This window comes from Papilio machaon, chromosome 10 (assembly GCF_912999745.1).
Source record: "Papilio machaon chromosome 10, ilPapMach1.1, whole genome shotgun sequence".
Lineage (NCBI taxonomy): Eukaryota > Metazoa > Arthropoda > Insecta > Lepidoptera > Papilionidae > Papilio > Papilio machaon.
The window spans coordinates 1,713,168-1,817,126 of record NC_059995.1 but is presented as its reverse complement, the minus strand read 5'-3'; the positions used below and the strand labels follow the sequence as shown (position 1 = coordinate 1,817,126).

Genomic DNA, 103,959 nt, shown 5'->3' with positions numbered 1-103,959 from the left:
TAGACCTATAAAACTACTTAAGAAAACTACTCCAAACTTTGTCCTAATACTTTTTTCCTAATTAGAAAGAGAGATAAAAACCGTTGTTGGGTGGGTGGTCACTCAATATCATATCTGTACCTGTGTTCGGTATAATATAGTCACATTCACGTTACATAGCAAACTAAATAAACCAATTTTGTTTTAGTTTAGTAGAGTTGTAGAGTTGAGGCACATCACTGTTTCATGCTTATGTCAAAATACACATACAATGTATACGCTATCTACTTGCTGAATTATCTGCCAAATTATTCGGCTGCAGCAAGTGGTAGCAAGTAGTGGCTAAACAGCGAGAGATACGTGTATAAATTTGCGTAAAAGTGAAAAAGCTGATAAAAGGCCAAAATTTTGTGTGATCGATGTGGCCTTAATTTATTTAATAAGATTATTAAACTCAATTTTATTGATATAAGTAAGTCCAGCAACCATGGCTCACTGTATGAGAGTTTTGCATGGCCAGGTAAGATTCAACATTAAAATTTATCCACGTGCAGTGTAATAATTAGTAATAAATGCCCTTATTAGCATAATTGCGGCCTATAGTTATCAGAAGTTTGTTTACTTTGTTATCATTGTTATTAAATTTACTATTGGTTATTGAATGGACAGGTCATCTTGCGTAAAATAAACCGTCTGGGGTCAGTGGGGTCATCAGTCATGCCACGATTAGTTTATTCAGGTGTTCTCACTAAGTAAATGCCTAAAACGACATTTTCGTCTCCATAACCTGTGACTCTGATTGTAGGGTAGCAGGACCCGAACTGTACTCTTGGAGATTCAACAAAGATGCTTCAGCGTGTCACCACTCGCCGCAGCAGCCGCTCAGGTACATTTTAATACTTAAAATGCCTCTTTAACAGTGTTTTCAGTGATACCAAATATTGTTATGTAATCGATCCAAGTGACGAAAAAATTGCACTATGACTTAAAATAAGTGTTTCTAATGTTACTAAAATCTGTTCTAGGTCGCTATGTCGAAGTTCGACAAGGCCCCATTGCCTTACGAGAAATTGACGAAAAATTTGGAGGTAGTGAAGAAGAGGTTAGGTCGGGATATGACCTTGTCAGAAAAGGTGCTCTACTCTCATTTGGATGACCCTAAAGGACAGGTTAGTAATTATTTATTAATTTTTAAATGAGTATCCGGCTATTTATTAAATAAGTCTTGAAAAATTTGAAAATATAATTGATTTGTTTTTAGACAGTTTATTAAATAGATTAAAAAGTTAAACAGTTCAAAAATAAGTTTTTAAATAAAGCATTTGTGTGCCACTTAAGTTAATATATAAAAATACACCAAAATTAAATGACTATAAATTAAATAATGTAAATTAACATTACAGCAATGGTAAGTTGTAATAAATTCATACATAACTAATTCTTTGAAATTCAATTAAATACTAAGTGTTATGAATGACAAAATACTAAGAAAAAATTTGGAGAATAGAAATGGAGAGAAAAAAGTAGTAAAAATTAACAACATAATATACTGTGAGTGTGAAAAAAAACTAATTATGTTTTTAACACATTCAGCAAAACTATTATTTTTTATATGATAGTAAACTCACCAGACGATTGTTACTGAACATATTAACTAGACTTATTATACAAGTGTTTATCTCACTTAAATAATTCAATGTAAATTACATATGTAAATGACTATTTTTTTTCGAATTCTTTACATTTCCAGACAGTTTTTTTGCAATTATAGTGTCAATTGATTTTTAAAATGGAAACTTTTTTCATACAACCTCATCATTATTTCATAGCATTAATATAAATACATTGGTGATTGTTTTACAAACATTTTAATGTAATTGTTGCTTTGCTAATGATTAATTTACAGTTATTTAAGGCAGGGATTCCCGAAAGGGTCGTATCGACCCCCTGGAGTCGATATTGTTCTTAAAGCATTGCTAATTCTCACTCTTACTTTTTCTATTGACCTAAGTCAGAATGAATAATAATAATAATTGATTTTAATAGTAGGTAATTTGACCATTGGGGGGGGTCTGTGGAAACAGTTTCTTTTGGAAAAGGGGGTCACTTGTCCAAAATAGTTTGGGGATCCCTGATTTAATTTATACTAATTAAGATTCTCAGAACAAAATCATTGTCATCTATCATATTGGATACTATGAATTGATCATCTCAAACCAGGTCATATACATGTCCCTAGGTAGCCTAAGTTAAGGATAACTAGACAATGGTATACCACTTTGACTTACTTAGTGCGGGTTGGTTTATTTCACAAATTAATATCCAATACTTTAAAAATATTTTACATTATTAATTTTTTTTTTCATTATTTAAATATTCATAGGATATTGAGCGAGGCACCAGCTACCTTCGATTACGGCCTGACCGTGTCGCCATGCAGGATGCCACCGCACAGATGGCGATGTTACAGTTCATCTCGTCTGGTTTACCACGAGTTGCGGTACCCTCCACTATTCACTGTGATCACTTGATTGAAGCACAAGTTGGTGGTGTTAAGGACTTGGCTAGAGCAAAGGTGAGTGAAAATATTTTTAAATCCTATTATTAAAGAAGAGTTTTAATGTTTTTTTTAGAATTGGAATTGATTATATTAATAGAAAATGCGTGCATGCATTTTTGAAATTAAGTTTCAAGGCAAATTTTAAAACTGTTACCTCTATAATTCTATGAACTTTAAAATCTATTTTTCACAAACATAATTCAATTATTCTAGAACCCATCAATTATCTACTAATTTCTATTCTATGTAATTTATCTTAGGACCTGAACAAAGAAGTATACAAGTTCTTGGAAACAGCGGGAGCAAAGTACGGTGTGGGTTTCTGGAAACCTGGTTCCGGTATTATCCATCAGATCATCCTGGAGAACTACGCGTTCCCAGGACTGCTCATGATCGGCACAGACTCTCACACACCTAATGGCGGAGGACTTGGTGGTCTTTGCATTGGTAAAGTATTAGTAACTTATGCTTTTATTCCAGCCGTTAGTTTTTACTGTGGAAATAACTGTATAAAACATATTGTTTACATCTTTTCAAGTATCTTGGCGGCTCAACAACTGAGCAATGACCTTCCCCGCGTTCTTTGCGATATTCCAAGCCGCCAAGATATATTACAAGCTGTATACCTCACAATACGAAGTAAAAATATTCTTTTATATGTCGGCAGTGAAAATTCACGGTTAGACTGATTAAAAATTAATTGTTTTTAGTATTAATTTTTCACACAATATCTTGATATTTTTATAAAACTGAGGATCAAGCTTATAAAGAAATGTATTCCTTCAAAAACAAAGCTATATTAAATAAATAAATAATAGTTCAAAGCAGACAATTATTTAAATGGAACTTTTTGTATCTAATTCGTATATTTATTATTAAAAAAAATATAATTCAGGTGTGGGAGGTGCTGACGCTGTGGACGTAATGGCCGACATTCCCTGGGAACTGAAATGCCCTAAAGTTATTGGTGTCAAACTTACTGGTAAGTTGGTCTATTTAAAACTAGCAGTTATCCGCGACTTCGTTCGCGCGGAATTGAATATAAATCTTATTAATATTAGAAATACGAATGTTTGGATGGATGGATGTTAGTTTGAAGGTATCTCCTCCACAGATCTCGACGAAATTTGGCAAAGATGTAGATCATAGCCTGGAAGAACACATAGGCTACTTATTATGATTTTTTTAACTCGCCGTGGACGGAGTCGCGGGCGACAGCTAGTCTAGTCATAAATATGGTTTTGTCATCCAGAGATAGTGTAGCTTTCCAATGGTGAAAGAATTTTTCAAATCGGTTTATTAGTTTCGGAGCCTAATAGATACAAACAAACAAACAATAATTTTTTTTCTACCTATATCTATAGTCTATAGTATGCCTTCATGCATCAGCTCTGTTCCAAATTTCATCCAGTTCCATTGAGATATTCTCGATTAGCGAATAATCCAAACTACATTCTCTTCTTGATAACATTATTCGAATCCATTGAAACTTTTACCTGAATAATATTTTATAATAAACGCGTACGAACACAAAAAAAAAATGAATCATTAACATATTAACCAATGAAAGTCATCCATCATGTTTTTTTTTTTTATATTTTTTGAACCGCATACTACCATTAGATGACTAACATTATTTTGTTTTATTTATATTTTACAATTGTTTTAAAAATTTACAAAGGTGTTTATTCAGTCATTGCTATCAGAGAACTGCCGAATTAAACAAGATTCTTGATAACACTATTAACCTTTGCAAAAATATCTCCTATACAAGAGCAATATTAATTTATATATAATTAAAAATAAACTGTGTAACTAGACTGTTTGTGCATTGTGAAACCATTAAAGATTTTATATTAACTAAAAAAAAATCCAATTCGACATACCTGTCCAAAAACCTATTTTAATCTGTTTTAAAAAACCAGTAGCTGTCACCCTCGACTCTGCATGGAAATAAAAAAAAAAAACTTAATAAGTAGCCTATGTGTTCTTCCAGACTATGTTCTATATCGGTGCCAAATTTCATTAAGGTCCGTTGAGCCTTTGTGGAGATCAACATTATAAGGCTGGGTTCCGCCACTGCTGAATGTATACCTCCACCATAGATTGTCACAATGCCCATCCTGTACTGCCCGCATCCTCTGCAATCCCGCAACCTTGACCTTCTAACAAACCATCTATCCAATATAAAGGGATAACAATATTTTTATACAACTTGATCAGTGGTTTAAAGTGCTTATAAAAGACTAGCTTTTACCCGCGACTCCGTCCGCGCGGAATAAAATAAAAATAGAAAACGGGGTAAAAATTATGCTATGTCCGTTTCCTGGTTCTAAGCTACCTGCCCACCAATTTTCAGTCAAATCGATTCAGCCGTTCTTGAGTTATAAATGGTGTAACTAACACGACTTTCTTTTATATATATAGATATGTAGATAGATATAGATATCAACTAAAATATAAACAATTGTAAAATATGTCTCGTAATATTCACATACATATGTATGTATATGATGTATTTATTTGTCAACTCTATTTGCTTTTATTTTTAGTCAACATATTTAAGTAGTTTAAATTGACGCGTAATTTAAACCTATAAGAAACATGTAACGCAATCACAAACAACACATTTTTGTTACTACACCTCATGCGAATATGTACCTTCTGTCTTATGCTAGAAGGTAGAAAATGTAATAGCCATGATGTTATATGTATTGCCTAATACGAGGTTATAAATAGAAATAAAATTCTGCATGGCTCGCCGCCAGATCTCAATGTGCATTGCTTATCGTGTTAGCCAAGTATTTTGATTTTACATTTCACTTTTTCTTTCAAAGATCAGAGAGATGATGATGAGATTGAATGTGGCTACAAATGTAGAGGAAGACCAAAGAAGGTATAGATGGATTGTGTGAAAGAGGATATGCGTAAGAAGGGAATGAATTCAGATATGACGGCTGATAGAGATGTATGGAGGCGGAGTTCATACGTAAGTACAAGAGGTTGATGATTTGAGGACTTTTTCTTTCAATCACTTTATTATTTGAGTGTCAGTGGCGCAGTTGTTAAGCATTTGACCATACCGTAATCTACACGTTCAGGTTCAATCTCCGCCACGTACTTATTTTATTCGATTTTAGAATTTCATATGTACATTTATGCGACGGTTTTACTGTGAAGGAAAACATCGTGATGTTACAAAGATGTGTGCCGATAACAAACCGCAATCGGTTGATTAACGCCTAATCACCCCTCTTGGGTAGGCTCCGTGCCCTTCGGTGGGGACATAAATATCAGCTAACGATGATGACTTTATTTAACTACTAGCTGTCGCCCGCGACTCCGTCCGCGCGGAGTTAAAAAAAAAATGAGTAGCCTATGTGTTCTTCCAGACTATGATCTACATCTATGCCAAATTTCATCGAGATCCGTGGAGTCATTCTGGACCGATACAGTCCAAATCGATACCTTCAAACAAACATCCATCCATCCATCCAAACATTCACATTTATAAGATTAGTAAGACAGATTTTTTTTTCAAAAAAGCAATTAATTCTTTAAACAAGAAGCCTTTTGTGTTTCAGAATAAATTTTACTCAAAAGTAAATAATGGTTTACATGGTCACAAAAACACTTTGTTTAATAGCTTACAAATTTTAATGTAAACAATTCCAATACCATTGCGCAATAAGGTTACCTATGTTAATTTCAGTTATATGGCGATTGTATAACATCACTATTCAAATATCACTCTTGCGCAAGACGTGATAAGGATTATTTTCTTCTGACGTAAGGTTATACAAAATGCGCAGTAGACTAGACCAATTTATAAAGACGTTAAACTAGAAGCAGTTCTCACATGACCGGACTGATTATATAGGCGTATAAGATAACACTTTACTTATGCATTTTGTATTACAAGATGCAAACTTTATGGCTTAATACTGGTATAAGGCAAATCAAACAACGGCTCGGAACATCGCACGAGTCGCTGCGTAGAACACAATTTTAGGTGTTGCGCGGGAAAGGGGAGGTGCACAGTACAGTCCGCAGTTGAACTTAAAACGTCAAAAATTAAAGCGGGAAATTGCGAGCCGTCATAAAGTTTGGATAGCATGTTACCTATGTACTTTGGACATTATGAATAAATTGCTTTGATATCTAATTAAACGTTATTAAACCCTAGTAAGCAATAATTGATAACCTTTCATTAATAGTTGATATTATTTCTCGCGTCTTTGTTCGGAAGGTTTAATGGTTAGGTAAACGGATGATCTGATTTAAATGTAATTAAAAATTTAGAAAGGTATAACAGTAAGCTGTATATATATATATTTTCTTGCGTATAATCCATTTTTGAGACCATAATTCGTTTAACAAAATATCTAGTATTTCCCGTTGGACCGATCTAATCTTAAAAATCAATCGGCCAAATGGGAAACACACGACATATAGTTATCTCTGTTTTTTCTAAAAGGAATGAAAGATATGACAATAAATTTATATTGCTTATTTTTGTATTCGTGCTTCAGCTGTGAAAATTTTTTACAGAATGTAAATCATTCAAATATTTTGCTATTTTTTTATTATTTTGTAACTGATATAATTTATTTAGTCGTAATTTTATTTACACCAAAGATAAATAATACTAAAGTCATAAATTAGATGTTTTATTGTTGCATTATAATATCATCCGTACTTGCATTATCTTATCTTACTAATATTATAAAATAGCTTTTACCCGCGACTCCGTCCGCGCGGAATAACAAAAAATGCACACAAGATAAAAAAGTTCCTATGTCCGTCTCCTAGTTTTACGCTACCTTCCCAACAATTTTCAGCTAAATCAGTTCGACCGATCTTGAGTTATAACACTACTGTTTAGATGGATGGATGGATGTTTGTTTGAAGGTATCTCCGGAACGGCTCAATGGACATTGATGAAATTTGGCAAAGATGTAGGACATAATCTGAAAGATCACATAGGCTACTTATTAAGTTTTTTTTAACCCGCGCAGAAGGAGTCGGTGGCGACAGCTAGTTTCTAATAAATTGTAATTATTCGTAACATTACTTCTTAATCACTACACGTCATTTTTTACTAATGATTAATGCATTGTATGTGAAAATGTTTATCATAAACTTATCGTGTATTTACCAAACCAATCACCTCATATCAATAATAACAATACCATATAATCTTTGATTACGTCAGTGTACATATTTTAATAAGTTGCAACAATTTCAATTGCTTTCGTAACATTTTTCGTATTCCCCGATTCAACAGAATTTGTATTTTGATTAATAAAAACTTGAAAGTTACTTAGCTGTTTGGTTTCAGTATAAATCAAAACATATATAATTCACTATAATTAACACGTTCAGCGAATCATGACGCGTTTAATTTCATGGAAACTTGTCATAGTGGCATAGAACGTGTTAGTTGATAAAATAAAGCATATATATATCAACAGATTTTATTCTCGATTATATATCTCGATTGTAAAATCTTCTAAATTGAATTTGTTTCTATTATATTATCATGTTAAAACATATCACAATTACCTGCTTCTGTTTAAATAAATACTTGATAACACGTAAAAATAAAGTGGAAATCCACGATAATATTTTCTAATTTAGATTGTGGGAACAGAATAGTATTTATGTTGAAAGAAAGAAATTCATTTATCAAAAGAAAAGGTGTTCATTCGACATGTGCTGCGGCGGGTACTGCAGCGATTTTCAATGAACCCTAAATTCTCTCTTTCTCTCTCTATATTGCCAACCCCATTACCATACGTGTTCTAAACTACTCAAAAAATCGGGCGATATGAAAAGATACATATTTAATTTCAAATTATCTCTTTAGGTCAACTAAAAGGTTGGACAAGTCCTAAAGATGTGATCCTGAAGGTAGCCGGCATCCTGACAGTGAAGGGTGGCACGGGCGCTATCGTGGAGTACCACGGGCCTGGAGTAGACTCCATCTCTTGCACTGGTATGGCCACCATCTGCAACATGGGTGCGGAAATCGGTGCCACCACTAGTGTAAGTTTAACACTCTCAATGCTATTTCACACATTAAAGTGAAACCCGGACATGGACTGTCTCATTGATCTGTCATAATCACTGTCTACAAATGGTCACCATGGGAGTCTCTTGCTGCTGCAGTTGTTAATTTTTTACTAAGGAGAACCCTTAGCGTAAATTTCTCATACTTTCTATACTAAAATACTTAGTATATAGGTAGATTAAGTACGAGAAGTCAACACTGAAGGAATACCTTAGTAACGATTAAACGATTCTGAGTATGACTGTTATGTTATATGAAAATTTTACTTAGCCCCGTATATATCTACAGTATTTTAGTGCACCGGTAATTTGAAATCATTTTAAAGACTGTTGAAATTTGTAATAATTAAACATGTGAAATCTTTTTTGTAAATTAGGTAATTTTGTGGACAAAGTATCTTATTTTATTTTTATTTGTAGGTGTTCCCCTACAACTCTCGCATGGAAGCGTACCTTAAGTCGACTGGCCGTCACGACATTGCTACCAAAGCCAACTCCTTCAAACATTTGCTCACACCCGACTCTAAAGCACCTTACGACCAAGTAAGTATTACCTTTTTTGAATTAAACAACAAAAAATATTGTGTTTTTTTTTGGTATTTTATTTTACAAACTAACTTTCCTTTCAGTTAATCGAAATCGACCTATCAACACTGGAGCCGCACGTGAACGGACCATTCACCCCCGACTTGGCCAACCCTATCTCCAAACTGGGTGAGGCGGCCAAGAAGAACAACTGGCCGGTGGACATCCGCGTCGGTCTCATCGGCTCCTGCACCAACTCCTCCTACGAGGACATGGGACGATGCGCCAGCATTGTCAAAGAGGTGACATTGTCTTTTATACATCGCGGACAAATGTATTTTTTTACATAAAGCTTGTTATACATGTTTGTCAAGGCTTGCCAAATGAAGGCGAATACCAATAGACAGTACATATGTATTGTTTGTTATCACTTGGCGTTGCTTGCGCCAACATTCGCGATCTCAAGTGTACCACGGCTTATTTGGCATAGCTTGTCAAGACTCACAGGCGCTGGAAAGCTTTTATTTCACTTCGGAACTGTGTCTGTTTTTTTACACAAATTAAAGGCACACTTGTCTGAATTGGTCACTTTCATAGACTTGCCAAATGTATATAGCATGTTGGCCTTCACTTGGCAAACCTCGGTAAACGATTTGGAACCAACGAGATTATTGACACCCATTAACAGTGGAGGAACTACAAATTCTAGTCTTTATAAAGTGTTTTGTTAGTGATTTAATTTCGTTGTCCAGGCGCTAGGCCACGGTCTGAAGTCCAAGATTCCGTTCAACGTGACCCCCGGCTCGGAGCAAGTTCGCGCAACTATTGAGAGAGACGGCATCGCACAGACCCTCAGGGACTTTGGAGGCACTGTGAGTACAACTAAATTTTTGAATATACCATACCAATTCAGTCACAGTCAAATTGCATATCTTCACAATTTTTACAGAATAATAGAAATGTCTTCCTCTATTAATTTATCCCTCTTGAGGGTCTTGTTATTTTTGTTTTCTGGAGTTGAGTACTTTGCGTTTAAGTTGGCACTTCTGATAGTAGTGTAATCTTGTTTTCGACGTGCCAAATGAAATTTCGTAAAATATTTTATACTATAGGTATTAGCAAACGCATGTGGTCCCTGCATCGGGCAGTGGGACCGCCAGGACGTGAAGAAGGGCGAGAAGAACACTATTGTGACTTCATACAACCGCAACTTCACCGGTCGCAATGACGCCAACCCCGCCACACACTGCTTCGTCACCAGCCCAGAGCTCGTCACTGCGCTCTCCATTGCTGGTCAGATATTACAATATACATTTTAAACACTGACATATACTTCAATGTACACGAAACAACCAAAATTATATCTAAATAGGGACAATATTGAACACTGAAATATATCTGAACTAGCTGTTACCCGTGTCTTCGTCATAGCAGAATTAAAATAATTGGCCTTGTTTCGTAGTTTACCCGGAACAAACATATTTACGTATTTATTTACGGACAGACAGACAAACATAAAATAAATACAGCGTAATGTTCGCAAAATATGTTTTTTTTAAATATACAGACACTTCAATGTTGTTGTGTTGATTGGATTTGGAATTAAATAATGTATGTAACTACATAATTTAATACTTTGAAGATAAAAGCCGTAAAAGTATGTTTGTTTTAGCCTCTCTCTTTATTCCTTACTCTCTCTTTCTATTTCTCTCTTTTTCTCTCTCGTATATAATCTCTATATTTTTTTATTTTCCATAAATATCAATAATATTTCTGATAACCAGGTCGGTTGGACTTCAACCCGTTGTCGGATGAGCTGACGGGCAAAGATGGCAAGAAGTTCAAGCTTTCGGATCCGTTCGCCGACGAGTTGCCCGCCAAAGGATTCGACCCTGGACAGGACACCTACCAGCATCCGCCTGCTGATGGCTCCAGTATGTATATTATCTATTATTATATAACTAGCAGTTGTCCTCGACTTTCTCCGAGTGGAATTGAAAAAAAAAATAGTTTTATAGTTTTTTTAGGCTATAGCCTTTGTCACCTGAAGATAGTGACACTTCCCATTAGTGAATTAACAAATCGGTTCTGTAGTTTCGGAGCCTATTCAATGCCGGTGAAATACCACGACCTCACAGAAGACAGTCGTCAAGTGGAAGTAATTCCAAGTACAGTCTGATGATTGTGGTGCCGGAGGACTAATTTTAGTCCTCTTTCCATTCCTACCCTTTTCTTATAAGGAAAGGATGAGAAGGGGAAGTTGATTTGATGAAAGAGGAGATGTATAGGAAGGTTAAATATTATCTTTTTGTGCGTCTCCTCCTTCGTCGTTTGAGGGTATATACGCATCTGCAATTGCGAATGTCTATAGACAGCTGTCGCTTCGCCATTTCGGCGAATTCATGTAATATATAAAAAATCTTTTATGTTTATATTATAGTATTGAATGATATAAACGAGATAATAGTTTAACTAGAATTATTAAAATTCTAGATATATTTTTTAGTCTACTTCTTTCGATACATTTTCTTTATATTGAAAAAAAAAATTCACAGAGGTAGCAGTTGATGTATCCCCAACCTCGGACCGTCTTCAACTCCTGGAACCATTTGACAAGTGGGACGGCAAAGATCTCAATGAGATGACCATCCTGATTAAAGTGAAGGGCAAATGTACCACCGACCACATCTCAGCCGCTGGACCCTGGCTCAAGTACAGAGGACATCTTGATAACATCTCCAATAATATGTTTATTACGTGAGTATTTTTTAACTGAATAAAGTTAGTTAATAAGTTTCTTGCATAAAATCTTAGTTGGTATTCAAAATGGTTATTATGAGAAAACTATAAAAGATAAATATATGCTATCGCGAACTTTTATTTAGCACATTTAAAGAGCTACAATTCGTCCATACATTATTTTTATTTAGGTCCTATAGTATAGCCTGCGTAAGCGCTGAAAGCAAAAATGTCCCTAATTTTCAAGCTAAATTCAAAATCTACTAGTCTTCTAGTTATTTAAAAAAATCAAAAAAATAGGACCCATCTGCAAGCACTTCCTTTCGATTAATATAATTTTTATCAAAATCGGACCACCAGGCGCGGAGATTCGCGGTAACACAAATAAAAAAAAATACAGTCGAATTGATAACCTCCTTCTTTTTGAAGTCAGCTAAATAGGGGATTTCAATTCTTTCTTACTTTAATAGATAAAATGTAAATTTAAAAGCTTGCCTTTTAAATATTTTGCATGTTTAACTTATATTTGCAATAGTAAATTAATTATCAATTAATTTTGTAATCTTTGTATTTTAAAGTCGTGTCAAGTTACGTTACACTGTTTATAACAAAATAACGACTGAACCAATTTGATTGAAAATTGGCGGGGAACTTAGAACCAGGATACATTTATCACTTTTCCTTTTTATTTGAATTCCGTGCGGACGGAGTAGAGGGCAAAAGCTAGTATTAGTATAGATGAAAACTATTTCTAATGTATTGTGAACAGAGCAACAAATGCGGAGAACGGTGAACTGAACAAGGTCCGTAATCAGTTAACTGGTGAGTGGGGCGCTGTACCGGCTACAGCTCGCGCCTACAAGGCGGCAGGCGCACGCTGGTGTGTTGTAGGCGACGAGAACTACGGCGAGGGCTCCTCCCGAGAGCACGCCGCACTCGAGCCTAGACATCTGGGTGGACGCGCCATCATCGTCAAGTCATTTGCCAGGTAAGTGAGTTCTCGGCGCGTCTTCGATACTTTTTTATTTTGATATAACTTTTTAATTTTGGTATAAAACTTATAGATGATCTTTCCATTTTTCATAGAAAAAAAAATTTTCAAAAACTCAATTGTGCCTCAAAAAAAAACACCATATATTCCAAATTACTACGAGAAGAAGCAAATGTTCTCAGTTAATAATGTTTATTGTTGATGATTCAGAATCCACGAGACCAATCTGAAGAAGCAAGGCATGTTGCCGCTGACGTTTGCAAACCCCGCAGACTACGACAAGATCCAGCCCTCGGACAAGATCTCCCTGTTAGGACTCAAGGATCTCGCGCCCGGCAAGGTAATGTACCAGAATACTTTAGTATCTAAGCTGGATTTAAGGGGAAAATCACATCTGTCACATTTTCAGTCATAGATAAATTGTCGAATAAATAAGCAAATGGAAACAGTACAGTTTTTATATTAGTACATCTTAGACACCTTTTTCAAGAGCATTCTATTCGGAATACTATATACCATTTCCATTGAACGCGCTCGCGACTTAAGTTGCTAGTTGCTGAGTGGAATATTTGTCTAACCTAAAAAAAAAAGAAGTTGCTATAAACAGATGCACACAAAAATTCGTCTAGCGTTATTGTACTCTTTATTTTAAAGTTTTTTTTTTATATTGAAAAAGTAAGCGCTTGACCACAATCTCACCCGATGAGGTGAAGATGTGGTATAAAGATGGTACGCGCTAGCTTTGTAGATGCCTATTCACTCTACTCTTAAAGACCCCCACTAGTTCTAATCTAATCTATTAGATGTTTATTTTTAAAAGGAATTTATTTAATATTTAATTTAATATTTTATAATAACAGCAAGTCGACTGTGAAATCAAACACAAGGATGGCAGCGTTGAACGCATCAAGTTGAATCATTCACTGAACGAGCAGCAAATCTCATGGTTCAAAGCGGGTTCCGCACTTAACAGGATGAAGGAAATTGCTGCGGGCAAGTGAATTAGTTACCCCGATTGCAATCCTTGCACTGGATTTATCCCAAAAATGGGCAAATTTTTGTAAAGTAGCAACCCTGTAAGATATTTAAAATTTTATTCTAAAATGTTAGCTAGTTTATAGCGAATTTAAAAACAGTATTGTAACCAATTTAACATGAAATCAAAAAATCTTCAAATGGAAATGGATTGAGGCTTTTAATGAAAAATTTCAATAATTCAGAAGAAAAATACATTAATATTTATTAATACACATGGCAACATGACTTTATCTTGTTAACCAAATAATTATGTTCAATTGTGTTATTTAATAGTATTAGACAATATAAAAAAAACTTAAGCAACATTTTTTTGTACTTAAGTGTTAGTAAAAATACCTAATAGTCTAAACTCCAGTGCAAGTTATTATTTAAATGTTATATTAAAGAGCATTTTGTATAGTTGCCAAACACTCAGGCAATGAATCTTATATACTTAGTTGTAGTAAGTACAAAACTTAGATGAAATTAGTTTAATAAGTTTGATCCTTTTTTCATCAATTTACATGTTATTAATGAATTACGATTATATTAAAAATTATCAATTATTTATGTCATTGTTTTTTTTTTAACTCCTTATTTTTAGAACCTTCATATACTTTGAAAGTTGACTTAATTGTTAGTTATCTGAAACAAACTTAACTTGAAATAATCTACACTACATTACTTTAAAACAAGATTCATCCTTCCCTTATTGGAGTGGGACTTGTCGGAGACTAAGGCCTACTTTGAGTCACTGCGTCACCCTAGTTAGTTATTATAAGAGAGGGAATATGAAAACATTAAATTATACCTTAAAAGCTAGTCTCAAATCTACCATTACTACCTTAAAGCCTAACCTAGGACATAGAAGTGGCGGTCACTCTAGAAGCCCCAAAAGGAAGGAGCTCACTTGACCATAGTTTGTCAGTTGGTCCTGTAAACACCTGTCCACTGAGCTTAGAATGTGTGAAACATGGAGCAATTATAATTCTATATTTCATTGGCTCCTACGAATGAGGGCCAATGTGCAAATTGACAACTTTTCACAAGAGGCTCTCAAAATAAGCCACATTGGCCCTTTTACTTCAGCAAAAAATAAGATTTACACCTGTAAATGTTTATTGTATTTAGTGCATAATATTGCTAACTAAACAAACAGGTAGCTTTTGAAACAAAAAAGTAAAATTTGTCACTTTGGCCCTAATACATAGGACCCATTGATTTATCCTTTGGTTTGATTGCTAGCATTTAGACATATTCTCTATTACAAATTATGATCAATCCTTATCAGTTATAAAACAATAATCATACAAGAGCAATTTGTTGCTTATAAAATTGGAAAGCTTTTTGATCACTTTGAACATTTCTACAATTCTTTAAATGTTTCTTATAAAAAATTAATGGCCCGAGTTTTTTGAAAAGCAGTATAAATAAAACTGAATTTAGTGTAAAACTATTTTATTTAGCAACAGTTTAATCTTCATTGTCTTCATTATCGCTATCAGCGTTGATGTTGAAGTAACGGAGTTCGTATGCATCATGAGCAGATGCAACCACACGCAGCCAGTCCCTAAGGTTGTTCTTCTTGAGGTACCGCTTTGTCAAGTATTTCAGGTACCTCTTGGAGAAGGGAATGTCTAAAACAATGATATAATATGAATATGTAATAGAAATGAAAAACTATTGAAAACATTTCCAATATGACATTACTGGTTCTTGTAAACAAACTTGAAATATGCTTGAAAATACAATATTCACGAAATAAATAATTTTTTGGTATTTCTCTACAAAGAGGGGACAATCGAGATTTTTATAACCATTAACTTGTAAATCAGACAGATTTTGTGTCCCAAGATCGGCCGGTATTTATACTGCTTGTATTGCCGTACGGCCGAACGGAAGCCTCGTGAGAATGTACCAACAGTTTGATTATTTTGGTTTTATGATATTTTCATTTAATGTAAAATAAGACACCAACCTGCGTTGATAGCAACCTTCGTCTTGTCCCTAGCGATGACAACGTGATTTCCTAGGTTATTTGTTTTGTTCTCAACCTTTACATGCTCCTTGAGGTATTTCTCGAAGTTGCCGACATCCAAGATGCTGTCCTCAGCGGGGTGTGTGCAGTCAATTGTGAACTTCAAGTTGATTTTTCTTTTCATTCCTTTACCGCGGATTTGACCACCCTTGACTCCCTTCTTACCCTTTTGATGCAATTGGGCCTTTTTAGGCGCGGGTTTCTTAGTTACTGCCATTTTAATGCCCTGAAAAATAAATCCTATTCGTAATGTTGTTCTTCAGATAAATAACTAAGCGAACATTAATTATTTTTGAGCATTAACCTACAGAACACGTGTAGCAGTTTTCGTCAAACCTGCAAAATGGCCGACTTTTTGGCAGTTGCCATAAACTAGAACATGGAAGTTTTAGTCTTTGGAATTTTATTGCTTTGAATACAAGGTTTTAGGTCTTTGCGCATCTTTAAAGTATTACAAAAAGTTACAGAGTTTACAAAACTTAAAAACTTGTTATGATATTATATTGTCTATTTCATAAAATGAAAATTTAATTTGAAGAGAATTTATTTTTTTACTATTACATGTCTTTTGAGAATCAATAAAAAAAGTCAGCAAGTTTTTGTGTTCAATCAAGATCTGTTTGGCGGGCAATTTAAAATTAACCTAAGTATAAATGATAAAATATCTTATTTTATACTGTAAATTAAAAAAAAATAAGAGGGAAATAAATTTAAGTTAAACCCGAAGAAGGTTGATTTCTCATGTAAGCCTTGCCTCGTCTAGTTTATGTGCGATAAGTGCACCTGGATATAAGTACAAAGCTTCTATTGTTTCGTTGGCTACCTACTTATATTTCCCACGAATGAATTAAATTCGAGGTCATGACTCAGGACACGACGCATTTTTTTGCCTGTTATGATGTAATGTAATACGTTTTAAATTTTTTGACGTATTGCATTCATTGATTTTGATTGCTTGCCCTGAAAAAATAAACTGTCATCGCTGTGCATCATGTTATCAGCTGTTTAAAAGAAATTTAACAGTAAATAAATATGTTTCAGAAAGTGTGTATAATAAATGTACGCAATCGTAGTACGGCTGCGCAGTGTATTTGTGTTTGTTTACTACTAGACTTCAGTTGATTTCTTGTCTTCGGGAGTGTGTAAAGTGTGAACTATTTTTGTAAATAACCTCTATGAGAGGTGAATCACATCGCGTAAATTTTGAACTTTAGATAAACTTTAGACTTGATTGAGCTATAGTGAGTGATAGCAAATGCTTTTTGTAATTTTATATATGATAAAGGAAAACATACCTATTTTCTATATAGTGAAAGTCACAATTTAATCGATAACACTATGGAAACAGTCACGGTGGCTCGCAAATGATAACAAAATGGAAAAATGTTTTGTGGCCTGTGGTTGCGACGATCAAGAAGGTGTAACAAAAGGAGATTTAGATCGTTTTACTGATAAAATTGAAAACGTCTTGAATGATGAAAAGGGCAGGAGGTTGTTTAGAAATTTTATGTTCACAACAAAGATGAAAGACGGCCGAAGAACTTTAGATTTTTTAGAACACATCGAAAGACTACTCGGGTATTCTGAAGATGCCGAAAGCACATCGTACCGCAATTACCTCAGAGATTTTGATCGATTAATAGATGAAGCTGAACGGATAGAAGAACTGGATTTTGCGACAATGGAACGACTTGCTATTGCTCGCGACTCCGAGAACAAAGATGAAATGGAAACCGCATTGAAATTGTTAAAAGTTGAAGCGATAAAAGCACTTCGTAGAGAATATAGTGCTTTTCGAAGGCACTTTATTCCAAACAATTAAATTGAATATTCTTTGCATTGCTTCTTAAAGCTGTTTAAAATTCGCGCCAGACTGACAGTACTTACAATTTTGTATGAATTACACTGATCACATTGTTATTTTTATTGTTTGAACTAAGTTTAAACAGAATTTGTTATTTTGTAGTGCATACGTCATTATTTTCGTCCAAATAATGTGATAATTATTTATTTAAACCACAAAAGTACCTTGCTCTTTTAATATATGGAAAAAATAAATAAAAATTATAAACCTAACTGTATTTTTTATTTCTCTTAATTCCCAAAGTTTCTTTCCTCATTATCACAGAACACAATTGTTAAAGGAATAACTACCAAAAGAGATGAGTGAAGCAGTATACAAAAACCAGTGTTTCAGTTTGCAGCACTTGGACAAGGTAGTTATTTTATTGTGAAATCTCAGAAAAATATTTTGTTTTCAATAGTTAATACATTTTACCAAGATAAAAATTGAACAGCTTGTTTAAGGATTTAAATGGTACGACATATTGTCCATACAGGGGCATATATTAAACTACCAGCACATATAAAAGGTCAAATGTATATCTCGCTGCATTCATTGAAAACTATATTATACTTATACTATGTATGTAAAATTGTAATGTTAAAGCAATATTGGTTAAAATTTTCTTTACATTTCTCAGCTTTCATTGTAAAATTCGTAACTAGTGTTAAAAGAAAATAACCGTATAAAAAAAATTAAGGGCATGTTAAGTGATTGAAATAACTATATATAACACTTGATGCTTGTAATCCAGATAGGTAGACTAGAAATAACAAACTTCTATTATCCATGGACCTGACCAGGTTTTATTAATATTAGCTTATTAAAAAAATAACTTTCCCTCTTGGTAATCTTTTAGGTGTTTCAACTGGTTCGGAAACACTAATTCAGAAACATTTTAAACAGGACACTACAAAATGGATGTAAAATAAATTCATTATGTGGATGGATATAATTTTTATTATTAAAAAAAAGTTTTTTCATAAAATTTATACTTAATACAAAGAGTAAATTATGTTCGGAATCAGCAAGATTGATATTTATTGCACAAATTTTTATAATAAAAAGGCAAAGGTCAACTTTGGATTCACAAAATAAAATTTTCAGTTATCCAACTGATACATTGTATTTTTATTTAAATACCATATGAAAGGTAAATTAAATGAGATTTCTTTTACTATTTGTAAGCATGACTTTCTTTGCAGTATACAAATTCCACATCTATATATATAAAAGAAAGTCGTGTTAGTTACACTATTTATAACTCAAGAACGGCTGAATCGATTTGACTTAAAATTGGTGGGCAGGTAGCTTAGAACCAGGAAACGGACATAGGATATTTTTTACCCCATTTTCTATTTTTTTTATTCCGCGCGGACGGAGTCGCGGGTAAAAGCTAGTATTTATATATTTTAAATTACTATCTGTCATATTGACTATGATTCCTGATTAAATTGTACAACGGATTTTCTCTCTCTTTAGTTTTAGAGAATGAGTCACTATAGTAGAACCAGGATAAGCGAGAATCATTGTTTCCTGACGGACAACCTACACAAGCGAGTAACTCTGGTTTGAGAGAAACCTCTATCTAATATATAAAATTCTCGTGTCACAGTTTTCGTCAAAGTACTCCTCCGAAACGGCTTGACCGATTCTCATGAAATTTTGTGAGCATATTCAGTAGGTCTGAGAATCGGCCAACATCTATTTTTCATACCCCCCCCCCCATTTTTTAACTGCGCGCGGACGGAGTCGCGGGCGACAGCTAGTAAGAGAGAAAAGTAACTCAGTTCCTTGAATTTCACTTATCCTGATTTGATTGTTGTTTTGTAAACATGTTTCTGCAATGGAAACTTACAGAAAAATTATCATTTTATTACAAAATTCTTATTTTAAATTACTTTATATGTTATTAAAAATTGCAAATTCTATTGATAATTATAATAGTTGTTTATTTAATTACGGCATTGTTTTATTGATATTTAATTGAATTACAATATGTAGTACATATGGTATTTATATAGTGAAGTTGACAGCTTTGAAATATTTCATTTCAACAAAAATCCAATACAATCCGATTTAATTTAAAAATGATGAATTTAATATGAAGTGCATATTTCTGGTATAAATTTAATTATAAATTGTATTTATATTAAACAAATTAAAAATAATATAAAATATAACATATATTTTTTAATCATACAAACAAAATATACATTTGGAATATTCCGGAGCTGTCAACAGACTATATAAAATTGAACTATAGATTCATATATATTAAATATTTCTATTTATCATGTTCGAATAACGAGTCCATATATCTTACATTAAAAATACTTATACATATAGTAATTACACTAAACTATGTTCTAGATATCATTTTAGTTATGTTATAGCATAACTAAAATGAGTTTCATTCCCTAAGTCTTTTTCCAAGAATAATACATTTCCAGTGGCTTGTTCACCTGAAAACAGATATTTGTTTTAAAAAAGATTGTGTCAAAGATTAGCAAAGAAGTTTTATACAAAAGAGTATATTCAAAACAAAAAACGAACAATATACTTTGTCTATTGTTTACTTTTTGATATATGTGAAAGTCTGAATTGGATCAAGGATGAAAAAAGTGTTTTATTTTAGTTATAGCTTACAGAAGCAATCTGTTGGAGCTTAAATAAATAATAATCTATACACTTAATAAAATTGGAGTGTTTGTGCGTAATATTAAAGAATACTCTGAAATGACAAAGCAACCGCTGCCCATAGACATTCGCAATTGCAGGTGCGGTGCCTACCCTTAATTGATGGAGGAGGAGACCTCTCCTCTTCCATTGCGTCTTTCCAAAAGGGTGTGAAAGGAAATAGAACTAAAATAAGGCCTCCGGAATGCACATTCATGAGACAAGACACGGAACTTATTTCCACTAGAAGCATGTATTCTGTGGCTTCGTGATATTGCACCGGGAGAGCCAAAGGATTCTTGCAACAAATTCGTACTACTGGCGTATACCACTGAGTAAAAGAAAAAATTAAAGGAGTGTAATAATTCTTTACTCTCCCTTCTCTCTGTTTACATAACTATCTGGGTAGTAGGAGTGTTACATACGACGACAGTTACATAGTTACCTTCCAGAATTTATCATTGATCTGCCTCAGTGTCTGCGAGCCAGCGAGGGGTACAAACTGTCCGGGCGAGGGCGCTACGTAGATACAGAAGTTGAGCAGCCGGTACGCCTCTGGCAACTCCGCATCCAGATCCAGTGTGAGACGCATCGCTAAGTATTTACTTAGGTGATCCACTGGAATTTAATACAGTTATGGATGAAGCATAAAATTTCATTAATTGAGTATTATCCTTTGATGGATATGTTATTAAACACTGATTTGTCAAAGAAGGAATAGAACATAGGTAGAGGAAATATACTCTTTCAAGGAGTCAACTCCTCTGTCAATTAAAGGCAATGCAATTGATGTTTAAGGGCAGTGGTCGCTTTATTTTGGTGTATTCAGATGGCCGCTTACTTACTTGCAACCTTATAATGTAAAGAATAAATAAAAAAATGTTTTCACTTATTAATACTATGATAAGTCTAGAACATTTATCAATCAAATTAAAAATAATTTCTGTGGTAAGTTAGACACCAGAAAAAAAGTTATTGAGTCTGCAAAGTTACACCAAAAAATCAAATCTAAATAATTTATTTCCTGCTAATAAATCTAGAATGAAATGCTTATGGTCAAGATTTTTCTTGTATTATAAACAATATAGGAATAAGAATACCTGAAGCATTAGCCGTAGTCTTAAGATACCTCACAGAACTATCTCTCAGGGCTCTCATTAGTTGATTATCTCCAGTCATTTCCGTAGGATGAGGCTTAAACACTAACTCTATTTCATTTGGGTTTAGGGGCTCCCCCTCCCCCTCTGTATCCATTGAGTTTTCACCTTCAGTTCTGAAACAATAATTAATTAATACAAAAAAAATCCAACAAAAAGACATGAACATGCTCAAGTAAATGAAACATCTATTGGTTTTAAAATAAGTATTTTATAGCTTTACTAACAGGTTATAATAGATTAGTTTAAGAGTTTTAGTTTAAAAGATGGGATAGAAATACTATAAGAAGAAGCATATAAGTTGAATAAGTGAATATTAACAAGAAATATGGCTAGAAATACTAGAAAGCAGGTAGAGTGCATAAAAAAGGCATAAATGTAAAAAAAAAATACACTGAATTTGTTAAGAATATTATGTATGTATTAAATTGTGTAATTTAATTAAAATTTTACTTTAAATTTAATAACATCCAAATTACAATTACTAAATTTTGAATTGAGGATGACTTGTAATTATGATTGCATTTTTTCAACTTTTATTTGTTTTTTTTTTTCTTTTAGAAGTAACTTTTCATCCATAGTATTCAGATTCAATGATATATTTATGTGTATTTTCTATGTAAATTAAATAAATTCTACTACAACATTTTGAAGCTAATACTTTAAAAAACATTTAAGAAAATAAAATATTTTATTGCAACTCAAAAACTAAAGCAAGAATGAAAATTTACCTGTTGACTTTTTCTTGTAAAAAATAGTTTATTTTGGCACAACAAAAACAGGCAAATATATCTTTCTTAAATATAAATAATGTAGGATAATATACTTCATGTTAAATAAATTTTGAATATAAGGAATAATAATAATATAATATATAATCCAATTAAACTGTACTCTGTAATTTAGGTTCGCAATTCCTCTTACAGGCAAAGAAAGCATTTCTAGAAATGGTTGGATAATTTCGAAGTGTGCTACTTCATTCCAAATTGGTTATTTACATGTTTTAAAATGTTTATAATGAAAACAGACCTGCCATCACTAGATTCACTTTCCTCACTGCGTTCCGATGTAAGAACAGATTTTGCCCTTTTAGTTGTGCTTGTGTTTTTTGACACAGAGCTTACATTTGAAGGTACAGGAGATGGGGTACTTCGCACCGACGCTGGGTTGGAAGTAGACTGACCAGGGGGTGTCGGATTACCAGCTGATGTCCCATCTTTGGGCACTGAGGAACTGTTCCCGTTTTGAGCAGGTTCCGAAGTACCGTTTGAATTCGACGGATTGCTGCTTTCTTCTTGGTTTTTTCTTGATCGTTGTGGTCTGTTCTGTGACTGAAGTTTTATACCCTCAGTAATAGAATTCACTAAAGACGCTTGGGAATGAGACATATTCAGCTTAGCCAGTACGCGCTCCTGATGAGCTTCGTATTCATCCCTGCTAGGATAGATTTTAGATATTAACAAATCGAAGTTCGGATCGGGTCTCAAAGAACGCTTCGACACCAATTTCTTGCGGCACGTCGGACATTCTTTGTTGCCTGATCGAAGTGCAGTTATTATACAATCTGAGCAGAACCTATGGAGACATTCTTTAGTAGTCATCGTTTTTTTCAGCATATCTAAACAAATCGGACACATCAGTTCGCTGTGCAAGCTTCGTGGGGATACCGCAATTTCCGTGGCATCTGTTATCACTTCTTGTGGCGTCCGATGGAGTTCGTAAAGTGAAAGTTCCCATGTTTTATTTTGTGAAGGCTCTGTTGATGACATTTTTGTAAAATTATAATATTTATTTACAAAATAATAAACATTTTGAGATAATTGACATGACAGCTCGAGCTTGCCGCTTCCACCATATTGTTTTGCACTTTGTGTTGCCATTTGCCACTTGCTACTGTGGTAAAATATGGCGTTTATGGAGATAAAAGTGCATAAAAATGATGACATTATTCAGGTTCTAAATTACAAATTTCAATTATTTGCATTGAAAAAAACCTATTTTGTTGCTTTCTGTCACTAGTGTAACAGAATATTTTTTTTAAATAAATAGTTTTTAACATAAGATTTCCTCACAGCTCACAGTGCTGTCATCTGCACAACACTATGAAGAACATTGTTATTTTTTTGCGTCCTAATCTAATTACTAGAGTATACTTAATATATTCTTTAGTTAATGTCTTAAACTTATTAATGAGCCTAATCTCTCTTTTTTTTTATAAGAGAAGGGGGCAAACGAGCAGCGGGAACACCAATTTTTAGACTTGCATCTAAGCCAACTGGGATTATGATTTGGTCTGGTCAGGATTTAGCTTAGCAGGTTACCAAGACTTCTTTGTCAGATTTCAAGTATGACCGAAACTTATATTTTTGTATTAAGTATGTATGTATATATTTTATGCTTATATTCATCCCCATAGCAAACGAGCCTCCGTTATATTTTTTTAACTCAGATTCGCTAAACTGAATAACAGGCACTGTTTTAGCGCTGTTTAGAATATTCATAGGTTCCAGTTGTTGTTAATGATTCATATGCATTTATAGATAATAAAAAACACATCTCAGGCTTATTATATTTATTTGTCGTTTACGAAAGCAGTTATCGTTGGCTTCACATTTTTTACGTAATATCTTATACATAAAAGTAAAATATTGCGAACAACGTACACTACTTCTTATTTTATATTTACTTTTTAAATTAAAGTTTATAAGTATACAGTTAAGTAAATGTAAATTTAAATGCAATTGGCAGTATTATAAATATTTTCAAAGAAGATTTTTTTTTAATTTGTTAGAACTTTTGTGTTAAATTTTCTTCTATTTTGAAAATATTTAATACAAATACGTACTGGTTACATTTAACTAAAATGTAGCAACATTTGCTTACTTATATCTAATCGTAATAATTTAAATTCGTTTTGCAGTCTTAATAACATATCTAAGCACCTATTGAACACCTACTTCTAAAAACAAAAAAAAAAAGCCGTTATATACACTAGAAGATCAAGTACTTACTTATATTACATTTTAATAAGATCTATATTATAAAATAAAAGATTGTTTTAGAACACAAACTTGCAATAGGTCTAATTTAAGTCAGTATTTACCAGACGACATAATTTTATACAGATTTATATTGATATGATAATTATTTTATAAAATAAAAAAAACGTATTTTGTTGACTTTAAAAGAAAGTTTTAAGTACACCATTAGAGTCTTATTAGATTACATATAGATGTAAAGACTTGGTCCTAATTATAAGACCGTACATTAATGAAAATGAAACATCTGTTCTGAAAGAATAGTTATAGCACAACAGATAACACAATCTATACTGATATTATAGTAAAGTAAATTACTACAATGTAATGTGTACTTTTATGTGGTAGCAACACTAATGCCCTAAATAGTCTTAAGCCTCTAAGGTATTTTAATAAGAGTAATTGTTTAAAATATAGTCGGTTATTTAGTTTTATTGAATTAATTTATCGACAGCTAACATTTTTACTTCCAGCATTAAATTTTCAACATATTTCCAACTTAATGCCGTCTTTATGGATGGGATTGTTTTGTATATAAGCCAAATTTTCATACGTTTCTCTAGTTTAAATAGAGGAACTATGCGTCTATGGATTACGATTAATTACAAATGCTCCCTAAACATTATATACCTCGATTATGACGAGACAATATTAAATTACATTTACGGCAAAAGCTTATGATATTCCGCAGTATGCTTGTTCTTTTCGAGCACGTAGAACGACTTTGGCTTTCCATTTCCTGAGTAATACTTTCTGAAAGATGTCTTCTTCGCTGGAACGTAGTAAGCCAATGCTTCTAAGGAATTAGGATGGTGATTGGATCCTTTAGGCCACGTCGGTGTGCTTTCTACGTCGATAACATCGTCGTCAAACCTCGCTTGGGGTCTGGTTTTAGCAATTTTATGGAGTACTGGTAAATTCCAGTGGTATACTCGAGCTGGTTTCCCGTTACTGGTCATTTGTAGAGGTAATGTCCTAGCGGCGGCTGGTGCAGGGTCCACGTGACTGTAGTAACTGGTGTTTGGTGGTAGTTTGATGACGTACATTCTAGAATCTCCCGTGCCGTGTCTCCTGCCCTGTTCCGCGAGACGTTTCCTATGGTGCGCCGCTGGTATCCTCAGTTTCTTGAGGCCGAGGGAGCTGAGCAGCTCGTGTGTGGTCGGCTCCTTCTTGTCGTTGGTCAGGTTGTTGTCGTTGGACTCTTGTGCAGGAGCGGTGCTCACGGCCGCTACCGCAATCAAGATCAGCATTGATGTTCTGAAAATATAGACAAAAATGTTGTTATTCGAAAATAGTAAAGAAAATATAAGGAAATATAATCTTAAATTACTTAAAATTACTAAAACAGTAGATATATTATCAATACAGCTAGTATGAATTCAGCTTCTTTTGAAGCGAAACTAGCTCAGAGTTTCTGTTGGATTCAAACAGAGGTTATGTTAAGGTAAGTTGTAATTTAAGGTCTATCTCGAATGGAATGTTTATCGATAATTTTAGACAATGAGCTACATGTGTGTTCATTGTAATCATCCATCGCACACTAGCACCATAATTATTTCTTATGACTTTACGGCCAATAAAATTATTACTGGCTGTAAAACCAGCAAAAGCGGTTTTATACAACAAAATGGAGGTACATGCGACCATACGACCTTAACAGAACGAGACATAAAAGTTGATAGATTTCTTTGGGGACGTCCATACATTGGCATACGTCTTAGAAAGCTGCAGTACGTTGACTTGCGACTAAGTAGTTTGCCGATGGCACTTGAAAAGTCAAACAAAATGGCCGCGAGCCGCAGTTGTTCGCCTCGAGACGTTGTCGTGTTTTAAAAGCAATTAGCATAGACTATGAGGTTGCTGTTTGCATGCGTGGGACACAACGAGTGATTCATTAATACCATTTAATTGTTGTGAAGGTAGAAAGTTGTGATTTTAAAAACGAGTATTACTTATTTGCTTTTTTATATTCGCTGCAAATTTAAATGGTCTATTATAATAGGCCAGTATTTTACTAAGACTGATCACTATCATTTTTAACTGCGATTTAATTGTCTCTATCCGATGCAAGTTCAGTTGTAAGAAGTGATAGAAACTTTTTAAAATAACTATATACTAAGGCTCCATTGATACAAATTACCTACGTATGTTTTGACCACTGGCAACACAATAATTGTAATTATTGGTTGTAAAAATATGGTGTCCCAAATTTGTCAGAATACGGATCCTGATGCACTGTTGTCCTAATATTACGACCAGTGTTTGCAAAGCAAGTTTGTCATAACACCAGTCGCACATAACTTGCACATTTGCATTATTCATCACTAGTAAAGCCAGACAATATGCCGATGTGTCTTTAAAACCAATACCCTTAATGCAATGTGCATTTTGGTATGGCGGCATAAGTGAAATGAATATGTACCAATACCAAGTGATTGATGTTGAATATTGCACACGAGTGAGCGAATATGGTTCTCTAGCTATTATGGTTTACTATGACATATTAATTATTATTAATCTACGTTTTAGAATTTATTTTGTATAACTTATGACTATACTTTTATAACTTGTTGTTGTCTTTATACTGCATGATGCATTTGTTTGTGAATTTATATAATGCGCAAATATAAAAAAAGACAATCGAATCCAGGACCCGTTTCGTAAAGGCACACATTCTAATACCAAACGTATAGGTGTTCATTAGAATGTTAGTAAATACCATAAAAAGCCAGTTTTCTTCGCGGCGGCCCATTCATGAATGGTCAGTGTTTGTTCAACAACTTACTGTTTATTAAGTCCTTCTTAGAAACGCTTTCTTCCTACTCATGTGAAAATTAAACGTATGTGATGGCCCCGTGAACATGCATTTGTTATCCAAGATCCGGGTTCGATGTTTATGTAGCCAAAAAAATTAAGACTGATGTTTCTAAATTAAACCTTTAAAATTAATTGCCACACTCACACACAACAATAAGTCTAAGTCCATAATGTGTGTTACTGTTGTTAAAAAAATCTCTATTAAAACGTAAATGAGGACGTTAACACAGTAATTGTACAATTCTAGGTCAGGTTCAATTAACTTAGTTTGCACTATAAATCATTGTCGTGGGTCGTGGGATCTTAAAGTAGCGTGGTTTAAATGTGTACTCTCATGCATTTAAAGCACTGACCTCTATAGATATGGACTGACCGCTGCTGGGAATACGACAGCTTTGGCTTCGTTCGGACTTAAAAGCGCCTGTTAATGTTACTGTCAGTTAATTCTATCTCCATTATTAGTTCGAATTCTCACCACCGCACCGCTACCAATTGCTAGTGTCCGTGTCTAAAAGAAAATCAAATAGGCACAAAATACCTCGGATTATAGCCTGTCCATATATATAGAGATCAGATTTTACACCATGATATAAACTTTTCGTTAGTACGAGTAAATCAACTATTTACAGCGTATTTTTTTTTTGAGTACATAGATAAAATTATTGGTTTGTGAACGAAAATTATTTAATATTACAGTGTAAAGGCTTTTCTAGTTTTGTTTCTATTCACCCCGATTTACCGGTATTGATAATTTCAAATACACAATCCGCATTGTGTTGTACTTCGGCGTATTCTTTCCTGTTGTGTTACAAGATTCTTTACGACATTTTTATTTTTTAATAGTTTTAAATTACTGTATTAAGTAGTTAAACGGTTGATCAAACATGTCTTGGAACAAGGTATCTCGTGGACAAACTCGTTTCTCCGGGATGTTCTTCTTTCACGTTAACTCTGCCGTACCACATTTGAAGAGTCCGTGTTACGTGCGTGCTCTACTTTCAACTGATGTCTGCAGAATGTGTGTACTCCCCTGATATCATTTACAAATTACATTTCTGTCTTCTACTGTCAGTCATCTGTAACTCAAAGTCCAGTTGTTCTCGTAATATGTTTTATCTGTCTCTTATGATGCGCCCGTTATTGCACTTGCTTATTTAATACCTAGAATGAAGGCACATTTAGTTTAAAAAAAAATATGGATTAACAGTAAAAACCATATCGGTTAGGGCGACTAGAAACGTAGATCCTAGTTGAACGCCATATAATATAACTAAGGCTTAACTAAAATTAATTCGTCGTTGTCAAATCATATCATATAAGACTAGGTGTTCGAAGAATACCCAAAACTAAGGTGACTAGATCATAGTCAATGTCTGGCCCAGTGAGTATCATAAGAACGTAGGATCAATGTACATATGAAATTTGAAAATCCAAAATCTCCTTAGTATATGGCGGTGATTGTACCTAGACATATATTTCTGTCCGGTCCTGTCAGCGTTTAACAACTGCACTCAAACGATTTCATAACAATAAAACATCGGTTATTACAAATTAAAAACTACTCTCTCTATAATGACGTTATATACGGCTTTGCCAAAAATGACATATATTGATTTTCGTCAACGCAGAAAATATATATCCTACTAGCAGTCGCCCGCGACACCGTCCGCCCGCAGTTAAAAAAAAACTTAATAGCGATATGAAAAATAGATGTTGTCCGATTCTCAGACCTACTGAATATGAACACAAAATTTCATGAGAAACGGTCAAACCGTTTCGGAGGAGTTTAACTACAAACACCGCGACACGAGAATTTTATAAGATTACGCCCGCATGCACTCAAAGTCCGTTCAAGGCTTAGCCGTTTCGAAGACTATCCAGAAAGACAAACAAAAGCACGAACACTCTGCGCACAACTACTTCAGAGGACGACACTTTTAATTAAATTTTCATAAAAATATATCCAGCTATTAATTACGAAGTGCCTGATACAATCTAGGTCTATAAACTGGTCGTTACGTATCCGGCGCCTGTAAAAATGTAAAAGAATCCTGTCACGCAGGATTTATAGATTGACCACGAGATATCTGCTAGTATTTAAATCCCTGCTATCTAGTATTTCAATCACTAATTAATTTATAGATTTAATTATTGTTACAAATTGATCAGATTAGTTGCATGTTTTTGTAGTGGCTATTTCATCTCTTATAAATATCTTTTAATAGTCTCCAGGTCCACTTCTTACACCTTTATGATTATTACGTTATTATTATAGTGTTAACGTTTTGTTTTTAGAAAAAGTTTGTTTTTTAAAACATAACAAAAAAGTCATATTTCATACTCACGATGTATTTAGGTTATTTTTTACTTCTAATGAAAAATCATTTTTTTCTGTTTGTCTGTCCGCAAGGCCACGTTTGTTTCTGGATAATCTCTGAAACGAATGGCCCGATTTTGACGGGACTTTGACGTGAAGGTTGAGTTGATGCATGCGGGCATGCAAGTCGCGGTCGACCACTAGTCTATAAATAAAATTACTAAATAATAATAATAGTTACGTTACTTAAAAGCGTAATAATATTTCATTAAAAGTGAGATGGTCTAGCAATTAAGGCGGAGTACCGTTTTAAGAATAGAGTCAATTTCTCAAACGCCTTAATGGAGAACGATTACAACCATATATCATAGCGATAAAATCTTAATATAATTTGACTCTATTTATTTGTAATGAATATGTATTTTAAGGCAAAAAAATGCTTGGACCAGATGTTATTTTTTTTTAATGTAGAAAATGATAATAGTAATTTTTAACACATTTAGTGCCGTCGACTCGTGTGGAGTTGAATTTCATACGACAAAAACGTTATGGCATGGCACGTATCACTTTGTAAAATGTTAAAAGTAAGTTATTTTTCTATCCCATTTACGAAGTCGCTAAAATGATGAACGTTCTCAATTATTTTAGTGTAATACGCACCTATGTGTTAAATATAAATCCATGATCTCTGTCTATCCCTCTGGGTTACTGACACGTGTGCTACGTTATGTAGTCGTTGCTAATTTACTCAGTTCAATGTAATGTGGCACAAGGTGTGTCATGAATTTGTAGGTAATTTAAGCTGTGTTTACACTAACACTGGCGACAGTGTAGGCGGACCCTCACCGGTGACCGCTTGCCCTCGACTCGGGTCGCACGGTCAACGCACTGTATCGCTGTGTCGCATGCATTCTACAATACTTGACGTTTTTGCGGACTCTTAACTTGGTTAAGAGTACAATCGTCGTAGGTTTCCAGTGCCGAAACACACAATAATGTATTTGTTACCTCTCTTCCTTTAAAAAAAAACAATACACAGGTCTTCCGTCAGTAGTAACTCTTGATACATCTACTGTTAAACTTATTTGATGACCGTAAATTGTATTAATATAATTTTCATACGTTTTTCTTTCAAATCTAGATAATTTTAAGGGAAAGTATTCGTCGATCTGAATAAAAAAATCTAAAAAGTTGAAATTTCCTTAACAGATAAACAAAATTTCTCTATTAAACGACAAAATCTAAACTTTTATCGATTACGTCATCGTGTAAAGTGTAAATACGCGACACATACACTACGCTACAGTCCAGGTACTATTCTGTAGATAGTATAAACACTGTTTTATTGTTACAGAGTGGCAATTAATTCCCGTCTCCTCCTTCCTGTCAACGCTATCTATGGGCTATTTATTTTACTCTACATTTTGAATTTTGTCTATAATACGTAGTAGTAACAACAATTAAATGTTCAAATCTAACTGTGAATATGTGTGCAATATTTAAATGTGCGAATCTGACTAATGTATGACTCTGAGGTCATTTAATAGCCACTTAGAAAGTATCTTAGTTGATTTCTCATATCAATTCTACATTTAGGGACTTCTTAAATATCATCCAATAACTCTTAGTAGGGTTTTTATATCATAAGGTGGGTAATAACTGTACTGAAATAACTTTTCTTTAAAATAGCTTTAAAAACAAACAACAATTTATGTTTTATTGTAATCCTATTGGAGGATAATGTGTGGCTATTTATAGCAAAGCGTGGCTATTTTTATCTTGATAATGTCACTCTTCGTAAATGGATAAGTAGAAGGTCTATTTTTATTCCAGACCATTCGAATTCCTGTGCATTACACGGTCATTACGGTTGTTACGCACTATACTATACTTTTCTATCGCGCATTTCGTAAGAGTCACAACTTTGCTTATTTTTTTTGTGTCTACGATATTTCTGTAACATTTAATAGGATATAACTAGTGATGGAATGCAGTGTTAAATTATCTATTTTTGAAGAAATTTTTATCGTAAGTAATGTGTTTAATCTAGTGAAAGCGATTTGCAGGTTATATTTTTTAAAATTAGTTATTATTTAATAAAAAAAAACGTATAAATCTAATGAGTTTTTTTCGCAATCTAAAGTTGAATCGATTTTTAATTAAAAGATGAAACATGAAATAGACAAAGTCCGAATAATTCTTGTGATAAAATTAATTACTTTGGAACAATTTTTAAACCTTGCACCTTTTTTGGCAAGAATTCAAAATGGCGACATTCGTCATCTTAATGACTGCATTAAAAGGGAAGAGACGTCAAGCTGGCATTAGTGTATATGTCATTAAAGTGAACATATCATTTAGTTATTTTTTATTCTGGCAACCACACGCCGGGTCAATGTTCTCTGGCAACCGCAAACTCTTTATTTGTCCCATTCCCTGAACCATTGCATAATTTACTTAGCCATACTTTTCGTACAATAAATGTAAGGTTAGATCACATTTTAAAATATAATGAATCAATAGCAGTCTGTCGAAACTAGTTTAAAAGCCAAGTTTTATTTAATGAAATGTTTTTTAACGTAGGAATATTATGGGAGTTGTTTTTTTTTGTACAGTAGAGTAGTTTTTGTTCGATTATCGTGTCTACACTCAATAATTAATTTCAATTAACACCTAATGAGATTATCGGTGATTAATCAAGCGCACATCAAGAAAGTTATAGAAAAAATGTGTCGAATTCCAACGCCTATGGTTGATTGATTCAGTTATTTATCGAATGTGGAAACTGTGCATCGAATTTAGTAATTAACAAAATAAATTAAACTAAGCTTTAGGCTTTGTTTTTATTTTTATATATTTATTTGATTTATCAACAAAGTACATGTGTTTTTACAAAAGAAGTTTGTGCTAAGAAATGGTTCAGAACAATAGACGAATAGCGGGATTTGATCCCATGGACCTGTGATCGGGTGTTAATACCATTCGGCTATTATCGCTTTATAAAACTAAAAAAAAAATTGTGCGAAAATTTTAACAGAGGAAATCTACTCCAACATTCAGTCCCGTCAAGCACATTTCTCAGATTATGTATAATTTTGCTGACATTGTAGATGAGCATTAAATGATTGCCATCTGTTTATCACATTTTATATCAAAAGTATAATTGACGTCATAGTTGTTTTATTTTAATTATCTGTTAATTATACAGGATGTTCTGACAAACGTCTGCTTTCGAGACGTTACGCGATCGGCAGCTAGCAGATATCGGATTACTTATCCCTAATGCGCTTAATAGGTAATGACTAGTGATGTGAATAAATTGTTATAAACATTTTATGACCATTTTAAGTTAATTGATTTATAACCGATATTTTAATTTTGAGATGCTACATCACCGAATGTTAATAAATTAAAAATATAAATTTAATCTATGGCTACTAAAACTTTATACAATGTTAATTTTCGTTAGCGATATACCTAAATTGATTTTGGAAGAAAAATCTTGTTTCGTTTATAAAATCGATTTACTTATTTACTTTGACTGTAATAAGAATTGATGCTTCGATGATTTATCGGTCGAGCGTGTCGTTTTAAGAAAAAATACATTGAAGATTTTCTCGGAAATATGAATACGCTATTTACAACTTGACTATCTTAGTTTTTATATGATATTACTTTAAAAACGTTTAGACTAGTACTTAAACTATTTTAATTCAAAATGACTGTAGTTATTAGGGTTTCCGAAAGTAGTCAAATAACTAGAAATAACGACAAGAAAAACAAACAAATCTCTGCATTTATTTATATACCAAATTATAAATTAAGCATTCTGATTTCTTATTCTATGTCCATATAATGCAAAAATCAACATTTAAATCTTAAAGGTCTAAATAAAGCTATGCTTAGATATTTGTCGACATCACTTGATTATCGTAGACATCACTAGTGCAATATGTCGTTTCTCCAGCAGCATTTCTTTTGCGTTCCGAATCATTATTACTGGGGGTTTATTCTGGCGGTCTCCGATAGTTTTTAGTTAGTTTTTGTGAATTTCACGCGACACCGACGCACGCAAAATTGTCATAGCCCCGCTATGCTTATTATCTTTGTATTCAGAGCAAAATAATCGGTGAACGGGCTTAGGACGATTCAAGACACTTAGATATTATTAGCGAATAGCTAGCAAATAAAAATATAAATACTTTAAACGACTCTATTCGTTTCTTTATGCATTTCTTTTGAAATTGTTGATGATGAGAAGATAAATTACTTTTAAATAAAATAACAAAGTAAAAAACATGGCTAGAAAAACGACAAGACATTTTAATAAAAAAAACAAATGCCATAGTATCATTATGTGTTTAAACTGTAGACAATTGTTATCCTCTTAACCTGAATTGAGGCCTAGTGTTTCTTTAGAAAACTATTTTAAGCAGACAGTGCGGCGTGGTATGCTAAGGAGGTGCGATGTATTATTTTAAAGTATAAATTATATATAGTCTGTGACTCTTTGGCGCCAACAGTTTCAACAATTGTTTATGGTGCGAGAAATCCTTATAGAGTTTTGTTAGCATACATTTTTTAATTGGTGTTATAGCTCGATAAGAAAATGCGCTATTTTAGAAACAATAACAACAATTTTGCTGTTTTATGTTAAGGCGAATTAACAAATACAAAACAACGAACATACAACGAACATATATTTCACTTATTCCAAAGATAATGAAATGTTTGACAATATGTTTTTGTAAAAGTATTAAGACAGTGGAAACAGACAGTTTGTTTGTTGTTTTGTCTCGTTTTAAAGTTATTGCCAATTCAATATTACAGAGTAATCTTACAAATGGAAATATTAAGACGAATTCACTCGTCTGCGGTGTAACTTGATAGAAACGATCCCCTATTGTTTAAGCTAATTGAAACCCACCACCGAAGCATCTTTGTTATCACAGACTTTGTCTTTGTTAGGCTTCTTAGACGGAGTGATTTCATTTTATTTTAAAGGCTTTTAAATTAATTGAAACGAGATATTGCTGCTACATTAAAGATTTATTTGGAGGCTCAAATATTGGGTAGTATTTCAAGATTTTTTTTATCCTATGTCCATTTTACGACGTATAAAATTGTGCATATTACATTTTAACTGGCTGGTAATAACAAAAAAAAAAACAAATCAAGTATACATAGATACAGTTGAAAAGCAATAGATGAAAGTAATATATTTATTTATTTATTTATTTATTTATTTATTTATTCTTTAGCACTTTTATAAGTACAAGGAGGACTTAATGCCTAAAGGCATTCTCTACCAGTCATCCGGTATATGAGAGGAAAGTATAATTATGAAGGAAAGTATATAGAGGGCCTAGCACGGATATGTGTGACAATCGCCTTCATATCGTCAATGTCAGATATATCGAAATTAGTATGAGATTTTAAGTGTACAATTACGACCGATAGCACAAATTTGTCGACTGTCGATACAATAGCTATTGAAACAAATATTTTGTCTAAAAATGTTGCAGTAGAAGACAAACATTGACAGACGCGGCGTAGATAATCCTTCTACAAGATCGGGCCAGTAATCAGTACTATGGAGGTCCCAACTATCTCTGTGGTTGACTTTGAATTTGCTATCTTTACATTCACATAGATGTAGCAATCTATAGTTTATTTTATAAGGAATCAATAAATCTGTCAGATTGATGACTAACTGATGAAAAGATTATTTGACGAGTGCTGACGAGATTTATAAATGTTATAACATATATATAAATATGTATGCAGTGTCCTGTAGAAGACCTGCAATTTATGAGTCCAGAATAACAAGTATTATCTGGTAATCTGCTTAACTATATTCTTTTAGTTAATAATAATAATAATAATATTTATTATCATTATTTAGTGCGTTAAGATTTGAGATAACTGAAGATTGACATCGTTAGTACTTAATTCTATAATTTTGTATTATCTGTGGTAATTAACCTTATAAATTTTTACATTGCAAGTTAAAAGAAAACGCATACTATGACTGTTATACTTATAATGATAAACATTAAAAGAAAATGTCCGGTATAATGTGTTGTCTGCAAGCTCGGAATACTGAGAATATCTGTCTGAATGTTTAATTGCTCAAACTGACATATAATGTAGTTAGAAAATTCATCCGAGCTGTACAATGTTTACGTTACCATTCTAGTTTTTATAATAATTGTGATGTTTGCAATTTCTTAAATTAAATTATGTACATTATTATGAGCAGCTGCAATCTCTATATTGTTTCAGTGAGTCATTTTAACATGAAGTTAAGTTTACGCAAGTTCTTGGGTACCTAGAAACTCATACTTTGTTTTTGTTCGACAATTCTATGTAACTTGTGTGGTTGACAAATGAGTAATTACTCATTTGTCATGTGTTCATGATGAACGTAAAAAAGTTAAAAATAAAACATAATTCTTCTTTGAAATTGTTAGTACCTACTTGAAGTAATGGTACTTCAAAAATGAAATAAAAAATAAACTAAAAAGACTGAATTTATCGCAATGTTGACTGTAAATAATGTTCATTCATAAATCTTTATTACCCGTAATGAAATTATTTTATCAGTCTGAATATTTTTTTTTTCTATTATACCGTTAAAGATCGATAGTCTTACATCTATATTTGGCATAAGTATCGGTAAGAGCTCTTACCGATCGGCTTGATACTCTGGCCTTGCGGAGGGACGTCAGTTCCCTCTGCATTTTTTATCGTTTATACCACGGGGAGTGTTCCGAAGAACTGTTTGGAACGATTCCTGCCGCCGAGTTTCGTCATCGGACGACCCGACAGACCGCCAGGTACCATCCATACCATCTGGACGGCTGGCATTCCACAATAGTGCGGTTCTCGCGAAATTTCTTGCCGCGCACGGCCGCGTTGTGGAATGGTCTGTCCTCGGCGGTATTTCCAAACCAGTACGACTTAGGGTCCTTCAAGAAGCGAGCGTATCACCATCTCAAAGGCCGGCAACGCATTTGCGATTCCTCTGGTATTGCAGATGTCCATGGGCGTCGATGAACACCTTGGTGTTCCCACTGCTCGTTTGCCCCATTCTCTTATAAAAAAAAAAAAGTATGTAAATATTAAATAACTAGTCGAGTTACTGTATTAGTTTCAAATTAATCAAAGGACTAACAAATCAACTCGAAAAAATCAGCTGAGGCGTCCACGAGTGGCCAATTCCCGGTAACTGATGAGTGGCGAACTTTCAAATGATAGACAAACCATAGACATGAAAATAATTTGAAATATTTATGCACATTCCATATTTAAAGTGTACTCAACGGTTTTTATACAACATCCATGATATACCGCGCTACGATTTGACGTAACAAGAGGTCTGTGCTTTACAAATGCCATTGGCAAGCAAAAGTGAAATGCTTGTCGTAAAAAAAAAATATTGCCGGCTTAACAATGTATTGTAAAGGACTTGTTGAAGTTAATATATGTATTTTATTTACGTGTTAAATACAATTAACCTATACATTTACATTTTATCAAATAGGAAACAGCTAGATTTTCTTAGTTTCCTAGTTTCCATGCATGTAACATGCAACAAAAAAAAATTATTTGCATGCTGCATGCATTCTTATTATCTCCAACAGATCATGCACATTTGAATCGCATAAATAAACACATTTAACAGCACGTCATATGACTATACACGAAATTTTATAACGCGACATTTCGCACAGCAAATTAACACTACTCTGATTGATTCACGAAATATTATACATACTGAAAACACGTTATAGTACTTGTATGGTCGCCAACTTATTACTAGCGGATCTAAAGAACGAATAAATGGTAACAGTTAGGTTCAAAAGCATATAAGTGTAACTCTACCTTAATGACATTAAGGTGTATAAATTAGATTACAGAAAGTCACAATGAAATACGAGACGATTATCAATTTTCAATTTAGAACTCCAATGTAAGAATCGCGATCTCATACCTTATTTCGTTTAAAACAGAAATTACAATATGTATTATTACAAGTATCACTACAGTCGAAACCCAATCTGAGACAAAACAATTGCAACACATTTGTTTCTGTCTTTGTTTTATAAAAACGTTCTCACGGTCAAAAACACAATAGTAGGGCTACTCAGCTTTGGTTTGAAAAATAACGATTTTATACAACTCATATGACTCATAATTTGTAAGATGATTCAGGCGCAATATAATCAACAAATATAACCAGAGTATATTTTAAAAAAACGTACATTCTTTGTCAAATGCTGCAAATCTTTCTGAAAGAAATTTAGTAAGAGAAAAAAAAGAAAATATTATTAATATAGTAATTCTAAAGAATATGTTCACTGCATTTTAAGCCAATATTGATTTCTTATCTTTCATTTCTTCGAAAGTCTTACTTCTACGCGACTTGCTTGTGAATTATTTATTATCCATAGTTATAATTAATATCTCCACTAGTTTATTTGGGTCAGTCCTTACGGGGTATGCACGAGAGGCACCGCTAAAGGGAGGACCATTAATTTGGTGACAGGGGACAAGGCACGCAATCGACGACCTGGAGGTCAGCGACCGCTTAGCTAGTGGTACCTACCTATCTTATCACTTAGCGCGTGCCCACAAATGTATGGGGCATCTACCACTGCGCCTTGTTTGAACTTTAAACCTAAGCAAGACTACTGTCACGACTTTTGCTGCTCGTGACAACAGTTTTTAAATAAACATCAATAATACAGTATTGAGATTAAATCAAAAACAATAAACAATAGGGTAAAAGCTATATTTATTAGTCCTATAAAAGTAAGGGCTTAAATCAAAGCAAAGTTTTGCTTCTTGGCATTGTGCCAATATCGTCAAGTCTTAGATGAATTACTAAGAAAATCCATTTAATATTTAATGAACAAATGCAATTCTGAATACCTTGTTGCAGTTACGAAATGGCCAAAAGATCAAATAGTCGTCTAATCAACATTAATCCATGTTCATACGTAAATAATGAGCTAAAGTATTCCACAATTAATGTCTTATTAGAAGCATATGAATACTGTTAAATTACACACTTTGCTAAGGTGTCGGAGAAAAACTGATAATGCCACTTAATGGGTGAATCAACGGCTTTCAATGTATATGGCCAGTCAAAGCGGATTAGATTCTCCGCTATTACGGTATATTGTATTATTATTATTTCTTTACCTTATTATTTGTATATTTTTTAACATAAACACATCTTTATTTATTGGAACGAAGTTCCTTATCGCGCGTTGTGAAAGGGGGCTAGACGGAAAAAATTCTTACGAAAAGTTGTCACGACACTTTTTGCTATAGACGAATGAGCGCTACTTCACCATGGCAACGACGTGACAATATATAACGAAAATTCATAGAAATAAAATGTACTTCTTGTTAAGACTTAAATTTTTTATTCATAGAATAAACATTGGTTCCTTCACTAATTAATTGAAAGGAACTTCGTTCCATCCGGGTGTCCCAACACACCTCTCAATTTTTTTTTTTTTGGTTTTTAGAGACGTTTAAATAAATTTGTATATTTTTAAACAAATCTAACCTAAAACTGGTTTTGATACCCTATTCTTTAGTGAATAATAAATTTATTATAATTAATTATTTTTTAACGCGACCTTGTTACTTGTCTAATTATAAAAATTAATTATCAAACTAATTTGTTGCAGCGAGTAATTAGTAGGTAAATATATATTTAAATGTAACTATTTCTCTCTCTAAACGTTGTTCCTAGTAAGTAAAAGGCTTGATTTTCTCCCAACTAGTTTCTATCAACCATTAGAGTGATCGGAAAAGCTTTTCTACGATTCTAGTTATATTTTTTATAGCTGGGCATTGATTTTGAAACTTGTTTTACAATGTGAACACATGTCGCAATGATTTAAGTGCTGTCAATTAAATCGATACAAACTGGAGTGATATATAAAGTTAAATATTTTCCGTTTTCACTTTTCAATTTATGTTTCAGTAATGTTTGTATTATTCATAAGAATATTCAAAAGAAGCTTATAACTGTTAGTTCTTATTTTTCAGAATATTTAACGACTCAAAAAACATCTCTTTGTTGCGGCCTCGGGATTGCATCCAGCCTTTTTCCTGCAGCCTTTTTGGATATTTTTATAAAATATTCTTCTTTTTGACATATTTCAGTTTTTTTGACGTTATTTTTTACTTCTTGTTATTCACATTTTCTTCTTCTGCCTTTTTATATTCAATTTATTGCCAAATTTATAATGAATATTTAATCAGTCCATCCTACCACGTTCACTCTTGAAGTTACGTGACTTAATGCTAGTATAGTGTAACCTTTTCAAACGTCAAAAAGTGTTGATATTTTGACAACCTTAATATAAGATAGACGAGAGAAAAGCTATATAAATGCGATAAAAATATTTATGGTAATATTAAGATCAGTCAAGCCTAGACCCTGCGTGCAACCTGCAGGTCAAAGGTCCTGCGCTGGATCCTGATCTATGCATCTGATACGCCTGCTCATGCGCACAATATTGGTAGGGTTGACAGATGTATTAACTAATTTATACCTAATATTAATTTGATGATATCATTTGTAAAAGTTATCGCCGCACTCAGAATTGTCTAAGCGTTCCTAAGGGAGTGAAATTTTTACTAAGGTAAACAGTTCAATAAATATGGAAATCAATCACTACCTACAACAGAAGAATGTGTAAGTAAAATTTTATATTTGCATTTGTCTTTTAAGGCAATAATTTGATTAAAATTAAACAATTATATTTTATACTTAATAGAAATATTTGGATTAAAACCATCGTATAAATCAGTCGTTAGAGTTTTGACAGCCCTTTAACAAACCAAATAGCTCATGAGCTCATGACATACCTGACCATAGACATGAATCTTTGTTTTCCATGAGCTAACTGTTTTTGTGGGTTGATGGCATTTCGCACAAGGAATTTACCGGCTTCACAGGCATATGACGATAGTTTTTGTTAAGAATACAAGAAAATAATCATCATATATGTGTGACATTTCAGTATATTTATTAAATGGAAATTCTTTAACACTATGCTAAATTCTCTACATATAACAAAAAACATAGATAAAAGTTAAAGCGAAATTTAAGTATTGTTTATATAGTAAGTATTATCTTGTAATATTTCGGGTAAGACAATATTTTTTTTTGATATACTAAGAACTAAAATAACTACTAATAAGGTTGGTAACACACTAAAGAAGGTGGCAATAAAATAAGCCATAGTTGATAGTATGCGTAAATATGTGAATGTAGAAAAAGGGCGACCGATATGACAGGCGTTACGATCCGCTATATCTGCTTACCCCTTTGGGTATGGACATGTGCGTATTTATCATGTTACATGTACATATGAGATTCACTTAAATCCTTAACCGCTAGTCATAAGCTATGTTTTACTATTAGTCGAATAGCGGGACTTAAATTGCGAAGTTTTATAGCCCTTTGCCTTTTACCCTGTACCGTTTACATTCATGTGGGATTTAAAATATTGATAATGCGTGTAGAGGAAACATTAAAATAATTTAACATCGTCCCAATATTAACTAGTTAAATATTTTTTACTTTATTATAAGACAGTAGTTCTAATGTAGACAAAAAATCCTAATTAAAATTAAACTTCCTTAATTAAGAAGATTTTAAAATTTTAGTTATGCCATATGAATATTAAAAACAAAATTAGAATAATAAAAAAAACAATAAAATATAATTATGCCGTTCTTTGTCTAGTTTCAAGAAAGTTTATTCAAACCGCGTAAACATCAACCAGTTTTAAATTCGCTAAAATCGTAACATTCGTGGGAAAGGAATTAGAGTAAACACTTATTTTAAATCAGGTCTAAGTGTGTGATGTTGTATGCAAATATATTACCGTTTCGTGTAGCGGTCGTCGACTATTCACACATCTGAGGGAATTAATATTCTGGCAACACTCTCCTGCGGCCAATTTATATTTATTATGGAAATCATAGTAACAAATGGCAACACAGCTAAAGGCAATAACATGTATTATAACTGCATTCACAAAAACGTTAGTAACCAGTAATTATGCATGGGTTTATTTAACCTTTTAAAGACTAAACACTTTTAGATATTTCCTGAAACTTCAAAAGATTTGAAAAGATGGAGTTTTCACTGTCGTAACGTCTATATCACTTCTAGGTATATAGCTATCCCATTCTTTATGGAAAAAAACCAGAGACATCAATGATGTTCTTATACTTTTTTACTAAAGTTGATATTCATGGTTCACAACAAATTGTATTTTTAACATGTAAAGTAACTTTAATTAACTGTTGCAAAGTTTAAAATAAATGCTTAGTTATGTTGTATAACACCCTCTGGAATACTTAAAAATATAAAACAAAACTATTTCTTTCTTTTACCACATTTTCACAACTTTATTTTTCAACTGTTTTATTTCTTCTTCCATTATGCACGGCTTCGCGTTACCGGCCAGTACGACCTCCTAGGCAGCGTACAACCTCTGCCGTGCTACCAAGGAGGTTCTATGAACTTCAATACGCGTTATACATATGTATTTATTTTTAACTAAAATATCTTTATCGAAATCATAGCCATATCGATAATGGGATTCCTTCAGATCTACATTTATCAGACAACATTCATTGATATTTAATTAAAATGCCATGAACAGAACTAGTCTGGAATGCGTTTATGCTACATTGGTTATATCGAGATGTTTTATTGGAATGTTTAGTGTTGCCATTATTCTGTCGCCTGGATACAAGTTCGTTGTCAACCATAAGATTCAATGTGCGGTATTGTAACACCATGAGAAAGTAACTGGTGACTCAGAAGTTATTTTAAAAAATGTCCTTTACTTTTATATACTTGTTGACGATAGAACTTAAAAGCCGTCATAATGTTTTTATTTGTGATTTAACCTTACTGATATTGTAACATATAATTTTGTTTAATTTCTTTGTTGTATTCTACTACATTAATTCCATAAATACTATTTGTTATCTGTAACCTACCAAGGTAGATGTAAAAATATTTAGTAGTTTTTAAATATAAAAAATAAAATGATTTTGGAGGGTGGACGGCACTTTTGCAGTCGAATGTCGTCCGTCGAACGTACTGTGCGCACCCATGTTTGAAAACCTGTGTATCATTTCTGCTGCATCGCCGCCATCCTTTACAATTTTGGTCACTTCGAGCCGCATCTTGAACTGGTTGATTCCCGTGGAGCTTATTGTTTATTAATTTCGCGTGGATAAAACGGTAAATGATGCCAACTACGCGGCGGCAGCACCAAGCGTCTGCTTCAGACCCTGCCCCGGAGGCAGCACGTCAGCCTTCTCGTGGAGCCGATGATATAATTTCGCGAGGAACCCAGGCTGCCAAGGAGGAGACACCGAAGAGGCCACCCAGCGCAAACACGTTCAGGTCGGCAACAGCGAGGAGATCGTGTTCATCTTCGTCTAGCGCTAGACGGAAGCAATTGGAACTAAAAGCTGAACAGGCGAAGGCCGAGATAAGAATGCAGCTCATAGACAAACAGCTGGAGGCAGATCTAGCACAGTTGGAAGAGGAGGAGGTGGCTGATGACGTCACCGAAAGTCGGTTTGTTGCAGACGAACGTACGAGAGAAAGTGTAAGGGAATGGTTGGACCATAGCCAAGGGGAACCTTGTGCAGCCCTCGAGCCACGTGCTCGGACCTATCCGACGTTCCTGACCACCGATCAGCCTTCACGGGAGGCTACATCTGACGTCCAACAACTGGCACATGTTCTGAAGGAGATGATGACCCAAACGAGTTCACAGCGAGAGGACAGGCTCCTAAGCCGCCTCGCCACCCCACGAGATCTTCCCGAATTTCACGGTGACTATGTTGAGTGGCTTCACTTCAAAAATACTTACGAGGAGTCCACGAAAATATGTAAATTTAGTGACAGTGAAAACTTGTGGCGGCTAAGAAGATCGCTTCGCGGCGCAGCCAAGGAAGCGGTGGCAGACCTGCTCATCGGCAACACGGTGCCCTCGCAGGTGATGGACACGCTGGAACTGAGGTTTGGACGCTCTGATTTTATTGTACACACAATCACAACACAGCTAAAGAAGCTACCACCATTACCCTTATTTTATCAAAGCAACTTAGTAGAATTTTCCACTAAAATAATTAATTCAGTTGCCACATTAGGAGCATTAAATAAGGAAGAATATCTTAGAAGTCCAGAGTTAATAAATGCAGTTATATTTAAATTGCCCAGCACTTTGCTTAGTAAATGGACAGACTATGCTTACAGTAAGCGCTTAGATAATTTGCCTAAGCTAACATTATTAGCCGAATTTTTAAAACAAGAATCACAGATATTACTAAGCGTGGGAACTATTCCATTGGATAATTATAATAGTCAACAGATAGAAAACAAGACACGAAAAAGACACAATGTATTTAATTTGAGTACTACAGACTACAACGCCAATGAGTTATGCAAATATTGTAATAAATCTGTACATAAATTAACGGATTGTCGAATATTTCGGCGTGCATTACGGCGGGACAGATGGAAATTTGTAAAATCGCAAGGTCTTTGCTTCGTTTGTTTACATCGACGACACACCGCCGCCATGCAATGCAATGCACCGCCATGCGACGTCGATAAATGCGGACTTCAACATCATCGCTTATTACATTTTAATAAAGCAGCTGTCTACGCGCCGGCCGACGCGCGAGCCGCTGATCGCTCGCGTTCGCCCGCGCCTGCGCCGCCTAGTGGGCGCGAACAGCCCGCGCCGCCGGCGCCGGAGTCCCTGTCAGCGCAGTCGCCGTCGCCCGCCGCGGTGGGCACGGTGGCCCATCTAGCCGCTGGTTCCAGTGCTCCGCGCGACGAAGTGTTGTTAAAAGTGGTGAGAGTGAAATTACGCGGTCCGTCCGGAATAGAACTTATATCGCATGCCTTACTGGACGATGGTGCCTCGGTCTCAGTGATAGACGCGAACTTAGCCGACCAGTTAGGCCTAGTGGCTAGTGAATCTAGTGCGGTAAGATTCGTCGACGCGTTCGGCATAGAAGTGTATCAGGCGGACACGCCTAAGGTTACGGTGGACATTAGCAGTACCGATAGTAATAATATTTATAATTGTAAAATTCAATTTCGCAAAGTGTCAAAGCTCAATTTACCTATGCAAAATTTGTCTGTTATAAATAACATTAATTGTAAACATTTAACATGTATAAAGGGTTATGTCTGTAAAGAAAATGTAATTCCGAAATTGTTAATAGGCGAAGATAATTATCATATTATTGCACCTTTACAAATAATTTGTGGGAGCAAAAATGAACCTTATGCTACTCGATGCAGGTTAGGTTGGTCTATTCACGGCTACAGCGGTCGCACTCACACTCCCTCCGCGCGTAGTATCTTCTATCTCGCTCACTCTGACGGCGAGAAGCTTAATGAGTTAATAACAAATTCTTTCGCTATAGATTCGATTGGAATATCGCCGTTACGTCGTGAGAATAAAGCTCACATTCGTGCGGTTGACATTTTAGATAAATCTTTTCGTAAAGTAAATGAACAATATGAAGTTTGTTTACCATTTAAGAGTGACGAATTTACTATGCCTGATTCCTACGATAATGCTTTGTCTCGAATGATTTCATTAAACAAAAAATTTAACAACAATAGGGATTATGCTAACAGGTACAGCAGAGAAATAAAAAAATTGTTCGACGAAGGTTATGCGAGGGAAATTAAGAGCAGCGAGCAGTCATCGAGTCATGTATGGTATTTACCACACTTTGGCGTACAGAACCCTAACAAGCCTGGGAAGTTGCGACTAGTGTTCGACGCAGCAGCTAAGGTCAGTGGTTTATGTCTTAATGATTTTTTATTAACAGGTCCTGACTTATATAATTCTTTGTTTGGAATAATGTTACGGTTCCGCACTCATCCAGTGGTTATCATGGGTGACATAAAGGATATGTTTTTACGTATAAAGATAAGCCCTGATAATCAAGATGTCTTTCGTTTTTTATGGAAGGACCCCGCTGCTGGCGACGACGCTCCGATCAAGGTATGCGTTATGCAATGTCTAATATTTGGCGCGACGTGCTCACCTTTTATAGCTCAATATGTTAAAAATAAAAATGCATCCATGTATGAAGATTTACATCCAGAGGCCGTTAGAGTTATCTTAAATAATCATTACATGGACGATTGTTTACATTCAACGACTTCTGTAGAAGAAGCAATTAAATTAATAAAAAATATTACTGAAATTCACGGGCACGCCGGCTTTAACATGCGAAGTTGGACGAGCAACAGTAAACAGGTAATAGATTGTTTACCCAATGAGTCATTAGCTCGCAGCGCTATACAACTTAAAGACGGAGCCACAAATGTAGTCGAGCGCACATTAGGTTTGATGTGGCATCCCTCAGATGACACATTTTTATTTCACATTTCGTTTAACCGCTTATCGGATAATGTACTTAATGGAAGTGAACCACCAACCAAAGCTAAGATGTTAAGTTTAATTATGTCTGTATATGATATGCAAGGTTTTATAACGCCTATAACTATAAAGGGTAAAATAATTTTACAAAATGTACATAGGAGTGGAGTGAGCTGGAATAGCCCTATACACTTAAAAGATTATGAATGTTTTTTAAAATGGCTTAACGATTTAAGATTATTAGCACAACTTCGTATCCCGCGTTGGTACAACAACACAGGTTTGTGGACTGATTGTTATCCCCAAACAAATTCAGATGATCCTGAACGAATAATCAACACCGAGATGCATATATTTTGCGATGCCTCCTTGAAGGCATACGCAGCTGTTGTTTATTGGCGATTTATTCGCACGGATGGTAAGGTGTTCATTTGTTTCGTCACTAGCAAAAGTCGGGTGAGCCCGTTACGACCCGTGTCCGTACCCCGGTTGGAACTTCAAGCAGCACTGCTAGCTGCACGTTTGGCGAGCACGGTCCGGACGGAGCACACCGACATCACACCGACTAGACGGTATTTTTGGACAGATTCTAAAACTGTCTTGCAATGGATTCGAAGCGATCCACGTACGTTCAAACCGTACGTCGCCCATAGGTTGGGCGAGATAGACGAGTTGACTCGCGTCATGGAATGGAGGTACGTACCAACAGGCTTGAACGTAGCAGATGTTGCTACGCGTGAGGACGCCCCGCCGCTCACCATTGACAACCAGTGGTTCCAGGGACCAGCATACCTCCGACTTCCAGAAGTGAGTTGGCCCGCAGACCTAAGCAGCTCAGAAAAAATATCTGAAGAGGTAGCTTGCGAGCAACGTAGTATTAATATTATCGGCGCTAGCTCTCCCACTAACCTCGCTTTATGTTTACCAGACGAAGAAAGATTCTCGTCCTGGTCACGGTTGCTCCGCTCGACAGCTCGAGTACTTATGTTTATAGATAGATGCCGTAGAAGAAAGGTAACATTTAATGTAGATCTTATGTCGAGGGCAGAAGAACTATTATTAAAGAAAATTCAATTAGATAGTTTTTCTTTGGAAATTGATTCTTTCAAGCAAAAGAAAAGTGTATCTAAGAATAGTCGCTTGCTTAAGTTAACTCCGTATTTGGACGACCGGAACATTTTACGTGTAGGAGGTCGAGTTGACAAGGCAGACGGGGTAAGTTACAGCGCATGTAGACCAGTCATAGTCGATGGCCGTCATAAGATTACCCAACTGATCGTCGAGGACTATCATCGGCGAGCCCTGCATGGAGCGAACGAGATGGTGGTTAATGAAATCCGCCAAAAGTATTGGGTAATAAGGTTACGCCCTACCGTCCGCGGAGTGGCGGCACGATGCTTGTTCTGCCGGCACAGACGAGCAGCGCCACGCGCGCAGCGCATGGCGGACCTGCCACAGGTACGTCTCCAGCACCACAGGCGTCCATTTTCCTCTGCGGGCGTTGATTTTTTCGGACCGATGGAGATCACCTCAGGTAGAAAACGACTTAAACAGTATGGTGTCTTATTTACTTGTCTAACCATCAGAGCCGTTCACATAGAATTATCCGAGAGTTTGTCAACCGATGCGACCATAATGGCCCTGCGGCGGATGATTGCGCGTAGAGGAACCCCAGAGATCTTATACTCTGATAATGGAACCAACTTTAGAGGTGCAGATGCCGAGCTTAAGCGCAGTCTCCAGGAGCTGAATTTTGAACGCCTTCAGGATGACGCTTTGGTAAGAGGCATAGAATGGCGTTTTATTCCTCCAGGTGCTCCGGAAATGGGTGGCGCCTGGGAGCGATTGGTGCGCTCTGTCAAAACGGCATTAAAGGTCGTACTTAAGGAACGAGCACCACATTTCGATACTTTGTCTACTCTGATGTGCGAAGTGGAAGCTTTAATCAATAGCCGACCCATCACTCATGTTTCTACTGATCCTAATTACCCAGAAGCTTTAACACCTAACCATTTTTTAATAGGTACCTCCTCGAGTGGAACTCCTTACGGTAAGTACGATAACGGTGACCTTTGTAATTTAGGCAAGCGTTGGCGAGTAGCACAGAGGCTTACGGATTTGTTTTGGAGTCGTTGGTTAAAAGAATATCTCCCAACATTGTTACCTAGGCAAAAATGGAATGACGAGGCAAAAGCATTATCAGTAGGTGATTACGTATTGATTGTCGACCCACAGTTAGAACGCGGTTCGTGGAAGCATGGCGTAGTGAGTGCGGCCCATGCCGGAGAGGACGGCAGAGTGCGTTGCGTTGATGTGCAAACGCGCACGGGCGTTTTAAAGCGTCCAGTAACTAGAGTAGCATTGCTTGAGGTATAGGTTTGTAGTGCTGAGGAGTCAGCACTAGGGGGCGGTGTTGACGATAGAACTTAAAAGCCGTCATAATGTTTTTATTTGTGATTTAACCTTACTGATATTGTAACATATAATTTTGTTTAATTTCTTTGTTGTATTCTACTACATTAATTCCATAAATACTATTTGTTATCTGTAACCTACCAAGGTAGATGTAAAAATATTTAGTAGTTTTTAAATATAAAAAATAAAATGATTTTGGAGGGTGGACGGCACTTTTGCAGTCGAATGTCGTCCGTCGAACGTACTGTGCGCACCCATGTTTGAAAACCTGTGTATCATTTCTGCTGCATCGCCGCCATCCTTTACAATACTCGTATTAAGTTCTTGCTAATATTATAAATTCGAAATTTTCGATGGATGGATGGATGTATGGATGTATGGATGTATGGATGTTTATAGAAGGTATCTCCAGAACAGCTGCAAAGATCTAGATGTAATTTGGTATAGATGTAGAACACTGTCTGGAAGAAAACATCAGACAATCTCTCTGGAGACAGATAGTATTTATTAACGCGACTTTTTGATAATGAAAAAGTGTTTAAGTCCTTTTTTTATTTCTATTTCAAATAAATTATTGAGATTGATAAACAAACAAATAAATGTGGCAACATTGTCTTATCATATCGAAAGATTAACAAATTAAACTCTTTATAGCAGTATCAATTAGAATGCAGTTTTTCTCTTAGCCTACAGGAATAGAGGAAACTGGTCGCATAGCAGCGAGTGGTTAAACATGAACGTGATAATTAATGACCTAGTAGCTCTATTTGTATTACTAGAATGCTAAATGACCAGTCAAGATAAAAACTTTTACTATATTAACATAGAATTTTTATTAACAGCTGTGTGAATAAAACAACTAGTAGCCTATGTGTTCTTCCAGACTGTGTTCTATATCTATACCAAATTTTATCGAGATCCATCCAGCCGTCCTAGAGATACCTCGTAACAAACATCCATCTATCCATCATATATACTACATGTACGAATATCATAGTCATAAAATGGCGACTTATTAACGAAAACTATTAAGAAGTATTAAAAGTAAAAACAAGCGAAAATGGAGTGCTAAATATTAAAAATATAAATATCCAAAGACATGTAAATAAATAAAAGCGTAGTAAATGTATTAACCTCTTAACCTTCTAACCGCCGCAACCGTCACAATCCAACTCAACTGTCACCAATTGGACTTGTCACAAAAAGCCAAGCGTGATGTGATGCCGTGAAATCGATCTCGTATCTGCGTTTGACAGACGTTTTTTATTTGAATTATTATTCAACGAGCCGTCTAGTATTGCCTTAATAAGTAGACAATTAACAGACTTGATCGAATTCTTTAGCTCAGTACCGTTGTGTATTTATGTTTGGAATTATCTTGAAATTGTGTTCTTCATTTTTATTGTTATGTCAATTTTAATTAAAATCACTTAAATCACTCTTAGGGCATTGGGCAGCTAAAAAATGAATACTTATTTGCTTAAATTTAAAATATGCTTATCATGATTTTTTTTTTTAGCTCACTTGGTCCTATTTGCAACTTTTGTATATCTTACTAATATTATAAATGCGAATGTTTAGATGGATGAATGTTTGTTTAAAGGTATCTCCGGAAATTTGGCGTAGAGGTAGGCATAGTCTGGAAGAACATATAGTCTAGTGATAATTTTTTTTTTCATTCCGCGCGGACGGAATCGCGGGCAACATCTAATCAATTTATACAATGTACTTCAACTAATGGCCTGTCTTGTCAATAATGTCAATAAAATAGGTTAGTTCTGAAATGCGAAGCATCTACGATATGTAGATCCATTAAATGGAAACGTATGAAAAAGCGTGGAATGGTTACAACTAGGGTGGGATCGCACACACAACCGCCATCTTGTGTGGTCACTCAACTTTGTTTTTCTAGTTAGATAAACCGCTCGAACAAAGCTCACACTATTGTGCCTCAATAGCTTTCTCAAGGGTTCCATTTTACTTTGTTTTTTTCTCTATTTTTTTAATCTTGTAATGTTCGGTTCATTGAAGATTGTTCCAAATTTATTTTTTTAATATTATTAGGTGGTAAACGAACCTGCATACGACGAAATAGCTAAGCGACCGCTGCCCATAGACATCCGCAATTGCAGATGCATTACTTACCTTGACTTGACGGAGGAGAGGACGCACAGAAAGAGAATATTTCTCCTCCACCATCAAATTCACTTCCCTTTCCCTTCTTTATAAGAAATAGTGGGAAGGTAAAGAAGACTAAAATTAGGAATTTCACGCAATGTAACAAGCATTTTACGGTCGGAGAAAAAAGCGATATCGTTTATTCGCAGACATCATACCAACATCTTAACCGTAATTCATGAAAAATAGGCTTTATAAATGTTGATTACAAGTTACCATCAGTTTTAATAGTTCAATAGACACGGTGATAAATTGCAGCACTTAATGTAAGTCACAATTAACTTAACGTACCATTTAAATAGCACAGTTTAACATTAAGAACTCTCCACATTGCCGTGCAAAAGGCCGATTGAAGTTGTATGAATAAATTAAATATTAAAAGCCATTTATCAATGTATATTTCTACGTAACATGCGATAAACGCATCTCAATGCACATGTGAACATCTAATATCATCAAAACTCTTACTTACTCTAGAATATCTAAATTCTCGTGTCACAGTTTTCGTTGCCATACTCCTCCGAAACGGCTTGACCGATTTTGATGATTTTTTTTGTGCTTATCCGGTATCTATGAGAATCGGCCAACATCTATTTTTCATAACCCCCCCCCCCCCCAATTTAGTTTTTTTTTTCAACTGCGCGCGGACGGAGTCGCGGGCGACAGCTAGTAACTTTTATATTATAATATTTAGCGTAAATATAATTACTACAGTAATCGATTTAGATTTAATTAGTAAAACCTCGCGATAAAAAAAGTCTTATTAATATTCCCTATTCACAGTTCAATTAATTCAGTTTTTATGAATAGGCCAATAATTGTTACGGCAACTAATACAGGATATGTAATGAATCAAACTTTATGCAAATTTTATCTATAATTTATGTATGAAATGTCAATTAACCTACTAGTGAATATAAATTTAATACTCCTCTGCAATTAAATTAAATTTGAAATCAATTAGGCATATGAAATGCATGTATATGTCAATCATTAAAATTGTTTTTAACTGTTAATAAACGAAAACTTGTTTATGGTTAGAGTTATGTAGGGCATAGGCTAACGACCAGATTAGGTAGATGCAAGTGCGCATTTTTATTATAATCTGTGATACAAATGAACGCAGAGCGCGCGTCGTTGGCGGGAAAAAAACGTAAATCTGAATTATTCTGTGATCAATCATTATTAATACGACATAATTGATTGCTTTCTTCTTGCAATAATGTATGAATAATCATTTTATTTGATACGGATTGTTCTGTGAAATATTTGAAATAATTATAAGCTAATTTCTTATGATTTAATTCTAAAGTCGCGGGAAAAATCTAGTAACTCATAACTAAGACGGTATTGCGCTATCAAAAATATATCATCATGTCATTATCGTTCTGAGAAGAAATGCCGCTACTTTATTGTGAAAATGTTTAAAATGCTATTTAAATTCGATGGAGGTATATTTTGGTCGCCGTGTACTGGGTGCTACATTTGTATGGGTAGCCGTCAACATTGCGTTGCTTTGAATATTAACACCTCTTTCTCACGTACTCGTCTACATTATTTACAATGAACTCTTATAAAAAATCTGAGCAAAATCCTTTTACTTAAAGTTATTCGTATTTCAATTGCATATAATAACTGTACTTTTTATGCGTGTATAATTTAATCTACTTGTTTTTTATTCTATACGTATATGGAATACAGTTTATTTATTCTAATTTATTTTTGGGAAAGATGAAATTCTAGATATAAATTGGTTTCATAAATTAATTAACAGATTTATTTTGGCAAAAAATAAAGCTAAAGCATAAAGGTTTATCTTAATGGCCATTGTTTTAAATTTTTGTTGAATTAAATCCATGTCGAAAACATTGCTGCCTTATCGCATAGGATTACTCATTGACAAAATAGCCAGTTAGTTTAGGAGAACTCGCATAATAATAAATATACAGTTTTTCCGAGGTCAATACCTTTCTTATTACACAATTTCGCTCCGCTATACAATATTTATACAATAAAAAAAAAAGATTATGATTTTACTCAGCTGTCATTAATATCTTAATTAACACTGGCAACATTATTTTAGATAGACTCGAAGAATATTAATTAATTTTAGGGTTCCGTATCTGGAAAGGCAAAAGCGGAACCCTTATAGGATCACTTTGTTCTCCGTCCGACTGTATATGAAGACCTTTTTCTTAATTTTATTACTTAGGTACACTTTCTTTTGGTGTTATTTAAGGCACTATCAAGGTTTATTGTGTTTCTTGTCTGGCTAGCACAGAAACCGGACTGATCAGGCACAAATTGCCTCGACAAGATATTGCACGGGAACTGGCTAAGTAAAAATGTCGAGTTCATTTCCCGCTCGGCGCGCCTGCACGATTCCTATTCAAAACAAATCACGATCTAGTCGATGTCTTGAAGTTTCTACGTCATATATGCTACAGATATTTTCAATACGGACTTTAGTTGATTTTATAACTTCAATATATCAAATGAAATTCATTAATTATATATAGAACAGTAATAGATTCTTCAGACGTGAGAAAATTGTTATCTAGGGGAGGGGCAATGACCCCAGAGGTGCTGGATAAAGATCTATTTAAAAAATATTATAATTGTGTGATTAGAGGTAGTTTGTTTTAATGATTTACTTAGTATGTTGAATTGAAATTTTATTACAATCTAGTGATCACTGGTCTCCCTTTCATAAGCTCTCAGTTACCCGCTGCGATCTGACAAAGCGTGTAATTGAGCGCCGACTGAACTGATGTGACGTGATGATCTGTGTGTGACGTAATACGCTATTCAGGTGATGTATTTCTCAGTGCACTTTACGTTTCAAGTGACTAGTTGCCTTCCGCAACTTCCTATGCATGGAATAAAAGCAGCTTAGCCTATATGGTTTTGCAGCCGGTAATCTATATCAATTCCAAACATTTAGATCCAGTCGTTGTGGATTTACGTGGTCACAAACATACATCCAAACGTTCACATTTATAATTTTAGTAATATTAATAATTTTTTTTGGTTCAATTTCAAATGTAAAATTTCAGTCATAATGCTCGCTCTAATTTAAATCATAGCAAAAAAATAGAACAACATATACGATAAAAAAACATTGCTATTAATGCTAATATACCAGTTAATTCTGCGCAGTTTTCTTCACTAAATTTTAGAAGAAAAAAATACATTTATAGAAAACGCTTCCAAACATAAAATGTGAAACATAAAATAATAACGGACTAAAACACAGTTAGGCACAAATTGATACCAACAAAAAGATTGCTAAAGCTTTTAAAATGTAAATAAATCGTTGCGAAATTAAGATACAAAGAAAAAAAATCGTCTAGTTTATAGATTTAAATAATCAGCTCGCGATTCAATACACTCTACAAATGGTTGACTTTAAAATATTTATTAGCAAGCGATTATAGTCATAAGCGAATGTAAATAAAGGTGAATATCGCGTACAATGAAATAAAATGTATAACTAATTGCAATACAAACCGTAGTATTAAAAACGGGTGGTCTCACAGATAACAATTACAATTGTTCATGCGTTTTTATAAAACACAATGTTCTTAACAAGACGCAGAGAAGGAGCAAAGCAATCTGATGCATCTTACTAATATTAAAAATTCGAGAAATTGTATGCATGGATGAATGAATGGATGTTTGTTAAAAGGTATCTCTGGAACGGCTCAACGGATCTTGATGAAATTTGGCATATATGTAGAACATAGTCCGGAAGAACATACATAGGCTACTTATTATTTTCTTTTTAGTTCCGCGTGGATGGAGTCGCGGGCAATAACTATACTTTTATAATCCAAATCTTAAGGAACTCTATAGTGATAAGATCGTAAGGTCAAATGTACGATGACAACAGACAAATATCTGTCTCCTTAATTTAGACAATTTCGTGTCTATAGGTGAACTTATATTGAACATACATATTTATAATAGAATAGTATTACAAAGAGACACAAATAACAAGCACGTAGAAACGTAGAAAGAGAGAGAGAAGAGATACCAAACGGAAATCAGTATTCTTCGCCCTCACCTCTATATTTATGTTTAGAAAATACTAGCTTTTACCCGCGACTCCGTCCGCGCGGAAAAAAAAAATAGAAAACGGGGTAAAAATTATCCTATGTCCGTTTCCTGGTTCTAAGCTACCTCCCCATCAATTTTCAGCTAAATCAGTTCGACCAATCTTGAGTTATGAATAGTGTAACTAACACAACTTTCTTTTATATTTATAGACTAGCTTTTACCCGCGACTCCGTCCGCACTGAATAAAAAATAGAAAACGGGGTAAAAATTATCCTATGTCCTTTTCCTGGTTCTTAGCTACCTGCCCACCAATTTTCAGTCAAATCGATTCAGCCGTTCTTGAGTTATAAATAGTGTAACTAACACGACTTTCTTTTATATATATAAGATATAAATTACCGCGAGACATATGAAAGACAAACCAATTGTACTGAGGCATTCATTTTTGTTATAGAAATAATTTACCTCTTCGTACACAACCCGTTAAAAGTTTACTGCAAATGAACGGATGCCTGTAATCGGAGCCTCATTCCGCGTTCATTGTTGTACGGACAGCAAAATAGTCGCATTAATCAATCACATGCCATCTCTAGCAAGTTGACTGCAAAAAATAGTTGTGTAAAAAATAATGGAAATGCGAATTTTCTACTACTTTACAATGAATGAACTAGTAATTGTAACCGAACATCGTACATGTGAATTTTAATATAGTGAGGTAATGTAGTAATAGACTGAAGACGAGATGGATAATATACAAGATGATTAATAAGTGATGTTGTCTGTATTACTGAGACCACAAACAATGGGTACAGAAAAAGCTACGGCGACCCAAAATGAATTCGTAAATTTATTATGTTAATAGCATTTTATCTGCAAACCGTACTCACATTTAGATGGGTATTAAAGAACATAAGTATTATGTAATAACTTGTTTTAAACCTTCATCATATTGTTATCTCTTTTGATATAATAAAATATAAATTAATATAAATTAAATCTAGACTGCTTATATTCAACATAAACTTCGTAAGGTTTAATGCTGGGGCATCTGTCCGAACCGGACAGTGATTCTCGCTCATAGAGGTTTCTCGTTTATCCAAGTTTGATTGTATACCGTTTTTCAAATTTTTATAAAAAATATAAAATAGAAACATTGTAAAGGAAACTATATCAATACCTGATGACCGATAAACAAACCAGTTGCATTGACACCGTCAGGTTTTTTTTCAACAACTATGGAGTACGATTCATAATTCTCACAATCTCTATCAACCGTTACAATTGTCATATGTTTGCTCTGCCTGTTAGATCTAGTTCAGATAGTGTTATTTTCTGACCTTAACGAAATACTAAATCGAAATAATACGACTTTTGTATTTCTAACTAAATTGTAAGTTTCTTGTCTATAAATGAGAGAATATGCTTAACTTCGTAAGTACCTTTTTATACCTTAAGATGGCAAAGGAGGTCATTTGGTTACGCTAAAATAGCAAAGTGACTGCTGTCCGACAAGCAACAACAAATTGCCCAAAGACAAGCAGTAATATTCAGACATTTTAATTACATTTAAATCACAACTTATTTAGCTCCTTTTTACAAGGAACTTTGTATTGTAAAAAAATTATTTGCTGTTGCTAAAAAATTCAGACATGAAAAATGAAAACATAATAGATGTAATTTTTATGCTTCGTGATTCCAAACAATATTTTATGAGACTGGTCCAAAGACCAACAAATTTCATATGCATCATAACGTCATGTACGGCTAATCTTGATGCATCAGAACATGATTCGAACGGGCACCCAATTAACAGCTCTCAGTGCTGCCAACATGGAATCAGTAATAACAGCTTTATCAGTGAGAGCACTTACATTGGCATTTTATCACACTATCTCATGTCCGAAACGATATTTTATAACAGATTGCGATGGAAGATGCATTCACTTGATGATTTTTCTGTCGAGGCAAATCCATTTTTGTATATCCGCAGGCTCCAAATATGGCGACATTATTTGACGTTATCTGTGCATTTCTTTCTTTCATTTATTTTTGATGTTGGTAACAACAGCGTTAGCGTTGAAGGTTATAATTTATTTTTTTCTAATTCAGTCAAAGGTACGAGAGATAAACTTAATGCATCGTCTTGGTATTAGTAGTTACTTTTTTTATTATTGAAACTATTTTTAAGATATACATATAAACCTTTCAAATGCACCAAGAAGTTTGAGGTTGTAAGATTAAACCAACTTGTAACTTGCAACGTTAAACTTTATAATTCAGTTGAAGTTTCGTAGCAAAACTTACGGCTCGAGTGACGATCGACAATTACAGAGGAGACGACAGGATAACGACTACGTTCTCTTCAATTATTCAAACTCTAGACTACACACTCACTATAAGTTTACGTTAAAGTTGTAATATGTATTGAGATTTTAGAAGAATAGGTATAAAAGAAAATTGTAATTCATTGTTTCATGAAGGATAATTCAGGATAAATCCAGAAACCAAGTACATATCTACGTAGTGTAAAAATCCTTTTAGTTCAGATAATATTAGTGTGCTTTATTTTCACTTTATTTCCACTGTATACAAAATAATTCTACTCAACTACTATAAGTTTGAAAACACAGAGATAATTATGCTCTTATTGCCTTAATCCCTCTGGACGAAAAAACGCTTACGTTCAGGGTTGATGACAGGTATGACCAAACTACTAAGCTTTAGCATAGCCTACTGTGTTCTTCCTCTTCTAAGCCTGTATCCCATATGGCGGATCAGCTTCCAGTTAGCTCTATCTTCATATATCTTGATCTAATATACTCGTAATTAACATATGCTTTATGATTGCAAATACATATAAAAACATATTTAAAGCTTAAAATTAGCAAACATACTTTCAATAAACGATAGAACTTTCGCTACTTGTGCAAAAAGTGTATACTCATGTTAAATTTGGAAATAATCAAAACAGTTTTTTTATATACCTCAATCGCTGCTTGCAATCGCATAAAAGTTTCGAATATCATTACAACGGTTGTGTTTATTTTAAGTGCTATTTTATATTTGAGCTTTTCGATTTCGCTTTATATGACTACCTACATATCGTGTTAAAATCTACAATTGTTAAATAAATAGTAAAAAAATAACACTTGTAAGGTGACATTGATAATATTTGGAGTAACAGATTTTCCAAGTTCTTCTTAGTTTGTAGCCATCGTTATTTTACCCGTCATAAACATTTATCGAAGCTTTTACCGACGCTCAAGTAACGCAACTTGAGATGTTCTTAAACACATTTTGAGTAATGGTCACACTTACGTAAGCCCTAAGAAGGGAACTACCTTTAAAGTAAGGTTATTTATTAAAGGTTTACTCGTACAAGGTTTTATAAACCTTAATGTTTTGGCTTAATTTAACTGTCATAAGCCATTTACTAAAATAAATATATTACATTGTATCAGATTGTTCTACTTTTCTTTTAAGCCGGATAAACAATTATTAAATTTATCTATATAATCTAAGTAATTAAGATCTTAAGATGCACGAGATGCATTACTCAGGAACGATGCAAGAATGCAGAGTGAAAATATTTATTAAACGAATCAATACATCGTAGGTTTAACTTTAGTCACCAAAGAATCGATATTCAGGTGAAACGACTTCTGTCACGAGTTAACAAGTAATCATTCGGTTAAAGGTGTTAGGAGAACGAAATATAAGATTTTTTTAAATTTAATCTAAAGGGGGAAGTCTAAGCTAAACAAAATTGTAAATAAATTGTATTATTAGGTGTAAAATGTAGCTTCAATTTTATTCCAAATACGATAAGATAATATGTGTAAGTTCATGGTTGTAAGTTGCTATTAAATTATATAAATTCTACGTTTCTAAATACTTCTATCATACATTGTAACCGGAGTTCGTGCATGTTCTTAAATAGGTAAAGTAAACTCAGGGCCCATAGAATCTCATCTAACGGTCACACACTCGGCAAAACGGCCATTTGTCGCACCGAACCTAATGCTTTATTGTGCTCGTACGCTTTACTACGACTTTACGGCGACCTCGACGATAACTCAACGACTTTACACCACAGACTGAAGTGTAATCATAGTTATATTGTAAAGTACTGCCTTTTTACACATTCAATTACTATACGCTGGATTCATTCTATGTAAAGGAAAAATAAAAAAATTCGCAACCCACAAATTCGAACGCGTAAATAACCCTACTTTACAAAAGTATTATTTGATTCCTTTGGTAGTCTGTACAAGAGCCGTTGTTTCGTCTATCGAATCTAAAGTACCTCTGAATATATATATATTTTTAATTCAGAGCATAAATTTTTACATGCTACAAACTTCGTAACGTCTCAATTAAAAAAAAATTACACACATAGATACGATGTGATCGTGCAATTAATGCTGTCTGTCGGCACGTCTTCATCCGGAGACACGCATCCCGTCTTCCCGGAATCGGGGACCACACGCGTTATCTTTGATCATTCCGAATTCAAATTGACCATAGACAAGGTTTCGTTTTTTTTTTCAAATTCAAATATAAGCATAGGCATGTGCGGTTTGCGGACATAAAAATTTACTTCTAACGGGGTTTCTGTTTGATGATAATGATAGAAAGAAATGCATTAAATATAATTCAAATATACGAAGAGGTCAATGAATAATAACATGGTCTCCGAAGCCTTTATGTTATAAAATCATAAAGAAAATGCGTTAAAAAGCATTGTGGCATACACGCCCGCATTTGTGGTCGTTTCAACCAGAATTTGCTGACATACTGATGAACCCCAAAGTGTAGTTCTTACATTAAACATTTAAATATATGTGTTTTATAAAAAAAAAAAAATTTCCTTACAGATTTGACAAAAAAACTTTTAAATAACAATAATATTACTAATATTATAAATGCGAAAGTTTAAAAAGTTTAGATGAATGGATGGATGGATGGATTTTTGTTTGAAGATACATATTTGCGAAACGGCTCTACGGATCTTGATTAAATTCGGCACAGATGTAGACCATAGTCTGGAAGAATACATAGGCTACTAATACATATAATACATAGGCTACTAATACTAATACATAGGCTATTAAGTTTTTTTTAAATCCCGCGCGGACATAGTCGCGGGCGACAGCTAGTGTAGTTATAAATATTATATATAATATGAAAAATTGACACAGACACATTTAACATTAAAAATGAATATAATAATTAACGAACATGCGCCAAACCCTAAACTTCAGTACAAATTCAATCTTGTAAAAGGGTTCACGCGACTGATAAAATCTTACCAACGGGTGCGAGGGCTCCCTCTATTGAAATCAATATGAACTCAAAGCGCAAGTAACAAAAAACCGCACTCACATTCTTAAGCAGACTTTAACGTAGATTTGGTTTTAAATGTACACTAAGGAAAACCTTAAGCTCACTTAAATGATACTCAGAGTGGAAAATAATAACTCATAAGTTATAAAGTATTTGAAAAGAAATACTATTAAATAAAACTAAAAGTTTTATTTTTATGTAACTGATAAAGTTACGGTCAGTTTCCACTGCCGAAATTTCTGCACAAAGGTAACAATATCTTTTTGTATATTTGATAGTGTAAACCCACCCAGAAGACGTATTATGATAAACAGTTCTCATATAGTCTAGGACTAGACTGAAATACATTAATAGCGTCAAAGTGTTTTAACGTGGATTCAAAATACATTTAAAACGCACAATAACTTTAATAAATAAAATGTGCATCCAAATGTGTATTACTGGTCTAGAGTCACATACTGAAGCACTTAAGCCGGTATTGTTTGCCGAATACCAAGTCGTTAGTCAACCGAAACGATTGGGCCCAACGCAGCAATGGTGTAGTCAAATAATAAACCTAATTTTGTATTAAAGCTTACAGCAATAATTCCAACTCGAAAATAATAAATATGTTGTGTAAGTTTGCTCATTTAAAATAATTATTCTCACAACTCAAGAACGTGCAAAAATTATCCTAACAATATCTGAGTTTTAAAACACTAGTTTAAAGTTGCGTGAAATGTTGCACGCAAATTAACATAAACTGCATTCAATGTAACTTCTTGGTAACATATTATGGAATTCTTGAATGAATACTCTTTGCTTAATTTTTAAAAAGCTTTCAAAGTGTATGGTTTGGTGTTATATATCTTTTTTTAATGTTTTATTACTAGCACTTTATCCTTTCCTTTGGTTATCCATCATGCCAGAAAAACATTAGAATAAAACCAAATTCATAATATAACAATAAAAAATAAATTTAGTTTAATTTTACAGTTAAGTTTCATTCTTAGTTACTTTTAATTTAAGTTAATCTAAGAAACGAGTTGTAAAATCATTTTAGTGGTGTTTTAAAACTTAAGACGTAAACATAATTCAATAAGCTCACCGTATGAGGTTCTGCATCGTTGGTTGGCCGACGACCTGGCAGCAAAAACCTTATAGATTAAAAAAAAGCACTACGACTTCTGAATTCGAATCGCTCGTAAAACACTGCGCTTTTCTGTAACCGTGCCGTACGTGCGCGTCGCGTAAAGGTCGAGACGTTTCTGTCGTTGGCGGGGCCGCGTGCCTGCTCTTGAACTTGTGACAGGTTGCACTGGCCTGCACAGACCGTTGCATTTTTGTTTGTGAAACTCCTTGCGGTGGGAAAACACCCCTGTTACGCCCGAGATACTAATAAAGGCAGGGGGAGGTGTAGGTCAAGATAAATTGGGAGAGATGTGTGGCGAAAGCGTACATACGAAGTTTACAATAGCTAGGAGTAATTGTCGGTAGCTTTTATTTGCGGACCAATTAAACGAGTGATTAGCGCGTTATATCCGACGAGACGAAAGTAACGTCTACATTTTTTTTATGATTTTTTTAACTACATGTGGTAAAACAAGGGTAATTTAATGAATCACACAAAGATATTTAAATGTAGCCCTTCTGAGTGTGATCGTCCAAGTTGTGACTCACACTTTTAGAGGAAACCCGACACTTTCTTAGAAAGTTGACATAACACCTACTAAAAGATAAAAAAAACTAAATAACTGGTGAACGCCGTTGAACAGCAATTTTTAATAATTGACGTATACGTACGTTAGGGTTTCCCAATGTTTTGATTTACATTAGTAATTGCGTAGTAAGTTTAATTATTTACGCAGGAAAAAGAAGCTAGCAGTAACAGCTGTTGCAGGAATTAAATGACATGACGAGGGAAGTACTGCTACGTCACAGACTATATAGTAAGTAAGGCGTAGGTATTATATTCCAGGTACGTACACTACTTAAAGCTAGTACGTTTTTGAAGGAGTAAAATCTTGAGTATAATATTAGCTATAGACTCCACCTTCTTATAAGAGAGTTATAATTCTAATTAAGTTTTATAATATCTCTCATCGCTCAGAAAGAATTAAATTTTATATCTTATCTTTTATAATTATCAGAATTCTGTCGCTAGAGCAAGACATGTTACGTACAATGCGTAATTACTGCGCTTTTTACTAAAACTCTCCATTATTATCTTAGTACATATAAAAAGTATTTCTCCGTGTTTAATTATACATATGAAAGTATTTTAATACTATCATCTAGTAATTATAATAAATCTTAAGAAATTGTTTCAAAAAAAATTCATTCACTCATGTGAAAGTTCAGCATTCGTAGATCTTTCACCTCACCTAGATTAATTTAATAGTAATACAGTCGTTTAGCTTTGATTTTTAATATTGAATCTGCACTAAGTGTCTCCTCCAATTATTACTCTGACGTTGATTCTGAGTGCTGTATTCTGAAGCATTATAATGTTTTTTTTTAATACATATAATAAGGTGGCAAACTAGCAAGCGGCTACGAGAATACGCCTAAATAGTAAAGCGTTGCCCATAGACATCCGTAATTGCAGATGCTTTGATTGCTTCATTTAATCGATGAAGAGAGACGCACAGAACGAGAATATTCCCCTTTTTATGAGTCACCTCCTCCGTCAAGTGCCCATCCCCTTTCCTTCCTTTCCTCATAAGAAAAGGGAGAGAAGGGACAGAGGACTAAAATTAGACGAAACGCGGAATTGCTTTCACTTGACACTTGTCTTCTGTGTGGTCATTTTATTTCACCGGGCGAGCCAATTCGTGCAACAGATGTTTTTGTTGCTGACGTCTATCACTATTAGAATATAGGAAAAGATTCATAAAATCTTTCTATATAATAAAAATGAATTGCTGTTCGTTAGACTCACTAAAACTCGAGAACGGCTGAACGGATTTATCTTATCTTAGTCTTGAAATGTTCGTGGAGGTCTAGGGAAGGTTTAAAAGGCGAGAAAAAATTCATACCGCTATTAAGTTTTTTTTAAATGCGCGCGGTCGGATTCGCGGGCGACAGCTAGTCTTTCTATATAACCATGGGTATCATAGATAATAGCGGAATGTCTATTGTTTCATATTCTTGTATGCATACATGTGGGAAATTGATCATCCATAATCAAGTAACTTTTTTAAATAATACGTATTTAGTCTCCTTCTTAGAGTCTGTAAATGGCTACAGCATTGTTTTACAATCTCACAGGTATACTGTAATCGATTTTTTAGCATAACCTATCGATTTGTTAAATAGTTTTCCATGCAGTCCAAGTACAGTCGCAAGCATGTTATATTGTACGCGATTGTACATCTTGTATGTGAACATTGGTAGAAAGGGAGCTTAGACCAGGAGATGGATATAGGATAATCTTTATCCCGTTTTCTTTTTTTAATTCCGCGCGGACGGAGTCTAGAGCTGAAATTAGTTATACATAAATCTAACCAGTGTTTGAAACTGCAACAAACAAGTATAAACAAGTAGCTACGATTGGGGCAATGGAATTTCATGGTAACATTCTCAAAAAACATTGCCATATAGTAGCGCGCGTAAGTTGTACGCGACTGTACATTGTAGACTTTTCAGACAGTGCCGTAGAATTAAGTTGTTTAACTGCGACATAGGAAGGAGGATACGTGACGGATGTTCCGTCGTGTCTGACCGTTGTATATTAATATTTATGATGAATACATAGTAACCAGATTTAATTATTTCGCAGGACTGTAGTTATTTTTCCTTAAAAATCTTAGATCCAATTTTCGCTTTGCTGAGAGACTGTCGACGGGCGTGATTGAGTCTTGAAAATAAGAAAAAACATACAGAGGACTCTGTAACCTAGTCCTTTTTTGAAAGCAGACTATTCTGTGTATTGCTTACGAAAAAAAAAATGCTTAATATAAAGTAATACTACAAAATGTCCCATAAAAGGTTGTAAATGTTGGTCACTTCATATTGGAGTGTCAAGAAGTGCAGGCGTTTGCGAATTAGAATGGAATTGTCCTTATTCGTGCTGACAACGTAATGAGATGTTATTTCTGATGACAAGTTGACTTCTAGACTTACAATATCCTATCCTAGTTCAGTTCGTTTGATGTCACCAAATTATTCTCTCATTCCAAAGGATTGTGTTAAAATCTGTGTTGATGCCACATTTATTGGTACGTCTTAATAAAATCGAATAAACAACATTCATAATGAAACAAAAGATTTTTTCACACATTTCACATTTTTTTCTAACTCTCTTAAATTTTGTGTCCGTGTTTCTAGGCGATCTATTATTTTTATTGAAATAAAAGATCGCCTTTAAAATAGTATACATTAAGACTGTATCTTGGTTGTATTTCAATACATTCTTGGAGGCGATGTTTAAGGGATTTCCATTTGAATTATACAGATGTCTAGGGAAAAAGGCTAAAAGGACAAAACGAGCCTTTGTAAATGTATGAGCCGCCTGCATCGACATAGGATGCGTGCAAAGCATATTGATAGCTCAATGTCAGTCAGAGTTCTCTATAAAAAGCTTTTACTCCTTAAAAGTTCATATAATTATCATAGAGTAGGATAAAGTCTATGAAGTAGGAATACAAAAAGATTTTTTTAGATATGTAACTCTAGAAAATTCGATACTGTTGATGGCCAGTATTTATTTTAAAAAATACGCTTGTTTAGACTGTAACATTCGAAATTCAAAACTTTTTTTTAAAAGATTCGAAAGCGCATGTTTCAAGAATCGTTCCATATTTAAAAAGCTCTTAAATATATAATTTTCTAATATAATGGAGGCAATAACTGACATGCGTTTAGTCACGGTAATATTATAACTTTAATATAATTTATTACACACTTCTTAAATTGTATACTGTCGTAAATATTCATTACTGCATTTATCTAAACACTTGATATATTATTATTTATGCATTAGCATAGTTTTGAAAGTAGTCATTTTAAGAGGGAAAGCAGACGTGACTTTGACATGCAACGATGCGTTCAAAATAATAGTTTTAAACTTTGTTATAGGTTAAATATTCACTTAAAACATTAATCAGTAAAAGTGAATCTAAAAATGAATGAAGTGAAATGGTAAAAACAGGTTGTTGATTAACTTTGATTTGCTTGCAATAAAATCTTAGACGTACTTTTTTTATTTTAAAATCTTTTTATCTTAACAAGACCTTTGTTATTCGTGCTACTTTATGCAACTAAAATGTATGGGTGATTGATTTAAAAAACTATTTGTCGTAAGCTCGTAAGCAATCATTCATAATACCGTATTTTTTAAACGTGGGCGTAGGTCCCGCTATATTCTAAGATTTATAACACAAATAACTCGGAAACCGGCTGTTAACCAATTTACATAGTTCTTATATTCACCGCTCTATGCATACATATTACGTATTAGGCCTTCGTTTAAATCATGTTACCGTAAAAATGGAGAAATTCATTGATTTGTTAGTTCACTAAAAATATTAAATCTCGTAAAATTGTACGCAACGATTAATGTATTAGAGTTTGTTATCTATAAACCTCAATTCGTCGTATTGTGAACATTACAATTTGAATCCTTAAGGTATATTGCAACAGAAACGTTAAACCAGTCACTTTTTTTAAAAGTTATATTTGAAATCTAAGTTACATTTCATTCTTTTTTTAGTTAAAATTAGTAAGTTAGTGAGATTGTAAATAAACTTAGTGTACAACTTAACCGTGACATCCATATTTCTCTAAGCTAACGATAACCAATCAGAGTGTTATACAAGGTCGATAAAAAGTGTATTGACACGCGAACGCATGCAAAAATTGACCGACACGAATGTTCAATTAAAAACTGCTAACTTGAACGAACTCGAAGGAGTTTTATTGATTTGCCGTATGAGAGATTACTTCCTTTTACGTTTATCAATATAATGGTTTTAAAGGGGTCATTTGTCCAAAATAGTTTGAGGATCCCTGCACTAGAATAATCTTGATGAACATTGGAAGGATGTACTGAGGATGGTAGAGATGGCTTATGCACTAGAAATATTTTAAAAATGTATTAAATCGTTGTGAATCATATTTCACATGTTAACTTTACTATCGCAACGCTTGCTGGGTTTAGCTAGTTTTGGAATATTTCAACAACTAATAAATAATTTAGCTTCAAAATATACAGTTGAACCTGGATAAGCGAGAGTCTAAAGGACCGAGATATTTTTCTCACTTATAGAGTTTTCTATCGAACCTGAGTTCACGCTTATCCAGGTTTGATTGTACTTAATAAATTATTAAAGTATGTTCGTGTAAAGTAAAAAACTACAAATGTACTTAGCATACAATGTATATAGTATGTATAATACATATATGTATAATATGGAAAATAAACATAGAGGGCGCTGTAATTAAAACATAACTTACTTGAGAGCATACCCAACGCATTCCTCATTAAGTTAGAATTATAGCGCAACTGCATGCAGACCCTAGTTTATTACCAGCGCTTACTTTGTACATCACATTAATTACTATGTTAAAATACAAGAAGGAAGCAAATATTAAATTATTAAGTTTACGAGATCGTTGAATGGTTTTTGATACAAATAAAAGTTTCAGGTTTCTTTATTATTTCTTTAACAATACAGAATTAGGTATTTGTCTTTTGTTTTATTGTTTGTCTATTGTTTTTCTTCTGAAATTTTAGACGAATGAACCTTAATTATAAAGACGGATAATGTCCGTCCAGTATTTAGATAATTATGTATTACTGGCTGTAGCCCGCGAACCCGTCCGTGCAGAATTAAAAAAAAAAAAAAGTAGCCTATGTGTTCTTCCAGACTATGTTCTACAACTGTGCCAAATTTCATCAAGATCTGATGAGCCGTTCCGAAGATAACTATAAACGTCCATTCACCCATCCAAACATTCGCATTTATGATATTAGATAAGTATCAGTTAATATTCAAATATTATTAGAATTTTTATTTCGTTTTTCCCAATAAATGGTATCGCATCTGCAGTTCCTCTGACGTAGTGAATGTCAATTGGCATCGATGATCACTTCGGTGTTCCCGGCAGTCGTTAGCCCCCTTCTCTTATAAAAAAGCTATTGTAAATATTCCGAAATATGTTACAAATTTTTATAATAAGCTAGCTTTCACCCGCGACTCCGTCCGCGCGGAATAAAAAATAGAAAACGGGGTAAAAATTATCCTATGTCCGTTTCCTGGTTCTAAGCTGCCTGCCCACCAATTTTCAGTCAAATCGATTCAGTCGTGCTTGAGTTATAAATAGTGTAACTAACACGACTTTATTTTATACTAGCTTTTACCCGCGACTCCGTCCGCGCGGAATAAAAAATATCCTATGTCCGTTTCCTGGTTCTAAGCTACCTGCCCACCAATTTTCAGTCAAATCGATTCAGCCGTTCTTGAGTTATAAATGGTGTAACTAACACAACTTTCTTTTATATATATAGATATATTATGATAAATAATTTATTTTATTTTATAATCTATTTAATTAGAAAATACACATCATCGATTAATCAATCTATTTAATAATCAACAACTTAATGTTGGTATCCACTGCCAAAACACCCGTATGAAAATAATCTTTGCCATTCGTTATCTCTGTTTTTTACAATTAGAATGAAAGGGATGATGATATGTTTTTGTACATGTTTCTCATCAGTGTAAACCCACAGTCATGAAGTATCTGCTGTGAATATAACACGCCTTGTTTCTCCCACAGTAATTTTCTCCCTGACCTAACACTTGCGTTGCATCCTTACGTAATCAGTTACCGATAGATGGCGTGATATAACCTGACATGTTTAAATTGATTCGCGGATACTAACCCACACCTCGTAAATCAACTCTATAAGTCCCTTTTTCCACTTAGCGGATAGTCGCGAGCGGGTCCTCAGCCGCCATTTCCATTGGAATAACCGTGTCAGAAATAATATATATGTAAAATTGATGTAAGCCACGAGAAGCCAGAGTCGCGCGTCTAGCCACTAAATGGAAATGAGAACTAAGTACTAGGTCTATCCCCCTATCGTATATACGGCTCTATACATTACATGAAGGTTGTAAGTTATAAATGACATGGTTGACTTACCATTTTTATTTTTTTATTGACTAGACTATTTTACATTTTTTACCTACATCAATGTAATTTAAAAAATATTGTGAAGTTTTTTTTATAAAGCGGTTGCCTGCGCTTTCGTCAGTTTTAACATTTTAATTCACTTAAAAACTGCCACAGTATCAATTCACATTATTAAATTATGTTTTATTGATTTTTTTTTCTTTACCACCAACGACATTTTAATCTCACGAAGTTCGCGCATGAGCGATCTATCATTGGTACTGTCACCAAGAAAAGATTATAAATATTTTTTTTTAGTTTAACGTTCGTGGATCTTATTTCATACATTCTGTTTGGAATTAATTATCTTATTATGATGTTACTTAGTTTCTAATACTCGTATTATAGCGTGTACTTTGGACAGTCCGAATTTATATTTTAGCGTATGTATTTATTTTTTCGTAAAATTAATGTCAACGTTGTCTTATCCTTCCAGAAAGCACGATTTATGATAATTCTTTAAGCCTTGTAATATAAAAAGACAAAGGCTCCTTTTAATTTGCGGACTTTTGACCTTCTGTAATGACCTTTGTGGAAATGGTTATAAATTTTTTGTTGCAGTGTTTCATTTTTCATTACAATTATATTCTGAATGAATAACAAATGCAACAGCTTTTTTCTCCGCAGGTACACATTGAGTTAATAAAATCATCACGCCGTTCTAAGGGCCTATCGAAGCGTGAATGATAAAGAACTGGGGACCAAGTCGTAGGCCCTTACGTTCTGGATTCTATGCACTTATATGGTTTACTTACGTTTTATGTGTTGTGAATGGTTCTTGTTATAAATAGCTAGACAGACTTGGGGATATTAAGGCAAGCTTAGTAAGTAAGGAACAAAGATAGAAACACAGTGTGATATAAACCTAAAATACGATAAGAAAAACAAAAGAAAGCTGCACTGCATAACCAAAGAGAATATTTAATCTATTATATCATTACCCTTATTAATGTAAGGCCCCTCGTACACAAAATAACGTCATAGAAGTTATACAGCGCGCGTCGCCGATATTTCCATCGTATCATCGCCAAAAACATTCGCTTACAACTTACTTGTCAAACTCGTTAGCAGAACAATCGCTGACATTTTCAAGATGGCGGAGCAAATCTATAATCTATACAGTTGGCATGTTGTAGCTATGCCTGTACTGTCCGAATAGACAACTCGCGTCGACGATACAATGTTGTATGTATGAAGCGCACGCAACGCGATTCTCGCGACGCGACCATATAGTACACATAATATTGGTTTCGACATCTTATGCTGAATTTTGTACGGAGGCCTTATGCTACTTTTATTTTTTCCTCTGGGTAAGTATTTTAAATCAAAACTATTATGAGCAATTTACGGGCTATTACGTATCTATTACATGCCACAAAAAACAGGGATCATAAAAGCCGTGAGACTAACCGGTTAACCTCACCGCAGGTCGTGTCTAAGTACCGACTTATTGTACATTTCTTTCACTTAATAGACAAATTATAGATATTTAAATATCTATTACTTTTTCTACAAAACACTGAGATAACTCGAGCGCCCGGCAAGTTACATCGTTCCTAAATTAATGAATGAACTACCCCCAGGTTTGGTAAAATGCATAACACAAAAAAACATTAAGCAAGCTAAAACATTACTTATGTACGCAAGATGGTCACTTTAGCGCTAGTGACAAACCACTGCGGTTTATATAGCGTTAATTATTTGTTATATTTTTATTGTAAAATTGTATATTGGTAATAATAAAAAAACGAATTTAAAGTTTGAATTCGAGGCTGATATAATATTCTATTATGTATTAGTGGTATTTATTAACAAAATAATACTAAATACAGTACTATAATTAAGTCATTAAACCACAAAGATTACTAAACTGTATGAGAAACTTTCATGTTTAAAATATTCACACCCGACGCATTAATACAGAAAAATATTGCTACCCTTGTTTTTTTTTAAAGATAAGGAATAACAATGTGTTTTTATGCAAATTTTTCGGCGGTTAAAACATACTAATAAAACGTTTTAAAGATTCTAATCACCTCTGAATTAAGCTCCCGAATATTACCGTTATGACGTGCACTTGCCAAATGTTCTGGCAAAGGTCCATTAAGCTGGAACAATGGCGAGTTGCCAAGTTACTGTTTTTGACAATACTAGGGTTACCACATACACTCTTGATTTATTGAATTAGAAAAAAAATATGATATTATTTATCTATATATATAAAAGAAAGTCGTGTTAGTTACACTATTTATAACTCAAGATCGGTCGAACTGATTTAGCTGATAATTGATGGGGAGGTAGTTTAGAACTAGGAGACGTACATAGGAACTTTTTAATCTTGTGTGAATTTTTTTTATTCCGCGCGGTTGAAATTGCGGGTAAAAGCTAGTATAAGTATATTATATTAATACGTGAAGTGAAAACTTTGTACCCCTTTTTAAAGAAATTATGGAAACGGATCAACGTGAAATTTGACACAGTAATAATTAGAAAAGTTTTTGACTATGAAACTCCGGTTAAGAAGATGAATCGATATCAAATTCGGCTCAGTCGTGTAGACTCTAGGACGTCACAATGGAATTGACGTACATACAATCCTACATACATTAAAATAAATTTAAGTACGCTCGAAAATCATGTCAGTGTTTAGGCAGTGTAAATATGTACACGATAATTGATACTAATTTGATATTAATGTACTCAACGAAAGTAATCATTTTATAATCGAATTTAAATAATATTAAATACAGCCCTTCAAATGCTCCTCATTTTAAAATGAACTAATTATGCAAAATGGACTTCACTTGAGTATAGGAAGTGGCAAGTAATTTTCTGAATTTTACGTGACTTGATTTTTAACTATATTATGTTTACTATGATGCATATTAATTTTACACTAAGGTTATCGGAAATAAGTTATTCAAAGAAAATAAAAATAAAATTTATAACTAACGATAGTAAATCGATTCGTTAGTAACTTTTACTGGTCGTAAGGATTAAATATGGCAAGCATTAAGCAATAAAACGCTGATTTATCGGATACATAAATAACTTTATGATATTAATATCCTTTGATAATGAAATATTTTCTTAAGAACGTAAAGTTTAACTTATCTTTTTACTTTTTGAAGTCGGCTAAAAAGAAAGTCGTGTTAGTTACACTATTTATAACTCAAGAACGGCTGAATCGATTTGACTGAAAATTGGTGGGCAGGTAGCTTAGAACCAGGAAACGGACATAGGATAATTTTTACCCCGTTTTCTATTTTTTTATTCCGCGCTGACGGAGTCGCGGGTAAAAGCTAGTTAAAAATAAAGATTAATGCAATAATGAAGCGGACCAGCGCAGCGGTAATATATTATTAAGGTTAACGCGCATTCATCAACTTATAGACCACTTGCAAATTAAATTAATTTAAAATAGAGAAAAAATTATATGAAATTGATAAAATGTGTATTTATGTAGAAATATAATTATTCGAAACAGATTATGCTTCAAAACTAGCTAAAAGTAAAACTACTTGTACGTCATATGTCCACGAGTAACAGTTTCTATCAATGTTTAAAGTGTAAGGAGGACTTTGCTTTTAAAATACATTTGCCCATTTGACTAGTCAGCAGTAATTATAGTCTCTTAAGAGCACGTGTCAATATGTTTATAATATAAAACACTTTCTCTTTGAAGGGTTTTTAATATGTTATCAATAAGTTTACTTAGAAAGTTACCGGCCCTTATAATTAGCAATAATATGTGAGAAGAAAGTTAATACAAGATCACGGTGTAGTGTGTACTCAATGGAAGTAAATTATACACAAAGGTACAATAAAAGTTTTGTTACAAAAAAAAATCAAAAGCATTTTGTTTTTTTCTTTTAAGCATTTTTTTATTTGATGCTACATCCAGATTAGCAGCCGTTTATCAGACTATTTTTTGTTAAATCCTTGATGAGTCAATGCAATTTAAAACCATAACTGCCTCCAATGCCTGTTGAGTTTGAATAGCAATGCTTACTATTAATATAATTGCTACAATAACTTATTAAATGTAAATCGATGGTGTAGCGATTAATAAGGACTCCTAAAAATCTATTAAAGTAGGATAAACTAGGATAGTAGAAAGCAGAATGAAGTCAACTCATACAGTGACGAATTTTATCCAGGCTTTACTTTCTTATAAATTGTACCTAATTATTTTCGTAATGATTCATACCTTAGCTATTTTATTTAGCATTCTTGTCTAATAGTAATAAGAATGGGCCAATTACATGTAATTACTGATAATGGTTTGATTTAATTAGATCTAAATTTTCGTATAAATTGGTAAGAAATCGTAGGCGTGATTTATTGATGCATTGACTTTAAACCGGTCACCATGAAGATCATATTATTGGTAAGTAAAATACATCTCTATCCTTTTCTAAGAAACTGAGACCACAACATATTTTTCATACTTTTTTGTTGTGCAAACTCGGAATTATTTGCTACGTAATTCAGTATTTATTAACATATAGCTTTCGCCCGCGACTCTATCTTAGTGGAACATAAAAAAAACTTAGTGAAAGCCTATGTGTTCTTTCAGACTATGCTCTATCTCTGTGCGAAATTTCATCGAGATCCATACAGCCGTTCTGGAGATACCTTCAAACAAACATCCATCCATCCATCCATCTAAACATTCACATTTATAATATTAGTAAGATATAGATTAAAATGTTATTATTTACAGATAGCTGTGATACAACTGTTAACATTTATAGTGATTGATGGATCACCGTTACCAAAAGAAGAAAAAAGCGAACAAGAAGGAAAAGAGAGTGAAAAGAATATAAAAACAGAAGCAACTACTGCCAAAGATGTTGAAACTGAGAAAGACAATGACACAAAATTGAAATCTGCCAAAGGAAGAAATGAGAAGTCAACTCCTGAACCAGTAATCGAAGAAGAAGAGAATCAATTCTACATAATGGTACCGGCAGGAAAACAAGCACAAAATTTCAAACCATTTAACTTCAAGAGAATTCCTAAAATGCCTGTTCAACCTAAATACGTATTCAAACAACCAAATTACCCAACATTACCTTATGCTTATCCAATGTTTCAAGGAAACCAAGAATTAATGGAGCCAGAAACTGAAATAGAGTATAGTGTACCGAATATGATGACAAAAATGACAGACAATCTACCAATGTATTACATACCATTGCGTAAAGGACAGTTAAGAAATGATGCAGATGACATGACACAAATGTATCAATCGCCATTCCTATTTCAAGATAAAGAAATGAACCCTTGGGACCCATATTTAGAAAATCCTGGTTATTATAAATAAATAAATGTAATGTTTACTCGTAATTAAAGTTGTATTAATAATTCATTTTTATGTTTTATAAGTGTAAATAAACAATATATAAAATAAAAATACCATCGTTTGAATATTTACATTTCTGAGCTCTAATTTTTTTTATTATGTGATAAAAAATCATTAATAAACAAATTATAAAAAGTTAATTTACCGCTATTTATGATATAAAGAAATAAAAAATAATGTACTGGATGCATTATATCAAGTATTAATTCTTTATTTATTGAATACTAGCTTTTGCCCACGACTCCGTCCCCGCGGAATTAAAATAAAATTAATAATGAGCCGACGTGTTCTTCCAGACTATATTCTACATCTGTGCCAAATTTCATGAAGATCCGTTCAGCCGTTCCGGAGATACCTTCAAACAAACATCCATCCATCCATCCATCCATCCAAATGTTCGCATTTATAACATTAGTGAGATAAATAATTATTTTCATAGCTAATAGGCAAGTTTCGGAAGAGACCATAACTAGTAAAAATCTCAAGAAAATCTAGTTTAGCGCAGATTCTACATAATGTCACAAGTTAGAGCGAAATATTTTTTTGGTTTTCTTACAAAACTTTTACTTTCAAGTTAAACTTAAAATTCAAGATGGATGCATATTTATTTAAGAATCAATACCCCCTATGTTTACAAACAAAAGCTATCAAAAATACAGACGAATTGATAACCTCCTTCTTTTTGAAGTCAGCTAAAAAGAAGTAGTTTATTCTATAGAATCTTCAAACAGAAAACATCCTAACATATTTACAAAGGTGGGCATTAACTCGTTAATCCGTTAATCGTTAATTAACGAAGTTAACATTTTCCTTAACGGATTAACTTTTAAGTTAAATTCAAAAAGTGTTAATGCTCTTGTTAACTTCCGTTAAATTCTACTTCCGTTAATTTAGTCCGTTAATTGTTACAATAGACACTTATTGACGTGTTGTCATTTTATTTAAATTATGCATCAGGCTACATTCGTAAGTTCGGCTATGTTCGGCGACCGTCGGCGAGTCGATTGGTGAACGAGAAAGAACGAGAACGAGCGAGCGTGATGCATGTTATACAATACACCGAGCGGCCGGGATAGACGTGATCAAAAGAGTACCACAGAATCCTTGTTAGAAGATAGTGACGATTTAAACAAACTTACTTCTATCAAATATTGCGAAGTTTAGGCGCTAGACACCTTCAAAGTTTAATAATTATTTCACATTTACACAAATATCTCGAAAAGTCTTTATTACATTTTATTCACATTAAAACTGGTTTTCATTTATTTAACATCACTTTTTTTGGAACAAGACTTTGTTATAAAATCAACATAAGGTTCGAAAACACTTTACTCTTAATACAATAATTGTTATACGTGAGACGCAAAATCTATTAAAAGAGATAAACTCTGCGTTGAATTGCAATTAAAATAATCAAGTGTGCATTACTCTTCAACGTCGTACCTAAAATACAACTAAACTTTGTTGCAGACAAAAATGTTTATTTTATTGTTGGAGTTTAAAGACAACAAAAAATATAAAAAAAAAATAGTTTATGGTTCATTTGAAAAAGCGTACAAATAGGATTTTTTTGTCATTGCGTAGATAAGAAACAAACAATGAAAAATAAATTTAAAAATTCGAAAGACGAAATGTGCACGCAATAAACGTTCCTCAAAAACAAAAGGGATTTAGGTGTTTATTACCGTCGTTTGTTTTTTTGGGGCTTCTTCGTAGTAAACGAAAAATAATTTTAACAACAACAAAAATATGAACAAAGGATCAAATGGACAGCCGCACAGAGAATGCGATAACGAACTCGATGGATTTATGGCTCCAACCCTTCTAATTGTCGGGGATGCACGTGCGTTGCGCAAAGACAATAGCGAAGATAATTTGTTTGTTTACAAAAAAAAGTATACGACAAAACGAGAAAGAATGAGGAAAAAGATAAAATAATTATGTTAGTGAAATAATGTTAAACTGTGTTATACTAAATTTAATATATGAAATGTCGCCACAAGTGAACTTTACAAAAAGACATCGATTTTTTTACGTATATCGAAAGTTTATTTTAAAATTAATCGAATGTCGTTGAAAATAATTCAAAACCATATTCTTACTAATTAACTATAACGATTTTATAGGTGATAAGAAAGAGAGAAGACATAACCCGCGATCGGTTGTTTTCGTTATGTCGTGTAACTTATGCTCTATACACTGAAAGTAATTTAACTTGATTTAACATACAACAATAGATCGGACGATAGATCATTAGATGATAGAAGTTTTCGAAGGCATCTCAGTTGTATGGTTTGATGCGTTGAGATGTATCACTGGATTGGTTATATAGTTTATTTATCAATGTTATAATAAGTTTCCTCTGATGTTAGAAGTTCTATTAATAAATCTATATTAATAAATAAAAAGTACGTAAAAAATGATAAGTCTGTTCGTGGGTCCTTAGCTAAAATAAAATAAAAAAATATTACCAAATTATACATAAAATTAAATGTTCAGTTGTTGGAGTATGAGCAAATGAATATCCGGGTGCAAATAGTAACAGATAAATGTAAATACTGCACAAAAGTTTTGAATGTTTTCTTTTGAATATTATCACATGTCTTACTGTTTAATAGAAAATTTGTGTTGTCTAAATTTAGTTAACTCTCTAATTCCGTGACGTCGGATTGTCGATAAAAAAATTGACTGAAAAAGTCAATTGTCCATCATTGTCAGTGTAGTATATAAGTGTGTGTAACTAGTGCATGCTATGTCATTATTATGGTACAGGCATTAGTACATCGCTCCTATTGTCTAAATTATATTTTAGTATATTATATAACTTAGAGCATTAAGAGCTGGACGCAAACAGCTCAAAGTAGACCAGTGTGGAGGAATTTACTTGACCAGGCCCAGGCCCACCCGCGGCTGTAGCGCCTCAGATGATGATGATGATGATATTATATAACTAAACTATAGATAGGATTAGCGATCGCCCGAGATTTCGTAAGCGCAGTAAAAAATAGCCTAAGTTCTATTGAAAGTCTCGACAAAATCGGTCCATACGATTCGGAAATTATTCATATGGCCATTTCCCGCTTGCGCCTTATACTCGTAATATAAACAAAAATTAACTTTAACTGTTAACTTTAACTTGCGTTAAATTTTCGTAAATTAAACGCTTTAACGATTAACGAAGTTAAATTTTTATTTAACGAATTAACGATTAACGAAGTTAACTTTTTGATTAACTGTGCCCACCTATGCATATTTATAATTTTACGTCGGCTTCACATTAGTGCCGCGAAGCTCCACGAATGGGCGTGAAAGTGAGTTTGGATTGTTTTCGCGAGGTTCGCGTGAATTCGCGGTTATTCACGCCTAGTTCTCCGATCACAGTCGTTATTTTGTCCCGCGACAAAGGGTAAGAGCCCCGTTCGGGCGGAGTTCGCGGATAAGTCATTCACATTCATGGCCAGGTGCCAGTCTGTAGATATTTATTTTATTTAATTATTATATTAATATTAAGAATTATTATTTCCCCAACCATGTTTTTTTCCAACGCTTTAGAATAATTTTAAACTTCTAAATAGTGATATGTTGCCATAGCAAATAAAGTTATTACATCATTGTGTGTAGATCAGCTCTGAACTAGTTCAAAAGCTCAGTTCACATAGGCTTGCACCGTTGAGCTGCGACTCAACAATTAAATTGACAGTTCACGACTCAATGCGATGTACTAAACTTTGCGAACCGACTATCCGCGCGCTAGTCTGAGATTACAGAGAGACCAATCACAACTCTATACAGGTACACAGGCGAAGTGTGAGCTGATTTGCATGTCATCAATTTTAGTGTTACCCATGACTACCACTCGCCATCAACCCTTTATACCTTTATCCAGCTCAATCGGTGACGTCTATACGGCGGCGGCAGTTGTACTCGTATACCAAGGCGATCGTCAGGCGGGGCGGTGCCGGACGTGCAAGGGGTGAACGAATATGCGTTAACCTTAATATTTACCACTTAGAGTAAGTTCACATGACCTGCGTGCTACCGAGAGCATAAGGAATTGTCATGTGCACTTAGCCTTTTTTTCAAGTAACAGAATGTTATAAGGAGTAACGAATACTGATTGTCTAACCCATATTTTGTTTTCTAACACTCCTTTTATTGGCTGTGCCACTATTCTAAACTTAGCAATTTTTTGTAATGTAACCTAGATTTATTATAAATTACCAAGTAATAAAATCGTGGTATGGGAATCGCCATGGAAAAAATAATTGCATCAATCGTTACATTAATATAATTAAGTCCTCATTTAACAAATGCGATGTCATTTAAAATGTTTTGCTAATTAATCGGGTGTCGTAATTCCCTCCTTAATGAGGTTTTAGGTTCCATTAAAATATATCATGGTTATAAATACGAACCCAAAATTATATTCGCACATTCAAGTTTCAAACATGGCTGCTAAATGTTTGGTAAGTGTTTCTTTTATTTTGTTTCTTTATTAAGATTTAATATTAACGAACTGTCTGACTTTATCTTGCACATTAAATTAAAATTAAGTACAATCCTTTAGTTACTTACATAATTATTAAAAGTACGCAGAATTTATTATGAACCGTTAGTTTCCGAGACCAAAATCTCTGTATAAAACATATCGTCATCCCTGTCCATTATCTTTGACAAAATAGAAATAATAATATGTTTTAAACGGGGATTTTGATCTCAGAAACTCACGATTAGTAATTTAATGAAGTTCTTTCTTGAACACATCAGCAACAACTTAAACCTGTTCATAAAATAACTTATTTTTTACAGATAATTCTTACGATTGTCTCACTCCTGGGCGTTGTATTCGCCCGTGAATTAAAATTAACATCGAAATTAAAAGTGGATCCTGGTATTTTCATATCTTTGGAAACATTAAGACGCCTCGAAGCGAAAGCTAAGAATAATGGAACTGAAGGCAGTGTTATTACGAATACTACACCTGCTGATGATTTAGATAATGTTGATGATAGTATTGAAATTGACATAACCACTACAAGCACTCCAGATAATGAAAATAATCCAATTTCAAGGGATCCAAACGATCCCGATGTGGCTAATGAAACGATAAGTCACGATACTGGTGAAAACCAAACGAAAAAACCATTAGATTCTAACGAAACGGAGACAGACGGAAGCATAGATGAACCTGTCACTTCGACTCCAAATATAAGCGAAACTACAAAAAATCCAGATACAAGTCCACAACGTTACCCTAACCAGGTGACAAGCCAACAAGCGTTACTTGCTTACCAAAAGGTACAATGGCCAATACCCCAATATCCATATGGCCCAGAGCAAAAGTATTATCAACCTAATCCATATCAACAACTCTCATTTGGAGCTGTAAGTAACCAGCAAAATCTTGGATACAATCAGATGCATCCAGTACTATTTAATCAACAATTACTTTATAATTACAATGATCCTCAGCCGTTTTCGGTCAATCCTCAAGCATCTTTCGATCCTAACCAACACCATCAGCAAACTTTCATAGTACAACATCCTTATCCAGTCCTCAATCAACAATCTAATCCACAAATGAATTTAATATCATTGAATCCCATTTCTATGCCTTTACCATATCAACAGATGTACCAACCAGTTGTAAGAAACTGATTTTGTAGACTTAATAAAATAATCATTAAATTGCTTATCATTTTTAATTTCACCTTAATGTAATAATTTAATTTACCGAATGAATATCGTTAATCGACATCTATTGGGTCCTCTTAAATATACCAACACTATTTTTATCTGCGCTCGAAATATTTCCTGCCTGTCATAGTGTGCGATGTAAAACAAAGATGGCGCTGAAGCTAACATCCCCCTGGCGAAACAGTACGTCACTTCATGCGCGGCAAGCTGCGCGAACAATATAAAAATCGAACCAAATGTTATCCGACGCAAATCTATAATCGTCGTCCCTTATAAATGTCAGCGTTGTCTGAAATAAACGCGAAAAATATGCCGGAGGACACGAAATTAATAAATAAAAACATAAGTACAGCAACTAAAAGTGATACTATGAATAGTTTAATTGATAAAAACAATATCAAAAGTGTTAGTGATTCCGAAACGACAATAAAAGTTAAAAGTGTTATTCCCAGAAAAAGGTGAGTTTTGATAAATTTTCAATTTTTTTACTAAACGATAATACAAGTTACCTTTATATAATTTTATACTTATTAATTTTTAACATGCTTTTGAATAATTTTTCGTAATTTACGGTAAAATATATACACATATGATTTGTATTATAAACTAGCTTTTACCCGCGACTCCGTCCGCGCGGAATAAAAAATAGAAAACGGGGTAAAAATGATCCTATGTCCTTTTCCTGGTTCTAAGCTACCTCCCCACCAATTTTCAGTCAAATCGATTCAGCCGTTCTTGAGTTATAAATGGTGTAACTAACACGACTTTCTTTTATATATATAGATGTAGTAGATTGGTGATTATGGAACGCGAAAAGTGACTTGCTCCAGTTTTCTTGATATAATTAACTAGGCGAAGATCTAAAAATACTAATACACTAAAGCATTTCAATGCTAAGATATCTTTATCAAAGCACTTCGCGTCAAATTTTTTGGTAGCTGTTTTGGAAATTATGTTTCGATATTTTTTAAGAGAAAAAAATATAATGACTACTAAAAAACAAATCGTAACACCAAGATGCTTTACCGAACAATATTATAATAAGCAAAATAATTAAAACTACCAATAACATTATCGGTGATCGTTTACTATTTCTGAACCGATCGGATACTTGCTTTATTCAAGTTAGCAGGCTACAAATAAAAGGCAAATAGTAGTGATGCAACGGATGTCTGTTTCCGTTTCCGCAAGTGCGGAAGTTCCGCACCCTTTTCAACATCCGTTTCTGTTTCTGTTTCCGCAACTTTTATAACGGAGATAAAACGGAACTTTACGACACCTGAGAGATCCAAATGCGCGGCGCGAGACGCGCAGTCCGCGCGCAGCCTTTCGGCACTTGTCGCATTTGTTTGTTTACGTACTTTTTCGTGAAATTAAGCGCGTAATATTTTCTGCTGCTGTTTAAAACAATCAGCTTCTCTTGCTGGAGTTGACTGTCTAGTTGTTGTCCATATAAAATTTGACAACTGGCAAAATGTGACTATTTCATACTTACGAGTTATTAAATGTGCTTTTGAATAAGTGATAACCATGCAATATATCATCATCATTATTATCATCAGCTCACTATACATCCCCACTGAGGGGCTCGGAGCCTACCCCAAATTTGGGGTGATTAGGCCATAGTCAACTACACAGGCCCAGAGCGGGTTGACTTCACACATATCATTGAATTTTTTCTCAGATATGTGCAGGCAGCATCACTATGTTTTCCTTCATCGTAAGAACATCGGATAAATGTACATATCTAAATCGAAAAACACATTGGTACATAGCGGGATTCGAACCCAGGACCTGCAAATTGCAAGTCAAGTGCCACGAGCCACCGACGCCTAATAATTATATCTTTTTCTAATCTAGATTTGGTGTTTTTGATACTTAGCACATTCACTGTTTACAAAATAAAAAAAGGTAACAGCTGGGAGCCAAAACTTTTTATGGTGAATTTTTATTTAGTATCTGGGAATGTTTGAACATATAGATAAATTAATAATGTTATTATAATTATTTAAAAAAAAACACATTTTTGCATTTGAGCACTAGGGATCATCATTTTGAGCACTAGGGATGGCAATGGTTTAGTTCACTAATATGTAGATATTTGTTCCATTTCTATGTACTAATATGTTACAAGATTTTGACAAAATCAAGTTTTTCATCAAATTCCAGAATATTGAGTAAAACATGTAAGGATACTAATCAAAACCAGCTTTTATCTTCTCGGTTCAAGATCTTGTAACATTTCATACACACCCACACATACACACATGTGTCATAGCATTGTCACTACATTATTCCCACAACAAGAAGAGCTGGACTACGAAATACCCGCAAACGCCGCCGAAGTCCCTGCAATCACGAACGAGGAATTCGTAGGCGCATACAACGCAATAAAGAATAAGAAGGCGCCGGGTATGGATCGCATCCCTAACGTAGCTCTGAAGGCGACAATGAAGGGAGAGCAAAATGGGTTTCAGGAGGTATTTAACAGTGGTCAGCAGTGAATGTATTAATAAAAATATATATTTGTTGTTTTTTAACACGAGTGGTTTGGCGAACATTAATTTTTAAATAGTGTAATTTTGTTTCCTGAAAATAAATTAAAAAAAAAACACGTATTTTAACTTATTGAAGCACAGTAAAAATACATACATTGAAGGCTAAAGGACACCGATATCCAATGCCTTAATTAATTAAAAACGAATACAAACTGATTTTCCAAAAAAATTTTTTTTTGTAAATAAGTTTTTTTTATTATTTACACTTCTGTTTCCGCATCCGTTTCCGTTTCCGTTTCTGCTAAAATTTATTTTTGACATCTGTTTCCGTTTCTGGTTCCGGTAAGACACTTCCGTTGCATCACTAGCAAATAGTATAAGAAAACCCCACGGCGGACTGAAATGAAATTGTGACGCATAATAGTTTATCATGGTAAGAGTGGCTTTTTTGTGTGTTGTGGGAATTAAAAAAAACCTTTTTGATAATAGACAGTACTTATTCAGCGTGATCTATGTATGTTGTGATTTCGCCCAAAAATACCACAGGGGGCTTCAATTTGTTCTGGGTGTCTAGCCCAGGATAAAAAATAGACTATACACAAGCAGTGATAATCTAATACACTGTCAACCTCGCCTTATTTATTTAAATACTAGCTTTTGCCCGTGGCTCCGCCTTAGCGGAATTAAAAAAAAATCTTATTCAGTAACCTATGTGTTCTTCCAGTCTATACAAAATGTCACTGAGATCCGTTAAGCTGTTCTGGAGATATTTTGTAACAAACGTCCATCAATCCGTCCATTCATCCATCCATCTAAACATGCATTTATAATATTGCGTTGCGACTGAATTCGTCCTCTTATAATTATTTTATTGTTAAACCTTCGTGCCGATAGAGCTATCGAGTAGACACCATTGCGTCTCTTGTGTTCATCGCAGTACGAACTGGCTAATCTTAAATGGTGGTACCCAATCTGATTAATATCAGTTCTTCATAGATGTATGGGGTATCTCAAAATCTGGATTGTTTCCATTAAATGGCATAAATGAATCTCTATGTCTGCTTACCCATTTTGTTTTCAATTACGTATTGCGCCTCAAGTTCGTTCGCTCTATGTATAAGCCGACTTCAAAAAGACGGAGACGGAGGTAATCAATTCTCCTGTTTTTTTTTTATCTATTTTTTATATATTACGACATAACTCCGCTCCTGGTGCTCCGATTATGAAAATCCTTTTTTTTTGTCATTTATAATGTTGATAAACTGCTCGAAGTATGTTATATTTTTATACGGAAGAATAAACATATTTTGGGTTCAAACTTTTTTCTCCCATGGATTCCAAATAAATATAAAATTTATATTAATTAAAGTTCATTTAATAAAATCTGAGTCACTGTAGTTGTTTGTGATGAATTTTGGTTTTTATGTCTCAAGTCTTCAATATTACAGTCCAAAGTTTTAAATAGCTTTTATATTTTTTGTAATCTTGTAAATTACAAAATTGCATTGTTTAACAATGTTAATTAATATATACTCTTTTATTTTATACCTTTTGTATCAATGTCTGATTTTTTGCGATATAAATATAACTGTTTGGTGTTTACTTAAACTTGGCCAATTTTTTTAATATTCAATCTTAATAATAAGAAATTTATAAAAAAACACGGAATAAAGTTTAATTAACCACGCAGAAGGAACGCACGTCATTTGTTTATCAAGAAGCACAATCTTACTTCTTATTAATATTATGCGAATGTTTATATGGATGGATGGATGTTTGTTTGAAGGTATCTCCGGAACGGCTCAACGGATCTTGATGAAATCCGGCAACGATATAGAACATAGTCTGGAAGAACACATAGGCTACTTAGTAAGTTTTTTTTATAATCCGCGCGGACGGAGTCGCGAGCGACGGCTAGTATTTAATAAATCTCAAGTGATCCGTACGCTACGGAATGTTCCCAATAATCACAAAGTCATAATTATTTAATGGCACGTCTATGACCATCCATGGTCTATCCAGGTACAAAAACATATTGTTATCGCAGTCTTTTTAAAGGGTATGACAGGATCAACATTTTTTTGGACAAGAGTTCAAATAGTGGAAATTCATAAAACGTACGAAGGTGAATCACCAAAAGCGCGGACATTAAACTATCTATTCATTTTAATAAAATTAGAGTGTCTGTAGGTAACATGGAAAAAAGAAATACGTATTTCGCGAATATAATGTACTACCTGTCGCCCGCGATTTCGTTCTCGCGGAATTAAAAAAAACTTGATAAATAGCCTATGAGTTTTTCTAGACTATGTCTACATCTTTGCCAAATTTTATAAAGATCCGTTCTGGAGATACCTTCTGTCAAACCATCCATTGCGCTTTTTACTTACCAATTGCTCCTTTAAAAATTAACCAGAAATATATGAGTACAAATTATTACAGAATTTACGCAATATTGCAGTGATATTTTTTCTCCTTTCCAAAGTGATTCAGTTTACATGCCATTATTTAAAATCAGTAGACCATAAAAGGTTCATAAAGGTTCAAGTGATGCAAATTACAATTTTTAATTATGACACAATCTCGATATTGAAAATCTCATTAAAGTCACTTAAAAAGATTAAGTTAAATAAAAAAAAAATTAATTAAACGTTAATTTTTTCGCTCTTTTATTAAAGTTGCAAAATAGTTTTTTCACTAAATATACTAATAAGGATATTAAGAAAAAAATATTAACGGACATATAATTTTATGTCAACTTTCTTTACTTATTGCAGGTAATTTCTTATCGTGTATATACAATTTATGAGTAACTCGATTTTATTTATCTTATCTCACTATCGGTGTTTCGTTTCCGAGTTTTACCAAATAAATATTATATCAGGTCGTATATATTTTACCATTCTACTTTTACTAGAATCATATAATATTGTTAATAATATTTTCTAGATTTCGAAGAAAATATAATTATTATAAATACAATTAATAGTAAATAATTTAATTCAGTTCTCGAAACTTTCGTGAAACTTTAATTAGTATAAATACGGTTAAATGCACGTGTAGTTTGGTATAGTTTTCGACTAGTTTCAGACCCGTCGGTGTCCTTCTTCATTCATTCACTGGACTGAATTCGTTACGCCGTCATATGTGGCTTCTGGCCGCAACTCCGTCCGTGCGGAATTAAAAAACCAATTTAATAAGTAGCCTTCCTGACTAAGTTCCATATTTATACCAAATTTAATACTTCTCCTGATAAAGAATTAGCGAAATAAGTCCAGCCGTTCACGCGTGATGTCACCGAGGGAAATAGGGATTCATTTTTATACCTATATAGGGTTTTTCAACAAGAACTTTGTTTTTCAATTGGGGCCACACCAACAACATGACAGTTTTGACATTTAGTTTTTTGACCTATTCGTAGTAGATGCTTTGGCAATTGCTACAATGAATTCAATTTCGCTCGAAAATCGCATTAAAATAATTAAAATCCACTATGAAAATGGTGCAATTTATTGAAAACCAAATTTCCCGATCGCATAATTTCACGAAATTCAGCTGTTAAATGGCCAGCCAGATCGTGTGATTTAACACCACTGGATTATTTTTTGTGGGGCTATGTTAAGGTCTATATCGAATCGATCGCGGCCCTAAAACTCAAAATCCGTGAAGTGATCAAGATCCGAAATAGACCCGCCATTTTGCCAAAAAGTGATTAAAAACTTTGATGAAAGAATCGACATCTGTCAGCGTGGTCGTGGTGGTCATTTGCCAGATATCATTTTTCATTCATTTCAAATTGCCAAACTTTTATCTTCGTAATACAATAAAAATTTGAATCATCTTCATCTAAACTATTTGTTTTATTTTGTTTTAGAAAACAAAGTTATTGTTGAAAAACCCTATACTAGCTATCGCCCTTGACACTGTCCGCGCAGAGTAAAAAAAAAACTTGATTAGTAGCCTATATGTTCTTCTTGACTACGTTCTATATCTATGCCAAATTTCATCGTGGTCCAGACAGCTGATCTGGAAACACCTTCTAACAAACATCCATACAAACATTCGCATTTGTAACATTATTACGATATAGATGACAAACATATCTAAACATTGATTTTTTATTTATATAGATTAATAATAATTATATTGGATTGACCTGTACTGAATTACTCATTTTTTATAATATACTAAGCTCTTAGAAGTCATATTACTTAAAAGTGTAAAAATAGGTTATAAAAACGACGGTGTGTCACAGATAAGATAAGAGTAGGGACCGATAAGAGGTAGAGTTATTTAGAACTTTGATTATTACTTTAGTAGGATTCAATAAACCTTGGATTGCCACTGCCAAATCAAATCCGTGCGCGTGGTATCAAAAAAATAATAATTAGTAGCATATGTTTTCTTTCAGACTACCTTTTACATCTGTGCCTATCTTTTACACCGAGAACGGTTGAGCCGATCCGGATATATCTTTTAACAAACAACCATTCATCCATCTAAACATTCGCATTTATCATATTAGTAAGATATATTACTGCAATAATACATGTATAATGTATATATGTACATAATTGTAATGTATTTGCGTTCCACTGTGTCTGTTTGTGTATTATTTTAGCGAACGTGCAACGCCACTTTGCAGTTAGGATCAATGTAAATTACCTTTTATACAAATCTAGTCAAGCAAATAAATTAAAGAGACTATCAATTTATGATATACGATTTTATAAGTCTCTAAGCAAATTTTGATACAAGTAATGGAGGATGAAAGACCGCTACACACCAGCAGTTTTAACTACAATGTTTTGTACAAGGTGTGTAGCCGGCTTAATTACCTTTTTCATTACTATAAATGCGTAGCTTTTATTGGATATTATGATAAATAAACCGTATAAGTTTGCAACCAATAAATTAAAAATTTGTATAAGGAAAATCTGTTTGCGCTTGGTTATCGGCACCGACAGTTAACCTCAATTTTCCTATATAAATATCTTACTATCTTACTTCGTACTTATGTTATAAATACGAATGTTTGGATGGATAGATGGATGGATGGATGGATGTTTGTAAGAAGGTATCTCCAGAACGGCGCGATGGATCTTGCTGAAATTTGGCATAGATGTAGAATATAGCACGGAAGAACACATAAGCTACTAATGAAGTTTTTTCAATGCCGCGCGGACGGAGTCGCGGACAACAGTTAGTAATATAGTAAAGTTAATATTAGGTTAAACAGATAAGTTTATTAAAAATTGTAACATCCAAGCCAAGATGTAAATAAAACTGCAATGACATTGAGTTCTTGTGGTCAAGTGCATAATGCGTTATTGCCAAAATATAATTATAAAAAAAACATTCACTTATAGCCTTAACCAGAAAAGAAACTCGTAACCATGTTTAACCGGGTCAACCTTTGTATACACATAGCTTTATATAATATAGTCAGACAAGGATATCTGGCCCGATGAGTGAGGCGTCGCTATAGCGTTAAATTCTGCCAGACGATATGTTAAAGCCATATAAAATGGCATAACATTTTGTTGATAATTTGAGTTGAAAGCCTACCCGACTTAGGGGTGACTTAACCATAGTCAACCTCACTGGCCCAGTGCGAGAGGAACACATAAACTACTATTTTTTTTTAATACCGTGCTGACAGAGTCGCCAGCGACAGCTAGTAATATAATAAACTTTTAATTTTTGTCCAGACAGGAGCTACTGAAATGGTACGGCTGGGGGTACAAAGATTCAATGTTCAAACTGGAAGACGGTAACGCCATCTTTACGGGCAACAGGTGAGTTATAAATTTTCTTATTTATTATAAAGCATTGCGCGAATTATATTAATATATTATAATATTAATATATAATTAAACAGTTGTAATGATGTCTTGAATATATAAAATACTGTTTCTTTATATTCACGCGTGATACGCATATTTATTATGGTACAAAAAAGTTACTTTGGTTGTTATAAAATATGAGTAGCATTACCGCCGCACTCAGAAACATTAACTGGTTACTTTAAACAGTCCCTTTGCGTAAATTTATCTTAAAATTATAAGCTAAATCAATCTGCAACCTTATAACATAATGTAGATCCGGAAAAAAGAAAAACCAACTTGTTAGCAGTCAATTCGTTACGTGGGGGGCTAGAAAAAGTAATATTCGATAAGCGAAGTCGCTAATCGAAATGAAAAAAATGTATGGAAGTGACAATAACTATAGATATGTCACGTGCATGTCACGAATTTTTCCTGTCTTTTTCTAGACACGTAGTACTACAAAAAATGTAAATTAGGTGTACTAAAATACGTTTCTTTAGTTAATGAAATCCTTTGATCTGATGAGTTCAAACAGGGTCATCCGTGGCGAGTCGCACAACGAGCTGGTGCAATCCGCAACCTGTCTAGTTAGCGAACGCGCACGATAAATTGACGCTTCCGCCGCGCACGCGCACGCGTCAACTCTTAATGTACTCATTTTCTAATGATACCTTAATATAATGTTATTATTATATGTAGAAGTATAAAAAAAAGTATATCGATTAAAAATAATTTTAAATAAGTTTACCTGAACTTACTCTTGATTATCGTTAGGGACTTTAAAATATTTAATGCTCCATTTATTTAGAAAATGTAAAAAAAGACATAAGTTAAGTTGCTCTCGCGTTTCCATTGTGTCATCCTTAAATCCAATCGATAGGATAGTATTAAATACATGTTTAATACGGTGCTATGGAAAACAAGATTAAGCATCATGTTGCAAAGCTAAGTATAAGAAGGTATCCATCTAAAATGGGGTAAATTTCTACAAGAATTGAGTTATACAATGTGTGCCGAGCAGGCGCGTCACTGACCCCACAATTGAGATTATGTCATGCGGTGATGTAGCTAATGTTCCCGGTATTTCACTTGTATTATGACTGTTTCCATAACCAAACTTTTTTAATTCATTTACTTTTTTAAAACTATAACATTGTGCGACCCCGCATGAGTGGGATCAGGCCACGGTGATGATAACTTTTTAATGGCGAGATGTACATACTTTGTTATCTATGTGATCAAATATCCTCAAAGTTCTGATACATCTGCAGTTCCTCTTACTGGTATATTTATAGCCAATTTGCAGCCTTTTCATATAATTAACGCATTTTTAGAACGCAAGATTTGTCTAATATCTAAAATCTGTTTTATTAACAAACAGTTCATCATATAAAATCTATCAAAACTAATTCTGTAGTTTATTGATGTACGAACAATAAGTCTCTGCAAACTCTATCAAATAAGACTCCCTATTCTGGACTATGCAGACGTTTGCCTTACCGATCTCAGCGAAGAACTTCTTAACAAATTAGAAAGGTTACAAAATGTTTGCATCAGGTTCGCCTATGGACTGCGTAAATATGACCACGTCTCCGAATATCGTCAGAGGCTCGGTTGGCTTCCTATCAGGCTCCGACGAGACGAGCATGTTCTTGTCCTCCTGTACAAAGTCCTATTTGATCCTCGCTCTCCCCCCTATTTGAAGGAGTGTTTTCATTATCGTAGTGTTGACCTTTGCCGTGTTCTACGCTCTGGGTATGGTAATGTACTTGATGTGCCATTTACTAGGTCGGGTTATTATATGAATTCGTTCACAGTGAAAGGTGCGTACTTGTGGAATGAGCTGCCTCGTGATATTCGTGAGTCAAAGTCCCTAGCTATATTCAAATCTCAGCTACATAGCCATCTCCTGAATAAAGCCACTCGCTAAGTCTATTACTACTTTCCCTTAAATTTATATATTTATATTCATAAGCACTCATATTTATATATTATGTAAGTTGTATAATGTGTTTAGTATATTCGCATTTAACTAGTTTAATTATACATAGTTCTTGCTCTTATTTATTTATTTTTGACCTTTTTTTATATTTATGATACACCCCGCTATCTATGTTAGTCTCTCCTGTCCCACAGGGTTGCCTGGAAGAGATCGCTTATAGCGATAAGGCCGCCCTTGCGATGTAAATTAGTATTTAGTAATTTTTCTGTATAATTTGTATTAGCAATAAGAGTTAATAAATAAATAAATAAATAAATAAGACTTTACAATGACATCCTACGTTCTTTTATCAAACGTTTTTTTTACTTTGATTTTTTTATTGCAACAATGTTCTTTAAAATTATTTATAAAATATTCGCGGCTTGCGGTTTTAATAATAAGTGATTGTTTCGTTTTAGTAAAAGCAAACGGAACAATGCTTCTTTGTACGCATTGAACTTTGCAGCTTGCATTTGTATGTTGTACTAGGTGTCGTCAGCGACTCCGTCCGCGCGGAATTAAAAAAAACTTAATGAATAGCCTACCTATGTATTCGTCTCATTTCTCTCGTTCTCAATTTCGTATCATTGATTAACAACCGCCATTCACAGGGTGAACTGTTTATTGTTTGCATACGTGAAAGTTGGAAAAATGCATTTTGAGATTTCAATGGCGCCTATCGTAGAACTTGAGTCTGAAAATTAAAATCGAATAAATATGAATCCGTTTTAATATCCTATTATTTAATATAAGCTGTATTATTGTGAGCTGTATAATTATTATTCGTATAATTTGTCTCTGAAAACCTTAGGGATATCATATAACGTTCTTGTATTAATAATCGTTACTATAAAATATTATTTAAAATAGTAACCGAAGCATTATTGTAGGTTAACGTCTAAATCTTAAGACCTTCGCGACCAATTATTATTAAAGTAAATCATACATAAGCACGTTATCAAGACGTTTTAGCACTGCCGTGTTGGTGCATAGCATACTTTGTTGAATTCTGACAATGTCGCTAATCGAAAAATCAAATAATCGTCTTGAAGTCAACATTTATGTAGAAACCTCCGCCAAGAAAACTTAGGACATAGTCGTAGTGATGGGCAGTGGCATTTTTTTCTGAAGGATTCATGTTTTTCTTCACATAAAAGTCTTAAGTCCTTCGACAACTTTTAATATATTTATTTATTTATTTCCTTGTAAATGTATACATAGTAAGACAGTTATTATGATAATCTTTAAAGTCTAAAAGATTCCCTGCCCTTCCCTTATAAATTCCTAGAATTGAGAGGGAAGGGGAGCAGGCCTAGAAGTTAATCTTTGGTACCACACACTCATCAGACGATTATCTTCTATGTGTTCAACTAATGCTGCTGCTTGTGTCTACAACACTATTATCAGAGACATATTAAAAATGATAAATTTGAGGCAACGTATTCAATTTTTTTTTTCTTTTCATCGGAAAATCATCACTAGTTGTCATAAAGCTTGTGTATTCATGCCAGCAAGCGATTACGCAAGTACGATACATAAATTGACGTGAATTCAACGTAAACAAACAGTACGCATTACAGTAATCTTTTATTTTTCCAACGTTTTGTTCAAATTTAACAGTCAGTTGTCGTTTTTAGCGTTTATTACGTAGTCAGTACAGAAACTGTAATGCGACGTTTGTAGTTGTTTTGGTAATTACGTTCGCATCTACAATGGATAGGCAGATGATACAGATTTACACTTCAGTTAGTCTTAGGTGGTACTCGTGTTAACGTTGGTCCAATAATCTCCATCAATTACCAAGGAAAATACGAGTTTCCTAGAAAAGTGGGAACTGTAAGAACAAAATACCTTGAAATGATTTTGAATTGTGAAATCTCACATAAGAACTTCTAGTTATATTATCATCTATATTAGCTTTATCTTGCCTAAAACCTAAAAAGTAGCCTATATGTTCTTCCAGACTATGTTCAACATCTATGCCGAATTTTATCAAGATCCGTTCAGCCATTCAGGAGATACCTTCAAACAAACATCCATCCATCTAAACTTTCGCATTCATAATAATAGTAAGAAATAATTTTGTTCATTAAAGATACAAAATTTATTTTCAGATATTCAATAGGTGGCAAGACTCTACCATACTGCATTCAATGGGTTAATGAAAATTTCAACGTGGATATAACCAAACCACCGAAGATTCCATTATTACCCGACTCGTTCACAAGAAGCAGACTACCTGATAACATTAAAGAGGAGTTGGAGAAGATAGCTCTTGTCAGTGTTGACGGTTTGGACAGATTGATCAGAGCACACGGACAGACACTCAAAGATATATCACTGTTAAGAAGTAACAGCTTCAAAAGAATACCTGATGCTGTTATATGGCCTGAGAGTCACGAACAAGTGAGTACACGACCACATATGTAACGAGATTCAAACTTTTTGTCAAAAGTTCCCTCAAGTTCAAAACTTTGATCCATTCATGTAGCTATCCTAACCGAAGTTACTAAAGAAAGATCCAAAAGTCCAGAACTTGTCCTGTTCAATGTAAGAATTTACGTACATAATGAATGTACGCGTTGGTGAGTTAATTTGTTCGTTGACTCGCACAGTATAGTTAATTTCAATTTGTAACAGGAAACAATCATTATAAACGACGACGATCATTGATAATAAGGATTTTTCACGGCATTATACTTAACGTTACGAATTAACATTATGTATGCTACGGAATTAACACTTTAAAAAAGAATGTGTTAAATAAATAAGGTAACTTTTCGCGTTGACGGTACCTGGGAGAACAGCCCTGTTGTTGACACTGTTCTAATATTATGCATTGATTGCCCAAAAGATAAGTTGGTGAGAGCGATCTCTAGATCAACGGTTTCAGTTTTATAAAGAGCGAGGTAAACTTTTTGACCTTGTTCAAGATACATTTCAGATATGAACATAAGAGTCAAACGAAGCCGTAAATAGTAAGTGAAGCCGAAACAATTTTAAAAATACGTAAATTTTTTTTAAATGTTGTGTATTTGGACGCTTTAATTTATTCTTTTTTCACTTACCTATAATAAAGTAGCAAACGAGTAAAGGGCTTCCTGGTTTCGTACAAATACATGACGATATCCTTTAATATTCTACTTTTAACGCTTAAGTACTTAATATATAAATAGATAAGAAGTTGTTAAACATTAACATTTATTTAATTCGTTAATTAAAATGTAATTAATTAAATATGATGTCCACTGAGACTGTCGTGAAAACGAAAAATAAAAAATAATTGAATCCAAAGAGCTAATTTATTGTACCTATTCTCTTTCTAACTTTATTAGCGTGACTTACCATGTTACGGTGAGTTTCCGTTGCCTAAACACCCGCAACAAACATTGTTATCTTTGTCTTTTCAGAAAGAACTTTCCTTACCTTTTCACAATTACTTTTTACCAAAATCCTACTAAACCTCTGAATATGTGACATTGGATATAGTGATGTTTTTTGTTTTTAAGTACTTGAAGCCATGTAAATGGCTCTAACGTGAACTTTAAATATTTCCAGGTGGTACAAATCGTGCAGTGCGCGTCCCGGCATCGTTTCGTGATCATCCCGTTCGGCGGTGGTACGTCAGTGTCCGGTGCGATTACCTGCCCGGAGGACGAGCCGCGGCCGATAGTCGTACTGGATACAAGCGATATGAACTCCATACTATGGATGGATAAGGAACAATTGCTGGCTAGAGTGCAGGTATGTTCACGGGTTGGCCAGCTGTGCCAGTGTATGTCTTTGGAGTATTCTTTATTCAGGGATGGCTTTGTTATATTTTATACGCAAAGATGGACATTAACTCGTTAATCCGTTAATCGTCAATTAACGAAGTTAACATTTTTCTTAACGGATTAACTTTTAAGTAATTCAAAAAGTGTTAACGCTCTTGTTAACTTCCGTTAAATTCTACTTACGTTAATTTGTTATAAAATCAACATAACAAGACTTTAAGATAAAAAAAACAAATAATAAAAATTAATGCAGGCATAAAAATAAATGGATGCAGAATTATGTGTTTATTACCGTCGTTTGAATGTTATTTTTTGGGCTTATTCATAGTCAACGAAAAATAATTTTATATTTTATAAATATGAACAAACGATCAAACGGATAGCCCGCACAGAGAATGCGATAACGATCTCGATGGATTTATAACCCTAACCCTTCTAAAGGTCAGGGATGCACGTGCGCTGCACAAAGACAATAGCGAAGATAATTGGTTTGCTTACAAAAAAAAAGTATACGATAAAACGAGAAAAAATGAAGAAAAAGATAGAATAATTATGTTAGTGAAATAATGTTAAATTGTGTTACACTGAAATTAATTTGTGAAATGTCGCCACAAGTGACCTTTACCAAAAGTTTTGATTGTTTTCTTTTGAATATTACCAAATGTCTCACTGTTAAATAGAAAATTTGTGTTGTCTAAATTTAGTTAGCTCTCTAATTCCGTGGCGTCGGATTGTCGATAAAAAAATGACTGAAAACGTCAATTGTCCATCATTGTCTACTACTATAACTAGTGCATGCTATGTCATGTGTATCGTACAGGCAGTAGTACATCGCCCTCGCCCCAAACGTCAAATTTTTATTTGAGTATATTAGTTAACTAAACTATAGATAGGATTAGTGATCGCCCGAGATTTCGTAAGCGCAGTAAAAAAATAGCCTAAGTTCTATTGAAAGTCTCGACAAAATCGGTTTATACGATTCGGAGATTATTCATATGGTCATTTGCCCGCTTGCGCCTTATAATATAAACAAAAATTAACTTAAACTGTTAACTTTAGCTTGCGTTAAATTTTTGTAAATTAAACACTTTAACGATTAGTTGTAGTCCCTAGGAGGGTTTGGCGTCAGGCAGGCGGCCGGCCAGTGAAAACATTTAAAGTCAAAACATTATTACAGTATGTGCTACAGGATTTAATGAGATTGAATGTGGATGGCTATAAAGGTAGAGGAAGACCAAAGAAAGTATGGATGGATTGTGTGAAAGAGGATATGCGTAAGAAGGGGGTAAATTCAGATATGACGGCTGATAGAGATGTATGGAGGAGTAGTACATACTGTGCCGACCCTCCATAGGGATAAGGGCAGGTTGATGATGAAACACTTTAACGATTAACGAAGTTAACTCTTTGATTAACTGTGCCCACCTATGTTTATACGTAATAAAAATGGGTATGCATAGTTGTATGGCTATGTGGACAAAGTAAGAGGATAGCTATTGTATCAGTAGAAACGCATAATATCGCCTCAAAAGTGTGTTCACAGACGAATGTTTAAAACCAATAACAATGTTACAAATATTGGTTATTTTTCTTTATATTTCTTTATTTATCGTAAATATAAAAAGATGAATTTACTTAAAGTGATAATTGCATATTTACAACAAAGTTTTCTGAAATAATACCTCTTTATGTCTTCAACATAATGAATAATGTCAACTCGAGAAGAGTAATAAAATGTTCAAGGGTGTGAAACAGAAACGCTTATTATCTAAGCCTTATTATGTACATTGTACATATTCTAAGCAGTTAAACTTTGATACAGTTTTTAAGAGTTAGCGGTCTCCCGCGACTTAGTCAGCGTATTTAAAAAAGTAGCAATATGTTAGAGTGCATCAGCTTCCTTCCCGTGCAAGTCCCGTCAAAATAATTTCAGCCGTTTCGAAGATTACCCACAATAAAGGTCCTTAAAGACAGACAGACAGGCAAAAATTAAAAAAAAATATCATGCGGTCTAATCTTAAGTTTTCACTAATCTTATACTTGTTTATATACACGTTGCCACATTTTACACATACGTAACCAGAAATCTAACAAATGTAAACTTTGTCCGATGCTGCCCTCAGTATTGTACAATGCTAATGTTTTGCGATGTTTCTCATCTGTCAATATTGATAACTCTTAAACATCTATTGGAATGACCTTTTCTCGACACATAAACGCTAGCAAATATTTATGTAGATTGTTCACTGAAGTGTTTTATGGTACATAAGTATAATAGAATTAAGTACAAAAATATTTATTTATATATTTACTGATTTTTGTCCCAGTAAATAGAAAATGTTTATTTAATAGTCATTTTTATTAGTTTATTAAAATAAATTGTCAAAAAATGTTAATATTAATAATGTGAATAATCTATATATATAAAAGAAAGTAGTGTTAGTTACACTATTTATAACTCAAGATCTGTCGAACTGATTTAGCTGAAAATTGATGGGGAGGTAGCTTAGAACTAGGAGACGGACATAGGAACTTTTTTATCTTGTGTGCATTTTTTTTATTTCGCGCGGACGGAGTCGCGGGTAAAAGCTAGTTTAATATAATTCTTATTATACCTTTATTTATAATTGCCACAATCATCAATATAATTTTCACATGTATGGAATTACTGTCGAATAAACGAAAAATCTCTAAGCGAGAGTCATTGCCCAGTACTGACAAACGACCACCGTAAGCGAGAAATTAGAGTTTAAGTGAAACCTCTATAAGCGAGAATATATACTCGTATCTCGGTCCCTTGGACTCATGTATGTTAGTTTAGGAACGTATGAAGTCTAAATGGTTTTACCTATTTTAAATTGCGAGAATCGAATGACATATTCTATTGTTATTCTTTTCTGTTTTTTTTCTAAATGTATATAAAGTCTGCAGGCTTCTTTTATGTATTACATTTTTTTCTGTATTTCTTTCAGGCGGGTATCGTAGGCCAGGATTTAGAGCGAGAGATGCGTGCTCGGGGGTTCACGGTCGGCCATGAACCAGATTCATACGAGTTCTCTACGTTGGGAGGATGGGTCGCAACTCGTGCTAGCGGCATGAAGAAGAACACGTACGGGAATATTGAGGAGCTGGTTGTGCAGACTAAGGTATGTTGGATATGAATAAATGTCATATAGAATTCAGATACCCTATCTATTAAATCATAATGAATTAAATATCATCGTATCAAATAAAAAAACTGGTTTCGCTAATCTTTTAGTGATCCCATTGATGTTGGAGTGAAGTTTGATCAAATTTCTTTTATAAAGCTATCTTTTATAAATGGAAATAAAACAGTACTATGTACTATGCCTTATAGAATTACTAGCTGTCGTCCGCAACTCCTTCCGCGAAATAAAAAAAAAACTTAATTAGTGGCCTATAGAACACATAGACCACTAATTAAGTTTACTACAGACTACGTTACTATATCCATGCTAAATTTCATCCTGATTCGTTGAGGTGTTCTGGAGATACTTTCAAAGAAACATCTATCCATCTAAACATTCGCATTTATAAAAAAAACGTCCTAAGTAACCTATGTGTTCTTCAAGACTTAGTTCTACATTTGTGCCAAATTTAATCAATATCCGTTCTGCCGTTCTGGAGATATCTACAAACAAACATCCATCCATCCATTTAAACTTTCACGTTTATAATATTAGTAAGATCAGTAAGATAGTAAGAAAAACCAAAATATGAAACCTTGGGGCACGGATTGGTTTTAATTGCAGTTGTATAATTTATTGAAGGTGGTGACTCCAGCAGGTGTGATAGAGAGGAGTTGTCGAGTGCCGCGCATCTCGTGCGGCCCCGACTGGGAACATGTCGTCATGGGATCCGAAGGATGTCTCGGTGTTGTTACTGAGGTGAGTTGATAAGTTTTATCAAAATATACATGTGAAAATGAAAAATTACTGAAGATAATAACGACTGCTAAATAATAAAATTTACACTTATATATAAGGTTTTATTTTATATAATTAGTGACTTCCATATCTGGAACGGAAACTGCACTGTATTTACTGTTCATGTTGTTATTTAGCTTTTTTTATATCATAAGGTGACAAACTAGCAAGTAGTCATCTGAATTCGCCCAAATAACGAAACGACCGCTGCCCATGTACCTTTGATTGATGGAGGGGAATACACTGAAAGAGCATATTTTCCTAACCTATGTGTCTCCTCATCCGTCAAATCTACTTCCCCTTTCCATCCTGTCCTTGTAAGAAAAAGGTGGGAAAGGGTATCGAGGGTTACAACAGTTCAAGTAGGCCTACAAAGAGATGAACGGATTGCATTAAAGATGACATAGTTAAGAGTGAAGACTGAGATGACGGAAGATAGGTTGATGTGATGGACTGAAGTACGTAAGTGGGACGAGAACAGGGAGATGAAGACTGTTCTTGTTAAAATTGCAGGTGACACTAAAGATCCGTCCACTCCCACCAGTGGTGCGGTACGGATCTCTGGTCTTCCCCCATTGGGAGGCCGGCTTCAAGTTTGAGAGGGAAGTGGCGCGGCAAAGACTGCAGCCATCCAGCATACGTCTCATGGATAACGAACAGGTAACTTGTTGCAAAATATTAACTGGACCAGGGGAAGTTTATTAGGTTTTTCAAAATGCCTTTGATTTCCTGCTGCAAAATACATTCATCTTTTTAGGTTTTAAAAGCCAGAATAATCTTCGTACCGTACCGTGCTGCTATCGGTTGATTCTGTCAGAAAATATATAAAACCTATATGGATATAGAAAATGACAGAAAATAAATTAAATGACATGGCAGATACATTACAAAGAGGATCTTGTGACACTTTTTTGACATTTCAGGAGGGCGCTTGTGTGCTATCATGTTTAGTTTTAATTATGCCCACCGGATCAGTTTATTTGTAGGTCTATATGTTCGTTTAATTCTTGGTTTATGAAACCAAAATCCCTGTATAAAACTTATTGTTATATTTGTTTTGTACAGGGATTTTAGTCTCAGAAACCAAAGATATGTATACTGTTGCGGTTATTTTTACTGATTAATCAGATTTGTTTTTTTTTATTATTAAACAACTAGCTGTCGCCCGCGACTCCGTCCGCGCAGAATTAAAAAAAAACATTATAAGTAGCCTATGTCTTATACTAGACTATGTTCTATATCTGTGACAAACAAGATCCGTTGAGCCATTCCAGAGATACCTTCAAACATCCATCCATTCATCCAAACATTCGCCTTTAAATAATAAGATTTCTTATTATGTTACCAGTTTCGTTTCGGTCACGCGGTTAAGACGGAATCGTCTTGGGGTGGAGTGATACTGGACGGGCTGAAGAAGTTCTACATAACTTGTATCAAGGGCTTCGACCCTCACAAGTTGTGTGTGGTGACGCTGCTGATGGAGGGCAGCAGCGAGCAGGTGGCCGACAGGGAGAAGAAGCTGAACGCCATCGCCGCACTCTTCGGGGGTATACCGGGGGGTGCTAACAATGGAGAGGTCGGGTACACATTGACCTTCGTCATCGCTTATATACGGGTAAGATTGTCAAACATAAAGCAAGTCTTTACAATTTACCTAGGTAAATTACAAATTACCAGCGACATATCAACTATAATAGAATTTAAATATCTCTGAAATGGTTTAACAACAGTAGTGTTTGTAATTTTGTACATTATAATTTGTCAATTTGTGAGAAAGTCATTGAAAAAATTTGTATTATGACAAATTTCGTACAAATTTTAATATATTTTGTCGATCACGTTATAAAAATGCATATCGCAAATATTCGTAATAGACCCTCAGATATTGTTCGAGAACGTCTAATGCGTTGGTACACGGCTTGATATCAACTAATCAATGTGGATAACAATTTTATATACTTGACAATTAGTAGCGACATATAGGGTTGCCATGTTCCAATATTTTAGGGTTGCCAATATAATCTATGAACATGTATGTGTCAGGATCTGGCGCTGGAGTACGATATAGTGGCGGAGTCGTTCGAGACTTCGGTATCGTGGGACCGTACGTTGTCTTTGTGCGCTAACACAAAGCGACGTGTTCGTGACGAGTGTGCTCGCAGACATATTGACCGCTATCTCATCTCCTGTCGACTTACACAGACGTTAGTGCTTCATAAATATACACATTGAAACAATATAATACACAAACACACACAAAATCTGAATAAAATTGATTTAGTAATATTCTCCCGTGTCAAATTCTCTTCCCCTTCCCATAACTAGTTACAAAATTATGGGAAGAGAACTTCCTCTGCTAATGTCAGCAGTGGTGGCCTTAAGCATTTGAAATTCAATTTTTTTTTTTTACATTACAAGGTGGCAAGCGACCACATGAATTCGCCGAAATGGCGAAGCTACAGCTGCCCATACACATTCGCAATTGCAAATGGAGGAAACGCACAAAAAGATAATATTTAACCTTCCTATGCATCTCCTCCTCCATCAAATCCACCTCCCCTTCCCATCATTTCCTTATAAGAAAAGGAGTGGGAAGGGAAAGAGGACAATCAATTGCCAAAGACATTTTAAAATATTATTTTAAATAATATATTATAAGATGATGCGTGTTGTGGTACAGTTATGACGCGGGATGCTGCATCTACTTCTACTTCGCGTTCAACAGTGCGGGCTGCACAGATGCAGTCGCTACATACGAGGAGATCGAGGATGCTGCACGCGACGAGATACTTGCCAACGGAGGTATTTCATATAAACACACAAATGAAAACAAAGATTGCTGAAACTTGATCGTCATTATGTAATATTAGACAATACTTCTATGGAAATAAAAAAGAAACATAGAATTGTTTTAATATACAAGTATGAGAACTTCAAGTCTATTAAATATAGGCATTGATTCTTATCGCATTACATTATTTTGTATAACTCTTTTCATATATCTTAACGGCTCCAAGTCATCTGCGCACTGCGCATTGTCCTACCCTCGAATTCCGCTACACCCAAACACACTAAACATTTTGTTCTGCGAAGATAAAAATCGCCAACATATCTGAAAGCTATAATAGCATTAACTGGATAACAATCATTATTTTAATGTTCATTTCAGTAGGCATTAAGAATTGGTTATTCGTTAAAAGTGTTTCAAAATCTTACAAATATTATAAATGTGAATGTTTAGATGGATGTTTGTTTGAATATATCTCCGGAACAGTTTAACAGATCTTGATGAAATTTTATACAAATGTAGGACAGAGTCGCGGGCGAAACCTAGTTAATAAATGTTACTTAATGAATTTTTTATTGCATTATATATTTTTTTTAATTTATTAATACATTTTAATTCCAGGTTCAATATCTCATCACCATGGTATAGGCAAGCTGCGTAAGAAATGGTACGAGCAGACAGTGAGCTCTGCTGGCCGCAGACTGCTGCTGGCGGCCAAACAAGCGCTAGATCCAGACAATATATTCGCATTGGGCAATATGGCCTTCGACGAATACACAAACGAACATGAAATCAAGAGTAAATTATAATTAATGTATAATTAATGGAATTATGGAGTTCTAGATTTAGTTTAACAACACTCTAAGGGTCGCTACATTAGGACTGTTTGTGACATTTTTTGAAAAGTGAAAAATGCATTCCTTGTATGTTCAACAAATTTGCCAAACGTTCGCAATTAGTGTATGTAAGACTTAAGATTTACATTTACGCATTATCACGTATCAAAGGGCCTAGCACGAATATTTGAGATATGTTCCCTCGTAACGTCATCGATAAAATATATCATTTGTATGAGATTTATTGGTTTACTTTAGGCTGTACTAATCTTAATACAAATTTTGTTTACGTTATGAAAACTTTCTCACAAATATTCGTGCTAGGTCCTCTGTATAAAAATTTCTAATACTGTTTTGTATGGAATCTTTTTTCATTTTTTCATTTTTTTGTATACATATCCAAATTAGTTATCATAACCTTATTTTTTTTTCTCTAACATTGTGATTTCCACCAAAGAGTAATAATTAAAAAAACTATTTTTATTTATTGTTAACCAGCTAATTAAAAGACATTAATGTTTATAGTTAATATAAAAATACAAAGTTTTTAGTTTCTTCATGTTATAGTTCAAATAATTACTTCTTATTCTAATAATTAACATTAACTAATATTTCATTTGTTAACAGGAAATTAATGAAAAATTAATATTTGTTAATTATGAAATGGTGAAACGTTACCAAATACCGACATCTTAGTATAATAAAAAAAAAGCAATAAAATGTTGATGTTGACATTTAATAGATAAATGTTAACTGTTTGTGTGTCTGTGTGTGTTGTGTTAGGTTAAAGAAAATTTGTACTTTACAATGAAGGCCTATTATAAAGCAATATTTTTCTTTAAGTTTTAATTTTTATATGTGTTATGTGTTTTTAAATTTATTTCGTATTGTTTCCTTTTAATTTATATTCATGGACATGTTTAGCATTTTAGATTTAAAGAAACAGTGCCTTTTAGTGTATATTCCCAGCACAATGTCTTAAAAAAATTACCTAAACCTTTTTTTGTATGCTACTTTCTAATAAATGTCTTTTAAGCTGTCAATATTTAGAAATATATTTATGATAAATCCTATTATTAAAGTTTAAGCTATAGATCAATGTCCTAATCCGTCAATGTTGCTATTTTTTCCTAATTTCGGTACAAAATTCTGTATACTGCTTGGACGAAGGTTATTATTACTTGAAGGTTAAATTATTGTTTATATTTTGTTGGCTTTCTTATTAATCTCTATACAAAACATTCCTAATTAAAAATGCAAACTAATTATAAACGAAATGGTGTTCTTGAAATTATTTTTAAGGTCAGTGGTAATGTGGATAATAATAAATAATTTTGAATATCATAGTTTTTTTTTTACTTTTAAGCCTAATAAACTACACTACTTCTCATATAAAAACTTATTTCAAACGCATTCAAACACCCGCCAGTTGAAAAAGCGCCTTCGGAATATATCATAGTCAAAATCGGTCTATTTTTTGCGCAGGCGCTTGGTAACAGAAACATAGTAGAAAATTTTAGGTCGTTTCGTTACAAAAATCCTAAAATCTTTGACGCCACATACTTGACTTGTAAAACAGGGGGGGACGTGTAAAATCCAACTCTGCTTACTGCAGAAGAAAACTATACAAAGTACCTAGTCAGCCATTGTCTTTGTTATTTCATCGCTAATGAAATGGCGCTAAAATTCGTAGTTAAAAATATGAAACATATCTTTTTTAGAAAATTTTAACATTGAAATAATTTTTTTTGTTTCAATGTGCATATCTATCTACTTAATGAAAACAATTTAATTGTAAAAAGTAAATCACTGTTTAAATTAATTTAATGTCTCAATGTTATTTTGTTTTATAAGATCACAATTTCTTAAAAATATAAATCACTAATAACACTGGTCTGCAACGAAATCCTCCTTTGAATAAAAGTATGATCCGTTTAAAGAGTTTACCATCCTCAATCTATATCTGCTTTTCGTTTTATGCTATCACGTCTAATTTTTTTTTTAATGTTGATTTTAGATTTTTAGAAATTATGGGATTTTTTGCTATACTAATATTACTATACTATGTTATTCTCGCGTTAAAGCAACTTTAATTGGTTGAGATTGTATTTGCACACAAATAAACGGTGTGCAGTGATAGAAAGAGAGAAAAAAAATATTATCTGACGCTTTTTTAAGCGAATATGAAAGAAAATTATATGGGAATATGATGTTATTACTGCAAGAAATCAAAAATTCACAATACGCATAGAACATTTGTGTTGATCTAAAAGTTTTAGCAATTTTAACTGGCCTGCAATGAGGATGTCCTCATTGCAGTCCAGTTAAAATCACCAATTGGTAAATACCAAATTTTGTGGTTTTTTATGTGAGTGGGACAGTCGCGCAAAAGACAAACACTACCACGAAATCAAACAAGAACTTCTCATTTCCTACAAGGCTCAAAAAAGTAACATGTTTCTTAAAATTCATTTTTTGCACTCTCACTTAAAATTTTTCGCACCAAATCTCAGAACAGTATCTGATGAAGACTGTGAGAGGTTTCATCACGATATTGTGCACATAGAGGGGACACAACGGGAAATGGTCCGAAGCAATACTTGCAGATTTTTGTTGGTCGATTTATCAGGAAACTCCATTATAAAATATGAAAAAGAAAAAAAATGACTAAGTAAAATGGGATTAACAACTAGTAATGATATTGTCATATGCGTTTTAAAGGTTGTGAAATAGTGTACATCCAACATTATTTAAGTAATTAAATGAATAATAAAAATTTCATATTAAAAAATTGTTTTTCTTAAAAATTCCATCCCAAAGAATATAGAC

General features: G+C 33.8%; 8 protein-coding genes across 9 annotated transcripts; 5 read left to right on the top strand and 3 right to left on the bottom strand.

Moving 5' to 3' along the window:
* Window positions 1-267: 267 nt before the first annotated feature.
* On the top strand, window positions 268-14,094 carry LOC106713367 (probable aconitate hydratase, mitochondrial). Its single transcript, XM_045679874.1, has 16 exons — window positions 268-499; window positions 785-865; window positions 1,005-1,148; window positions 2,363-2,554; window positions 2,800-2,986; window positions 3,435-3,521; window positions 8,409-8,587; window positions 9,032-9,154; window positions 9,241-9,438; window positions 9,889-10,008; window positions 10,249-10,429; window positions 10,921-11,070; window positions 11,692-11,893; window positions 12,645-12,863; window positions 13,077-13,206; window positions 13,727-14,094. Exons 1-16 carry the CDS (start codon window positions 467-469, stop codon window positions 13,865-13,867), a joined length of 2,367 nt encoding a protein of 788 aa, XP_045535830.1. The 5' UTR covers window positions 268-466; the 3' UTR covers window positions 13,868-14,094.
* Window positions 14,095-15,324: 1,230 nt separating this feature from the next.
* Window positions 15,325-16,304, bottom strand: LOC106713351 (60S ribosomal protein L22). Of its 2 annotated transcripts, none has more exons than XM_014506152.2 (3): window positions 16,230-16,304; window positions 15,862-16,147; window positions 15,325-15,520 (listed from the first exon to the last, which is right to left on the bottom strand). In XM_014506152.2, exons 2-3 carry the CDS (start codon window positions 16,136-16,138, stop codon window positions 15,357-15,359), a joined length of 441 nt encoding a protein of 146 aa, XP_014361638.1. In that variant the 5' UTR covers window positions 16,139-16,147; window positions 16,230-16,304; the 3' UTR covers window positions 15,325-15,356. The 2 variants fall into 2 exon arrangements, with proteins under 2 accessions (XP_014361638.1, XP_014361639.1); XM_014506153.2 differs by having other exon boundaries at window positions 16,226-16,286.
* Window positions 16,305-16,799: 495 nt separating this feature from the next.
* On the top strand, window positions 16,800-17,935 carry LOC106713355. The gene has a single exon (XM_014506156.2). It carries the CDS (start codon window positions 17,297-17,299, stop codon window positions 17,741-17,743), a length of 447 nt encoding a protein of 148 aa, XP_014361642.2. The 5' UTR covers window positions 16,800-17,296; the 3' UTR covers window positions 17,744-17,935.
* Window positions 17,936-20,069: 2,134 nt separating this feature from the next.
* On the bottom strand, window positions 20,070-23,455 carry LOC106713350 (E3 ubiquitin-protein ligase RING1). The gene is made up of 4 exons (XM_014506151.2): window positions 22,630-23,455; window positions 21,544-21,716; window positions 20,889-21,061; window positions 20,070-20,229 (listed from the first exon to the last, which is right to left on the bottom strand). Exons 1-4 carry the CDS (start codon window positions 23,367-23,369, stop codon window positions 20,185-20,187), a joined length of 1,131 nt encoding a protein of 376 aa, XP_014361637.1. The 5' UTR covers window positions 23,370-23,455; the 3' UTR covers window positions 20,070-20,184.
* Window positions 23,456-24,904: 1,449 nt separating this feature from the next.
* Window positions 24,905-61,540, bottom strand: LOC106713353. Its single transcript, XM_014506155.2, has 2 exons — window positions 61,336-61,540; window positions 24,905-25,895 (listed from the first exon to the last, which is right to left on the bottom strand). The coding sequence occupies exons 1-2, from the start codon at window positions 61,350-61,352 to the stop codon at window positions 25,301-25,303; spliced, it is 612 nt and encodes a 203-aa protein (XP_014361641.1). The 5' UTR covers window positions 61,353-61,540; the 3' UTR covers window positions 24,905-25,300.
* Window positions 46,500-48,932, top strand: LOC123721308. Its single transcript, XM_045679740.1, has 2 exons — window positions 46,500-46,996; window positions 47,921-48,932. Exons 1-2 carry the CDS (start codon window positions 46,596-46,598, stop codon window positions 48,624-48,626), a joined length of 1,107 nt encoding a protein of 368 aa, XP_045535696.1. The 5' UTR covers window positions 46,500-46,595; the 3' UTR covers window positions 48,627-48,932.
* An 11,186-nt stretch (window positions 61,541-72,726) lies between the features above and the next one.
* LOC106713336 lies at window positions 72,727-73,740 on the top strand. Its single transcript, XM_014506134.2, has 2 exons — window positions 72,727-72,801; window positions 73,138-73,740. The coding sequence occupies exons 1-2, from the start codon at window positions 72,784-72,786 to the stop codon at window positions 73,738-73,740; spliced, it is 621 nt and encodes a 206-aa protein (XP_014361620.2). The 5' UTR covers window positions 72,727-72,783.
* A 5,964-nt stretch (window positions 73,741-79,704) lies between these two features.
* Window positions 79,705-101,146, top strand: LOC106713343 (alkyldihydroxyacetonephosphate synthase). Its single transcript, XM_045679601.1, has 11 exons — window positions 79,705-79,934; window positions 87,686-87,772; window positions 91,898-92,189; window positions 93,342-93,527; window positions 96,532-96,705; window positions 97,351-97,467; window positions 98,020-98,166; window positions 98,855-99,121; window positions 99,550-99,710; window positions 100,187-100,308; window positions 100,916-101,146. The coding sequence occupies exons 1-11, from the start codon at window positions 79,753-79,755 to the stop codon at window positions 101,101-101,103; spliced, it is 1,923 nt and encodes a 640-aa protein (XP_045535557.1). The 5' UTR covers window positions 79,705-79,752; the 3' UTR covers window positions 101,104-101,146.
* Window positions 101,147-103,959: the final 2,813 nt, after the last annotated feature.

Coding starts and splice junctions, on each gene's coding strand:
- LOC106713367 (XM_045679874.1), top strand. CDS start 467: ATGGCTCACTGTATGAGAGTTTTGCATGGCCAG. Junction 11,894..12,644: donor TCCAATAATATGTTTATTAC/GTGAGTATTTTT, acceptor TATTGTGAACAG/AGCAACAAATGCGGAGAACG. Junction 12,864..13,076: donor ATCGTCAAGTCATTTGCCAG/GTAAGTGAGTTC, acceptor TTGATGATTCAG/AATCCACGAGACCAATCTGA.
- LOC106713351 (XM_014506152.2), bottom strand. CDS start 16,138: ATGGCAGTAACTAAGAAACCCGCGCCTAAAAAGGCCCAATTGCATCAA. Junction 15,521..15,861: donor GAAGGTTGCTATCAACGCAG/GTTGGTGTCTTA, acceptor TCATTGTTTTAG/ACATTCCCTTCTCCAAGAGG.
- LOC106713355 (XM_014506156.2), top strand. CDS start 17,297: ATGGAAAAATGTTTTGTGGCCTGTGGTTGCGACGATCAAGAAGGTGTA.
- LOC106713350 (XM_014506151.2), bottom strand. CDS start 23,369: ATGTCATCAACAGAGCCTTCACAAAATAAAACATGGGAACTTTCACTT. Junction 21,717..22,629: donor AGTGAATCTAGTGATGGCAG/GTCTGTTTTCAT, acceptor TTATTGTTTCAG/AACTGAAGGTGAAAACTCAA. Junction 20,230..20,888: donor TCAATGATAAATTCTGGAAG/GTAACTATGTAA, acceptor ATCTGTTTTCAG/GTGAACAAGCCACTGGAAAT.
- LOC123721308 (XM_045679740.1), top strand. CDS start 46,596: ATGCATATATTTTGCGATGCCTCCTTGAAGGCATACGCAGCTGTTGTT. Junction 46,997..47,920: donor GTTGCTACGCGTGAGGACGC/CCCGCCGCTCAC, acceptor GCGTAGAGGAAC/CCCAGAGATCTTATACTCTG.
- LOC106713343 (XM_045679601.1), top strand. CDS start 79,753: ATGTCAGCGTTGTCTGAAATAAACGCGAAAAATATGCCGGAGGACACG. Junction 93,528..96,531: donor AATTGCTGGCTAGAGTGCAG/GTATGTTCACGG, acceptor TATTTCTTTCAG/GCGGGTATCGTAGGCCAGGA. Junction 99,122..99,549: donor TCGTCATCGCTTATATACGG/GTAAGATTGTCA, acceptor TGTATGTGTCAG/GATCTGGCGCTGGAGTACGA.